Source organism: Lagenorhynchus albirostris, chromosome 14 (genome assembly GCF_949774975.1).
Source record: "Lagenorhynchus albirostris chromosome 14, mLagAlb1.1, whole genome shotgun sequence".
In the NCBI taxonomy this organism is placed as follows: domain Eukaryota; kingdom Metazoa; phylum Chordata; class Mammalia; order Artiodactyla; family Delphinidae; genus Lagenorhynchus; species Lagenorhynchus albirostris.
The window spans coordinates 62,499,608-62,637,679 of NC_083108.1; the positions used below are offsets into that span (position 1 = coordinate 62,499,608).

The window sequence follows — 138,072 nt, forward strand, 5'->3', positions numbered from 1 at the left end:
CTCTCCCAAGGCCTTAGGCCAGAGCTCTGGCTTCTCACTTGCCTTCTTCGGCTCTGCTGGCAGCCCCAGGCAGGAGGCCTGCTCTTGAACTCCAGCCACGGAAGCACCTGGTGACTCCAGGGCTGGAAACCCCACTATTTAAAAAAGTCTATAAAAGGTGTTAATTACTAGGGTCCTTCTGAGTCCCCATCTCAGCTGGGCCTTCGACAGCCTTTCCCTGATGATCCACCTCTACCGTCCTTTCTCTGTTCCCACCAAGGAGATAAAGGCTGTCAGATGTCAGGTTCCTGCCACCCCCCCCCCACATTAATATGTTGAAGCCCTAAACCCCCAGAACCTCAGAACGTGACATTTGGAGACAGGGTCTTTACAGAGGTAATTAACTTAAAGTGAGGTCATTAGGGATGGACACAGGGAAGATGACGTGAAGATACTGTTTGGCCTGTGAGCCTAAAACATCCACTCTCTGGACCTTGAGGGTGTGCCAAGCCCTGAGCTGGACAGCGTTGCAGAGGCACCGGGAGGCAGGACAGATGGATTGACAGGCTTTCAAGAAGCACGAGACGTGGCAGCCAGAACCAAACACCTGAGGACTCAACAAGGAGGGTTCCCCCCCCCGACACCAGCTCTTTGAAAAGGACCTCACAGGAGGCAAAGTTTGATTAAAAAACAACTTCACATTTTATTTTAAGGAATATGGTCATTTGTTGAGTTGAAGGCATGAAGTACAAGAGCTGCTCTGACACACTCTGAGCAGAAGCTCCTCCTCCCATGTGCACTTTTAATGACTCGCTCATCGTTTTGTACACATTTCACCCATCAGAGCTGAAGACGCTTAACAACGTTGGTAACTTTAAAAATTCTGCAGAAAAGGCCTATGTAGGCAAAGTATAAGATTTTTACTAAATTGCTGTGGTGTACACTTAAAATCACATATTCACAAAAAGAAGTTAAAGAAAGAGAAATTAAAATGCACTTATGTGGGCTTCCCTGGTGGCGCCGTGGTTGAGAGTCCGCCTGCCGATGCAGGGGACGCAGGTTCGTGCCCCGGTCCGGGAGGATCCCACGTGCCGCGGAGCGGCTGGGCCCGTGAGCCATGGCCGCTGAGCCTGTGCATCCGGAGCCTGTGCTCCGCAACGGGAGAGGCCACAACAGTGACAGGCCCGCGTACCACAAAAAAAAAAAAAAAAAAAAGCACTTATGTACTTCCATTCTTGCCACCTGAGGTAAATTCAGGTCTCCTTTCCTATATAACACAAAAAAGACGTCCACGAGGCAACCTGCCACTGTTAACTACAAATCACTACGTTAAAAAGTTCCTCCGAAGGAAAACGCGCTTATTAAGTTAGGAGCACACGTAACATGTAACCAACCTTGAGTTAGAAAAGCCACTTTTTGGAAGGCACAGTTTGTTTCCAGGTTGACCATGGAATTCCAGATCTGTCTTCTGGATCCCATGTGGCAAGAAGGACAACCCCGGCCGGGTACCCCCATTTCTCCCTGACACGTGCGTCCAGAGGGCAGAGTTTTCCTCTGCTCACAGTTACCACACGCAGGTCCTGGAGGCTCCTCTGGTCCTGCTTTGTTCTCTGAAAGTGTGAGCGGCTCTGCTGTGTGAAGCAGCAGCCACTGGCCCTCAGTGGGTGTGGGAGCAGGTGGGGACCCGGCAGAGATGCTGCCCAGCACGAGGATGAGACAGGCCCTTGGCCCAGGCTTTAGAATGAGGGATCTGAACAAGAACAGAACCAAATATACGGGGAGACATGTGTGAGGGAAACGTTTCTAGAAGAGTGAGGGCAACTCTCCCTCCACAGCTTGGGGTAAAAAGGGGGTGGTGGTGATGGGCTTCATCAATCCAACAAAAGACACAAAATAAGGTGCTACTTTGCTTCAGATTGGTTAAATCACTAACCCCATTATGTGAGAGGAGGGCTGCAGACAGTGTTTGCAAGTGGCCTTTGTCTGTATTTATTTGAACAGAGAAGCTCAGGTCTAGGCGTGCTGACTAATCTCCACGTGTCTATGCCTGAGGGCAAGGAGCAGGAACAGTTATCATGACACCCATTGAGGAAGGCGTCAGGGAGGAAAACCCTGGAACATGCCGGGTGGACGGGCACCCCCAGGCTGCCCTGCATCCTGGTGTCACGCTTTGGAGCAGCCTTTTTGCTGGAAGCCCTTTGAACTCGTTCAGTGTGGGCCGGGTGGACATGTAAAATTCTTCCTTTTTCCAGTTACCAGGAAAACAACCATGATGGGCTTGTGATAAGCAGATGTGGGTCTGATTACCTTCCACAGCATCCAAACGCCCTGTGACATTCCCAGTGATGTGGGTCAGACTCGCAGGGCGGCTGGAACATGACAGAAAGATGTGTCTGCCCACAGAGGCTGTCAGTGTTTTTAGGAAAGTCAGGCATTATGGAATGGAACTTCTATATTTGAATTGCTACATAAACGCTGTTGCATTGCTGCTGCCCCTTAAAGACGTTCCTTTGCTTTAAGGGACTTTGTTTATATTCTACTGAACCAAAGTGGTGAAGGTCACCGTGCCGGGGCAAGGTTTCAGGGTGAAAGGCACTGTGATTTTAAGGTTTCCAACCTAATCTGTCTTATTAAAATCAGTCCCTTTCACCATCTTCAAAATATTTTAATTTATTTGCTTTTAAAAAGACCAGGACCTCGTGGCTTCAATTATTTTGTTGGAGGTACCAACGTCAAGAAATTCCTTTAAGTACAGAAATCAATTTTAATTAGTACTTTTAAATGATTCTCTTTTTTTGTAAAATGAAGAGAGAACAAGCTAGGCCAGGTAGAATGATAACATCTGGGCTTTTTTTAAAGCCATATCCTTCTGTGCACAGTCAGTGTCATTAGTGGAGCTCCAGTCCTAAAACTGGGGCCAGAGAATCAAGTGATGGGTCAAGGCATGTTGCCAGCAGCACAGAAGAGTGGGTGGGAATCCTGGATGGGCCAGGGGACCCCAGGCACCAAGTAAACATGTTTGGATGGGGGGCCTGGTCCAGATGACCTGAGGGCAGGGAGCTTGGTGGAGCATGTCTGCGTGATGCTCCTCTCTCACGCTCTGCAGGCCTCAGACAGCTGGCCAGGGAGCCTCCAGCCAGGGCAGAACGTGTTCCTGACCCTGTGCAGGGGCAGCGGGGCTCACCTAGCTCCCTATGTGCTTCCAGGCGTCACAGTGAGCAGGGCTGGTCTGAACCCCCTCCTACTAAAATCAAACGCCTGCTAAGGGGCTCAGAGCATCACAATGTGCTCGTGGGGGTCGGGGGGAGAAGGATGCCCACAAACACGGGTCACATGGCCCTCAGCGCTCTACCTCGCGGAGGCCTGGGGACGAGAAGCACAACAGACGGAAGCAGAGGCCGGCATGACCACCACTCTGCCCGCACACCTCCAGTCAGGGCCCTCAGAGAAGTGGGGCACATGCTTTCTCTACAACAAAACCTCTTTTGAGACCCACTCTGTTACAACATTTGCAAACACATGTGAAATCACATTCTAAAGTAATAACTGAAATTTCTTGGGCGTTTAAAAGAAGACCTTTCAAATCTTTTCATCACGATGGAGTGGAAATCCGCCTCCGTCTTCAAAGCTGCCGAACTTTCCTCTCTGTACTCTTGATGTTGATGTCTAACTTGTCCACTTTGGTTGTGAGGCGGTCAAGAATGTCGTCCTGCTCCTCAATCTCTGTCTGCATCCCCAGGGCGATGTCCTTCAGCCGGCCCAGGCCCACGGACAGCTCATCTGCGGGACAGGAGAGCACACACGGGCCTGAGCCAAGTCACAGCATCGGGACCTGCAACCCCAGATGCTCCCCCCATGGGCTCGGCAGCACTGCAGTCACTGACCCCTCCTTCCTGGAAGACAGGCCAGATGCCAGGGCGTTGGTTACATGCTCCAAAACATGTGCAAGTGAAGAGAAAGCAGTAGCGCTTAACAGGAAAGCCACTCCTCCCTGCCACCCACCAGGACACCCACTATTAGTACACGGTGTTTATTTTAGAAATTCATATAGAGCCACACACCTTTCAGCTGCCTTTGAACCTTACATCCCCAGCTCCCTAAAGCTGGGTCAAGCACAGGTCCAGAGTGGCAAAGAGGAAGATCCCCATTTGGAAACACATCTGAGATACAGCTCAGGCTTTTCCAGTCTTTATAATAAGTATTTCCCTTCTTTTAAAAAAGTTGTAAAAATCAATCTCAATTCATTTTTAAGAGAAATAAATTCTATGAGAACACGGTCAGCCTCGAGTATGTGAAGGGCTTCCTTAGCACAGTGACAAAGAAAGAACTGACCATGAGTGGGGAGGAGACCAGCCAAGGGGCCCGGGGTCCCCTGATGGGGCTGTGCAGACCGCAGAGGGGAGTCGTGACGTGATTGACTCTGTCCAGATGAATATAAAGCCCCTTCCCTGTGTGTGTGTGTGTGTGTGTGTGTGTGTGTGTGTGTGCACGCATGTGTGTGCCCTGAATGTGTGTGTGCATGTGCACAGGGTATGGGGACGGGGTCACACCCAGAGCTGCTTTCTGCCCTTTTACTAGGAAAGAGCTGGGGGAAAACAGAAGAGGTGGTGCTTTGTAAGCCTTTTCACTAAGTTAAAGATAAAACATTAAGTAAAAAAGGTCAAAATACACAAATAGCTGGCAATGGCACCATAAATCTAAGCAGAATCAGAGTTTTTAGAAATGGTCTTCCTGGGACTTCCCTAGTGGCGCAGTGTTTAAGAATCCATCTGCCAGGGCTTCCCTGGTGGTGCAGTGGTTGAGTGTCTACCTGCCGATGCAGGGGACGTGGATTCGTGCCCCGGTCCGGGAAGATCCCACATGCTGCGGAGCAGCTGGGCCCGTGAGCCATGGCCGCTGAGCCTGCGTGTCCGGAGCCTGTGCTCCGCAACGGGAGAGGCCACAACAGTGAGAGGCCCGCGTACCGCAAAAAAAAAAAAAAAAAGAATCCATCTGCCAATGCAGGGGACACGGGTTCGATTCCTGGTCCAGGAAGATCCCACGTGCCACAGAGCAACTAAGCCCATGTGCCACAACTACTGAGCCCGCGTGCCACAACTACTGAAGCCTGCATGCCTAGAGCCCGTGCTCTGCAACAAGAGAAGCCACCGCAATGAGAAGCCTGTGCACTGCAACAAAGAGTAGGCCCCGGGGCTTCCCTGGTGGCGCAGTGGTTGGGAGTCCGCCTGCCGATGCAGGGGATGCGGGTTTGCGCCCTAGTCCGGGAGGATCCCGTGTGCCGCGGAGCGGCTGGGCCCGTGGGCCATGGCCACTGGGCCTGCGCGTCTGGAGCCTGTGCTCCGCAGCGGGAGGGGCCACAGCGGTGAGAGGCCCGTGTACCGCAAAAAAAAAAAAAAAAAAAGTAGCCCCCGCTCTCTGCAACTAGAGAAAGCCGGCATGCAGCAACAAAGACCCAACGCAACAAAAACAACGAAAAGAAAAGAAAAGAAAAGAAAGCCTGTGCCCCTGTGTCCCATGGACACTGACAGCTGTAAGGCCACCCAGGTCTCATGGAGCTGCCGGCAGCTGGGACGGCTTGGGACCCACAAGGAGCTGCACTGGGGTGAGAAGCTGGATCAGGGAGGGCCGCCTGGCAAGGGACCGCCAGCAGGGCCAGGCGTCCAGGAGGCAGAGGGACCTGCCCGGGGCAGTGGTGTGGCCCCATCAGCAGGGCCCATGGACGGCCGTGCTGGGGTCCCCTGCGCTGCTCTGTGTCCCTCTCACCCTGCCGTCCCAATGCACACCCTCAGCCTCTGGGGTAGGCTGTCCTTGGTCTTCTTCCTGCTGCACTCCCTGCATTCCTGAATCTTGCCCCCTGCAATAGGTCTTCCCCCCAGCAGGCACCAGTGCCAGCCTTTCTTGGTGGGGAAACCTTTGGTGGGGAGGACGGGGGGCCCGCCAGTCCCTGTGTTTCTCTGGAGTCAGGCCTGGCAGATACACCCTCTGCCTGATGCCTTCGGCTCCAGGGCCGAGTCCAGAGGACAAGCAAGCAGTGACCTCCGGGGTGCCCCTGGGCTCCGAGGGCAGACAGCAGTTGAGGTTCAGGGTGGAGAAACAGAAGGAATGACACCAAAGCAGTTGTCACTGCTGGACGGTGGAATTTGGGTGTTGGTTTCCTTAGGGCACTTGCCTAACTTCACAGTTTTCTACAATGAGTCTATGTGCTGAGAAACAAAGGTTAAATGAAGGTTAAATAAAGGATGTGGGTCTGCCTCACGTGTTGTCTGCACCAGTAGCCCGGGCTGCTGGAGTGGGCACTGCCCTGGGAGAGCTGGGGGCCCGTGTCCCCTGGGAGGAGAGAGCAGGGGAAGCATTCCTTTCTGTCTCACCCTCTTTGCCATCCCCTAAGGGGAAGGAGGGTTGGCAAGCGACCTGGGTGGCCATGGGGGAGGTTCACACGCAGGGAGCAAAGGTCAGAGGGGGCTGCTGAGGGGCCAACTCCTCCACCCGACTGCAAATAACCCCCTCCTCTCTCCATTTTCGCTTTCTGGGCCCTGGGTGTAAAGTAGGGACAAAACTGAACTTCTCCTGTGTTTCTGGAGACTGGTTAGGGAGACACCAGAGAAGCCAGCAGGTATGTGGTTACAACAGGGCGCCCTGGAGCCCGAGGCCCAGGAAGCAGGGTGCCTGGCCACGCGGCCAAGGTGCTGCTGGCCCCATGTATGCCTGACCTGCTGGGCCGCCTCCCACGAGCCTTCCAGTTTTGCTCACCTGACCCTGCCCGAGCCCAGGGCACACGGAGGAAGCAGGGTGGCATGGCCGGGCGGTGAGGGGGGTGGGCAGAGCCCAGGCTGCACAGCGTAGTCCCCAGACCCTGACCCTGTCACTGTCACCTCCCAGACAAGAGGTGGGGACGGAGACAAGCGGGCAGACCCCAGAGAGGATGAGGGGCTGGGATGTTGCACACGCGCACGTGCGTGTGTGTGTGCAGGGGTGGACAACGGGGGGCCCCGGCGCACGCAAGCCGTGGTGCTGGTGGCGGTGCTCTGGTGTTACCGAGGTTGCTGTCAATCCTCTGGTGACAGGTGCGCAGGTGCGGGTTCCTTGGGTAAGCCTCGGAGCTCATGGCAGAATCGGCCCCTCCAGGGATGGAGTCTGAGTTGACAAAGAAACACCAGGAGGACGGTTAACCGACACACTTGAAATGCCGCTTCACAAAACTCATCTTAATCTGGAAAACGGGTGGAAGGACTAAGGCAGTTGGTTCTGAGGCCACTGAGAGGCAGGCGGGGGACAGGGAAGGGGCGGGAGGGAGACGCTTCCTGAGGGCAGCCCCTCGGAGATCAAAGAATCCCAGCCTATGGGTCACCTGGTCAGCCACGGACCCTCGAGCTCAGGAAAGAGATTCATGCACGTAATGGTATGGCAGTTGGAGCAGCCACCACGCAAACCCACACAGGCTCCGGAAAAAGAAACGTTAAATGATGCACATTTGCCCCCAGAAATCTTCTCTGAACCTCAGTTTCCAAATGCACACAGAAAAGCCCTGTCACCCAGGGTATGTCTTCTGGGGACCATCTCTTTCTAGACTTGGGGTCTCTCCTTCAGCATGGCCTACGGAAGCCCCTCAGCGCACAGTCTTCTCCCACTTCTTCTGCAGCTTTTGCCTTCCCAGATGAACCTCCGGGCCCTCCTCCGCCAGGCCTCCCCTCCGCTGTGCCCACAGGCGGCACAGGAAGCATCTGGTTACTTCCAATGTGCCTGGCTCTCTAGGGGTCGACAGAGCCCCCCGGAGGCCTTGATTCCTTTCCAGATGAGGGATGTTTCTGGGCCCATCATTTGATATTAATGGGACGATCTGACACAAAACACCTCCTATCTCACACTCCTTGTCCACACGGCCGCTTCTGCGCCCACTGGGGCTCAGGGGCTACATCAGCCTCCTTCTGTCACTGCAACAAAATACCACAAACCATCCTTTGGTTCTGGAAGTCAGACGTCCAACCTGGGTCTCCCCGTCCTCAGACCCAGGTGTCAGTGGGGTTGGTTCCCCTGGAGGCACTTAGGGAGAATCCGATTCCCAGCCCCTTCCAGCCCCTGGAGGTCAATCCTTAGCAGCGGCCCCTCCTCCACCTGAGAGCCAGCTGCCCGGCACCTTCAAACCTCTCACTCCATCACTCTCTCCTCTGCCTCCTTCCCACTTGCAAAGGACCTTTGCGATTTCACTGGGTCCAACCGGAAAACCCAGGATAATCTCCCCAACTCAAGTCAGCCGATCAACAACTGTACTTCCCTCTGCGATCACGATTCCCCTTTTGCCATGTGACCTGACATATTCCTGGGGCCTGGGGATTAAGGCGTGGATGTCCGGGGGGTCATATCCTACTCAGCATAGGTGTTTCCCTGCCTGAAGATCTCAGAGCTATACAGGCCAGGCTCCCACTCCCTTATCCCTCCCTCCATGGGGGAGCAGGGCTGAACCTGCCATAACGCACACCCCCTGCTCCCTGAGAGAGGCACTGAGGCCCCCGACGCCCCTACCCAGCGCAAGGTGTCCCCGCAGAACCCGTGTGTGGGCGGGAGCACTGACCTGAGTCATTGAGCTTCCTGAGGTTTGGGTGGCTGGTCTGGTACTGTGCCTCCTGGTCTTTACTTGTACTTATGGCTTCTTTCAATCTTTGGATAAAAGTTACGAGAAGAAGAAAACTTTTAGAAAGGAAAAGCACCTGTGACAGTGCAGTCTTTTCTAACAGTGCCCATGTGAGAAAATCAAATGCCTTTTCTGACCAAGATACAAAGCCAAATGAATATTCTAACTGCAATTATGAAAACACTGAATAAGGGGAGCAACCTACATTCTTTGTGTTACGGTAGGTAAGGTGTAGATTTTCTGTAATGTGGTGATATTGTCTTTATAATAAAAGACAGATACAATGATCTGACATATAAGCAACAATCATGTTTTAGCAGAAACTGAATTATTTTACGTTTGAACACATGGCATTTATATGCCAGCCAAAATTGCAGTATGATTTTATTATACCTCTAGCCAAAAATTTTGAGGAAAATAATCTCTGATTTTAAAATGATAATCAATGGGCAACTTGAATTAGATATGGGGAAGCTGGACATGAAAACTTTTTAAAGCAAAAATTCTGTGAAGTGAGTCACATTTATACTGATTAGAGTGAACATTCTCTCTTTCAAATTACCAGGAGCAGTAATTTATGGAGACCCAATTCACGCACAGTTTGCAGACTGAACAGCGGTCACATCACACAATCAAGAGCAGTGGAGAACGCTTCTTGTTTCAAAATGTCTGAAGACAAATCCCTCCCAGTGAGTAACTTTCAGGGTCCTTTGGTCCCTTTAAGGCATGAGAAGTGTCCTGAAAGGCTCGGCCACCCGCACTAAACCCCCCTCTGCTGCTTTGCTCCAGCCAGACGGGCACCGCTCACCTGCTGCTGGGCTGGGGGGCAAGGGTGCCATTCTGCGCAGGTGGGGTCTCTGAGGGTTTGGTTCTGAAGTAATTGACGAGCCCTCCGAACACACTCTTGATGCTGTTGATGTGCTTCTGGCTGGTCTTCAGATCCTGCTCCATCTTGTCCACCATCTTCTCTGTGCGCTCCAAGGCCCCTCGCTGGCGCACGAGTTCCTAGGGAGGATGAGACGTGATGGCATTGCACCTTCTGTAGCTCCCCGTCACCCGCAGAGGAAGGCTCTCTGTAAATCCTCAGCCAGCACTTGGTGATGGCGCAGCCCCCACCCTAACCTGAGTCCCGCCCGAGCTCTGGAGGGGAAGGTGCCAGCATTAAGTGTCTCGTCCTGATTGCGATTAAACTCTGGTTTTGAACAACCAGCAGGCAGAGGTTGATCTGGAGTTGATACGCTGAATCTAGAAACTTGAGAGTTACCCCCATCAATGTCGCTCCCCTTCCCAGGGAGCATGACACACATACGCACCAGCAGGGACGCAGGAGCTGGTGGGGAACATGCTTGAATGCGGGGCTCCGTCCCGGCAGGAGTGACAGTGTAGAGTGGTCTTAGGTGGCAAGAGAACCACCAAGGGCAAAGGTTGGTGCCCCTCGCTGCATGTGCAGGCTGCCCAGGCCGCTCACACCGTGTGTTCCCGAGAAAGGCCTTGTCTGGCTCCTTGCCCTCGTATTAGCCTGAAGAGTGACTTTGCTTCCCAGAGTCCTCAGGTCAGCCTGACAGTCTGCACCAGCAATGTGGTTTACAGGGTGGGGGGCCTTGAGCCACACAGTGTGACCTCTGGAGGGGCTGGAGACTCTAGTCAGCCAGGCGGGCAGCCGTGCCTCCTGGATGTCCCACGTCACAGTGGGGGAAGTGCAGGCTGCACACACAACTCCACAGAGAGGGGACAAAGGGAAGCTGTGCTTGCTCTCCTGGACTCTGCCCACCAGCTTGTCTCCCTTGAGGATTTTAATCTGCATCCTTTTGCTGTAACAAACCACAACCGTGAGTATAACTGCTCTACTAATTCTGAGTCCTTCTAGGGAATCGTTAAACCTGAGGGTGCTCTTGGGGACCCCCACAACACCTCTAAACAGCACTTCTCACTCTCAGAGGCAGAAGGCTGCAGAGCAGACAGCCCCTGGGCTTCCCCAGCACAACTCCTGGTCAGCAAAGCAAGGTCTCCCAGACACCATGGAGGCCACGGGTGAACATTTTAGGAAGGAGCAGCAGACGCAGCCAGATGCCACGGCGCTGGTGTGGGATGTATGACCTGCCTGGACAGTAAAGACCCGGCCTCACAAGGTGCCTCACAGCTAAGAAGCCAGCAAGTTTGATCCTAGAACTTTTTAACAGTCGAATTCAATCACTGATCCTTTATAAAATCTACTGGGAATTACTTAACTGAGCAGCTGATCGTCTCCCTCCATCAGCTTCTGCTTCAGGATAGGGTTGTGCTAAGAACTCTGGCTGCATCAGAACCAGCCCGGGCTGCATTGGAGGTGAGGCTCTGGTCAGTACAGCCCCTCACCTGGAGAGGGGACAGGTCTGCCCAGAGGATGAGGGCACCACCCCAACTCACAGGGACACCCAGAACAGAGGGCTGCGATGGCCTCCGTTCCCAGGCTGCACAGGTGTCCGTCCCCATGTGGCCCACCTCTCTGAACTGAAGGCCCAGCAGGGTTTGGCGACTGTCGAGTGCTGGAAAGACTCAATGAGGTGAGGGGGCCCCACACGAGACCGTGTGCAGGATGTGCTGGCCGGGCTGCTGAGAGCATCCTGGCCCGACTCCCCTTCTGCTGATGCTAACCAAGCTGGCCACTCAGGCCCTCATCCAAGGTTTGTTGCTGGACTCCCTCAACTGAGACCCTGGGCCCCACAAAACATCACTGGCGCGTGCTCAGCAGCCAGAGGGGGCAGGCGGTCTCCTTGGCCAGGGTGGTGAAAGGGCACATGAAGACTGCGTCCACGTGGGACACAAACAGGCAAACCATTAGGGGACTGGTCGCAGAAACAGAAGCCACTAGAATCCACTAGAGGGACCACGACGCAGAAAGAGCATGGGACTTCCCTGGCAGTCCAATGGTTAGGACTCTGCGCTTCCACTGCTGGGCTGGGCTCAATCCCTGGTTGGGGAACTAGGATCCCACAAGCCACTCGGTGTGGCCAAAAAAAAAAAAAAAGAGCAGCGCATCACGTGTTGCTATGGAATGCCCTCCACCTTGTCAAGCAACGTGCAGTGTGGAATATACAGAACACTTCTTAAGTTAAAATTATAAAAAAAAGAAAAAGATAAGTATAAGCATGTTTTTTTGCGGTACATGGGCCTCTCACCGTTGTGGCCCCTCCCACTGCGGAGCACAGGCTCCGGATGCACAGGCTCAGCAGCCATGGCTCACGGGCCCAGACGCTCCACAGCATGTGGGATCTTCCCGGACCGGGGCACAAACCCGCATCCCCTGCATCGGCAGGCGGACTCTCAACCACTGCGCCACAAGGGAAGCCCTAAACATGTTTTTATACACAGAATATCTCCACAGGGACACTGCAGGAACAGAAGGTGAGTGGCAGGGGGTAGGGGGGCAGCGGGCGGGAGCAGCCTTCACAGCCTTCTGTATCATCTCAATTTTGAACCCTGTGACTAGATTATCACTTCACACCTTAGGGAAAGAAAAGAAGAAACAAATCATGCCTTAGGGAAAGAAAAGAAAGAAACAAATCATGCCTGAGAAGTGGAAAAGCCATGTGGCCTACAAGTCTCTATGGTTCTGCACTGTGCTCCCCAGGCCGGCCCACCTCTCCTCTATCCTGTGGGGTCAGGACCTGAGGCGAGAGCCTTCCAGAGAGGTGAACCCTACAGGTTTCTCAGGAGAAGGGCAGCTCTCCTTCACTAGAGGTGACCTGACTAAGTAACTTTGCCGCTGCTGCCACGCTGGGCCTAAAAAAGTCAAGTCCTCAGTGTCTAAAACATGTGTCCTGTTTCGGCACCTCTCAGCTGGGTATGTGACGGGCACCTGTCTAAGTTAGGAGGTTAGTTTAGTGGTGATTTGGGTCTGCTGGGACAGAGGCCACCACCAACCCCCCCCCAATCCCCCAGGGGAATGAAAGAGCTATGAAAGGGATTCAAAGACAGTAAGACAACTTGGAGATTATGGGGTAGGGTGGAGATGGGGGTGCTGACCATTCCTGCCTCCCAGGGCCTCCAATAATTGAGAACTGATTCAATCCTGGAAAAATTCCATGTGTAATCGCACTGATGACAGAGCCTGTCACCTGCTCAGTCATGATCATACCGTACCTCTCACAGCAACACCTGGCTTGGCCATGCCAAGCCTCACGGCCTGAGATGCCACTCTGCCTTTGCTCTCATGGTCCCCATTATAGGAAAGAAGGAACTTTGGGGGCAGCATGGGGTTTGTCACCACAATCCTTATGAAACAACGTTATCCTCTGTGTTTTTGGCACTCCTGACCTTCCCTCTGACTGTACTGGGTCCTAAGCTCCTCCTCCAGGCCCTTTCCTGGAAGGCTTCCTGGGCGACACTTTCCTGCTCAGGAGCTGTGGCGTTGGGCCAGTGTCTTTGCGTGACTCTTCTCTTCCTTGGGAAGTCCCTCCTCCTCCTCCTATCTACACCTTAGCCTTAGAAGCCAGAATCCAGGGTATCCTCTGCCACAGTATTCTACTTTCTATCACTCTGATTTCCTACTTCACCCGTTCTCAGTTGCCAAAGATGTCTTTATTTTTGGCTGTGCTGCTTGGCATGTGGGATCTTAGTTCCCTGACCAGTGATCGAACCCGCGTCCCCTGCATTGGAAGTACAGTCTTAACTACTGGACCACCAGGAAAGTCCCCAAAGATGGCTTTTTAAACAGTTCTTAGTTGGCTTCCTTGGGCCTGGGACCCTTAATCAAGTGACCCCTCCACCTGGGCCCTAAGACCTCAGGCAAACCTCCCAAATTTTAGTCAACATTTTCCATTTAGACTGTAATGTAGGAATCCAGTAGACACAAGCAAAACTTCCTCAATGAGGCTAAAGACAGGCAGGTGGGCCACTGAGAGATCGGGTGGTAAGGAGAAGTGGGGAAGGGAGATAACCCAAGGAGGTGGTAACGGGAGAATGATGGGATGGACCTCAAGACTGGCCAAGACTGTAAGTGACCAGGTCAGAGGGAACTTTCCCAGAGAAAAGAATTACGAAGAGACCCAGGGAAGAACATGATGCTTTAGCTTCCAGAACTACAAATGCTTAAATTGAATTATTTTTAGCTGATATAGCAATCACAGGTTATTACATTTTTTAAAACTTTCTAAAGAAATGCCCAACACAACTGTTATTAGTACGCTGAGGCGAGAATGTGGTGCCTAAGAAAGAACAGCTCTTATCCAAGGTCCTACTCTCTGAAACCACCTATGGACGTTAAGAAGAACTGCAGAAGCTAAGCTGGGACGGCAGACTGTCACAGACCGCCCCCGTCTCTCTAGGATATCTTCGTCGGGATCGGGAAGGAAACGTAAGGCCCTAGACTCGACCAGACTCGGGCTCCGGCGCACTCAGCAGTGTCCAGGCAGACAAGACCTTCACTCCCCTCCTAGCGAGGCGGAGGAGCGCTCAGTGCCGGTAAGAACCCAAGGTCCATCTCCTCGGACGCTTGACACCAGCAGGCACAGTCCTCGCTGGGTCACTCCAGGAGGAAGGGCTGAAGCCACGGGCCAGGCTTCTGTCCAGGGAATGTGTAAAAGAAACAGACCCTCCACGTCCCTAACCCGGGGTCTGCTGTCTAGAATCCCTACTTACCTGGACCGAACAGCGTGGAAATGACCCCTGACGAGGCGTAGAAAAACAACAACCCTGTGGACTAAGCTCAGGAGATCGCCAGGGGCAAACTGCCCCTTTCGGGTGTGAAAACGCGCGTCTCTACGTAGCTAACAGATTGTTACCGACCGTCCAGTCACCAAAGTACAAGACCCGTCCAGGCTGACCGGTCGAGCCCCCAGGAGCCCCGGGGACCGCGGACTCACCTCGGAGGAGGCGACCCCGATCCTCTCGGACTCGTACATCAGGGACAGGGACCTGCCGGTGCTGGCGGCCGTGGCCTCGGCCCGGCGCAACACCTCCTGCCGCAGGGCCTGCTGCCGGTCGGCGGGAGCGCCGGGCCAGTCCGTGAGGTCGCGGTTGTCCGTCCACGGCGCCGGCCGGACGCCCTCGTCCTCCGCGTCGTCGTCGAACGGGTTGTAGCTTCGGGGATAGGCCGACATGGCGCCAGCGCTCGGCCTGGAGCAGGCGGGAGGAGCCGGGCGCGGCCGAGGCGAGGGGCGCTCTCTGACCACGGGGCAGCTGCAGTATCGCAGACAACCTACAGAAGCTCCCGTACGCCCGTAGCCGGCGCCGTGCAAACTCCTTCCGCCAGAAGCTTGCGGAGGCCCTGCCTCGGAGCCGACCATCGTGCACCGCATCGGGGGGAGGGGGCCACGCCCGGCGCTCGCGACCGCCGCAGGCCGCACGGCTCCCGGCACCCCCCAGCGGTGGATCTGCCCGAGGCCACGCCCCGCTTGCGTCGGCAACAGAGAGGTCACGTGGCGGGGAGGCCGGATGGAGCCGCGCCTGCGCCGTGAGCTTCGGCTGTCGCGATCCCGGTGAGGGAAGCCGGCGGGCGGTGCCGCGAGGCGGTGATGGCGGCGGCCGCGGCCCGGGGAGGCGGTGGCGGCGGCTCCGGCTCGGGCTCCGGCGCGTCACGGGGTTTTTATTTCAACACGGTCCTATCGCTGGCCCGCTCCCTGGCCGTGCAGAGACCGGCATCCCTGGAGAAGGTAGCTCGGCGGCTGGGCGCGGGCTGACAGGGGGAGGGGCCTGGGGCGCGGGAGGCGGGGCGGGGGTCTGCGGGAGGCCGAGGGGGTCCCGGCTGCCGGGGGCGCGGGGTGCTCTTGAGGGAGGAGCCGGCGCGGCTAGGTGCCGAGGGCCGGGGAGCTGGCAGGCGGAGGTCTGGGGCCCTGTGGCGGGCGGGGCCGTGAGCTCGGGCGGGCTGAGCCGCGGGGCCGCCTGGTGACCGCCGGGCGGGGGCGGCGGCGAGGGGCGCGGGCAGAGCCGAGGGCCGGGGTCGAGCCTGGGGTCGGCTCCCCACTCGCTCTGTCTTCTGTTTCTTGACTCTGGGGCGTTGCCGTTCTCGGGGAAGGGGCGCTTTTCCGCGCTTTGCCCTCAGTGGTGAAGGGCGGGTGAAGTAGCGTATCTGGAAGCGGTTTCTGAGACGCACATTTGCTGCGCATTGTTTTTCTCTGAGACTAGAGGGGGCGTTAGACCGGCTGAGAGAGGGTGTTTGAAGAAAAGAATTCAGGCCCCGGGGGTTCCTTATCTTGGGAGAAAGGTGAAAGGCAGCCTCAAGAGTGCCTGGGACGGTGGGAAAAACGCAGCTTTTAGAGTCGGAACGTCTCTGCACCGTCACTGTATGTCGTCTTGGACGTTCCTTTAACCCTCAGAGCTTCTGTGTCCTTATCTGTGAAGTGAAGTGGTTCTTGAGCATTAAATGAGTTCAGGCAGAAAGTGCCTGGCCCAGAGTTAGGCTCAGAGTAGGTGGACAGTAAAGGGCAGCTTTCCTCCCCCACCAGGGCGTGATGATGAGTGAGCACGAAGGGATGGGATTATTCTTCCCTACAGCTTCCTGGTAGATGGAAAGAACGTTGTCTGACAGCAGAAGAGCGCTTGGGAGTGGTTTTATGGCTCTGGTGAGGGAAGTGAAGCTAAAAGGCTGTTGCACACACCTTGGCAGAGTGACCTCGTCCTTCGTTGGCTTTGTAGGTTCTCAGACTTGCACAGTGAGCAGGTCTTGGGAGACTGATGCCAGCCTGACTTCTAGTTAAAGGAGGAGTGCAATAGAATGGAAAGACTATGGGTTGTAGCCATAAGATCACCTGAATTTAAATCCTGTGTCATTCACTTACATTCGTGTGAGTCTGGGCAGGTCAGTTCACCAGTCTGATCCTCTGCTTTCCCCTGCAAAATACAAGGGCCATACTTGATACAAGTATTGCGAAGATTGACAGAATGACATGAATAAAGGGAGGCAGGTGGGTGCCTAATGAACGATCACTGTTATTGCATGAGGCTGAGTGATGGACCACAGTGCTGCTTTATGGACTCAAATCCATGCCAGCTAGTCAGCACATTCTCTTCTTAGGAGGAGGACCAAAAGTTGTATCAGAAGTTTGCTTGCTGGACTTGGAGAAGAGGGTGCAGGGAATTGGATGATCTTAAAGAGGGTCCTGCGGCTCTAGGAGTGGCAGCACCCTTCCTCACTCAGTGACTGAAAAATGCACCTTCAGCTCAACTCGCCTTCTTCAGTCTTCTTCACTAGTCACAAGAACATTCTGTAACTGCAGCATAGTTTTGTATCTTATGGTAATGCTTGGGTAATCAAGATTACACAATGTTTTACAATGAATTAATGCAGCTTTTAGGTTGGGCTCCCTAATACCATTCAGTTTCATCGGCTCATTTACAAACCATAGCAGGAAAGAGTTAACAGAGCCCGGGCTGCTGTTTTTTTAAAAATTAAAACTAGGCGGGCTTCCCTGGTGGCGCAGTGGTTGAGAGTCCGCCTGCTGATGCAGGGGACACAGGTTCGTGCCCCGGTCAGGGAAGATCCCGCATGCCGCGGAGCAGCTAGGCCCGTGAGCCATGGCCGCTGAGGCTGCGCGTCTGGAACCTGTGCTCCGCAACGGGAGAGGGCACAACAGTGACAGGTGTCTTTCTTTCTTTTTTTAAAATTAATTAATTGATTTATTAATTTATTTTTGGCTGCGTAGGGTCTTCGTTGGTGTGTGTAGGCTTTCTCTGGTTGTGGCAAGCGGGGGCTACTCTTTGTTGCAGTGCACGGGCTTCTCATTGCGGTGGCTTCTCTTGTTGTGGAGCATGGGCTCTAGGCGCATGGGCTTCAGTAGTTCTGGCGTGTGGGCTCAGTAGTTGTGGTGCACGGGCTCAGTAGTTGTGGCGCACGGGCTCTAGAGCACAGGCTCAGGAGTTGTGGCACATGGGCTTAGTTGCTCCACGGCATATGGGATCTTCCTGGACCAGGGATCAAACCCGTGTCCTCTGCATTGACAGGTGGATTCTTAACCACTGCGCCACCAGGGAAGTCCTCGGGGCTGCTGTCTTCAAAAGGGCTTGCTCGCGAGGTTGGCCCTTGGCTGTCATCGGGAACTTTGTGCTTGAACCGTTCCTTCCATTCTCTAACTGATCAGGATGGTTCACTGTGTCTGAGTCTGTGTAAGCAGCATGGTTTACGGTGAGCACCTGCTTTCCTTCTGGGAATCTGGAATTTTGATGGTTGCTAGGCAGGCAGTGCCTACATGACCAGCCCCCAGTAAAAATCTTGACACAGACATCACTCTCGTGTTACTGCATTGCTTGCTGCTGTAAGGGGTGTGTGCTTGGGGTGCACCCTCACAGGAGGGAGAGACAAGAGGAAGCCCTTGCACAGCTTTCTCCAGACTCTCTACCTGTGTCTGTTTCTCTGGCTTGGATCCTTTCACTGTAATGAAATTTATCTGCAAGGACGACTATGTATGTGTGTGTGGTCCTGAGGACCCAAAGCTACTTCTTTCTCAAGAGGAGGTTTATGTAGGTGGCTGATTGCATCGGAAATATGTGAATTCCTCTTGTCCTCATCTACGATTTTGAGACTTGATTATACTTGGGATCACTGTTACTATTTAGTCCTGTACTGTATGTCTGCTTGCTGCACTCCCCTACTTTAAAACAGTTGATGAGAAGCCCTTTGCATTCCTAAGGGAAAGATTCTTGAGGTTCTTAAGAGTAAAAGAGTTTCTGAGTACCCACCTGGGAAAAGAAAGCTGGGGACTTAAGCAGGGAGATGAGTGTTGAAACCCCCCACCCATTTCTTTGTTTTCATTTCTCTTTCTCCTCCTTTTTTCCAGAGAAGACAGAGGACTGAGTGGGGCCTGATGCAGATAGGGTTGACCCAAGGAAGGCTGTTTTCTGAACTAGACCTGACACCTCAGCTCAGACACGGGAGCTCAGGCAGCCTGACATGCTTTCAGTGGCACTGGGACACATTAATGACACAACTTACCCTATCTTTGTCCCTCGGCATGCCACAGTGGGGTTGACTTACTCCATTCACCCACCCTAACCCCAGGCCGTGAAGCCAAGCCTATCACTACTGAGTGCATTTTACTTGTCCTTAATTCCTTAATTTTTCTCTTTCATCCAGAAAACATTTATTGAGCACCTATTGTTAATTGGTATGCATTAGGCCAGGTAAATAAGAAACTCCTAATTTGATTGCTTACGTGACCAGCAACAAGTCAGTTTTGCTGCAAGTCCCCCATGTGCTCTTGTGCCCCATGTCTGGTGACCAGATTCCTGCTGTGTTCAGGTAGCCAGACCCAAGGGCCCTGGGCATCTATTCTAGGATCCTTATCTGAGCTTTGACCTCTTCCTGTTAGGCTGCTTCTAAGACTGGAGTCCCAGCCCTGAGGCCCACCCCTGGAATTGCAGCCCACCTCTGAGGACACCCTCCGTGAGGCCCACTCAGGCCTCAGCCCTCTCCCTCTGGGGGAAAGAGAGGAGAAAAATTGAGAAGAGAGTCCTGCCTACACTGAATCCATCTCTGATTTCCATCTGCCTGCCCATCTTTTGCTCTACTTTCCTGGATCTTGCCTGTCTTGAGAATGTTGCTGAGCCGCCCCTGCCGAGCCTCCTCCTGGCTCTGCCTGGTCATACTCCTCTGTACCCTGGAAGTCAGGGGACCTGACCTGACTGTTCCTGCCTCTTCTCGCCTGGCCTGTGCCGTACTAACGGACCCTGAGCCCAGGATGTGGAGAGTTCTAGGCAGAGCTGCAAAGCAGGCAGCATTCTGTGCCCTCCTGCTCCTCTTCCCACCCTCAAGAGGCTTTGATCAGACTCCTTCCCCATTTCTGAAAATACTCTCTCTTATTCAAGTTAGGGTGCCAGAACCTTGAGGTGTTTAGCTAACTATTGACCTGATGTTTAAAGGGCACTGTGGCGTTAGGGACAGGCTGGACCCTCCCTGGTGGACAGGTGTGCTTCAGGAGGCGCGCTGGGTAACTCTTATAAGTAACTGGAGGAATATGTGGCCAGGTGCTTAGGACAGTGAGCTTTCTGGAGTTCATGTTTATCCAGTCTGTCCTTTAGAGTGGTCTGCTGTGGAGTGAAAATCCTGGTATTGGCATTTTTTCAGCATCACAAAGCTGAAAATTTCCCATCCTGCTCCCATTCCTTTGTGAGGCCATGTTAAAAAACAAAACAAAACAAAACAAAAACACGGAGAGGAGAGAGAATAAGCTTCGGCAGAGGATATTCATGTTGCTAGAACCAGTGTTATTAAATCAACTGTAAAATATTTTAGGAAGAAATTGGAAGAAGAAAAATATCTTACCTGTAATCAAGCCACATTAACTGTGTTAGTTTTCTGGGGCTGCTGTAACAAAGGGCCACCGTGGCTTAAACAACAGAAATGAATTTTCGCACAATTCTGAGGCTGGAAGGGCTTGATGAAGGTGTCAGCAGGGCAGGTTTCTCTACAAGCCTCTCTCTTTGGCATCTAGATGGCCGTCTTCTCCCCGTGTCTTCACATGGTCTCCCTCTGTGTCTGTGTCCTAATCTCCTCTTCTTAGAAGGACACCAGTCAGATTGGTAGGACTGGCCCTCCCTCATCACCTGATTTAACTTAATTACCTCTTTCATGACCCTATGTCCAAATACAGTCACATTCTGAGGTACCTAGGCATTAGGACTTCAATATATGAATTTGTTGGAGGACACGATTCAGCCCATGACATTAACCCATCAGCACTGTCATTTCTTAAAGCTCTTTTTTAGTTTTTAACCATATATAGCTATGTTCACTTTATTGCTTTTTGCAAAAGTAGCCCATATTTATTACTTTGATAGTGGCATGTCATTTTTTGCGTTGACAGACCATACTTAAGCATTTCTCTGTTTAGACTTTCTAGTTTTTCCATGTAAAACAGCATGTTTGTACGCTTAGCATGTTGTCTTCTTCTGAATTACATCCTTGTGTTAAGTCACTGATGGGTCTTGATGTTTACTGCCCACCTGTTTCCAGAGGATTGTACTTAGTTGTGATAGCATCAGCAAGACACCTTGTGCATGTTTATAGCTTCACAAGGTTGGATTTTGCTGTATTTTTTCCTGGCAACTCAGTCAGCCTAAAAGGGTACCTTACTCTTTTGAGCCCAAGATAATGATATTGACCGTGGTTGGCTATTTATATTGTGAATTAAGCAAACAAACAGCTCCCAAGGCAGAATTGCTAGGATCGTGTGATGTTGCTGTGTTTTTGTTTTCCGTTATGTGGAAACTTGAATGTTCTGTGTTCTCTTCATGCTTGCAGTCCTGCTGCTTGAGCACTGACTCCTGGCTGTGACCACTCTGGGTTTGCTAGGTGTGCACACAATCCTGACCCTCAACTAACTTACAAATTAGTAGCAGCAGTATTAGGTGCAGGGCTGGCCGGTGTCTGTCCAGAAAGGAGCTGGTGGTGAACTGTGTAGCTTTTCAATAAAAATACCCTGGGAGGATATTTAGCTGTTTTGTACTTTGCTGGGGTGGGAGTGGGAGGTGCAGATAATTTCTAATTTGGGCCCCAAACCTTTTCTCCATGGCTCTTAATAGGTTTGTGAAGAATGTAATAGAAGGTAAAAAAGTGAAAAGTGCTCCGAGAAAGCAAAAGTATTGGGAGGTTACCCTCAGTTGAGATTTTAAATAGGGATGGCTTAGAAGCCATGAGGATGGGCATTTGCAAGTACTAAGCGCATTGGCGAGGGAGGGTCATTTCAGATGGAGAGAACAGAGGGCACAGCACAGAGGAGAATGAGAAACAGCAGGTGATAGTGTTTGGCGGAACAGGATGTGTTTAAAGAGAAGAGTGGAGATGAGGCTGGCGAAGAAAGCAGGTGACCTTGTTTATGTTCCTAGACTCAGAGTCTGCATCTAATTGATGAGACAAGGAAGATCCCGTGGATGTTTCAGGGCCTGAGGCTGGTGTGCGTTAGGAAGCTGATTATGGCTGTGTTGTTTGTTTCAGTGCCCTAGGGAGAATCAGGAGTGGTGTGTCATTAGCCCTCTGCTCCCCCAGAGGGCAGAGATGTTCTATTTCTGACTCCTCACCGTGGATTCTTTTTTTCTGTCAGTGTTTGCAGTTTGCATCCAGTGAAAATGTGGTTGCCTCCAGTCCCTTCCACCAGCAGCTGTTCCCATCATGGATTTTAGTTGCTGAAATGTTTCTGTGTACTTATTTTCCTGGTTTCTTATTTATATATTTTTGTATTTGCTTCTCTCATGAAAAAAGCTTGGCCTTTTGTGAACATTGCCAAGCCAGCCAGAGCCCTACTTTCATTTGTGTGAAAACCTGATGCGTAAATACAGGTTTGAGGCAAAACCCCTCAGGTCTCCCTTGCATTTATTCGTTGAGTCTGAGAGGCTCTGTCTTTGCTGTGGAAGCCATTCTCTTCTGAATGTTTTTGTTTAGAGCTGGTCTGGAAGCCGGGATTCAGGACAGCCAAGGGTACACCATTATGAAAGCAAAAGATGGTGACCTCATCCACCCATTCATTCATGCACTAAGTCTTTGAGTGCCTGCTGATTGCCAGGCACTGTGCTGGGCCCTGGATGGGCGCCTTGGAGGGACAAATAAATAGACATGATCTTGCTGTCATGGCGTTTACCATGGAGGGAGACAAACAGCCTTAAACAAAGAACTACAAGTAAATATGATTTAAAATGGTAACAAGTGCCATGAAGCAAAAGTAAATGGTATAAATGGTATAGTAATTTTTTTTTCGGGGATTGACTTTACTTGGGCTTCTCACAGTGGTTAGAGCCACTCCGTCTTCAGAACAATCACAGCACAGGAAATGCGTCACTGAGGCTGCCCAGAAAAGTCTGACCAGCTGAATCTTATTGCTTAAAATACACATATTCACAATAACTGATAAAGGGTGACGTGCCTCACACAGGAATGTGTATTTGCAAATCTTCCAAATGTAGCACCAAACCCTCGACCAACCCCTTTCTTCTAGTTCACCTGGAACATCAGACTCCCTCAAATCTTTCTGGCTCCCTCACAAGTCCTTCAGCTCCCTACTTCCATCTTTCGTCATGCAGGGCAGCCTCATGTAGCAGGGGCCAGACTGTGACGCTGGACTCGAGCCCAGCTCCACCCACTGTGTTTTCTTCTTCTCGTGCCTTTCGGGTTGGATGCTGCAGTGAACCCAGCATTAAACACATGGACCAGTTCCCTACTCTGACTGGAGAAGGAATCCTGAGAGCGCCAGAATCCATCCTTTCAACCAGTTAGCTCAAGCAGGATTCATTGTGGTAAAACTTGATCTTGAGACACTTCAGTGAGTTGTTTGGGATAAAAACAAAAAACAAAACAAAAAAAGGTGGCAGGAAAAGCATCTGAGAGCTGCTGGCACACTCCTGCCCACTCTCGCCACACACCAGCCACGCGCTGGACCTCAGCAGAGGGAGGTAAGCCCTACAGCACTGTGGTGGCCACCAAACCCTCCTGGCAATTCTGGGCAGGGCTGACGTCTGGGCCACAGCCAGTCCGAGCTTGACACTGAAGATCTAGTCCAGCTTCTGTCTGAGGTTCCATCTTGGCCTTCTGTCCCAAGCGGTTGTGGACACCCCCAGGGGCTGACGCCGAGGGCCAGGAGCAGCTGAGGGAGGCAGACAGGCTCAGAGCACGTTTCCGTTTACAGGGGGCAGAACACAGGCCTCTGAGTGTCCATGGAGCAATGTGCAAATTTCAGTGATGGGTAGAGTAAAACCTCTACTTGGAGCACAGCATCTCTGGCAAACGTGGGGACTGCCGCCAACAGTGCTGCTGAGTACACCCAAGTGCACAGCCATTTGCTCAGTAAACAGTAAATGCGTAAAATAAATTACCTTGAGAGGGCTGCGCCTGCTCCAAACATGTGGGTAATGTGAGCAGTGTCGCTGCTGTTCAAAGTGTATTCACAGGAAAGCAGGGCTGGGGGCTCACACACAACAGACAGACACACACAGGTTATCCAGGAAGTCACTGTATACGGACTGCACTTTGTTCAACATAGATTTTGGTTTTGTGGACTCCAAACTCAGACACCCATTCATCTCACAGCCTTGGATTTGTCTATTTTGTGTGCATGTGTGTGTGTGTGTGTGTGTGTGTGTGTGTATATACATATATATATACACATACACATATATACGTGTGTATTCATATATATACTTTCCTTTCTTACCATAATATAAATGCCTAGTCTGAATGTCATCGTTCAAGAGTGGGGGAAGAACCAAACTCTTCATATGAACAGGGCTGGACGGGGAATGTTAGTTTCGGCAGTTTGCTTTTTCCATTCAGATTATTCCTGTCAGAGCTCAACTGGTTTTTGAAGCCAGACTACAGTGATAAGGATCCTGTGGTCCTTCAGGATGGCTGTCTTCACCCTCCTACCTGGGCCACTTAGACACTTGACATAGGCTACAAAAATTAGTTATCCCATTCAAGGAGGGGCGGAGCAGGGAAAGGGCAAGAAAACCACAGATAACCAAGGCATTTTTTCCAAATGGTCAGTTTGAAAAAACAAATAAATAAAACAACTTATTCAGAATCAAGAGAAAATACTGTGTGAGTCAGGCTGCGGGACTGCCCTTTCTCAGGACCCACAGCCTCCTCATTTGTTCGTAGAGAACAGTGATATGTGAAGGCCGGCAGATGTGTGCTTGGGGTGGGGGAGGGTACTGATCACCTGTGGGCACAGATCAAAGGGCAGAGATGCAGAAAGCTACACCTCTGTCTGCTGCCACAGCACAGGGCCTCCTGCTCACCCACAGAAGTTCCAAAGATAGCCCCCACTCAAGCCTGCACACAAAACATCTCCTTCTGGCTCAACTGTAGCCAGGACTTTTTGAAGGCCAAGTTGGAAAAAAGCCACAAATTTTCCTTTTCCAAAACAGAATTCTTGCCTGCCCATTGGTCAAGTTCTTATTTTCAGCTCGCTTTTTTTTTTTTTTTTTTAAGAGAAAAACCAAAGAGAAGGCAGGTGTAATATTCCACACTTGAATCAGTCCGCAGCCAGCCAGAATCTGCTGGGAAGGGACCCCTCCAGGATGCATCGTGCCACCTCCATCTCGTCACCTGGAATTTGAGAGCACAAGCCCTTTACCAACCCACCATGCAACCGCCGGTCAGCTCTCATCCACCCACAGGAGGATCCCAGTTATCGCTCCGGAGACACTGGCAGCAAGGGGCAACAATCCCCGGATCTCTGGGGGCTTCACCCAGGGCTGAGACTGCCACCTCTCTTGGACTGAGATGCGGCAAGGTTCTCGTAAACTCACACCAGAACATGAATCCACTCCATCACCAAGAGTCACCTCAGGGCACAGTCTCATCCCCTCCTTGGGGGCTTCTGAAACACACATATCTCTGACCCAAGCAGGTAGTGAGACCTGATGTAAAGGGGGACAGGGTGGGGTATGAGGAATGAGTCACAGGACAACTTCTTGGCCCTCCATGACACTGTGTTTCTATGGGGGGCGAGGCACCCACACCCCAAACTACCTGGAGATGCAGGAAAATGCAGGAGCAGAGGGGGAAAAAAAAAAACACAAGGAACACAGTCACTTAATGCTTCTCTCATGGTTCTCCCCTACCCTGGTTGCGTCGCCAAGTTCTCGGGTGCAGCCAGGGCCTGCTCTAGCTGGGGGAGCTGGTGCTCGTTGATGGTGTTCAGCAGCAGGCAGTCAGGCAGCCACGGCGGGTGGGGGTGCCCAGCTGGGCCTGCTCCTCCGAGGGCTGGCAGAGCCCTTCCTCCTCGTCGCCAGGGGGCAGCACGTGGCAGCTGTGGCAGAAGTCCAGGGGCATGTCCAGAGCATCGTCGATGAGCACATTGAACTCTTTGAGGTCGTCATCGTGGTGGCCCCAGTTGCACACACACACTTCGATGCCCGAGTCACCTGTGAAGCCATGATGTCTGCCGGGTGTCTTGTCTTTGCTGTCAGGGAGGGCGCTGCCCTGCTCGGAGCTATACTCTTTCAGCAGCTCCTCCTTACATTCGGAATCTTTGTCCAGGAAGGTCCCAAGGTCCACCTCCCCCAGGCCGGCCACAGAGCCGCTGGACTCCATCCCAGGGGCTTTGGTGGCTGCTGGGTCTGCTGGCATGTTGGAGGGCTCAGGGTCAGCGATGCTCGGGGGTCACGTGCTGCTTCTGCTGGGCCTGACAAGGGGCTGCTCTGAGCCTCCTGGGAGCCCCTGGTGGGATTGGCGCCTGGGGAGCTGCCGCCTGTAGGGCCACAGTGCTGCCCACAATTACTCAGCGCTGCCATTTTATTTCAAGTTTTTACCAAACTATTTACTACCTCCTTATGAGGAAGTGGTGAACAGACCTCCAACTCCTCCCCCACCATACAGTGCCTTCCAGCTCCAGCAGCAGCAGGTCAGGATGAATGATGGTCCACACGAGCCAGAACCACCAGAGTTCATAGTAGTAGTTGCAGCACTGAGACTGTTAACAGCAGCGTCCTGTGTCACAGATGTAGCTAGCTTTGATTGTTAGTACCCACGCAGGTTTCTTTATCCTGCGGGGGTTCAGCCCTGGCTGACAGGGGGCTGGGCAGCGCCTGGAGGAGCAGGTGCGCCATGCCACCCAGGAACCTTCTCCTCTCCATCCCCCTCCCGCTCCTCCACCACCAGCTGCCACCTCCTTCCTCCTCCTCCCTCTCCTTCTCTTCCCTCTAAATGGTATAATTGATTTACAGTGCACACCTGAAACATTGTAAATCAATTATACTTCAATTTAAAAAGTAAATGATGTTGGTGAATTTTATCTCAATTTAATAAAAAGGTAAATGGTATAAGGAGAGATAAAATGGGCTCCCAGTTTATAGGGGGACCAGGGAAGACTTTATTTTTTTATTTTTAAAAATTTACTTATTTATTTATTTTTGGCTGCATCGGGTCTTAGTTATGGCACATGGGCTCTTCATTGCAGCACACTGACTTCTCTATCTCTAGTTGTGGCGTGCAGGTTTTCTCTAGTTGAGGCGCTCGGGCTTAGTTGCCCCTCTGCATGTGGGATCTTAGTTCGCCAACCAGGGATTGAACGTGTGTCCCCTGCACTGGAAGGTGGATTCTTTACCACTGGACCACCAGGGAAGTCCCTTAAGGAAGATTTTAAACAGAGCTGAAGGAGGTAGCTGATGAAGTGTGTACAAAGGAATTCTCCTAGCAGAGGATACAGCTTGTGCAAAGGGCGAGACGTAGGAACATTTTTGACTCATTTGATGACGTTAGAGTAGGCTATAGTGGTTAGAGCTTGGGGGTGGGGGTGGGGTGGGCAGGACGTGAGCACCCAGGACAGGTAGTGGAAATGATGGTTGACTTTATCTTAAGAGCAGTTTAACAGTTTAATAGCCTTTAGGGGATTGGGGAAGAATTTAAAATACTAATAATAAGTAAAATAAAATGTCACGATTAGCCTGTAGATGGGAATATTTGAGACCAGTTTAAATAGATTTGTGAAAATTACATTTAGTATGAATATTAAATATTGTGGGTTTTTTTGTTTCTTTTTTTTTTGGCGGTACGCGGGCCTCTCACTGTTGTGGCCTCTCCTGTTGTGGAGCACAGGCTCTGGACGCACAGGCTCAGTGGCCATGGCTCATGGGCCTAGCTGCTCCGCAGCATGTGGGATCTTCCCAGACCGGGGCACGAACCCGTGTCCCCTGCATTAGCAGGCGGACTCTCAACCACTGCGCCACCAGGGAAGCCCTAAATGTTGTTTTAGATGTCTTTTCTCACTTAGGAAAATTGTCTGTTAGATCTTTTGGGGGGACTTATATAACTATGGGATCATAGGATATTGGACCTTTTTTCTTTTCTGTTGATAATATAAGCCTTTAAAGATATAAATTTCCTTCTAAGTGCTGCTTTAACAGCATTCCACAAATTTTAATATGTTGTGTTTTCTTTTTCATTATGTTCAAAATATTTTCTAATTTCCCATAGGATTTCTTCTTTGACTCAGAGGTATTTAGAAGTATGTTGTTTAATTTCCAAAACATTGGGGAGTTTTATAGATGTTTTTCTGATATTGATTTCTAGGTTAATTCTGTTGCAGTCAGAAAACATACTTTGTTTGATTTCAGTTCTTTTAAATTTATTGACTTGCTTTAAGAATCAGCATAGGTAAGATATATCTTGGTGAATTTTCCAATTGTACAAGAAAAGAATGTGTATTCTGCTTTTGTTGGGTGGAGTCTCCTATAAATATCTGGAAGGTCAGGTAGGTTTTTTAAGTCTTCAGTATCTTTACTGATTTTCTGTTTGTTCTATTGATTACTGAGAGAGGATTGTTGAGGTCTCCAACCATGATTGTGGATCTGTCGATTTCTCCTTTGAGTTTTGTTAGTTTTTGCTTCATGTATTTTGAAACTTGATTCTTGGGCTCATACACATTTATGATTGTTATATCCTTGTCATCAGTTGACCTCTTTATAATCATGAATAGTAATATTCCTTGTTCTGAAATCTACTTTGTTATTAATACAGCCACTCCAGCTTTCTTGTTAGTGGTGTTTGCATAGTATATCTTTTTCCATCCTTTTGCTTTTAGCTTCTGCCTTTACATTTAAAGTGATTTTCCTGTTGACAGCATGTAGCATGCTTTTCCAGTCTGAAAATCTCTTCCTTGTAGTTGGAGTTTTTAGACCATTTACATTTAATGTAATTATTAATATGGTTGTTAAATCTACCATCTTGATATTTGTTTTCTGTCTGTCTCATCTGGTTTTTGTTCTCTTTTTCTTTTCTTACTTTCCTTTGGATTAATTCAGCATTTTTTGGTATTCCATTTTATCTCCACTTTTTTTGTTTGTTTGTTTTGTTTTTGTTTTTTGCGGTATGCGGGCCTCTCACTATTGTGACCTCTCCCGTTGCGGAGCACAGGCTCTGGACGTGCAGGCTCAGCGGCCATGGCTCACGGGCCCAGCTGCTCCGCGGCATGTGGGATCTTCCCGGACCGGGGCACGGACCCGTGTCCCCTGCATCGGCAGGCGGACTCTCATCCACTGCGCCACCAGGGAAGCCCTATCTCCACTTTTGGCTTATTAGCTATAGATCTCCCTTTTTAAGTGGTTGTTCTAGGATTGAAATATGCATCTCTTTAATTTATCATAGTCTACCTTCAAATAACATTATACCACTTCACTTATAGTGTAATAACCTTATAATTGTAATTCGATCTGACCCCGTTTTTTTGCGATTGCTGTCATAGATTTTTACTTCTATGTTATAAACTCCACAATACATTATTATAATTTATTTAAATAATCATAAAATATGAAAAATATGCATATTCATATATACAGTATTTTCAGTTCTCTTCATTTCTTTATGTAGATTGATGTTTACACTTTATTGTTTTTTTTTTTTTGGTGGGGGGGACACCATGAGGCATGTGGGATCTTATTTACCCGGCCAGGGATTGAAGCCACACCCCCTGCAGTGGAAGTGTGAAGTCTTAACTACTGGACCACCTGGGAAGTCCCCCTTACTTTATTAGTTTTAACATTTCTTATAGTACAGGTCTGCAAGTGTGATTAATTTTCTCAGCTTTGTCCTATTTGAAAAAGTTTTTTTTCCAGCTTCATTTCTGCTGACTATAGAATTCTAGGGTGGCAGCTGTTTTTATTTTAGCACTGGTCTATATATCTGTCCTTACCCTAGCACACTGTCTTGATTACTGTCACTTTGTAGTAAGTTTTGAAATTGGGACGAGTGAGTCCCCAAACTTTGCTCTTCCTTTTCAAGATAGCCTTGTCTGTTGTGGGTCTCTTGAATTTCCCTGTGAATTTTAGGATCAGCTTATCAATTTCTGCAAAGAAGTCACCTGGGGTTATAATAGGGATTGTGTTGAATCTGTAGGTCAATTCGGAGTATAATTGCCATCTTAATATTAATTCTTATCATCCATGATCATGGGATATCTTTCCATTTATTTAGGTCTTTACTTTCAGTGAGGTTTTGTAGTTTCTAGAATGTAAGTTTTGCACTTCCTTTGTTAAATTTATGCCTAAGTATTTTGTTCTTTTGATGTATTGTAAATGGAATTAATTCACGACGTAAAAGTCACCATGGAATAATTTCTTAATATCATCTTCAGTCTGTTCATTGGTACTGTATAGAAATGCTGTTGATTTTTCCCCCATTTCCTTTATTGTGGTAAAATACACATAATTTAAAATTTGCCATCTTAATCACTTTTAAGTGTACAGATCAGTGATATTAAATACATTCATAGGGACTTCCCTGGTGGCACAGTGGTTAAGAATCCACCTGCCAGTGCAGGGGACACGGGTTCGATCCCTGCTCTGGGAAGATCCCACATGCCATGGAGCAACTAAGCCCCTGTGCCACAACTACTGAGCCTGTGTGCCACAACTACTGAAGCTCGCATGCCTAGAGCCCATGCTCACAATAAGAGAAGCCACTGCAATGAGAAGCCCGCGCATCACAATGAAGAGTAGCCCCTGCTCACCGCAACTAGAGAAAGCCCACGCACAGCAACAAAGACTCAACGCAGCCATAAATAAATAAATTTATTTTAAAATAAATAAATACATTCGTAGTGTTTTACTACAATCACCATCCATCTCTAGAACTCTTTTCATCTTGTAAAACTGAAAGTCTGATTACAGTTGATTTTTCTATATTGATCTTGTATCCTGCAACTTTGCTGAACTTATTTATTAGGTCTAATTTTTTTTATTGGATTCTTTAGATCAGCGGTCCCCAACTTTTTGGCATCAGGAGCCAGTTTCTTGGAAGACAGCTTTTCCACAGACTGGTGTGGGGGAAGGGTATGGTTTTCGGATGATTCAAGTGTATTGTTTATTGTGCATTTTATTTCTATTATTATTACATTGTAATATATAGTGAAATAATTATACAACTCACCATAATGCAGAATCAGTGGGAGGCCTGAGCTTGTTTTCACTTGCCACTCACTGATAGGGTCTTGATATGAATCTGCGAGCAATTGATTTATTATGGTCTCTGTGCAGTCAAACCTCTCTGCTAATGATAATCTGTATTTGCAGCCACTTCCCACCACTAACATCTCCGCCTCAGCTCCACCTCAGATCATCAGGCATTAGATTCTCATAAGGAGCATGCAAGCTAGATCCCTCGCATGTGCAGATCACAGTGGGGTTTGCGCTCCTATGAGAATCTAGTGCCGCCACTGATCTGATAGGAAGTGGTGCTCAGGTGGTAATGCAAGTGATGGGGAGCGGCTGTGAATACAGATGAAGCTTCGCTTGCTCCCCTGCCACTCACCTGCTGCTGTGCCACCCGGTTCTGAACTGGCCATGGACTGCTACTGGTCCATGGCCTGGGGATGGGTTACCTCTCCTTTAGCTCATGTCATCTGCAAATAGAGATAGTTTTTCTTTTTTCTTTCCAATCTGGATGGCTTTTATTTCATTCTCTTGTCTAATTGCCCTGACCAGACCCTCCAGCACAACACTGGGTAGAAGTGTTGAGAGTGAACATCCTTATCTTGTTCCTGATCTTGGGGGGGTACGCTTTCCATCTTTTACTATGTAAAATGTTGGCTGTGGGTTTTTCATAGATAATCTTTATCAGGTTGAGGAAGTTCCTAGTTTGTTGAGTGTTTGCTTTTTTCTTTTTTTGGCCTGGGAGCATACAGGATCTTAGTTCCCCAACCGAGGATCGAACCCGTGCCCCCTGCCATGGAAGTGTGGAGTCTTAACCACTGGACCACCAGGGAAGTCCCTGTTGAGTGTTTTTATCATGAAGGGTGTTGAATTTTTTCACATGCTTTTTCTGCATCTATTGCGGAGCTGGTTTTTAAACTTTGTTAGGGCAGGTCTGAAATAGCTTTTGCGACAGGGGTAGTTTAGCCCCACTGCTGAGGTGTGGCCCTTCGAGTTCTCCACTGAATGCTTTGCGGGTTTTTCGCTCTGGCTGGGAGTAACTGAGACTCCTCTCAGCTCTGTGGGAACCCAGGAACCATTCATCTCACAGTTCCTTGGTTGTTTTTTGCCCAACATTGTGGAGTATTACCCTATCCTGGTCTGTCTTAATATATTCATCAAAGACTCAGGGGAACTCTTGCAGATTTGTGGAGCTTTTTTTCTGTTGAGCTTTCTCTTCTCCAGAATTCCCAGCTGCTTTTAGACTTCCAGTACTCCCATTTCTGTCTCCTCAGCTTAGTGAGACCAGCATGATCTGCTTGGGATGCCCTTCCCTGTTTTGTGGTCCAGGATACATCTTCTGGCAGAAAATCAGGGCAGCTGTAGGGCTCACCTTGTTTCCTCTCCCCTAAGCTTTTCAGTCCTGTGCTGCTTTTCCAGTGTACGAAACCAGTGGTTTCATGTATTTGTCCATTTTTCTGTTGTTTTTTGGCAGGAAGGTAAATCCAGATCCTGCTGTTCTCTCATGGCTGCAGGTGGAAGTTCTTGGCTCACCGGATTTTATTGCTAGAGCAGACATTGCAAAAATCTATCTGTTCATCCTTTTATACCTGGGAAAGCTGAGGCTTGAGGGACATGATTTGTCAGTTTGCCAAAATTGGCATAGTTTTAAGACATAAGCATCATGTCACAATCACCTTTGTCTATCATGCTCGCTCTGAGTCACTTAGAAAATGTTGACTTATGTTCACTGTTCTCTAAGGGGGCAGGGCGTAGGAGAATGAGAATTAAAAAACAGATTTAACAACAACAAAATACCACTAATACTTAAAGCATAATCTTCAGTTCTCAGGGACTTTTGTTTCTCCAGGAAGAGTATTCCCAGAGGTTTCAGATAACAAAAGTTGCATACTTAAAAGTTTAATTGGCCAGCTTGTAATGCTATTATTGTAGCTTTATTTTGACCTACATACCTGACCTACACCCACTCTCATTTTGAGTTCTCATCTGTGGTATTCTGCCCACTCATCCAGACTTGTGAGGGCATCTTATTTTCTCTAACTTGGTTCGGCATTTCCTTACTTTGGCAGTAGATTCACCTCAAGGCATCTCTCTTAACAAGCCTTGGGTTAAAGTACTGTCAGGGCTTCTAAAAGTCTAAGGAAGTTACCTCTGTTGCCTCCTGTGGTCTGTTCCTTACTGGCCTCCTCAGAGTGGCGTGCAGAGCCAACCCCTCTGGATCCTTTTCATAAATGGGAGCAACCCCAGCCATCTCTTTCAGATTTTGAGCTTAGTGACCTTTTATAATGACAGGCTCTTCCCCGCCTCACCCCAAAGAAACCAAATTACTTGTTAATTTGTTGTAAACTTCTGAAGAAAATTATTCAATGTTATTTTTTCATTTTTTCTTCATTATAGCGTTGAAGCTTTATTCTGCATTAGAACTTTGACCTCTCTGTGCCTCACTTTCGTAAGCCGTAGAATGGGGATAGTTAATGGGGCTGTGGTGGGCACATGACCAGGGGGACACAGTCCCGTCTGCAGGGGACGGAAGGTAAGTACACAGGGGCTCCAAGGTAAGACATGAGAAGGGCAGGCATCCCAGCCCAGGGTTCTTGGTGGGCTCCTGAGAGGTGTGAGGGGATAGACCTGATGTCCAGAGCAGCTTGACAAGCAGGAGGCGGGGGGGGGCTGCGTCTTAGAACGATGGGAGGGTTTTGTGGGGAGACGAGGCAGGTTGAGAAATGTTGCAGACAGTGGAGACCCTGGAAGCGGCCTGGCAGAGGTCCAGGCTGGGTGTCGGTATGTGGGAGGACCTCCCTTGCCAGGCTGCACATGTGCATGGAGTTTGTATCGGAGTTGGGGGCCAGTGGGGGTGCATGAGCGGGGGGACAGAAGTCAGAGGGTCTAGGGAAGTGCCTGCTGCCTGAGATCATACTTAACCCGTCAGGGCCAAGTTGCCCAACCTGTGAAGCAGGATGGCACACGATCTCCTGAAAGTGGACGCTTGGCAGCCGAGGCCGCGCCCTCCCCCGGCCTCTGCCTGGGACCCTGCCTGTGATTGGGGGTCGTCAGTGGGCCTCGGGCCTGGGGCCAAGTGTCCTCTCGGTGTGGGGGTTGGGCCTGTGTGTGCTGCGTGTTTCCTTAGAGAAATTTTACCAAGGAAAGCTCAATGTCACAATCCAGTATTTCCGTGATTTTTTTGCTAATGAAGTAATTTAATCAATTTGGTTTTCGTTTACACAGAGCTGTGGAGCATTTTCAAGCCTGCTTTGTGAGATTGAGCTTGACGTGCCTGGGCCTCCTGTCCCAGGTGGCACCGGCCTGGGTCCCCACCCAGCCATCCCTCTCTCTGCAGCCACGTGCCTGCGTCAGGGCCAGATAGCTGCATCGCCTGCTTTTTAAAAACCTTCCTACGTAGATTGAGACTCTTGGGGAAATTATTGTTAAGTAGCAGTTGTTTTGCTGATGTTAAGATGTTAGAATTAAAGAAGTTGTAGTAGGACTGTTGTATGTAGAAAACATCTTCTTCGTTTAGTTGACCTAGATTTTCTTCCGGTTTTATGTTACTTCTTTGTTCTTGGATTACCCAGATTCTATCCATTGAAATATTATACACTCTTCTCTTATTTTCTGAGCTCTAAGAGTATAAGTATTATTGTCCTTTTAGAAATAAGATTTGCATTAGTGGCAAAATTGTTCCTACTATTTAAAATTTTTCTTTCTGATTCTGCAGTTAACAGTATTCCTTACAGAAAATACAGAAAAGAGTAAAGAAGGAAATAAATATTGCCTGTAACCTGATTAATTTTTATATCTTTCTTGATAGGCAGTCCAGGTTTTGAGTTTTGTTTACAATTCTGTGACCAACTGTATAAGTTTCCTATTGCTGTTGTAACAAATGCCCACAACCTTAGTGGCTTAGAACAGTGCAAATTTATTGTTTTATAGTTGTTTAGAAGTCTCACTGGGCTAAAATCAAATAAGAGGACTTGTCAGCACCATTTGTCACACTTAGTTCATGCTAACTACCTGGTAACTGGAGTGATGGACTGTGTTAGCTGATTGGCTTCATCCTCCCACCTTTATGAGGTGGTTTTGCAACTTGGAGTCTGAAGCCCATGGAAGTTAGGCTCCTGTCCTCCCCAGAGATGGGGAGATGGGCGCTGTCTCCCTCGATGTGTACATTCCAAAGAGATGGCTCCCCAGGTCCTCGAGAAAGACATTCCTAAGTCATAAAGCTCGCAAAGTGCCAATCTAGTCTTCAAAAGAATTTATGCACCGTTCCAAGAAATGAGGAAATCCTTCCTTTGGCAAGTTTTCTAGTGTGAGTTCTCAAAGAAAGAGAAGGAGAGGGACAACTCTTCCCTTACTTTCAACCGGGAGAATTAACGCCTCTTACATGACCTCATCTCTGGTCCTCACCCGGGTTATCTTTCCCCCTCTGGAACGAGGGCAGGGCCTGGTCCGAGGTTCACGGGCGGCACCTCCCGCAAGTAGTGCCCAGTGAACAGTGAGTGAATGAGTTATAAGCGTCCTACTTCCATCGACCCTCATAGGAGCCATTTGAAGGCCGTTACTGTTGCACAGTGGTGTGAACTATGCCCACCACTTGCCGTGGAGCGAGTCCTGAGCCCAGATGAGGGCTCTGCCTCCGTACCTGGCCCCACGGAGACGCTGTATAGACGGGAAGCTGAGGCTCGATGTGCCGCCTGGTGACTCTGGGTCTAACTCCAAAGTCCAAATGTATTTCACTTCCACAGAAAAATACAGCATGATCCTTACCCTGCCTCCCCAAAAACCTCCAGGGACAGAGGACAGGACTGAGAGCACGAGCATATAAAATCTTAGGCTTGTCTGTGTTGCCATGTGGGACTGTTGAAGGGTCATCTTTTCTGTACAGTTACAGCTTTTCCATATTTAGTAATGAGGTTGGGCCAGTCCTGTCACGTTTCTGAGTCTCACTTTGTCCTCCAGCCTTGGGGTCCCCTCCCCAGGTCTGTGTTGCCCGGGGTGGGGCCTGTGGGAGTGCTTCCACAGGCCTCGGGTCAGTGGCGGCTCAAGGGTCAGCTCTGGATCTCAATGGCTCCTTCTCATGTAATCCACCTTGTGGTGGATTTCTTATTTGCAGGCGTGTTTCTTTAGAGACTTGACTGTCTTGTTATGTGAGTGTGAGTCTCTGCAACGATCGCTTTACCGTGCTTGGTCTGCAGCTCCTTCGTGTTTTATTTCCCATGATCATGAAGCATGTTCTCCCAGTGACGAGGGGGAAGTTCGACTTCCATTCCTCGCTTGCCCGTTGCTGTGTGCTCTTTTGCCTAAGCATTTAATCACACAAGCATGGATTCCCCCTCATGTGTATATATTTTTATTTTAACCTACTGGATGTTTTTTCTGATTACACAAGAAATATTTTCCTTTAGAACATATTTTGGCAAATATAAAAAAGCATGAAGAAGAAATGTCTCACCTCTGGTCATCCTGTCAAAACTGTTAACACAGTGTGTATATGTACATATACATATATGTACATACATATGTATATGTAGATGTACACATACATATATGTGTACATATACACATATGTATATGTAGATATACACACACACATATATACACACACACATATATACACATATACAAATATGTATATCTTGGGCCACGCTTCATGGCTTGCAGGATCTTAGTTCCCCGACCAGGGATTGAACCCGGGCCACGACAGTGAAAGTGCTGAGTCCTAACCACTGGACCGCCAGGGAACTCCCTGATGTATTTTCTTCCAGCATTTTTTCTGTATGTAATTCAGATCATTCCTTTCGTGAGCTTATAGAACATTTAGAACATTGTTCTGTGTCACTGCTTAGTCATAGAAAAATACCATTTTTAACGTCTAACATTAGGTTAAACTTTACAAAAGCATTGTTTTTGTAGGTCAAAAATGGTTGAATATCAGCAGTTAGGGTTTAACCTAATATTTGATCAAGTGGTTCATCATGATTATTTTCCTAATGTTAAATATTTAGATTGTTTCAGAGTTTCAATTAGTATACACAACACTGGGGTGAAAGTATTTTACATAATCTTTGCCAGTTTCAGTTTCTCCTCTTGTATTTGCCCTTTTAAAATCTGAAGGGAACAACAGCAAATTACTTTCTATAAAAAATTACAGTGGTAATTGCCTGATGCATTTTCAGGGCAAATGGCAATCACTGGCTTCCATTTCCTTTCCTATTAGAACATCCCACCAGACCACGTGAATGTCAGTGAGAGACTTCTCATTGGGTCCGTGGGACAGCCAAGGTTAGGGCCTCCTGGTGGATCTTAAAGCTCTGTTCAGAGCTTGCTCTGGCAGAGATTTTCAAGATTGGCATCACCTGATTTCCTTTTCATAATAAATCCTGATTTTTAGTTCTTTTATGACAGACACTTACTGTTGGTTTGTTCTGATGATAATCCTAGTGTTTCTATTTATTCAGGAAATTGCTGACTGCCTGCCTGCTGCCCTCTGCCTGCCACCATGCCATGTCCAGTAACAATATATATATTGTTTATTGAGCACGTACTGTGTGCCCCGCACAGTTCTGAGTGCTTTACACACATTTAATGTTTAAAGAGCCCTAAGGGGAGGCCTTGTGACTATAGGTAGCTTACCTGTAGGTTTTCATAACCTGCTCACGGGCACCACTGGGAGGTGGGGACCCTGGACTGCCCTGACACTGAAGGGCAGACGTTAGCCTTGGTGCTTTACCACCTCCGTGGACACAGCCTTTCAGCTCTTGATCCAGGTTCCTTGGAGGGGTGTGTATACCATCATTTCAGAGGCTGGAGGTGTCCTTTTTAATGACCTTTTGATTGGAAAAAAATGACTTATTTGTTGTATATATTCACTGAGCTTTTTGGTACTGGTTTATCTGAGTGTGGGTTTATATATTTTTAAGCTATGGGCTTTTTTTGTTTGGTCTCATTTTCTAGGTCCAGAAGCTGCTATGTATGTGCCCAGTCGATTTCCATGGCATCTTCCAGTTGGATGAAAGGCGGAGAGACGCGGTGATTGCATTGGGCATTTTTCTCATTGAATCTGATCTACAGGTAGGACTTGGCTAAATTAAAAGTGTTTCTGCATGCAAAAGAGGGTGCAATTAGGGTTTAAGTTTGTGCCTACTTTATACTCCTAAATCAGGCCTAGAGGAGCGCTCGCGAACCTACCTTGTGTAAGTGGTCAGCTGAGGGCGAGTGATGGGGAGGGGCCAGAACTGGTGGGAATGAGACCTCTATGGACACGTCCTCAGGAAGGTGCGGTTTTTGTTTTCGACAGAATGTTAGAGTGCTTTGTGAAGTAATCATGTACCCTCCAGAGTAGACTTGATTTTAAACCTCAGGCAAAACGCTCGGGAGCCAGACTCAGAGTAACCACTTCTTTTCCTTCCAAAAAGACAGTGTTCTTTGAGATAATTGTGACATAACAGTCTTTTTCAAAACTATGATAGATATAAATTGTTTTAGAGTACATGTTAATGTGCCTTTTAAAGGTGATTTACAAACCATTGTTGTCACTACAACAGAAAATGGCCATTTTTTAGTATTTACCAAGGCTAATTGAAGCAAATGCTCAGTCACTGGATACAGAATCTTTTATCTGTTTATTTTTATCATTGCCAAAAATCATTTTTTAAAATTCCAAGTTTAATCATCCTATGTTAAAAAAATAAAGATGTCAGCTATTTGAATTTTTATTCATCTAAAAAAGTTAGCTCGCATGTCCTGGGAATTTTACTTCAATAAGAATTAATATTTTTGACAGAATATTTATACATTTGAAAAAAAATAAGCATTTTAATTTTAGAGAAGTATTTCAAAAATTAAATAGGTTACCTGATCAAGGCCACACGAAAAACCAAGATTAGATGCATAAGCTGCATTTTAATTCTTCTTCCTATTTATTTACAAATGTGAAAATAAAGACAATCATTTTCTATTTGCCAGGTCCTATTTAAATTTAAATATAAAAATAAAGGGAGGAAAATAAATTTTCAAAAAAAGAAACCTGTATAAGAAACTACTGCTATTCGAATGAGTATTACTTGAAACTATCTTTGGCAAACACATCACTGGCTGGATTTACCTGTGAGCCCCTAATACCTGTATTGGGTTTTTTCAGATGGCAGGGAAGAGACAAGTACAAGTTACTTTTGGTGTGGTTTGGGTTCCGGGTCAGTGGTTGGCAGGGGTGGCAGCAGCTGTCCCATGGGGCTCACAGTTGGCCTGAGCTTCCCAGGAAGCTGGAGGCCTCACGAACACCAAGGGAGGAGCCCGGTGTCTGCTGGCCCCTGCGCCTAGGGACCAGCTTTCTCGTGATCCACCTGGAGTTTGTGTTCCTTTCCTCCATCCCTGGTAGACGCTGGCACTGGCCTCCTTTGTGCCCAGTTAGTGGGCTGCCCTGGCGGCAGCCGTGGCCAGAGTAGCGGTGGTGGTGACACCATTGCAGGGTGTGTGGGGAAGAGCCCGGGCCGCTTCCTCTCTGCAGGGCCTTGGTGTGCGGCCCCTTTGGGGTCTTGTGTGTGTTAGTACACCAGTTCCCTGGGCAATTGTTGTACAGGAAAAATGGTTTTGTTTTCACTAAAGAAAGTTCTCTATTTATTTTGGTTACCTATTGTGGCATAAAAGTTGCCCTAAAGTTGGTGGCTTAATTACCCCAAAGTTAATTGGTTTTGTTTGGCAGAGGTTTTTGCTCATGAATCTGCAATTTAGCCAGTGCTCAGAAGAGCCCAGTCTCTGCTCCATTTGGTGTCATCTGGGGTGGCTCAAAGGCTGGCCCTGGAGTCACCTGAAGGCCCCTCCCCCACATGTGTGGGGTTGATCCTGGCCGCTGGCTGGACCTTCTCTGGGGCTCTTGGCCAGGGCCCCTCCATGTGCATGGCCTCCCTGTGTGGCCTGGGCTGTCATTTGTCACAGCATAGTGTCTGGGTTGCAAGAGTGCATGTCCTGAGAAAGAGCCGGGGGAAGTGGCTCTGCCATCTCTGAGCTAGCCTGGGAAGTCAGGCTCGTTCATTCTACTTTCTACATGCAGCTATCCCTCGGCATCTTCGGGGGATTGGCTCCGGGACCCCTTGCAGGTACCACAGTCCAAGGATGCTCCAGTCTTCCATATAAAATGGTGTAGTACTGTCGGCTCTTTGTATCCACGGACGTGGAACCCTTGGATACGGAGGTCTGACTATACACTAGAAGTAAGTCACCAAGGCAGCTCTGTTTTCAGGGGACGCAAATTTGACTCTGCCTTTTGGTGAAAGGAGTGTGGCAGAATTTGCAACCATGTATTCAAAGCCACATGTTTTTTCAGCGTTTCAGAACATCAGATAGTGTCCCCTTCTCTGGAGCACACTTGTCCTTCATGGGGGCAGCCGCATGTAGGGAGACAGCCAGGAGAGCTAGTGGTGGAAGGTTATGAACTCTATGCTGATTGGCTAGTTTGGAAACTAGATGAAAGTAATTTTTCCATTGGCTAACGTTGGCTATAAAGTCTAATGCTCAATTTGAGAGGAGCAAAAGGAAACATGAAGCCGAAAATTTATGAAAGGAAGGGAAGAGCACAAGGGCCGTGAACAACAGAAAGAAGCATCACCAAGTTTGTAAGCTGCTCTCCAGTCTGGAGGATGTGGTCCTGAGGTTTGGGTTTGGGGACTTTAAACACCTGGCAGGAGGCAGTTCTGAGTGTGTGCACATGTGTCTTCTTCTGGAGGCCAGAGCCAGGCTGGACCCTGAGCAGCAGAGGGCAGGTGTCGGCCTTCCTGTTGGCCGTAGGGACGCTGCCCGCCATGTGCAGCAGGAAGGGTGCGACGCTGTGCAAACGCCCTTCTCTGAGATGATCAGGATGTGGATGTGCTTTGTTTTGGGCTCAGTCTGTGCTAAAAAGCTACCAATCGTGTACTTAATTAAATGTATTTTTTTTTTTTTTTTTTAGCACAAAGATTCTGTGGTTCCTTACCTTCTTCGACTTCTTAAAGGTCTTCCGAAAGTGTATTGGGTAGAAGAAAGCACAGCTCGGAAAGGCAGAGGTAGTTTTGCTTAAAGTTTCCCTGAATGCGAGGAAGCATCTGTGTGTTTCCCGTCTGCGAGGATTGAATGTTTAATCACACTAACGCGGCAGTTAGGATGCTTCTAGCTGGTTCCACTCCTGTGCCTGCAGCACTAGAGCTTTCTCACGTTGCCCAGAGCCCTGGGCGGGATGAGCGGAGCTGAGCAGGACCACGGGGACCCTCAGGAACCTTTGCTCATGTCCCATTGGCTGCCCTGGGTCCCCTGCTGTCCCTGAGCTGGTCTGTTGCCTCAGATGGAGAGGCTCACCCTGCAGTGAGGTCAGTTCTCCAGATGGCCTGGTGGCTGCACAGAAAGGAGAGCTGAGATGGGAGTTTGGGACTCAACCACTATGTCCACTGTCAGTAGTTTTATCGCTTTGTCGATGTTGCTAAGTTTCCACTGAACTTTGCATCTTTGCAAGTGGAATAAATTCATGTGTATTTATTTTTAACTTGTATTTGATACTGATCTCTCTTTAAGGTCAAAGAGAAAGTTAGATAATCTTTTCTCTCTTCCCCTCCACTGCCCTCCCCTCCCTTCCTCCCTCCTTGCCTTCTTCCTCCTGTCCCTCCCGAAGTATTTACATAGGTCCCCTACATGCCAGGCATTGTGCTAAATGCTTATAACACTCATGATCTTGTAAACGGATTTCCCAAGACTCCAAAATCAGCTTGGAAGATCTCCAACATTTCAGAGTTCATGACCCATGAGACTGAAGTTTCCTTGTAATCTCTCTGTCTGAGTCCAAGGCCCCCACCTTCAGATCTAGCAGGGGGTTGGTGCCTGCAAAGAAGGCCCTTGTCCTTTCTGTTGGTGGCATGGCCTGAATTTGTCAGGTGGGCTCAGTCTGCTGGAGACTGTGCTGTCCTCATGAACATCCGCTTGTGCCTGCCCGTGTTCTCTTGCCCTTTGGGTTTTCAACATTTCTGGTGACTTACTGTACCTAAAGCTGACAGACCCCGAATTATTTAGGTGTCCTGGAATTTGAAAGACTACAGATTAAATAGAGCATTGCTGAAAAGTGAAACATCTGTGTCTACCATTGTTATCTAATTTGGGGAGAAGTAGAATACTAGAAAGTGTTGATCCTATTTTATTTCAAAACAAATATCACTTCTGTATACTTGGACTCATTCGAATGAGTTTTTTAGCATTATTTAAACATTGTTAGGGACTTTCCTGGTGGCGCAGTGGTTAAATATCTACCTGCTAATGCAGGGGACACAGGTTCAAGCCCTGATCCGGGAAGGTCCCACATGTTGCGGAGCAGCTGGGCCCGTGCACCACAACTGAGCCTGCGCTCTAGAGCCCGCGAGCCAGAACTACTGAAGCCTGCATGCCTAGAGCCCGTGCTCCGCAACAAGAGAAGCCACCACAGTGAGAAGCCCACGCACCACAACAAAGAGTAGCCCCCGCTCACCGCAAGTAGAGAAAGCCCACACGCAGCAATGAAGACCCAATGCAGCCAAAAATAAATAAATAAAAAATAGATAAATTTATTTAAAAAAAATTGTTAGAGATATATAAATTTCCAATTATCGGGTAATATTTCAGTCTCCTAGTTTCTATTAAGGCAATATCATTTATGCTTTGATAAACCCCATAGCAGTAGTTCTTAAAGGGCCATCCCTGGGCCAGCAGCATCAGCACCCTGGGAACTTGTCAGAAAGGAGATTCTCAGACCCCGCATTGGAGCTACTGAGTTAGGAACTCTGGGCCCGGGAGTCAGGCAGACTGCGTTTCAACAAGCCCTCCTGGTGGTCCCGGCCACGCTCAAGCTTGAGAAGGACCTAGAGCTGCATTTAAGAATCACGTGTGCGGAAGTAGACACGCAGTGGTCGTCTGCTCTGTGTGTGTGTGTCTTTGAGTCAGTGCTCAACGTTCAAAATTGGTTAAATGTTTAATAGTGATTGGACCTCCTCGGCAGCAGGTCTAAACTTCCCAAAGTGCAGAAGTGGTGCTTCACTTGTGGTCTTTTGGGTGTAGTGCTCCCTTCTTGACCTTGAGGCTCTGCTTCTGAGAATCTCTGTACTGGCAGGCTCAGTCAGGGAAGGGCTTAAAAACCTACAAGGAATAGAGCACATCTCTGGGTGCTCTTCTGAGGATTTTCTCCACCTGTCAGAAGAAAAAAGGAAAAAAAACATCAATTCAGTTTAAAGTGATAGTAATTGGTGTTTGACAGTTAGCCTCCATGGAACATCTTTGGCAAACACATCACTTACCAAGTGACACATCTTACCAAGATTGATTTCCCAATTTTATTTAGGTCGGGAATAAAACATGGAATCTGTCATGTTGAGAGGCTCTGTAATCTTAGACTATAAATTGGCTCAGCAAACATTTCAATTTCTTGAACCAAAACATTTTATTACAAGGAAGGCAGGGGTGTTTCTCAGCGAACACCTTGGGCCCATATCTGTTCTCTGGAGGCTCATCCTGACGAGGGCGGCCTCCACTATAAGCAGGTCCTTGGCAGCCATGTGAGAGGGAACAGCCAGATGGGGTGGCTGGTCAGTTTGATGATCCGATTCCTGTCTTTCTGCCTCCAGGCACCCTCCCAGTGGCTGAGAGCTTCAGCTTCTGCTTGGTCACTTTGCTGTCTGACGTGGCTTATAGGGACCCTTCCCTCAGGGATGAGGTAAGTGTGTGGTGACTTGGTGTGTGTTTCTGTAAGATCTGAGAGTCCCAAAGTGATGACAGGGCAAAAAAAAAAAGTGATTGGATTGTTTATGTTGATTTATTTCATACTGTTAGTCACACACATGAGAAATGTTAAATCCTGCTTGCAGTGCTTAGTCCCCTGCGACCTCCCGAGACTTATCTCGTTCAGCTTTTCCAATTGCCCTGTGAGGTGGCCAGCAAAAGGTCACGCGTCCTCCTGCCTCCATGCTGGGGACTGACGTTCATAGGAGAAGATTTTCTGGAAAGCTGGAGCCGTTCCTTCAAGTGCTCCAGTTTTTTTAGTTTTAGTTTATTTTGTTGGAAATGTTACTTAAATGTATTTCATATTTCTCTCCTTTTATTTATTTATTTATTTTTGGCTGCATTGGGTCTTCGTTGCTGCGAGAGGGCTTTCTCTAGTTGCTGTGAGTGGGGGCTACTCTTCATTGTGGTGCATGGGCTTTTCATTATGGTGGTTTCTCTTGTTTCGGAGCATGGGCTCTAGGCGCATGGGCTTCAGTAGTTGCAGCACACGGGCTCAGTAGTTGTGGCTTGTGGACTCTAGAGCGTGGGCTTAGTAGTTGTGGCACACAGGCCTAGTAGCTCCACAGCATGTGAGATCTTCCCAGACCAAGGCTCAAACCTGTGTCTCCTGCTTTGGCAGGAGGATTCTTTTTTAGAAGGAAGGTTTTCTTTGTTTTATTTTTTTTTTTTGCGGTACGCGGGCCTCTCACTCTGGTGGCCTCTCCCGTTGCGGAGCACAGGCTCCGGACGCGCAGGCTTAGCGGCCACGGCTCACGGGCCCAGCTGCTCCGCGGCATGTGGGATCTTCCTGGACTGGGCACGAACCCGTGTCCCCTGCATCGGCAGGCAGACTCTCAACCACTGCACCACCAGGGAAGCCCTGGCAGGCGGATTCTTAACCACTGCGCCACCAGAAAAGCCCCCCTGTATCTTTTTTAATTTTTAAAATCTCTTTCCTTACTATCACGTTGTAAATTCTGTGTCCCTATTTCTGCCATTATGTTGGTCTCCACCCTTCTTTCTTAGTTTAGGTTCTTTATTTACTTGTGGGTTGGCTAAAGAGATAACTAGATACGTTAGAATCACATATTATTTAAAAAGCTAACAGGGCTTTTCTATCAGTAACACCTATTGAAATAGGTCACCACAGAAGATGGTGGCATAACTTTAATACGTGAAATGGACGAAACATTGCTTTCCAGGTCCTCACTGTTCCGCATCATTTGACAGTAGCAAAACGTGAGCAGTTTGGTGATGAACAAGTCACCTCAGACCAACTTCATTTTTCTGCCTGGATTCCCCAAGACTGGAAGTGGGGGAGGTGAGAGGGACTCGGTCTGGGTGCTCTTCATCAGGGCCTGGACCACGCCTCTCCTGACATCCTGGGTCAGCAGTGTAGCGGAGGGCAGGGTTTGCAGAGCCACCTGAAGGACCACCCCAGGGGCACCTGGCAGGAGTCTCTGGTCGCCTGCCCCCTGCGGTGGAAGCTGAACAGCTAGGACCAGCCAGGACCGGGGATGAAAATCCTGAAAGCAAGTCAGTCTCGTCTGTAGATGATTCAGATGCCAAGCTGGGAATCGAGGACCTTCGCAGTGAACTGAAGCTTATGCCCTGAGCTTTTGTGGGGCTCAGTGACGGGCAAAAAAATACCAGCCCTGCGGGTGGAGGGGCACAGCTTGAGGCAGCATGTGTGAGAGACACTTAAGGATTTCATTTCTCTGTGAGTTCATTGGAGCCAGCAGTGTGAAGGGCTGCTGGAAAGCCAGTGTCATGTCCACAGACGTCTGGGGTCCGTGCTGAGTCTGGTGATTACTCGGGGAGATCCCCAGCATCGCTGGAATAGTAGTGTGTTTTGTCTGAACACTGCAGTTGGAGATGGTTTCTTACACATTGAGCTATAGTGGAGTCAGGCAGGCCATCAGCAAGGACTTGAATCATAAGGAACGGATGGAAAGAACCAGGGGTGTTGAGCTGTGAAGAGAGATTGGGGGCCTGTCACCTGTTTCCAGAGTTAGGAGGCCTGTGGACCAGCCAGAGAGGGAGGGTTCTGTCCACAGAAGGTCTGTTGCCTGACCCCTCTGCAGAGCTTCCGTGCAGGGGGTTATGGATCAGGAATGAGGTTGGACAAGAGAATGTCTAAAGCTCCCTCTAGTTCTGAATTAATTTTGTGATATTTATCTGATTTTGTTTATAAGTTTGTGTGTTATGTTTCCTTGGCTATTCCAGATTTTAGAGGCGCTTTTGCAGGTTTTGCATGTCCTTTTGGGAATGTGCCAGGCCTTGGAGATTCAAGAGAAAGGTATGTTTTTCTTTTTATTGTTTGTGATTATCCTTCCCCTTGCTTTTCCCAGTCTTCAGATTTTCTGTTCTTTGCAACCAGTGTATCTGGTGGACGTGACCTTTGCTGCATGTTAGCTGAGAGCCCACGTGGGGTCATGAGCACAGGTCTGCTGCCTGAATGCTGGGCCACTTCCCCCTCTGGGGCTCGGTTTCTTCACCTGTAACATGTCTGAAAGTCATTTTTCTTCTGGTGTGAGGCTACCAATCTGCTCCCAGAAGGACTAAATGCACTGATTAAGTCCCGTAAGGGAGCCTGCTCAGGTGACGTGGCTGAGGGACTGATTTGGAGGTGCTGTGCGTGGTTAAGACCTCCCACCCACAGGCCGTGTCTGCAGCCGTGGTTGAGGATGGATGGAAAATACTGCCGGTCAGTGCCTGGGCTTGGCCCTGTTGCCATGGCTAGTTCTGGCCCGTGGACTTGCTGGTGGGGGGCCCTGAGATGGGTGGTCCCAGGTCCCCAGGTGGTGCTGCCACGGCTTCCCTCTGCCTTCCAGAATACCTCTGCAAGTATGCGGTCCCGTGCCTCATAGGAATCTCCCGCGCATTTGGGCGTTACAGCAACACGGAAGAGTCCCTCCTGTCCAGGCTCTTCCCCAGAGTCCCTCCTCATTCCCTCCACGTCCCCGAGGAGCTGGAAGGTGTACGGAGGCGGTCCTTCAACGACTTTCGCTCCATCCTCCCCAGCAACCTGCTGGCGGTGTGTCAGGAGGGCACCCTGAAGAGAAAGGCCAGCAGTGTGTCCAGCATCTCGCAGGTGGGGCCATGCGCCCAGACGGACAGGGGACGGGGGCTTGTTAGGTGCCCACTTGCATGTAGTTTGAGGGAACTTGGGGAATGTGAAGGATTCTCATTAGAGTTCTCTTTAATTCAAAGGTTGCCTTGTCCTTTTTAAGATTTATAAGTGAGTCATCTCCTGGGAGGTGAAGTGTTTGGGCACCAGCTCTTTTCTGAGTGCAAGACAGTTGGTGCCTGTAGAGAATATGTAATTGACTCATGGAGAAAGACAGGGACACGAAACACTGGGAATAGTCTGGCTCAGTCATCAGGTGTAGAATATATGGCTAGACACAAGAATTTAGAATTACAGTAGAGAACCTGTAGCCAGGGTGGGCTTCAGCGAGGAGGTGGGGCTGAACCAGGGCTCTGGCCAGCAGAGGGAGCCTTGTCTGAGACAGATCTGACTGAGGTCTGACTGGCCTTTCTTATCTGTGCGTGTGGTTGTGTGTTTCAGGTCAGCCCTGAACGAGGGGTGCCCCCTCCCAGCTCCCCTGGAGGATCCACCTTTCACTACTTCGAAGGTGGGCTTCGCCTTTCTGCTGACCGAGCCCCCAGGCACTGCTGTTGTGCATCTTGAGTGTCAAGCTTTTAGAAAGCATTTATTTTCTGTTTTTGATTAAACTTCTTAAACTTGAATCTAAAAATATTTCAAACATAGAGAAAAGTGCAGACAATACTATACAGGACCCCAAATGCCTGCCATCTGAATCTTAGTACATTAACCTGTGAAAGCACTGCTTTTCAGGTGGAAATACTAGCGGTGGGTCCTTCTCTTGTTTCTTGTTGTTTAAGGTCATTAAGTGCATGGATAACATTAAAGAACATAGTAATGAGACTGCATGTAATCCCTTATGTTTAATGAGTAATACTTTCTGTAGAGCTTTGCTGTTCACAAAGGACTTTCAGGTAATTTACTGAATTTGATTCGTGTGGCAGCTCTGTGCAGTGTCAGACACTTGTTACAATAGCCTTCACCTTCTCCTCGAAGGAAGTAAGATGCAGATTGTGGGGAGGAAGTGGGGAAACAAGACCTCCACGCCTCATGGCACCATCCGTTCCATTATCAGTGACACCCCTGCATAAATCCCAAATCTTACACCTGTGGTTCCTGCAGCTCTGCCTTTTGCCTCCTTTTGTGTCCACCACGCACTGGGTCAGCCACGCAGGATGTCATCCTCATGTCGTGGTGTGTGTCCAGGTCACAGACTTCTTGCCTTGTCTTATGACTATCATTATTTTTTACAATAAACTGTTAATGTCCTTAAGGTGAACGACATGATGGTTTGATATACATAAATGTGGTGAGGTGGTTACTGCAGTCAAGCCATTAACTATACATCTCCTCACATAGTCACCATTGTGTGTGTGCGTGTGTGGTTAGAGCACCTCTTCTCTCAGCGCATTTCTAGCATCCAGCACGGTGTAATTAGCTCTCTGGACTCAGCCCGCATAACCGTCATCTCCCCATTTCCCCACCTCCCGCCCCGGTCACCACACTCTCTGCTCCCATGTCTTTGAGTTTTTTAGATTCCACATATAAGTGAGATTGTGCAGTTTTTTTCTTTCTGTAACTGGCTTACTTCACTCAGCATAATGCCCTCCAGGAATATTATTCAGCCTTAGGAAAGGAGATATTGCCATTTGTGACAACGTGGATGAACCTGTATGTGATGCTGAGTGAGATAAGCCGGTCACACAGGTGCATATATAATGGAAAACACATGGAGCATGTGTGTTCATGCACACTGTACATATACATGTTTTATGTAGTTTTCACACACATTTCATGCGCGCACACACACACCCTTCCCACCTTCTCCCCACCTGTTCCCTTTAATTTGGCCTCACCCCACCCCCCGTCCAGCCCCCTCTGTGGCTTCACCGTGTTGGCCTCCAGCGTCTCAGCTCCTCTCAGTATTGTTGCCCCCGCTCTGTTGTAAGCTGCCTCCTGCTGTCATGGCTCTTAACCTGTAAAAAGGTGTAATTCTTTTTTTGTTGTTGTTCTCACATGTCTGGGTGGAAAATATTAGGACATGATTCTACCTAAGCTTTGACCTGAAACACCCCAGTGAGAGGCAACCCTCCCCAAGGATTTGCAATCCAGCTTTTACTTCTTTTTTTAATTGAAATATAGTTGATTTATAACGTTGTATTAGTTTCTGATATATAGCACAGTGATTCAGTTATACATATATATTATATTCTTTTTCAGATTCTTTTCCATTATGGTTTATTACAGGATATTGACTGTAGTTCCCTGTGTTATTCAGTAGGACCTTGTTGTTTACCTATCTTACATAGAGTAATTTGTATCTGCTGCTCCCAAATTCCTAATTTATCCCTCCCCCACCCCCTTTCCCCTTTAGTAACTGTAAGCTTGTTTTCTATGTCTGTGAGTCTGTTTCTGTTTTGTGAATAAGTTCATTTGTGTCATGTTTTTTAGACTCCACATATAAGTGGTATCATAATGATATTTGTCTTTCTCTGTCTGACTTACTTCACTTAGTAACTTAGTATGATGATCTGTAGGTCCATCCATGTTGCTGCAAATGGCATTATTTCATTCTTTTTTATGGCTAAGTAGTATTCCGTTGTATATATACGTACCACATCTTTTTTTTTTTTTTTTTTTTTTTTTTGCGGTACGCGGGCCTCTCACTGTTGTGGCCTCTACTGTTGCGGAGCACAGGCTCCAGACGTGCAGGCTCAGCGGCCATGGCTCACGGGCCCAGCCGCTCCACGGCATGTGGGATCTTCCTGGACCAGGGCACGAACCCGCGTCCCCTGCATCGGCAGGCGGACTCTCAACCACTGCGCCACCAGGGAAGCCCCCACGTCTTCTTTATCCATTCATGTGTCAATGGACATTTAGGTTGTTTCCATGTCTTAGCTATTGTGTATAGTGCTGCTATGAACGTTGGGGTGCATGTATCTTTTGTATTAGAATTTTCTCTGGATATATGCCCAGGAGTGGGATTGCTGAATCATATCAGCCTTTACTTCACATGGAATTTGAGTGTAAACAAAAGCAAAATCGATACCGTTGTTGGTTCTTGAGGGAGTATCTGGGTCTCATACTCCCACGACTGACTTTCTGGTTTTGCCCCATCAGCCTCTTACTTGCCTGATGGGAGTGCCCTGGAGCCCGACTACTACTTCTCCACCATCAGCTCCAGCTTCTCCGTTTCTCCTCTTTTCAATGGCATCACTTACAAGGAGTTCAGTATTCCCCTGGAGATGCTCCGGGAACTCGTAAACCTGGTAAGCATAGCCTTGATGGATAGATGGACCACGGGTATATCAACCAGTGGAATTGCTAGTTGTGTCAGCCTATATTTCACAGCACAGCTTGGTAGTCACAGTTTTCAGATTAAAGAGGGAAGGAGGGTCACATCCTCGGAGTTGCTGTGTGGCATGTTCTCATTTGTCCCTGCAGCCGCCACGTGGGGCGTGGCCATGCGTCCCCTTGTTAGAGGTGAGGAAGTTGGTGTCAAGTACTTTAAGGGCTAAGGGCAGGGCCCAGGCTCAGGCTGTGGTCCGACCCCAAGCCCACCTGCTCTTGCACTTGACCCAGCTCAGGGGCTCCTCTTTTTGGAGTAATACAGAGCTAATGTTTCCTGTCTGGGGACCTCTGTGTGATCTTTGCAGTCACATCAGAGATGCCATTGTCTGAGTCCTGGAGTGGCTGGGCCTGTGACCCACCCCTAAAGTTGCCATGCTTGTACCAGGGTGCTGCATGGTGGATTTGGGTGGGCCAGGACAGACTCCAAAGACAGGGCTTTCTGCTTTGGAACGAATGAGAGAGAAGAAGGGCTTTCTGCTTTGGAACGAATGAGAGAGAAGAAGGTCGGGGTGAGGCGGGGGCCGGGGACGTGGCGCTTGCCTGTGAGGAGTGTGAACAGAAATAGCCCAGAGGTGGTGGCTACGGGTGGAGAAGCAAGAAGATGACCCAGTGTCGGCGGGCAGGGTGGAGCCAGGGTGAGCTGCTCAGTAGCCGGCTGTCCTGAGACCCCCCAGCCGGCCACGCTGTCAGTGTCCCGACGGGACAGCAGCTCTTTAGGGTCGTGTCAAGAGATTCCAGTTGAAGGCTGGATGTCTTGGGTCGTTCAGGGGAATTTGGTTTTCAGTTTTTTTTAACTTTCAAGGTTAGGTTTTCTTCTAAACCATTTTTAAATTTCTTTTCCTGGCCTGTCGTTTATCATTATCCATATGTTTTAAAAATAACCTTAAAGCACTGTAGTGTGGTGGCAGTTTTCTCAGGCGGTTCTTAGTCGGCAGAACAGTTCTTCCTGTCCTGAGCACTGGTACAGAGTGGGGCCAGGGTGGGGGTGGCCAGTGCTCCTGTGAGGAATTCGCAGTGTGTGCTGCAGCGCCCGGAAGAGCCAGCGCCCTGGCCCGGGGAGGGGGCATCGTTGGCGCCTGGGGACCGGCTGTGATGGGGGTCTACCACGTCTGGGAGGGGCCTCGGGGGGGAAAAGTCAGTCTTGCCTGGAGTCTCAGCGCTTTCGCTTCCTGGAAATGGAAACCTCATGTACCCAGATTTGAGGGAGTTGGTTCCTTTTCTGTTTTTATTTCATTCCCATCTATGGTAAGAAAGAAGTTCTAGGTGATGGCAGGATTAGGGACATTTGTGTGTGTATTGGAGCCTTGGGGCTCCAGTGATGTGCTCATTGTTGGCCTCTTATTTCCATCCATTTTTCACTGTGAGCTTGTGATATGGTTTCATATGTCAGCACGATTTGTTCTTCAGTGGAATGAGCTGGCACTCCTGTCTCCCCCTATGTGTGCCAGGTGCTCACGAGGTCTCGTTTCCCTTGCAGGTGAAGAAGATTGTTGAGGAGCCTGTTCTCAAGTCCCTGGATGCAGTCGTAGCCAGCGTGATGGAGGTACGTACTCCCTCTGAGGGCATCACGCCGAGATCACCTGCCGGGCACACCTGTGTCGGGGGAGTGGGGAGGGTTTGCAGTCGGTGGGGTGGGGCCACTGGAGTGAGGGAGAGGCTCGCCCTGAGACTTCTGCGTACGTTCCAGTGACGACAGCACACCTGCCGCCCAAGGCCTTGCCCTGTGCCTGGCTCCTTTAGATGTGTCCCCTACCGGTGCCCCGTCCTGGCCCCTGAGCACTGGTCAGGGTCTCTACTTCACAGGTGAAAGCAGAGGTTCGGGGAGGACTAACTGGTGCCCGCGTCCCATGGTCAGCATGGGAGCTGGATTGCGGCCTGGGCCCCAACTCTGCTCCATTGTGGTCCTTGCCCCCACGGTGCCTGCAGAGCCACTGCCAGGGCTCGGTACACACCTCTCATCAGTCCAGGCACTGCAGGCCCTGGCTTGTGAGTATGAGGGGTGTGTACTCAGGCATCTTCTGTCCTTAGCATGTTTGGAACCAAGGCCCACAGCTTTATTTATAAAATCATTAAATGTCGCTGCTGGGAGGCCTCAAAGTCCCTGGGAACATTTGGGTCAGCCCCCTTTTGTCAGGGTCCAGAGAGATCACCGATTTCCAGGCTGATGGCTGCTGTGGCCATGTGCTGGGCTCAGATTCCTTGTTAAGCCTGGCATTCTTTCTCTCATCCGATTATAAGACATGCAGCGCCTGGCACCACCAGGCTCAGTTATGAAGCAGGAAGGATACCACCAGGGACGTCCCTATGCTGCAGGCCACAGCTCCTGCCCTGCATGCGCTCCACCCCGCTGTCTGCGGGCATTAGGTGTGTGACCGGTCACTTGCCAGCTGGTCCGCAGCCCTCCTGCCCGTGGGCCTGAGCTCTCACTGTGCTTGCTTTCAGAGGTGTCCTGGTGTCCTTCGTCGGTGTGGGGTCGTGTGACCCTGGGCAAACCAGGAGGCCAGGGCTGGAGCTGGGCTGGCAGGCACAGCAGCCAGATGTGTTGGGCCCGAGTGCCGTCCATGGTGAAGAGCTGGCTTGGGTCCTGAGGGGAGAGGAATGCCAGGAACATGGGGCTTTGGGGCCCTTTTCCCCGTGGAACAGAGCAGTTTCTCATATTTTGTTTCATAATTTGGACTTTAGTGTAAATGTCCATTTGAAGAATTGGTTTTGTGGCTAAATAAAAGCTCGAACCCGAGTCACTGCAGGATAATCCTCCTCCTCATCCACCTTCACTGGCAGTGACCGTGCTTATTATGTGCCAGATGTGACTCCCTCTCCTTGAACCCACGGCACACCCGCTCTCAGCCGGGAAGACAGAGGCTGGCAGGGCCTTCATCACACAGCTCTGGGGCCCTGGGGCCGGGCTGCACCGCCCAGGTTCCTCCCTCCTTGCTCTGGGGTGGGACCCCTGCTCACCTTAACCTCAGCCACTGTCACATGTGCCCTGCAGGGAGTCATGAGGACTGTGCCTGTAGGGCCATTCGCGCAGCGCCCTCTGATGGCACCGGTGCCCATGGGACACGGCCTCCACCAGCCTCGCCCCACAGGCCCCTTCCCGCTGTGGATTTGCCTCCGCATCTGCCTTCCCCGCGCTTACCTGTGTCAGAACTTTTGTAAATCGTGCCTTTCCATTGCACTAGACTGAGGGTGCAGAAAAATTAACAGCATCTTACTCAACTCACTAGACCTCGGATGAATTTTTTTCCCCAGAAGAAAACTAGCGTCACATTTTAGATGAGATTGCTAAAGAAAATTTAAAGTGAATTTTAGTTACAAAACGTAGGCCGAATCCGAAGGTGCCCCAGCTGTCGTGTCTATGACTGAGGGGGACAGGGTGCAATGTGGTCTTGTGGCCCTGTGGCTCCTGCACCCCCACTCTTTTTGTTCAAAGATGCCTGGAGAGGGTGAGCCCTCAGTGAGAGGAGGTGGTCCATCCTCCAGGGGCCTGGGGCTGCTCCCCGCAGGCATCTCTGGGCAGTGTGAGCATAGGAGGGAGGAGGGAGTCACCGCAGTGACCGGCGGTGCCAGTCACGCGTCCCATGCCTCTACCCGCAGGCCAACCCCAGCGCCGACCTCTACTACAGCGTGTTCAGCGACCCCCTCTATGTGGCCACATTCAAGATGCTACGGGACACTCTGTACTACATGAAAGGTGAGGGTGGGGTCCTGCCCTTGTGCCAGGGCCGCTTCACAGCATCTGCAAGGAACGTGGAGACGTTCCTGGGAGAACCAGACGATGAGGGACATGCACCTGTCGTCCTGCCCCCGGTGCTGCCAGCAGCGCAGCCTCTTTGGTGGGTGTGTCTCCTCGGCTGATGTCTGACACGGACGTGTGGGGTCGTCCTGATCCCCTGGTCAGGCATACAGTCTAATGTGTCTGCCTTACATGTTTCAAAACATTAAAAAAATGAGAAAATGAGGCAGTCGTGATCTTACAACTCAGAATAATTTGTCAGTAGCGGAGCTCACACACGGAGTTAGCAGTTCCTTCCAGGCTCTCTTGTGTGTTTTAAACACAGTTTTCCTAGGCTCTTCCCTTAAGTTGCTGAATGTACTTCATAAACAAAAGCTTTGATGACCACATGGTGTCCTGTGGGTGTCCCATAATCTCCTTAGCTGTTTTCCTGATCTGATTCCAAGCACTGCTGGGGCCTGAACCTGGTTGGGGCCACCATGAGGGCTAGGTTCCCGAAAAGCGGCAGGTGCTGGCTGCTCGGCCTGACCCCGGAGCCTGTGGCCTCCCCTAGCCAGTCTGCTGCTGGCTTTCTTGGCCAGTCTGCCCTCTGCCTGTGCCGTCTCTCGGGTCTCCTGCATTGTCCAGGCCCGAGGACGAGAGCTGGGAGAGGCTGCAGACTGGGTGCCTTCCTGTGCAGGGGGTCCTCCTCGGGCTGCATCCAGCTTTCCCACATCTGATAACTGACGCCCTTTTTAGAAAGTATCACAGGAGTACTTTTCGTTAATCAGACCAGTTCTGGTGATGGCACTCCCCAGGTTGTGTCTCGTGTTCAGGTTTGAGTGTATTGACAGCTTAAAACAAAGCATGGCTCGCATTTCGCTGGGAGGTGACCATTCTGAGTGTCAGGTAGCATGTGTGCAGGGCTGGCGTGCGTGCCCATCCTGGCTCGCCCTAGCCGGCCTTCCTGGAAGCATGGTAGCCAGCAGCAGCTCCCTCTCCCTGGGTGTCTGTCGCAAGGGAAAGACCACGGCTGCTCACAGCCTGAATCTGTGCCCGCTCTCCCTCCTGCAGACCTGCCCACCTCCTTTGTGAAGGAGGTCCATGACTTCGTGCTGGAGCAGTTCAACACCAGCCAGGGGGAGCTCCAGAAGATCCTGCACGACATGGACCGGACCCACAGCGAGCTGAGCCCCCTGAAGCTGCGCTGCCAGGCCAGTGCCGCCTGCGTAGACCTCATGGTGTGGGCTGTGAAGGACGAGCAGGGTGGGTTCCCCTTGCCACCGCCTGGCGTGTCCTCTGCTTATGAGGAGAGGAGGGGGCTCAGGGCGGAAGATGGTGCTGGTCCAGGAAGGTGGGGGTTCGGGGGGAGCCACGCTCAGGACACGGGACAGGGTGGGGGCTGGCAGCGGACGGATAGCCCACCCCGCAGGATGGTGTCGTCATAGCAGCAGGAAAGGAGCAGGGACGCCCACCTCCGACACTTTGTGGTGGAGCTGCTTCTCAGAGTTAGTGAGCCCGGGGTTTAGTCACGTTCTATTTTGACTGATGAAGGAGTTTTTGTGACCATTGGCCTTTGCTAAAGGTCCATACCCTCCTCTGTTCTGAACTTAGGCGCAGAGAATCTGTGCATCAAGCTGTCTGAGAAGCTGCAGTCCAAGACATCCAGCAAGGTCATCATTGCTCACCTGCCCTTGCTCATCTGCTGTCTGCAGGTAAGTCTCACGGGCCCCGGTGGGGGTGGTTGGAGGCGCGGTGCTGACACCCGTCAGCAGGGCCTTCTTTTTTTTTTTTTTTTTTTTGCGGTACGCGGGCCTCCCACTGTTGTGGCCTCTCCCGTTGTGGAGCACAGGCTCTGGACGCACAGGCTCAGTGGCCATGGCTCACAGGCCCAGCCGCTCCACAGCACATGGGATCCTCCCAGACCGAGGCATGAACCCATGTCCCCTGCATCGGCAGGCGGACTTCCAACCACCGCGCCACCAGGGAAGCCCCAGCAGGGCCTTCTTGCCGTGGCCAGGCTGTGGCAGGCACCAGCAGCGAGGTCTGAGCTGCTGCCTCTAGGAACTTGAACTAGAGTCTGCTGTGGACAAGTTCAGTGCTGGGAGGCCACTGCTGACGGCCAGCAGGCTTTCTGCGAGTGGGGTCCAGGCACAGCCAAGTCCTGCATTGTGAAGGCTGCCCTGCATCTGCCGGGTGTTCCCAAGGCCTCGGACGCCAGCCTGCTGTGCCGAGACTCTGACCTTGTCCCAACCCCACTGACTTCACGTTTGCCGTTGTGTAAAAGTAATGCTTGGTGCCCTTTCTCCCCTAAGTTTGTTCTAAAAGAGATGGACACACTTTAACAGTGAATCTCACCTTTGGGTGGAGAGAGTCCCAACCACCCCCTTTCTGTCTTTGTGCCCCATGGCCGGGTGGCCCTTGGAAGTCTGATTGACTTGGTGTCTGAAGGGGTGGGCACCTCCCCTGCAGCCCCTGATGGCTCGCTGTGCGTTGCAGGGCCTGGGCCGCCTGTGCGAGAGGTTCCCGGTGGTAGTGCACTCGGTGACGCCATCCCTGCGGGACTTCCTGGTGGTCCCGTCCCCCGTGCTGGTGAAGCTGTACAAGTGCCACAGTCAGTACCACACAGGTAACTGGCCGAGAGGCCGCCATCCCTGGGCTGCTCCTCTGCCTTTTCCTCCCAAGGCTTCCCCTGCACAACTCCCTGGGGTGCCAGGCCTCCCTCCCGCTGCCACTGCCCCAGGCCCCAGTCCAGGCCTGCTCTTTTTGGCACCTGCCCTCTCTGGGGCATCCTGCAGTGTGCGTCCCATGTCCCAACGCTGGGCCTGGAGCTCTGTCCCCTCCGCTGCCACAGGCCCAGAGCACGGCTGGTGACCAATGTTAATTAAGTACCCTGCTGCGCACTCGGGTGCTGAAGTGGTATCACCATGCTGCCCCCAGTCCCACCAAGGTAGTCCCACCCTTCAGGTGGAGAGACTCTGAGGGCCCTGCTCTCACGCTTGCCCACCCTTCCTGCCTTCCTGCTCGTGAGCTGGATGCCCTCAGGCCATGCCCTTGCCTTTCTGCTGGAGCTGAGCTCCTAGGGGCCAGGACTTCTGAATCATTTCTTAAGACGTTGCTGTTTTATGTATTCATTGCTTTGTAACTTAAGTGTGCTTCCTTGATTTAAACATTTGTTTCATTCTTTCTGTTCTCTGACACTTTGGATTCTGAAATGCTTGGTGAAGTCTTTGTAAAGTGATTGCTTTTATAGCTAAAGATGATTACATTTGATTTTGGTTTTGAATTTCAAACACGGGTATGGAAAGTGACAGGCATAACCAGATAGATATTTGAACTTTCACTTCCAGTTGCCGGCAATGATATAAAAATCAGCGTAACCAATGAGCATTCCGAGTCGACCCTGAATGTGGCGTCAGGGAAGAAGAGCCAGCCGTCCATGTACGAGCAGCTGCGGGACATTGCCATCGACAACGTCTGCAGGTGGGCGGCCTCAGGGGGTGAGGGGGACAGGGGCGGGGTGTCAGGCAGAGCCAGAGACATTATTGTTCCGGGAAGCTTCTAAACCTGCACTGGATCCGAAAAGGGAGATTGCTACATGTTAAAGAAAAAAAAAAAATTTCCTGCCTTTCTTTTCCTGATCATAAACGTAATAAAAAACAGAGAAAACCTGTGATTTGTAGAAAAGTAGACAGAAAAGAATTATCCCTTAGCCCATCATCCAGAGTGATGACACGTGGTCCTATTTCATCTTGTTTTCCGTGTGATTTTTGGTATAAATGAGAGGTTTTACATGCCCGAATGTCCCTTCGGCACCAGCTCCATCTGTGTGAACTCTTGCTGTCCACACTTGGGGACCAGATACATTCTGATTTGCAGGAGACGTACCTCTCCTTGTCTGAGTCCTGGCGCCTCGCTCTCGGGGCCATCGGGCTGGAGCCCAGCTACTCTGTCAGACTGTCTTCTCTGACTTTGTGGCCTGGGAGCCAAATGTGTGGGGAGCGAGAGATGCTTGTAAGATTTCATGCTCCTCAGGGCTGTTAGATTTCCCCTTCTCTAGAGCATAAGCATTTCTCCATACTATTAAAACCTCGATATGTAATTTTAACATTCCCTCAGCCACCGTGGGACCATCTGTCTTTCGAATCAGCTATTGTGACTTTTGTTGAGAAACGGAATTTTAAATTGGAATTGGCATGAGTATGACACCCTAAAGGAGACCGTTCTGGGCAAGATAATGAAGTTACTGTTTTCAACTGAGATACTTGTCAAAGGGTGAAATCTACAGCTGTTCTTTGAATTCATTCTGTGTAATGATGTTCATTCAGATTTCTGGGGAAAGAGTATTCAGAGCGGGTCTTTAAACCTTGCAGACCCGAGACAGGAAAAACTCAACCAAAATCAAACACAAAATGCTCATCTGGTTATTCTGATGCCTCATTCTGCTTGGCCTCCTCCTTGCTCAGGTGCCTGAAGGCTGGCTTGACTGTGGACGCAGTGATCGTGGAGGCCTTCCTGGCCAGCCTCTCCAACCGGCTCTATATCTCCCAGGAGAGCGACAAGTACGTCCTGTCCTGTCCCGGGGGGTGGGGGCGGGGGCAGCTGGTCCTGTGCAGGCTCATGGGGCCGCTGGCATTTGCACGTCTGTGCCGCTTTCTGGCACGGAATGGCGTCGGGCATTGAGTCTGTCCCGTGATGTCTGCTGAAGCCCACCTTCGAATGTCCACCCTGGACACTGGGGGAAAAGACCTCTGTCTTCCCGCCTGGTGCTGGTGATTGCAGATCCCAGGCTGTCACTTTCAGATGGACGCTTCCTCTGAGAGACTGATGACCCTGGGGTCCAGGTCCTGGCTTCCGGCTTCATTTCCCTGCTGCGTGCTGGAGCACCATTCCCGGGGCGTGTCTGTCCTTCCCTCCCATAGGGATGCTCACCTGATTCCGGACCACACCATCCGAGCCTTGGGCCACATCGCAGTGGCCCTGAGGGACACCCCAAAAGTCATGGAGCCGATCCTGCAGATCCTACAGCAGAAGTTCTGCCAGCCCCCCTCCCCGCTTGACGTGCTCATCATTGACCAGCTTGGCTGCCTGGTCATCACCGGAAACGTAAGCACGGCCGGGAACCCACTCTCCCTGGGCAAGCTTCGCGAAACTCCTTGATTCCCAGGAATGTGAAACTACACATTAAGCTTACCCTGCGGAAGAGTTAAATGCTCCCAACTTTCTTAACACTGAATGGTGAGATTTTTTTCCAAGTAAAGGAGAATAGTGTAATGGTTCCAAGAGTGCCGGAGAAAGAGGTTTAAACTATTTTCTTGCCGATGTTAGTAGAATGGAAATGGAACCGATTCCACTCTTGGTGTCTAAGTTGAGGTTTGCATAAACCTTTAGGAAGGGCTGGCCTTGATGCTATTTCAGGCCCCACTGTCCCTGGTCCCCAGTGTGTCCCCTCTGGGTGTCCATGGAGGGCGCTTCCAGAGGAGATGTGGTCACTTGTCCCTCACTCTTTTCCAGCAATACATTTACCAGGAGGTGTGGAATCTCTTCCAGCAGATCAGCGTGAAGGCCAGCTCTGTTGTGTACTCTGCCACCAAAGATTACAAGGACCACGGCTACAGGTAAGTCTTCCCAACCTCATTGTTGCTCTCGATCCTTTGAAAATGTGAGATGTGAGGACTTGTCTTTTAAATAAACATCTTTTGTTACAAAAGCACTGCATGTTAGAAATACATGTCCCAGGCGGGAATGACCCGCACAGGGCCGCCCCTGAGCTAGCATCTCTGAGCTCCTCACCCAGTGGGCACAGCGCCCCCGGGTGACCGTGTTCTCACAGAGCAGCACCAGCCTTCCTGCCTGTCGTCATCTTAGATGTCAGCATGGTGTCCATCAGGTGGCAGCGCCGCAATCTGTCTGGCCAGCCCTAGGCCGCACATTAGGTAGTTTTCCAGTGTTTCTGCTGGTTGGTGCTGCATACCTGTGCGGTCTCGGATGCTCGCCTCAGGGTGCATTCAGAGGGCAAGGGAGGAGACGTTGACAGCCTTGGGTGTATGATGTTTGCGTGAGTCCTCGCCCTCCCCAGGGATGCCCCAAGGACAAGACGCATCCTCCTGTGTTTGGAGGATCTCATGGACTTGGTCAGATGAAGTCAGGAGGGCGGTGGGCAGGGCAGAGGTTCTCCTCTCCCCTCCTGACCACTCCACCCAGGGGAGGGGGTGGGAGTGCGGCTGTGTGAACTCAGGACATGCTCATCTTCTCTGTGCCTTAACTTCCTCACCAGCTGTGTGAGTGTATGAGGCTGTGTGTATGCATGTGACAGCTCTCAGCACAATGGCTGCTTCTCTGCCTTCTCACTGCCGCTCCCACGGGAGCGCCAGCCACTGGAACGCAGGAGTGGCCTTAGGGGGCTGCCAGCTCACCTCCCTCTCCTGTCTGTCCGTTCTGGTCTCCGCAGTGACACTGACACACAGACCAAAACCTCTTCCCCTTGCATTTTGCTCCCAGAGCAGCTCCTGCGCCTCCTCGCCCCTCCTCTCCCTGTCTTTCCTTCTGACCTCTGATCCCGCCTCTGCCTCGCTGCTCGGCCCGTGCCATGTACGGAACTTACCAGTTCCTCATCTTCTGCCACATTTCCTTCCTAAAGCACTTTCTGACAGTGCCACCCACAGTGACTGGTCTCCCGCCGGAGGAGGCATCCACTGCAATCCGTTTCCCCCCTAGAGATTTGTCTGGGAAGGGGTGCCTTTTGTCCTGGCTGCCGTTGCTCTGTGATTTTGGGGGCAGACAATGTGCTACATGCTTCACAGGGACTGTTTGATTCCCCCACGCCCTGCAAGGAGGGAATTATTATCCTTGTTTACTCAGGAAGAAACTGGGCCTTAAAGACCTGAGCTACTTGGCACAGCCCGGCTGCAGCAGCATCCAGCTGACCTGGCACTCAGAGCCCGGCCGCCCTGCTGGTGTGCAGTGTCAGCTTCCTATTCAGGGTTTACATGGGGTGACGGGGTCGGGGCAGGTCGTCAGGACCACCGAGCACTTCCTGAGTGTCTGGTGTGAGCTGACCCTAACCTCAGCCTCAGGTGGAGGAGGAAGTGTCGTCAGGGTTTCCTGGGTGGTGGTGATGAAGGGAGACTGTAACTGGAGGGGAAGTGGGTCCCCTGGAAGTGCCGGGGAGCGACATGCCCGTTCTCAGCTGCGTGGCCGCCTGGGCACTTGAAGGAAGTGTCCCGAGACTGTCAACACGCCCCAACACGCAGGCTCCTGGAAGCTGAGCAGCCCCTGGGCCCCCAACTTGTCTCGGGGGAGGTTGGGGTCTCTTCCGCAGCAGCTGACTTTCCTTCAGGGCTGGTATCCTCTGGTGGCATGTCCCTCGCCGTGGCATGTCCCTCGCCGTGGGGGTCTTCATTCACAGTACTGGGGGCCGGCACTGTGGCCGTGTCACTTCTCTCCCACAGGCACTGCTCACTGGCTGTGATCAATGCCCTGGCCAACATCGCGGCCAACATCCAGGACGAGCACCTGGTGGACGAGCTGCTCATGAACCTGCTGGAGCTGTTTGTGCAGCTGGGGCTGGAGGGCAAGCGGGCCAGTGAGAGGGCCAGCGAGAAGGGGCCCGCCCTGAAGGTAGGGCTCAGCCCTGGGCACCGCCTTGAAACCCGTGCTTTCTCCCTTTACCTGGTGACATCAGGAACGGGGGACTGGTTCCTTCCCAGGGTGCTGGCGGGAGTGAACAGACAGACAAGGGGCTGCCCCTGCAGGCTTAGCGGGACAGGCATGGGAACAAAATAGGGGCGTCGGGTGGTCTCAAGGCCTCTCTGAGGTGGAAGCGAGTGAACAGCAGCCTCGAGTGAAAGTCTTACCTAGGAGCGAGGGGCTGGTGCAAACAGGGCCTGAGACCCTTTGCCCTGCTCAGCCCTGCCTTGCTCCCTGCCACAGCAGGCTAGGCCACTGTTCCTCTTGTCTCCTGAGTGGGGACCAGTTCCCCGTGCCCAGGAGATGGGGGCTCGAGGGTGTTGGGGAGACACCTGGAGCCCAAGGAGGCCGAGGCTGTACCCTGTTGAGGGCTCCAGGGCCCAGCTCCCCCACCCCCACCCCTACCCCTCTCACTGCATCTCCTGGGCTCAACACTCAGGTGTCCTGCTTCGTTCCTCGGCTGGGTTAGGGGCTCCTTGGGTGCCGAGCTGAGCTTGCCCATGCACCCACCCCCCACCTGCAGTGACAGGCCAGGTGTCTGTGGGGCAGCAGTGGGGGGTGGGGTGGGGTGGAGACTGGCCAACACACTGACCACCAGGAGCTGAGGACAGAAATCAAGAGCTGGGGGGACACCAGCTTAGGACTCTGTCCCCACCCCTGCGTGGCCATGGGGCCTCGGCAAGCTGTCCTGACCCTGTTCATCCCTGAAGATGGAGCAGCCCTGCTGCGGTGGGCAGTCGATGCCCTCATGGTCAACTGAGCAGCTGGGCTTCCTGAGCCGGGCTGCTCCTCATGTGTCTGGCCAGGTGGCTGACTTTTTACTTAGTTTTTTTTTTTTTTTTTTTTTTTTTTTTTTGCGGTACGCGGGCCTCTCACTGTTGTGGCCTCTCCCGTTGCGGAGCACAGGCTCCGGACGCGCAGGCTCAGCGGCCATGGCTCACGGGCCCAGCCGCTCCGCGGCATGTGGGATCTTCATGGACCGGGGCACGAACCCGTGTCCCCTGCATCGGCAGGCAGACTCTCAACCACTGTGCCACCAGGGAAGCCCTACTTAGTTATTTTTAAGTAACCCCCAAATTTTCCCAGACTTGGAAAGAATGTGTATTCATTATAGAAAAGATACAGAAACCTATAAATAGTAGAGTAAAAATTTCTCTCCTTAGATCCAATCGTTGTTAACCTTTTGACAGACTTTCTCCTAGGTGCTTTATGCAAATCTATTTATTTTACGTAGTTGGCACTGTGTGAGAGCATACTTTCTTACATTTAACGTTTGATCTGGGCACTTTTTAAGGTGACAGTGCTTTTCAGAGCGCAGTCTCTGTAACAGCTTGTGATATTTGTGCAGAGTTGTCACGGTTTATGTAATCCTTCTCCTGTTTGACATTCAAATTGTTTCCCTCTTTTGCTGTTAAGATGATGCATCTTTATATGTGTTTCTCTGTATATCTTTTTCATTGTTTCGTGTAGATTAAGGAATTTCAGTTTTCATGACACTGTGTCAGGTCTTTTTTTTTTTTTCCTTTTCAATGGAAGAAGCGCGGGCTCATCAGTGACTCAGTTCTGTTCTCCTCCAGGCCTCCAGCAGTGCGGGGAACCTGGGCGTCCTCATCCCCGTGATCGCTGTGGTGAGTACCCGCCCATTGGTGTCTCGGACTCAGGTGCGGTGCTCGTGCTGAGTGCTGCCCAGAGACCTGCAGCGAGTTCCCTGAAAGGTGCTGTTCTGAGGCTGCAGGGATCCTGCAGCTGTGGCTGTGTCTTCAATCTTCCACGACTGCCCCGTGGGCATGTGCCTGCTGTGGCCTTGCTGCCTCGTCCCCTTTCTCCATGCTTGGCCGAACCCCTGGTCAGCTGACCAGGACCCTACTGCCCGTTCCTCGGGTGTCGGGGTCTGACTTAGGTTTTCCCTGAGCTCCCACCCGGCTCAGGTGCCTCTGACTATGGCCTGCAGGTGCTGCTTCCAACCCCTCCCCCCACCCCCAACCCCCCATAGTGAACCTGGGGCCTCTGGTTGGTGCCTGGGCCTTGGGGCTGCAGCCCTTGGTGCCCTGTCGGGGATGGCTCAGGCCTGTCTCTGCCGCAGCACTGCCGCAGTCAAGGGCCGGTGTCCGTCTTGTCCTGTCTCAGCGTGCGGCCACTTCTTCCCAAATGGCCCTTACGGATGTCACTTTTCCCGGCCCAGGCGTTCCCAGCTGCCAGACCTGAGCCAGGCCCGCGTCCGGCTTTGTTTCATTGGTGATTCTCGAGCTGCCACTTAGCCTGCCTTCTGCTTAAGCCCCTGCTTCCGCCTCCAGTTCTCCCTCTTCGTTCGAGCATTTACGTGGGTGTCCCCGCACGTGGAGAGGTTGACCTCTGGCTGCGTGGTGACCCAGGGGCGTCGAGGCCCGGTGGGCGGTTGGGGAGCCCTCTCCTATCTCTGCAAAGTAGTTTCGGTCTCTGCTTCTGTGGGCATTTGTCATTTGAGTCTGGGGACTGTTGGGAGTCCAGTGTCAGCCGGCCAAGGCGGATGGGAACCGGCAGCTAACTGGCTTATTGTCCCTGGCTCTGATAGTGAGACTGATAGTCGCGGACTATGTCTGGGGGGGGGGGGGGGGTTCGTCTCGGGCCACCCCCACCCTCTGCCTGTCCCCTCCTCCCTCCCCCGAAGGTGGCTGACTCAGCCGGGCTCCAGGACAGCATCTCTCCCCAAGCGTGCTGCAGGGTTGGAGCTTGGGCTTGCCTCATGCCTCCCACTTTCCCCGGGAGCCCTCCCACCTCTCCCTGCGGTCAGGGCCCCCACAGCCCCTCGAGGGCCTGTGGGTTGCTGGGACCCTGCCGGTTTACACCAGCACCCACAGGTCGGTTTCTAAAGACGTCATGGTTGACGTCGACTCGCGCACAGTGCATTGAGAAGCGCCACGAGGACACTTTGTTGGCCTGGAGGGAAGGGCGAGGGGCATGAAGTCCTTGGCCCGTGGAGGCTCCATGGAGAGCAGGTTTGGTAGACAGGGAGCACGCCCGGGGGGCCTCTCAAGTTAACGAGTTCTGGGATATTTGAGCCCCACAGTTCTCTGACCCGTGTGTATGCCTGTGAGCTTGTAAGTGTGCTTGGCGGTTGTTGTTTGGAGTTTAATAAATGCATGGAAGAAGTCTATAGGGGACACTTCGCACTTTGGGGGAGCGATGACTTGTAGGTTTGGTTGGGGGCACACCAGTTTTAGGGTCACTGGGGCCGGAGTTGGACTCCTGGCCCTGCATGTGGGGTCCTGGGAGAGTGTCCCAGTCTCTCCACACCTGCTCTGCCAGCAGAGTGTCTCAAAAAGATGGGGTGACTTTCTGTGGGGCTGGCGTGTCAGGGCAGGTAGATATGTTAGCAGTGATAGGCTAGCACATGCTCACCTGAAACACCCGTGTCTCCTCCAATACGGTGACCTTTACATGAACGGAATAAGTATCGTCGTGTCAACAAGTTAATGGTTATATTGTGGAGGAGAAAACAAATATTTGATTCTGTTGCTCAACACAGAGCCCAGATGCCATGGTTCTTGCCTCTGCTCTCTGGTTCTAGCCCTCACCCTAACCCTGGACCTTCTGGGAGAAACTAACTTCCATAGTTTTTTTGTTTGTTTGCTTGAACGTTTTATACTTAAAAAAATTTTTTTTTAAATTTTTTATTTTAAAGAAAAAGATAACTCTGTTTTGGATTTTTCGATGACACAGTGTCTTCATTGACTTAGTTGAGTGGACGTGCCAGTGGGTCTGGGCAGGAAGCATGGGTTTCTGCCCTAATGCAGCTGTTCCCTTATCAGTGATCTTGGGAGCCTGGGGTGGGGGCACCAGCTCACATGGCCTCCGAGGCTCCTTCCTGCCTGCGTTTGGTGGTCTTTGTCGTGTGACTCTGTGATGCTCTTCAGAAATGTCACTGATTCCATTGCTTGAACCTATAGCTGGAGACATAGTTGCCCTGCTGTCACAAAGCGTGGAAAATGTCCATGCACTCCACTCGGCCGGGCACCCGGGCCACTTGCAGCTTGTGTGGCCTTGGACAGGTTATTCTCTTGGTGCCTGTAAAAGGATGTTTGGGGACTAACACTTTCAGTCATAGACCTGTGTGAAAGCTGCTCCCTCCTCCTCGTAGAGATGGTGTCTGTCCTCGAGGGTTTGTACTTCACCTCAGGAAGGGAAGGGGGAGGGGCCCAGGTAGGCCCCCAGTTAGGGACCCCTGGGCTGGAAGTGGTAACCCAGGCACTGACCTGAACCCCTTCGAGACAGTAACCCACTTCATCCTCACAACAGCCTGCAAGATAGGGACTGTGTTATCCCCGTTTCACAGACAGGAGACTGAGGCACAGAACTTGCCTCAAAGTGCCAGAGCCGGGAGTGGAACCCAGGCAGCCTGGCGCAGGCCTGTGCTCTGGGTTCATATCTGCCGCATGGAGGCACCTCGTTTCTGAAGGGGGCCCAAGGGCATTCTGAGCAGATTGAGGGGCTGGAGCTCTCTGACCCTTGGGAGTCAAAGAGGAGCCTGGGCCACGTGTCTTCATGCCTTCTGGGTGGGGGATGTGGGGAAGGGCTGAAGGTGGAGTCTTGAGATGCACATGGGGGTGTGGGGGAGGAGCCAGAGGAACCAGCAGCAAGACCAGAAGTGTCAGACAAGCCCAGGGGAGGACAGTGTTGACTCAGAATAGAGGAGGACTTGGAGAGGGTGGTCAGCAAGCCCAGGTTCCCTGAGAGGGCAAGAGGGATGACAGGGAAAGGCCCTCACTCCCCTGGGTGGCAGATACTGGACGGGCCCTGGCTCAGGCAGTGGGGAGGGGGCAGGGGGAGAGGGTGAGGGGTGAAAGCAGGGCCGGGGTGGGACTCAGGCCTGTGGCTGAGCGCGCCCCCTCTGTAACAGTGGAAGCCCCAGGTTGGTGTGAGGATGGGGATAACCCAGCCTCCACATCGGGGAGCATTCTTGCACCCCTTTGCTGCCTGTGACTGTGTCAGTCTCGCTGGGTCAGAAGCCCTCTGTGGAGTCAGGCCAACCAGGCTTCGACCCCAGCCCACTGCCCACTGCAGGCCCGTGGGGTCCCAGTCTGACAGCCACACGCGTGGCAGTTGTGAAGCCCCTGGCGCTGTCCCCCGCCCCACACTGCGGAGGCCTTGCGCTCTTCTTCCTGAGCAGCCTGTGTGGATTCCACTGGTCTTGCCCCGGAATCAAGGGTCCAGAAATATAGTCCTTGGATGTCGCCCGTTTTCTCGAACCAGACGCACCACAGGCACGTCTGAGGGTCTCCCTGTGTCTGGGGATGGAAGCTGAAGCACATACAGACTGGTGTTTCCGGAGCCCCCAGGCAGCTCCATCCACACACCCCCCCCCCGCCCCCAGGATGCAGCAGCACTGCCACATCCGAGCCCGAGGACGTGCCTGCTCTGGGTCACTGTTGGGCACTCAGGTCACTCTGTCGATGTCTAGCACTGCTGGGGTGTCAACTATTTTGAATGTGGCCTTTTTTAGTTATCTGACCTTATAAAAGTAGAATTATACCCAGTAAAAGTGGCAATATTTATTTATCTCTAGGGTGGAAGGCATGGCTATGGGTACATGCCGTCCTCTGGGCGGCCGTGAGGTAAAAGCAGGTGCAGAGACATTTAGCCTTAATTCAGGAGGTTGGGCCTTGAGAGGACTGAGCCGGAGGCCAGGGCACCCTGGGCCTTGGGGAGGGGGCTCGCTGTCAGCACTCTGGGGAGGGGGCAGCTCCTGCCCATGTTCCCTGTCAGGTGGGAAGCCCTGGGGGGGAAAGGCTTTGGGTGACAGAGTGGAGGAGGGGGGATGCTGGGCCCGGGGAAGGGTTTGCTGTGAGAGGTGAAGGGAGTTGGTCTGTCTGGCGCCAACATCCTCTAGGAGACAGCTGCCGCGCTGCAGCTGCAGTGACCTCTGGGCTGTGCAGCCCTGATGGTGGCAAGCATCGCGGTCCTTCGTCCATGTCTCCCAGAAAGGTGGCCTGAGCCACGGGGTCACCGCTCCAGCTCCTCGTGGTCGTTGTTGGAAGGGAAATGGAATTGCGGTTGCCCCAGAGCACTCGAGACGCCCCGGCCTCCACCGCTAAGACCTGGTGGGGTTGGCGACCCGGCCCAGGAAGAGCAGGCAGCCCGTGCGGTGCTCATACACAAGGAAAAGGAAGGGCCGGTCGACGCTGAAGCGGACCTGGGTGGACAATGGCATGAACCCCACAGTGGTCACGGCCGCGGCCTGCGTACCCTCCTCGTCCACCATGATGGTGCCTTGGTGCTTGAACTGTGTCAGGACAAAAGGGAAGCTATCAGATAGCGGTGGTCACTCACAGACGGGCAAGGGGGGGTAGTCTCGTGTTCTTCAGGGAAGGGACCAAGCGAGCGCAGGGGAGGCATCGACGTGGCTGGGCAGGATGGCCCTTGGGACTCAGTCCTCACGCATCAGCTGAGTGTGGTGTGAACGGTGCCACCTTGGCACTGTGCACCATGGCCACTCAGGGCTGCCCACAGCGCTCTGCGGGCAGGACCGTGGCCCTAGAACCCCCTGCTCATGCTCTGGGGCCTCTGCCATAGTAGGCCTGCTGGGCCGGGGTGCTCCCGGGCACCTGCCTTCTCTCTGGTATCAGCAGGGGCTCCAAGGGGGGCAGACCTGGGGTGGGATGGGGCTGGGCAGAGGACGGGCATTACCAGGTCGATGACAATCCTCTGGTCCGAGATCCCCGTCATATTGCTATTCCTGTCGAACAGCGCTGTGACCCCCAGGGACCGCAGGGCCTCCACCAGGTTGTAGTCCTTTTCTAGCTTGAACTTGGGCAGGAGTACTTCCCGTGTCCTGGTCAGGGAAGAGAAGGGCTGGTTCTACTAACTGCAAGTTGCAGAGGAATCACGTTTCCCCTTAAACGTCCATAAACACACACACCCGCCTCCAGTCCGTGTACCACAGGATTGACACAACACTTCTTAAAATGCATATCCTTGTCCTGCCAGTGGAGGATTTTGGAAAGACCATCCCATTGTAATCCCAGCATTCAGAATTGAGGCATGGTTACTGCTGTGCAGTCATGTCCTCGGTACTGTATGGTTTGTGTCCTACCAGCCAGGGGGCAGAGCTGTTACTGGCTTATGGCTCAGACATCTGACATCATTCTCTCACTTGGGTCCCTGCTTTCAGGCATTTGGTATTTTACTGTTTAAGGAGCTGAAGTGCAGGTCAGTGCACTTAAAAACAGTGCTTTCTGTACCAGCCAGTGCTAGCGTTCTCCATCCTTGACGGCGCTTGTGGGGCTAAGACGCCAGACGCACCCCCTTCTCAGGAGCTTCCTTCCCTCTTGGTGCGCCAGGACCCCATACGTGAAGCAGCAAAGCATAAAGACCGCCTGTTAGCGTCCGAGTGACAAGAACAGGCCTAACCACTGGGCCATCCTGGAGGAGGGGGGACAAGATCTGGGGGCCCTGAGCAGGGCCTGCTGGAGGGAGTGCAGGACTCTGGGCAGGAGGGCAGGGGAGAGCAGAGCAGCGTGTGGGCCAGGCTGGGCAGCGAGCGGGCTGCATCCTGTGGGTGGGGGTCCACAGAGAGTTCACAGGAAGAGGGAGGTGGGGATGCTGCCTGGTGGCTGGTGGCAGGTAGACGGAGCATGGGACGGCAGGCTGGTCAGGCCCCCGCTGGCTCAGGGTGAAGGTCGTGGGCAGTGAGGTTAGGAAGGAGGCTGGTACGGAACAGGTTTTAAGGAGAAAATGACAGGGCTTGATGCCTGCCCAGCTACCTGGACAGACCTGCCCCTAAGAGCCTGCCTGTCCCTCAGTTGCATTTCCTTGTATCCTGGTCCTGAAAGGAGGCCCAGACCAGGTTCAGCTGTTAACTCGGGCCTGGCGGGATCCAGGAAGACAGGGAGGTGACGTGTGCGTCCTTCCTGCGCTGATCCAGCAGCGCAACCTGTGGTCCTGACTGTGAGATGGTAAGTGACGCCCTGAGGGGATTTGGAGGACCTCGAGGCTTCTCAAACCGGGTTGGGGGCTTGTCTTGGTTCTAGGCCCACAGCAAGTGACCCCAGGGGGTCAGGGCAAGTGTGTGGCACAGCCGGGTCGCTCCTGCCCCCACATCACAGAGTACAGGTGCATTTCTCACCAACGCTCTCTGGTCTCCTCTCACCGAGCGGAAAGTTCGGGCTGAAGTCACAGCGGCCCATGGGGCACATGCCCCTTTCCCTAAAGTGACTGCAGCCCCAGCATCCTTGGGCCCCCAGTCCCCTGGCCCCAGAGGCACCTGTTTGTCATGCTCTTCTGCCATCTCTCCACCACTTGGGGCTTCAGCTGGGCCTCGAGGGTCTTCATCCCGGACAGCTTGTGCGGGACCACCACCAGCATGCTGATGCCCCCCATGTACTCCAGCCGCAGGACATCGCAGTCCAGCTCCTGGTCACTTGCCGCCAGGAAGGACCCCTTGGTCTGCATCATGGGGACTTTGACCACCTCTCGCTCATTCAGCCGGAAGTTGTGGTTGTGTGTCATTTCCGCTGGGAATTTGTTCACCCAGGACCCTGTGAGGTCAGCAGGAATGGGCTTTGTTTAAATGCTCTCTTAGAGGGTTTGTTCAAACAGGCTGCATGGCCCACCCCCACCGTATGAACCCACAGGTCTGGTTTGGGCCAGGAGTTTAAGTTTCTCACTGGTTCCCAGGCGATACTGATGCTGCTGGTCTGGGGACCACATTGAGACCAGTGTGCCAGACCAGTGTGCTGGTCTGGCCCGCCCGCCACACTGAGAATCACTGTTTTAGAGGCTTCTCGTAGGAAGCGGATGAGGGCAGATGGGGTGAATAGACCAGGTGAATGCTGGGTTAGATCCTGACATTAAATAGCACATCACTTGCCTTGCCTGGGCCTCTGCATGTCTCTCTGTTAGATGAGGGCCCTGAGCTCCCATCAGCTCTGTGAGGACTGGCTGGATGCCTGGGGAGGCAGCACTGCCATTGCCACCTTCACTTTGGATTTTGGGGCAGCTTTGTGTGCTCGAGTGGGAACATGTCTTTGTGGCTCTAAGATGCTAGTAACTGGAAGTGAGGGCTGCCCGCCCACTGGTGAGACTGGTCATGTGCCAGGCCTCCTCCAGCCCCTTCCTGTGCTACCTCGTCTCCTAGCAACTGTGAGGGGTGGGGCTTTCACCACCCCCATCTCACAGATGAGCAAGCAGAGGGGAGAAGCCAAGTGACCTGTTCAAGGTTTCCAGCTGGTGGGTGGGGCACAGGGGGTCAGAAAAGCAGGAGGTTCCTGGGGGAGGCGTAACAGCAGTGCCCGCCCGCCTCTGGTCTGGGTCCAGGGCTGCTCAGCCCCATGAGGCAGGCATCTAAGCAGCTCTCTGCGGGGGGCCACCCTGTGCATGGTGGGTGTGAGCGGTGTCCCTGGCCTCTCCCCTCCCCCAGATTGTGCCATTTGCCCTGGGGGAGACCCCCTTTCCCCTGGGCTCCAGCCATGGCTTTCCCAGGTTTGCTGCAGCCACCCCGCCTCTCCCGGGTTCTCTCCTTCCTTTGCTCTTGAGGCCTAACTTCTGTTTTCACTGTGTTTTACAGAGTGCTCGTAACATTTGAAATTAAAATCAAAGTAGTGACAGAGATTTGGGAGCTAGAGCTAAGAGTTACACATCCAGACTCTGTTGTGATATGCACCCGTGAGAGCTGGTGCTGCTGGCGTTTCATCTCTCTGACTCCCAGCCCTGATCCAGCAAGCCTTCCGGTGTGTGGGCAAGGATTCATGTGCCCTGCTGCCACGTTTGCCGTCCTCGTGACCCTGGTTCCCATGTTGGGACGTGTCCCTGCCTGCTCTGAATACTGACTGCGCTGAGGCAGAGGCTCTGGAAGTCGCCATGCCCACAGGCTGGCAGGGCTGAGGGCTGAGGGCCTTGGTGCCACCCAGGGGTCTCCCACTCACTGTCAAAGTCACCCCTGAACACGGGAAATTGCTCTCAAGTGTCACTGGCAACATCAAACCCACTGAGCATGTAACAGTGGGACTTGCGAGGCCACATGGATAGGGGAGTGAGAGCAGGGCTGACCTCCAGTTTTCATTCCCAAACCTGTCCCGCCAGCCAGGGATGAAAGGACATGTGTGTGTTCACTGAGCATGTCCCGTGTGCCTGTCACGGGCTTGTTGGAGCCTCGGCCTGGACCTGCCCACGGCGAGGCTGGCGTTGTGCCTGGCGTCGGGGGAGCCAGGGGTCTGGCTCAGCCTCTGAACCCTTCCTCCTGTCTTGGCTCCCTCCCCCTGCTTTGCCCTTTGGCAGCATTCCGCACAGCCGCTGGGGGCCTCAGCTTGGGCACGGAGTGCACTGGCCCCACTGCCCCTCAGCCACTTCCAGGAGAGGGGCTCCCTGGACCCCGCCGTAAACCGTGCTGGAGCTGACCAACCAGGGAACGTGGCCTCCCGGGACTGACCTGGCCGGTGCCCACTAGTCCTTGGTGGCAGAGGGGAGAGTGGTTGCGTGTCACCGCACTAGTGTGCAGTGACCCCACTCCTCATGTCTGCCCTCGACTTGCTGGGCAGGTGGAGGGCAGTAGAGGTTTCTCCTGGCTCAGGTCTCACCAGGGCTTTTTTTTTTTTTTTTTGCGGTACGCGGGCCTCTCACTGTTGCGGCCTCTCCCATTGCGGAGCACAGGCTCCGGACACGCAGGCTCAGCGGCCATGGCTCACGGGCCCAGCCGCTCCGTGGCATGTGGGATCTTCCCGGACCGGGGCACGAACCCGTGTCCCCTGCATCGACAGGCAGACTCTCAACCACTGCGCCACCAGGGAAGCCCCATCACCAGGGCATTTTAAAAGCGAGGCCTGGTATTTACAGACCCGTGCCCATTTATCTCTAGAGTCCCGGGGTGTGTGTGTGTGTGTGTGTGTGTGTGTGTGCGCGCGCGCGCGCGCGTGTGTGTGTGTGCGCGTGTGTGTGTGTGCGCGCGTGTGCGTGCGCGTGTGTGCGTGCGTGTGCGCGTGCGCGTGTGCGCGCGCACACGCGCAGGTGTGGGTGGTTGGCGGTGGGGGAGGGGTCCTCCTTAGGAAGTGCCTCGGTGCTTGGTGCTGGCCTGGAACAGTTGCTCTAGACATAAGGGTTGATTTCCCCGCCCCCACCTGCCTGGAAAGGAGTGGGGATGTGAATGTCAGTTACTCAGGGTGAACCTGTCTTCAGCCTTTTGTCCATTGGGAAGGGAAACGAAAAAGCTCAGATCCAGGTTGACCTGATGCTAGAAAGGTTTTTGCATTATTCTGATCTAACAGAGGCTGGAGCTTGGCTCTGCCCCTTACCGCCATCTCCCCAGAGCAGCATTTTAATTCCCTGTCTGTAAAATGGAGACACTCATAACAGTGGCAGTCTCTCAAGGCTGTGGCGAGGCGTAAAGCGTAGGGTTTCTAAGGGTCAGCTGCGCTGTCACCTCATCAGGACCTTCCCTGTCCCTGCGAGCTGACCCCCTGCCTGGGTTTCCCAGGGGAATGGAGGTAGAGTCTGCAGTTCGGCCCACCTGTGAGCTGAGAGCGCCCGCGCGTCTGCCCTGAGAAATGTCGCCACCTCTTACCTTTAAAGTAGATGCAGTTCAGGAGCATCATCTGAGTCGCGGGGTCCATGTCCTCCAGCACGTCTCTTATGAGGCCCTTGGTGAGCCGCGAGATGTGCTGGTTGGTTTGGGAGATGAAGGCGGGATCAGAGAAGTCAGCCGCCCGGACCTCGGCAAAGTAGTACTGTCGGACCTTGGCTCTGAAGTCGTCCAGGACTTGAACTTGCTTCTGAATGTACAGGTCGCTGACGGACTGCAGCGTGTACCCGAAATTCCTCCGGAAGAGGCGGTGGGTCAGCTTCCGGAACAGGTTGTGGACGGTGCCCAGCTCGTATGTGGTGCTGGCGTTGATGAAGTCGGTGAAGCGCAGGGCAGCGTGTACCTGCTCGTGGGTGTCCCCCCGCAGGCCTAGGGAGAGCATGGCCATGGCTGTGGACACACCTACGGGCGCCAGGAAGACATTGTCTGAGGCACCGACCCGCTCCTTCAGCGCCCTGTAGAGGTCTAAGGCGAACTTGGCGTTGAGGAGGTTGAGCCGCTGGATGCGGCTCTTGCCCGGGAAGAGCTGGAGCACGCTGCCGGCGCCAGTCCCAGGGTCCACGGGCGAGACCGCGTCCACGACGTCGATGTAGTCGTCATCCTCCCCGAAGATCTTCTCCAGGTCCAGGTAGTCCTCGTCCTCTTCCCCGTCCACGATCCACTCGTTGGTGACTGTGTTCTCCTTGTGGAAGTCGGCAGGCAGGAGGGGTCTGCTCAGGTTTCCACTCTTCAGCTGCCCCCACCGGGGGTCCACAGACTCGGGGTCTCCCCCTCCGCTATCAAGCTGACCCCGAGGGCCGAGTTTCCCACACACGGATGCCAGGAGGAGGGACACCACGAGAGAGTGCAGCAGGTGCTGCATTCTGGCAGAGCTGGAGCTGGAGGGAGAGCAGGACGTGGTGAGGGCAGCCTGGCAGACTGCCCCCTCCCCGCCCCCCCCCACACACACCTCTGCAGGCCCCCGGCCACGACCCAGGAGGGGCCCCATGGGTGCCAGTCTCTAACCATTTTAGGATCTGCTGAAGATAAAACAGACGCCTGACATTTTATGTGGCTTCATGAACCTGCCTGGAGGACCCCTGGGCCCAGATCAGAACCCCTTGTTGAAAGTGTGCAAAACCATAGGGCTCAGGGGCCCCAGGGAGTTTCCTTTTCATGCATTCACTGAACTTTGTGTCCCTTCCTCAAATGACATATTGGGTGGGCCCTGGAGGCACACAGGTACCCCAGCCGGATGGGGGCCCATGTACAGTAAAGCACGGCTCACAAGGACACTGCCAGGTGGGGGGCGGGGGGGGGCGCCAGGCAGGCTGAGGCTCCTCCTCCTGTGCTAGCAGTTATTTGGGGGTGGTTTAATCTGTGTGATTTGGACTGTGTCTGCAGTGCAGGGATCACCTGGGGACCCAGTGGACATGGTAGGTGCCAGTCTTCCTGCAGCCATGAGGGATGAGGGTACAACTCGCTGCAGGTGTACGTTTTCTCCTTGTGTCTGTCAGTCGGCTCCCACTGCTGTCAGGAGGGACTAGAGCTCTCCCACTGAAGTGTTTCTGGCTGGGGTTACAAATAGTCTCACCAGGTGTATAGGGTCTAGGTGAGGGTGCTGTCAGAAAGCTCTTACTGAAGGCCTGAGGGGCGCTCTTTCTATTTAAGTAAACAAGGCACGTTTTTAACAGATACTGTGGGATGAGCCATCTGTCTCCCATCCCTCCCTCTGTCACGTCAGTTTGGCTGCTAGACGGCTTTGTCCTTCTCTTGCTTCCTTCCTGGTTGTGAATTGCATCCTGGGAAATGAGCTATTATTCGATGCTTCTGTGTGTCCAGGACAGTGACAGCAGGTGTTTATACTGCTGCTCAGTCATGCAGGATCCCAGCATCCCTTCTAATCGCCTCAGAAAGAGGAGAGTGTCTTGTCAGGTTTGTCATGTGTGTGACCATCTGGTACGTTTTTGAGGACCAGAATGTCTGCTTCCCCTCCAGGCCAGGTAAGAATCACTGGCTCCTGTTAGGTAAATATTGGGACTTGTTAGGCCTGAAGATGGTGTGCTGGCAATGGTGGTGACTCTCAGCGGAGCCTCTTCTGGGTGCCGGTGCTGGACCAGGGGCTTTGGTGACTCAGCTCCCCACGCAGAGCATTGTGCGTTTCGGGGGTGATGAGCCTGCCTGAGTGTGCCAGTGACTAGATTAGACCCTGGTTAGTGGAGCCCTTCCCTGTGTCCAGGGCTCTGCCCGTTTGGCCTGGAGTGCCAGCACCATTGTCCCTGCCCCAGTCCCCACCTCGGCTCTTCCCTGCAGCACTCTTAACACAGTCAGGTTGCACAGTCCTCTAATCACGACATTTTGGAGAGGGAAAGTCACATGGTTTCTGACTTAAAACTGTCTGTTGTCTTTTCCTGTTCCCTTCCCTCCCCCCAGCCCGTAGCCGAGGCTGCCACACACGTTGCCTGCACTCAGGACACAGTGTCTAATGTGTGTGGCTGCCAGCGGAACCGGGCCCAGGTTCTGGGTAGAATTGGGCGTGGGTATTGATGGCAAGACACTGAAAAAGTGAGAAAAGAAGAGGTCTTCTTGCTAGGCTACACTTGAAAGTATCCTTCTTAGGTTAAAATAAGCTTTAAGGGCTTCCCTGGTGGCGCAGTGGTTGAGAGTCCGCCTGCTGATGCAGGGGACATGGGTTTGTGCCCTGGTCCGGGAAGATCCCACATGCCACGGAGCGGCTGGGCCCGTGAGCCATGGCCGCTGAGCCTGCGCTTCCGGAGCCTGTGCTCCGCAACGGGAGAGGCCACAACAGTGAGAGGCCCGCATACCGCAAAAAAAAAAAAATAAGCTTTAAAAAACCCAACTTGAATAAACAAGAGTTCAGGAAAAGGAATCTGAGACCAGATAGGGAGGCAGAGGTTGAAAACATTTGTTGTCTTTTTGCTCCTGTATTCAGATAGTACGTGTGGAAGCTTCTTGTACTTCTTCCTATTCCTGTATTACACGATGAAAAGCCCAAAACACTTTGCATTATGCTCTCATCAGAGGAAGCAGAAGGTATCTCATGATATATCTCATTTTATGTGGTAAAAAATTAGGTACCTGAAAGGTAAATCTTCCTGTTGTTTTGCCATTTAGTATCACAAGAGTTAAAGAAGATACTTTAAAATTATCACTAGGTTGTGTTTAAATCCAGATTACTATCTTTGAAGAGAAGCAGTATTTTTTAAAGGGAAATCATTCAAAAGTTTGTTTTTATGGGCATTTCCTATGGCGCCTTCTCAGGCTGGCTGCGTGGAGCGAGGCTGGGTTTTGTGGTCCCTCGTCCCTCCTGGCTGCTGTCTCCCGGCCCAGACGGAGAGGGGGTAATGGAGCTGTGGACAGTCTTCAGGTTGAAATAACTTCAGGCTCACAAACGAGTTGAAAGCACAGCACAGAGAACACCCACCCTGTACCCGCGTCTCCAGACTCGCCAGGTCTCTCTACGTACGTGTGTGTGCGCGTGTGTGACACATGTCATTTTTCTGAACCATTTGTGATGCCCCAGAACTAGGGTGCCCGCCCACAGCCCCCAGCACATTCCCAGTTCAGGTCCTTAACCTAGCGCAGTCCCTCCTCCCTGGTTGGCTGACAGTCCCACTAGTGTAACTGACAGAATGTTATCATAGGCAGCTTAAAACCTCTTACCCTTTCTAAGATGGTGTAGAGAGCGTTTGAATGTAGTTGGATAGGGAAGCAAACCAGTTACCCATCTCTAACCACCTCAAATAAGAATTCATAATCGGCAGAAACGTTAGAAACCTACTCACCTCTGTGCTGCTGAGAACTGACTTTGCAGGGGCAGAATCGGCCAAAGTCACCAGCAGGCTTCAGTGTGACCTTTGGTGCCGGACTGCTGTCGTGTTTTCTAAAGTAAATACATCCCAGATCAAACACCGCTCAACTAGCTTTGTCAGCACAAAGCCCTCGTTGTGTCTTTGGTCACCACCGAGTGGCTTGTGACTCCCAGTGTTTGGAGGCCTGACCATCTCTGTGTGGATGAGCTTACAGGAGCAGCCAGGACACTCTGCGGCCCAGGGCTTGGTTGCGTCGGGGGCGGCGGCTCTGATGCTCCCCTGGACATGGGAGGGCCCCTCTCGTGTCTTCCAGCTCCGAGTTCTTCCTCTAAGTGATCGCAGCTCCCGACCTCATCCTGGGCTCTGGGGTGACGTGCCTGCTAGGCAAGGTGTCCCCACCCTCCTGTGAGCTGTCCCTCCATGGACAGTGGAGGGGAGGGTGCAGGTAGAGACTCAGAGCACAAGGAGACCCTGGCCCGGGCCTGTCTGCCATCTGCAGGACATGCAGCCCCGCTTTGCTGTCCGTTGTGGGATAGCCAGGGCCGTACTGTGGTGCTTCCCATGCTCACATCCACTCAGGTGTTCGCAGGGGGCCGTGGCACCGTGATCATTTCTATTTTTAGTTTGTGGTGGGTTTTTAGGGGGTTTTTTTGGTCACGCTGCACTATTTGCAGGATCTTAGTTCCCTGACCAGGAATCGAACCTGGGCCCTGGCAGGAGGCAAACCCTGGCCAGCACCTAGCCCATACTTGGCACTCATAGATCATAAGCATTTGGACCTCTGAGCACCCCTCGCTGAAGGTTGGTTAGCGCTGTGTGGGGGCTCGACCTCTGCTGGGGACTCTGGAGGGTCCACCTGTCCACCAGGTGTTGTGCACACGTAACCGTTTTCCATACCCAAGGCACCTTCCCCTGCCACGCACTGGGTGGGACACCATGGGGACAGGGACGCAGGGACTCCAGCCTCACCCCTGCCCCCGAGCACTCTGCTTTTACCTGCCTCACACCCTGCGGTTCTGCCCAAGGTCACTGCCCCGCCCGCCATGGTTCCGGCCCTTGGGCCTGGTGCTCCTGTGGCCAGGCGGCTGCTCCCTGTTTCCTGCCCGTCTGTGAACACCAAGCGCCCCATCCCTGGGTCCCCAGGAACTCTGGGATGCTGCTTGCCTGCCTCCCGACGAGGCCAAAGGGCTTTTCCCTCCCAGTGCAGAGCCCGCCCCGCGTACAAGAGGCTCAGGAGCGTTTCTGGGCGAGCTCTCTGAGGGCTGCTGGTTACTGTGCCCTGTGCCTTCTCCTGCCCAGTCTGACTGACCTGTTCTCTGAGAAGAAGCCTGGAGAATGGATCTCGAGCTTACGCCTGTAGGTGTCAGGTTCATATGCAGGTAACCACCTTCTCTCCCTCTCTCCTCGGCCCATCAGCTCACCCGGCGGTTGCTGCCCATCAAAGAAGCGAAGCCGCGGTTGCAGAAGCTCTTCCGGGATTTCTGGCTCTATTCTGTGCTGATGGGATTTGCTGTGGAGGGGTCAGGTAGGGGACGTTTGCTGCCCCAGGGAGGACAGTGCAGAGTAAGGACCAAGATGCGAAAGGGCCCGACCTAATGGTGCCTGTGCCCACGCACAAGACAGGCCCAGTGCGGCTGCCGCCTCCTCAGGAAACACTTCCCGAAGTCCTTTAGGGTTCTGGGAACACCACATACCTTAGGGAAACCTGCTCCCATTAGGAAACACACTCGTTTCTATGCCACATTTTTGGGACAGTGGCTCAACCAGAGGACCCATGACTCCAGAAGCTCAGCGTGGGCCCCGCCAGAGCTCTTCTCGAGCCAGGAGGCACCTCAGCCCATGCTCTCTTGCAGGACTCTGGCCAGAAGAGTGGTACGAGGGCGTCTGTGAAATAGCCACCAAGTCCCCCCTGCTCACCTTTCCCAGCAAAGAGCCCCTGCGGTCTGTCCTTCAGTACAACTCAGCCATGAAGAACGACACAGTCACCCCCGTAAGGATGCCTGCCTGCCAAAGACGGGTGGTACCGGGCAGGGTTTCGGGAAGCCCTCTGGGACAGTGAGGGCCAGTCTTGCATGTCTGGTTCACGGGCACGGCCCCGGGGTTTGCATCTGGGGGAGCAGCCACACCCTCCCGTGCCCAAGCAGTCCTGGCATTTGTCCCTAGGCCGAGCTGAGCGAGCTCCGTAGCACCATCATCAACCTGCTGGACCCGGCCCCCGAGGTGTCTGCCCTCATCAACAAGCTGGACTTCGCCATGTCCACCTACCTTCTGTCCGTTTACCGGCTGGAATACATGAGGTTCGTGAGCTTCGCCACCCGTACCCCCGATTGAGCTGGTCTTACGCTTGTGTTCCTTCCAGGCTTGGGCTTTTCTCAGTTCCTCCTAACAAGTAAGCTGTCTTAGAAAAACCACCCCAACCCCTTCTGCTCTTCTCCTGTGCTTGTCCTTCCTGATCACTGGATGCCACGTGTAGTAACACACCAGGGGTCTGACGCTGGTGCCACCTCCCCAAGGGAACAGGTTCTGAGCTGTCACCAGAGCTGCCACAAACTCAGTGCACTTGATGGGTTGGAGCCTCTGCCGGGAACCAGCCCTCTCTGAGACGCTCTAGGGCACCCCCCAGGCTGGTTCCAGGACCACATTGGAGCACAGACAGCAAACGGGAAGTGGGGGGCTGCTCCAAACAGTCCTCTGGGGCACCTGACACTCAGGACGCCTCTGCAACCACAGGGAGCTGACAGCTAGAAGCACTAACATGGATGGAGCACCGGCCCCACAGGCGCTGCACGAGCTCCATGCGCTGACAGGCCCCCCCAGCAAGCCCACAAGGTGGGCACTGTACACCCTACTTCACAGGAGGGAACCAGGGCCCAGGCGCTCAAAGAAGCTGCCCAAGGTCACGGTCCCTGATTTGGCCTGAGACCGACATCGTCTCCAGGGCAGTGCCTGCTGCCTCCCTGTAAAGGGAGACTGGAAGCAGCAGCAGGACGTCCAGAGCCCAGCCGCCCACCCTGTGGACCCGCTGTGGGGGGCTGCAGAAGGACATTTGTTTAGGTAACAAGACAGGTGCAGTTAGATACAGAATAAGGTCTTTCTCAAACCACTTAAAACAGAAAGTATTGATTCTTAAAGCGAGGGATGTTTGGACAACGCCACTATTTTATTTAACCTTTATTTGGTGCTGCGAGACCCTCTGGTAGATTGGATCTTGCTTGGAAGCTTGACATATAAACCAGATGGAAGCTGTTTTGGGTGAGTGGGAGTGAGTCCTCCCACCCTCAGTCCTCTCCTCCCGGCAGTCCCAGAGTCCCCGCAGCCAAGGGAGCTTTGAATTTTCTTTTTTCATTACACATTTTTTTTCAGTTGTATAAGTAATAGGAGAACATTATACAAAACCGTGGAAACAGTTGAGGGAAGAAACCCACTCTGCTCACTAGCACCATCCGTAGTGGTTAGTATCGTTCCTTCTGGTCTTTTTTTTTACAAAGAATATATTTTCACAGAAAAACCAAGCCAAACCAAAACAGCAAAAGCCTGGGTCTAATCCTGGCACGTGTAGCTCCAGGAGAGGCCTCTGGGCCCGCTCGGCCTCCAGCACCTGCCGGCAGGGCTGTGGGCTGTGTCCACTCCCCGGTGTGCCCCACGGTGACCCAGGGCTCTCGGGCAGGCTCTCTAGTTGGCGAGTGGTTCTGAGAGCCCAGCACTCGCCCGAAGCTGCCTGCCAGGTCCCCTGGACTCCTGTCAGCACCGAGAAGCAGCCCTGAAGCCTTCAGTCCAGAGCCTGGCTTAGATCCCAGCCACCAGTTATCAGGAGAGCTTTCAGACAACAGCACACATTCTCGCCATGTGCACGAGGGCACTGGAGAGTGTCTGCGCTTGAGCCCCCGGCGCCCGTGGATCCTTAATCTGAGAGGGTGGGTGCGGACGTCATCCACGCGCACTGCTGAGCTCGCGCCTGGCCGTCTCAGTGGAGCCCCAGATGCCAAGCGCCCTGCACCGGGGCCCTGGTTCAAGCACATGCCTTCCTTTCCTTTCTCTTCCTTTTTTCAAGGGTAGGGATATTGTTTTACTTGTAAAAATGTCCATGGTGCGTAAAACAGAATAGAGAAGAAAAGCATTGGATGGTAGAAAAGATGCTAAGGAGGAGAAATGCACGTCTCCGTTTGCTGGCCCTGAGTCCAGAGAGGCCCCCTGTTGCCGTCCCTTAGCTTTCCCTTCTAGAAATCAGCCACGTGCTCATGCGTGTATCCCACCCGCACACAGCGGGATGTGGGATCATACCTGTTCACACCTGTCCCGCTGCACCTTGCCCTTTCCTCCCAGCCGGAAGTCTCGAATATTCTGTAGCAGCACAGAGAGCTGCCTCTCATTTTGGTGGCTGCCTGATGCGCCGTTGGCTGATGGACATGCATCCGGTGCCATTAGGACCTTGTGCATGTGACCCTTAAAACCCCTGGCTCGCAGGGGGCGGCTGCCCTCACAGCCTCATCCACCCAGGCAGCATTCCATCTGCTGGGGGATCAGAGCTTCAGACTCACTCTGAGCTGTTCCCTGTAGGGTCCTGCGCTCGACAGATCCTGACCGCTTCCAGGTAATGTTCTGCTACTTTGAGGATAAAGCTATTCAGAAAGACAAGTCTGGTAAGTTGACTCCTGTGGGCTTCTCGTAATGAACTGAGATTTAATAGTGTAAAAAAGAATACTGCATCCTGTTTTCTGTCTGTGTCAAGAAAATAGTTTCATGAGGCTATGTACTACATTGGAAAGATCAGTATAAAACATTTGACTCTAAAACATATACATCTTTCTGGCTCTGCCTCTGCTGCCAGGGGCCCGAGAGTAGAAGCACTGATGCTCAGATGTGCTCCAGCCCCCAGGTTTCAGTCCCAGACACCGTCCTCTGCCGAGGGACCCTGGGCTCCTTGGACGGTCTGGATGGACCTGGGGCATCTTGTGGCCAGGGAGCAGTAGTGCTTCTCAGGCGTCTGAGGCAGGCTGAGAGGACTGAAAATCAGGCTGCAGGGGCTCCCAACTAACAGATTATCAGAATTCGAGCATGGATACAGTATTTCTATTATCTTGCTTAAAAGAAAGGCAAATATACTAGGACGTATATATCCAAATACATTAGGAGATTACATATATATTATGTATGATTATATATACGATATCATGATTTTGTTTCTCCCGCTAAAGTGTTCGTGAAGTAGGGACGTGTAGTTGTTTTTCTCATGCAATCAAGAAAGAGGGAGCAGCAAGAAAGAGCCGCATGGTCCAGGGAGAGGCGGGGCACATGTGTAAGGTCACACCTTGTCTCAGAGTGACCAGGTAGGAAGGGCGCCCAACAGGTGATGGGCAGAGACGTCCCACGAGCAGCCTGTTAGAGGCACTCGTTAGTGGAGAGCAGAGAGCTCGCTGGGGGGCATCCCTCTTCTTGCCATGGGGGCTCCACACCTCAGCAGGCCTGCTGCCCACAAGGAGACCCCACTCGCTACCACACGTTTCCAGCAGGCCAGGACCTGTGGGCCACATCTGATTTAAGACTGCATCCTTCTTTTCCGGGAAAGTTTCAGGATACAAAAGTCTGTGTGAAACATGAGGACTGACAAGTCCCAGAATGCAGTGTCCTCAGACCCTGGGCTCACAGGGCCTTGGCGTGACCAGTTCCAACAGGACGATACTCCCAGGGAGACAGAAACAGAATTAACCTCTCTAGGGTATCAAAATGTGCCCATCACCAAAACCCTACTGAGGTGAACCTAAGATAAGAATAGGAATTAAAACATGAAGAGATATTAAAATTGAGGCAGCAAAGAAAAAAAATTAAATGCATAGTACTGGCACTGTTTACCAGTTTTAGTATAAGGACACGATAAATTGTAGCATCATTGTGTTGGTCTATGTGCTGATTTATAAGGTATTTAAAAATTGAAGAGACTGAAATATTAGACCTGTGCTTTAATTAAATGCTTAGAAGAATATGATGGAGTTTATAAATGTGTTTAAATATTTGATGAAATTTAGTATGCTCAATCCACAAATTTTTTAATGTATCTCATGTAATAATGCATTTATTCAGTAAATGGTATTAGCAATCATTTCAAGTATTCTCAGAATAAAAGTTTTTAAGAAACTAAACTAGTTCCTAAAATGTTAGGAAGAAATTATTCATGAAGTTATGTTATAGAATCTTTTTAAACAAATATTGTTTTTATTGATTGATTGCAAAAAGAATTAGCTTTTCAGATTCAATGAACAGTGTTTTACTATTCTTAAAGTCATTTTTTTGAATCATGCTTTCTGAAATTTCCTGGAGTCAACGGACACATACCTGCAGATATTCCCCAGTCTGAACAGATTATTCAATGGATTTACTCTTTTTTACACATTCTTCTAATTTACTCTCCAAGTGCCCTTGGATGGATGATTTTTTTTTTTTTTTTTTACAAGCATCCTTGATTTGCTAGATCCACAAGGTCTGGTTGATTAACAGTGTGGGAAAATGTTTTGAGGAATGCTGAGTAATGATTCTAAGGTTAATAAATTTGGCATTGATACAGTTAGTGGTGAGGAGTCTTAGGACTTCCCTGGTGGCACAGTGGATAGGACTCCGAGCTCCCAGGGGGGAGGGGTTCGATGCAGGGGGCCCAGGTTTGACCCCTGGTCAGGGAACTAGATCCTGCATGCATGCCGCAACTAAGAGTTTGCATGGCGCAACTAAGGGGCCTGCCTGCTGCAACTAAGGAGCCTGTGAGCCACAACTAAGGAGCCCAACTGCTGCAACTAAGACCCGGCGCAACCAAATAAATAAATAAAAATGAATAAATTAAAAAAAAAAAAAGTAGTGAGGAGTCCTTCCCACGCCAGCACCATCAGCACACTGACGACTTGAGCAGCTTGTTCTTGCTAATGGAGAACTAATTCCCAGGTGTCTCGGGTACCATTTTTTTCTTCTGTTGAAAAATCAGTCCTTGGAGAAATCACCTCAGGGACTGTGAGGTGCTGCTCCATGTGACCCTGCACAGCAGTCCAGAGGTTGGTTTGACTCCTGTGGGGCTGACGAGGAAGGACAGTGGGGGGCCCGGAAGCCCCCTCCGCTGGCAGCAGAGGGATGGCCACCAACCGTCCTAGCTACACAAGGTGTGTCGTGGAGGAAACGTTGGTGTTTTCTCGCAGTTCTCTCGCCAACACTGTGGTTCTTCCGCTGTTGTTTTTAAAACTCTGCTCTACCCCATCAGCACTGACCACACCCAGTGCCCAGATCTTGGTGTCAGAACACTATTCTCCGGTAGAAGGAACCTGGGCTCCGTGGAGGAATGGTGACTCTAGGGAGAGCTGGGGCAGGGAGAGTATAGGCTGAGCCCAGGGCACCTTGCAGGGCCAGAAAGTAAGGTCATGCCGAAACGAGGAGAAAGAGAGAAGGAGAAGGTGGGGAGGTGTGTTGCAGGGCCCAGGAGCCAACCAGAGGGAGCAGCCACACAAATGATGAGCATTCGTGAGTCCCTACTGACTAGATGGTTGAATAAATAAAACACGGGGAGGGACACGCCTTCAGGTGGAATTCCAGTTGCTAAAAGGAGAAAGAATGCGGAAGATAGAAAATGTCGACAAGAACCAGAGGGACAGCTGCCGCAGAACACACTGATAGATGGTTTCCAGGAGAAGTGGAGGGCTCTGCGCAGCTTGACGTGTACAGGTTCTCGGGAGCCGCTGCCCCCCACTCCCTGCCCCAGAGTGAGGGCTGGACCTGGGGACTCGCATCTGAGGGTAGAGGGAGCATTCAGGGCCAGCCCACCAGTGACGGGGGCACCGACTTCACCCTACCCCCATAAGATGCGACCAGGAGGGCATTTCATCTAAAATCCCACGAGCTTGGTCCAGGCATGAGCGATCATCACACACACCTTGATTGAGGGACACCCTACAAGATGCCTGTGCCCTTCAGAAGTGGGGAGGACAGAAAGACTGGAAAGCCTAAGGAATCAGCACAGACTACTGGGCTCAGAGCCGTGCTGAGCGGATGCCAAGGGGTGCCCTGGACTGGGTCCCGGGACAGAAAGGGGGCCATGGGGGAAATGCAAGTAAAGCTGAGAGTTTGGGGGACAGTGTTGTATCAGCGACAGATGAGACGGTGGTCCCCTCTGCTGATGCCCTGCCCTCCTGTTGCAGGGATGATGCAGTGCGTGATCGCCGTTGCCGACAAGGTGTTTGATGCCTTCCTGAACATGATGGCAGATAAAGTAAGCCTTGTTGGAGCGCCAGTGCACGCCTGCCAGGGCCGTGCGGGGCCTGCAACCTGTCTCTTCTGAATCCAGGCCAAGACCAAGGAGAACGAGGAGGAGCTGGAGCGCCATGCGCAGTTCTTGCTGGTGAACTTCAACCACATCCACAAGCGCATCCGGAGAGTGGCCGACAAGTACCTGTCCGGGCTGGTGGACAAGTGAGCTCGGTTTCCTTCTGGTGCTGTGCGTGTGTTCACGTGTGTGCACGTGTGTGGATGTTTGTGTGCACACGTCTAGATTTGGGATGCAGGGAAGGGTCGACCTTGCATCATCAGTACAGAGAAAAGTGGACTCAGAGTCACAGCTCTCAAAGAGCGGGGCAGCCCCCACAGGATGTTGGCAAGTGAGGAGTCAGTGGTCTAACCCTCCCCTGTTCAGAGTGGTCGGTGCTACTTAGAGCACATCTCCTGACCGGGTGTCGTGTCCCTGTTCTCGGGATCCCACCCTCCCTGCTGCAGAGTTCTGGGCTCACTCTGGGATGCTCACAGCCATCCTAAGTGCCGTCTCCCCGCCCAGGGCCCGGCCAGAGGACCTGGTGGAATTAGTTTCTCCCAGGCCCTCGGGAGGAGGGGAGCTCACTCTGAGCTGGTTCCACCCTGGGCTTTCCTTGCTGTATTGAGAGGCACGGCAGGCTCGTGGAACAGGTCCTCCCAGGTGAGGGCCCTCATGGTGGGCTGGGCCAGCCTCAGTGCACTGCCATGCCAGGCCTGCCTGCAGCTCCCGCAGGCATCCCCGGAGCCTGCAGCAGACACCATGTGCCCATCCAGGTAGGGCCGGAGGGCGTGTCTGAGCCAGGCCACGGAGCCTGCAGCCTGCTTCCCTTGGCCCAGGGCCACCTGCTTTGAGCAGCGGGGGGGTTTCAGTGGTAAACACTGCAGTGCTACACAAGCCACAGTTGTGGAACTGCGGAAACGGCAGGCCAGCTATAAGTTACATGCAAATTTTCTATTGTGTGGAGGGTCGGCACCCCCAGCCCCCCATTGTTCGAGGGTTACCTGTCCTGCCATGTTCCACGTGAGGGTACAGGGGCCTTGGTTGAAAACAGGGAGGATCCCTGTGGGAAGCAGGGAGTGGTCTGGCCAGCGCATAACCAAGATGATGGGGCCGGGGGGGGGGCCGGGGCTGGGCAGCAGGAGGGGTGAGGGGCCTTAAGGAGCACAGCTCCTTGGACAGGTGGCTTCTGGGCCCTGAGAGGTGGCTCTGGGTGCAGATTCCCCCACTTGCTCTGGAGCGGGACGGTGCTGAAGACCATGCTGGACATCCTGCAAACCCTGTCGCTGTCACTGAACGCCGTGAGTACCCCGCCCACCCTTCTGAGCCTAGCTCATGCCACAAGCCGTGAATGGGGGGTTGGGGGGCTCCCATCACAGATGGGAGGGGTGGGGGAAGGGAGGGAGGTGCTGCGCAGGGACCTGCTTTGGAAGAGGGACCTGTGTTCTTTCAGGATATTCACAAGGACCAGCCTTACTACGACATTCCGGACGCCCCCTATCGCATTACCGTTCCCGACACCTGCGAAGCACGAGAGGTGGGCCGGGGGTTCGAACTTCAACACAAGGCTCTGGGGGACATGGTCCAGCCCTGTGTTCACTAAGCTCTGACAGCCCGGCGCACCCTCTTCCAGAGCATCGTCAAGGACTTCGCTGCGCGCTGTGCGATGATCCTGCAGGAGGCCATGAAGTGGGCGCCCACAGTCACCAAGTCTCACCTACAGGTACTTTCTTGAAATCATCAAAAAGCATCCTGGGGAGTTCCTTCCAGCCTTGCAGAGAGCTGTAGCCAGACAGCGTGCTGGAAATACCGACAGCACTGGTGTGAACTAGCAGACCAGGAACACTGGTCCAGGCCCAGGGTAATGGGACACCCTGTGGGGTGAGCATGCTGGTCAGGGGCCAGGAGGGCAGGTGCGGTGGGACTGGGGGGCAGGCCCAGGGGAGCCGACCGCTTATGGTAGGCAGGACTAGGGGTGCATGCAGGCTGGGCGAGAGTGGCATGGCCAGGAGCCCGGCAGGCCAGCAGGAACAGTGGCTGGCTCTGGCTCTGGCTGTGGTCCCAAGGGAGTGGCAGCCCGAGCGGAGCCATCTCTTCAGTGGATCAGGGCGGGCGAAGCCAGCCTTAGAGCCAGGGTTCCCTCCCCCACCTCACACGTGCTGCACAAGGCTTGCTTTTACCTTTAAAATAACACGGCGCTTCCCCGTCTCAGGAATACCTGAACAAACACCAGAACTGGGTGTCGGGGCTGTCGCAGCACACGGGGCTGGCCATGGCCACCGAGAGCATCCTTCAGTTTGCCAGCTACAACAAGCAGAACACCACCCTTGGGGTACGTGTGCCTCTGGGGAGCGGGGTCTCCAGCCGTGGGAGCCCTGCCCCCATATGGGGAGTTTGCGGTGTCTGTGGCAGACCCCAGGCTCGGGGGAGCTGCTCACCGTGTTTCTGACGGAGCTCTAAGGTTGATCCTTTATCAGGATCAGGTCCACGACGGACGAAGTGTCCTGCTGGACACGGTCAGCACGTTTTATGGTCACGCTGGCCTGGCCATCCATTGGACTGAGCTGCACCCCACGTCCTTGGCTTCGTCTCATTCTGCTCGAGGTTCATTTAGGGGCAGCACGTGCGCTGAGGGGTTCCCTCTGAACCAGATCAGAGATTTGCCTCAAAGCTGGTGGTTGGCAGCAGTGGCCTGTCCGGCAGTGGTGCGATTTGGCGTCTCCCAACCCTGGGGCCCAGTGCAGGGCCTCTGCGGTCCGTGGGAGCCCAGGTGGCCACGTGCACCTCTATGCTGCCCGCTCTGGGGTCAGGGGAGGCCAGGCGCCCATGTGGGAAGGGAGCCGCCCCTTAGGCAGGCTGAGGATGCGGGCAGAGGCCAGCAGGGCTCGGTCCTGGTCCAAGGTGATGTTGCCTAAAAGATTTCGGGATTTTTCCACAGAAAAGTAGATTTAGGTTAGGTTTTTCCCTTTCCTGTTGCTCAGGAGGGAAGGACCCTTTTTATCTTGTGTTTTGATCGCTGGTTGTTGGGAGACCCCCGCCCTAGAGCCCCTGCCCTGCAGAAGGTGCAGCCTGTGGCCTGGCTGACCTCTCCGCCCAGAGGGGAGTGGGCTGGGGGCTGATTTGGGCACAGGAGCGGGGTCAGAGAGATGCAAGGGAGGGTCTGGCAGCTCTCAGTCCCTCAGGACTGTGCTCAGCCTGCCGAGAGAACCCCGTGTCCCCACTTCCTGGGGAGCAGGCCGAGGTCAGGGACAGTGAGTGGCAGAGCCAGTTTCCCACACATGCCTGCTCCAGGCCACTGTCTTCAAAAAATGTAATGCACTCTCAGGTCACCTTTTTAAAAATGAACCAGCTTAAAATTTTTATGAGAAAACCGTGTATTTTTTGTTTGTGGTCCAGTTTTACTGTTTATATCTTTTCCCCTGACCTTCTTTCCCCCCACCCCTACCACCCCAAAATAAAAAGTTGCCCAAAACCGCAGCATCTGAGGGTTGGTTGTCTCCAGTAGTGTCCGTGTATGACGACTGGCTGTGCTGGTGTGTAGGAAACAGAGCTGAAGGGACAGTGTGAGGTGGCCCTGGAGACACTGGGCGGGTCCAGCTGGAGGAGGGGCCTGGAGGGGTGGGCAGACTGGAGAGGCGAGGCCAAGGCAGGGGAAGTGGGGGCCGTGTGAGCGGAGGTCCCTTCCAAGTGTGGGCAGCCACACCAGTGGGGATGAAGTAGCTGGTCATGGAGCAAAGCTGTAGTCCCAGCTTCCTTCCGGAGATGTTTCAGAGTAAAATGTTTAAAACTCTGTTTTCCATGCGACCTGGCAGACCCCAGAGCGTGTTTAGAGGTGTTTCATTTTATTCACTTGCTATTGCTGGAGATTTTAATAACCCGGGTCTGAGCATGACAGCCTCACTGCACTGGGCTTTGGCCACGAGGGTGTGCAGTCACTGTCCCGTCTCTGCAGGCGACTCAGCTCACGGAGCGGCCAGCCTGCGTGAAGAAGGACTACTCCAACTTCATGGCATCCCTCAACCTGCGCAACCGCTACGCAGGCGAGGTAGCCGCCCGCCGCGTCGGGGCCCTCTAGCGTCCTCTCCTTCCTGGTGGGGGCGGGAGGTCTGTCTTGGGGGGAAGGTTTGGTTCTTGGAAGGAGTGGGAGCTCCTCTCTAGTCAAGTCTTGTGAATAAGAGAGCAACACCTTTCTTGGGAAAAAAAGTAATGTCCAACTCAAGAAGCACGTGGCTGATCTTGTTCAGCCCACGTGCAGGCAGCTCTGCTGTAGCTCAGTGTTGGATTCAGACATCAGGGCCGAGTCCCCGCCCTCGGGGACTGTCCAGAATGGTGGGAGCAGCACTTGTTTCTAGAGGAGGAGTTCCGGGGCACCATGCGCGGTGGCGGCAGCACCCAGACGAGCCTGTCACTCCGCGTGGGCAACGAAGCCCCGTGGTCCGGGTGACCAGGCCACATGTGCCTCCGCTGACCTTCCACAGGTGTATGGGATGATCCGCTTCTCAGACGCCACAGGCCAGACGTCTGACCTGAACAAAATGATGGTCCAGGAGCTGAAGGCAGCATTGGGCACGGGTGACCCTCAGCACTACACAGAGGCCATGTTCAAGCTGACAGCCATGCTCATCAGCAGCAAAGGTACCGCCCAGGCCCGGGCCACCTTGCTGTCCCAGGGAGCGAGTCCTGGCCACGCAGAGAGCCTGCGCTCCCCCGGGAGATCCCTGCGGCATCACGCACAGGACTGGGGTGGGTGGGGCTGTAATTAAAAGGCCAGCGCTGTTCTGGCCGGTGCCAATTGTCCTGCTGACCCAGGGAGGCTGTGGGTCGACCTGTCGGGGCCTCTGAACAGCATGCATTTGGTTCCAGACTGTGACCCGCAGCTCCTCCATCACCTGTGCTGGGGTCCCCTCCAGATGTTCAACGAGCACGGCATGGAGACGGCCCTGGCCTGCTGGGAGTGGCTGCTGGCTGGCAAGAATGGAGTGGAAGTGCCGGTAAGACGCCGGCTGCAGGCGGCTGCGGGGTGAGAGGTGGAGAGACAGTCCTGGCCCCTTGGATGACAAGCGTGGAGACCCCGGGAAAGCCCCTCACCCTACAGGGCCTCATATGTAAGCAAGACTGTGATATTAAAGCCTGCCCACAGGACTGTCACTGGGACCAGAGGGAGTGTGTTAAAGGACCCAGTGGTGCTTGAAGCTGTTATTTTTCTAAAGCTCGGCAGGGGGAGCCATTTCTCCACAAGTAGACACTTGTGTTTCTCCACAGTGACCCGCGTCCTACCTGCCGACTCTGGGACAGCAGCCCTCCTGCTGGAGGGGGCCCACGGGGAGGGTCTACACACCCTTTCAGCTGATGGGATGAACACCTAAGAACAGATTTATTTTTCAAAGATCCCATTAATTTTCACAGTAATGGGATTTGACATGTTTTTTCTGAGTTTCTTAAGATAATGAGATAAGTGGTCAGAAGGAGTGTTCTGTGTTTTTTGCCCCTGAGGGTCAGCTGGATAATTTCCAAGGATGGAACTGGAGTGTTCCAGGCGTGGAGGTGGCCGGCCGTAGTCGTACCTCCTCACGGAGTTTGTGTCCAGCTCACGGTGGCGGGCGTCTGTGGAGGGGCCAAGTCGGTTGTGTGGGGAGCAGAGACACTGGCCCCTGCCCCTCAGGAGGGAAGTCGGTTGGGTCTGGGCTCTCGCCTAGCTGGCTGTGCTGTCTTCAGGGTTCCAGGGCAGGTCCCTGCCTGTGTGTCGAGGGTGATGGCAAGGGGTCTGCGCAGAGTCTTTGTGAGGATGAGCCGACCTGGCCCACCTCACGGCAGCTGTTGTCACTGCAGGGCAGGGGCTCTTCAGTCACAGCTACGTCCCGCTCCGTCAGGACCCGTGCGTGTATTGTCTTCATCTGTGTTCACTGCTGTGTGTGATACACGCCTTGTAACAGTGCTGTCTGTGTTGTCAAATGCTTTTCTTTTTCCTAAGCCTTATGGGTGTATCCAGACCGTTTCCCCGTCCTCACTTACCTGTGTAAGCCTGGGTCTGTAGTTCTCCTCAGCGCTTCCTGGGCTGCAGGTGGGGGGAGTGAACTTGCAGCCTAGTTCACCTTCATCTAGTGCTTTGGCTGTTCTTCCTGGGTCTGTGATCCTAAGTTGCCTTTGGCATGTTACACACATCTATCATCTGTTGGCTTGCATTGTTCCTGGGGAGAAATCCACAAATTATCATCCTTTCTCAGTATGTGCTATTGTTTGTTTGTTTTTCCTTTTAGCTATTCTTAGGGTTTTTTTATCTTTGATTTTTAATAGTTTGATTTTGTTGTGCTTGGGTGTGGTTTTCTGTGTATTTTATGTTGGGATTCCTTGAACTTCCTAAATCTAGAGATGTCAGGTTTTTCATCAGACTTGGAAAGTTTCAGGCCAGTATTTCATTAAATATATTTTTTACCTGGTTCGCCCCTTCTCACTTGGGTTCCAGGGATGCCTGTGGTGCAGATGTTGTGACGATGGCAGTGTCCGAGGGTCGTCAGCATTCTCTTGGGTTGTTTTCATTCTTTCTCTCGCTTTGGTCCATTTTCATTGGCCTCCTTCCAGTTCCCTAGTACTTCCTCCTGCCTTATTCATTCTGTTGTTAAACCTTTTTTTTTTTTTTTTTTTTTTTTTGCGGTATGTGGGCCTCTCACTGTTGTGGCCTCTCCCGTTGCAGAGCACAGGCTCCGGACGCGCAGGCTCAGCGGCCATGGCTCACGGGCCCAGCCGCTTTGCGGCATGTGGGATCTTCCCGGACCAGGGCACGAACCCGCGTCCCCTGCATCGGCAGGCGGACTCTCAACCACTGTGCCAGCAGGGAAACCCGTTAAACCATTTTTAATGTATTTTATTTCAGATATCATAATCCTCAGATCTAGTATTTCAGTTTCTTTTTTATACTTTGTATTTCTTTTTTATACTTTGTATTTTTTTCCCGAGAATTTCTGTATCTTCACCTATTCTTTCTATCTTTTCTGGTAAATCTCTAAACATATTTATGATAATTATTTGAAAATCCTTATCTGGTCGGTTAGTTCTAGCATCAGGGTCATCTGTGTTCAAGTTTGTGACTGTGGACCTGCAACTGTGTTTAGAAAAACAGTGGAGACTGAGGGGCCCTGCTGCTTTATCTTCTCCTTGTGCCTGGTGGCTGAAGTGAAGGCCGCACCCCCGAGGGGCTCATCTTGGCAAGAAGGGTGGGTTCTTCCTGCTTTACATCACACCTTCACATCTTCCTTTTTTTTTTTTTCTCTCTAGTTGCGGTGAGCAGGGGCTACTCTTCGTTGAAGTGCGCGGGCTTCTCATTGCAGTGGCTTTTCTTGTTGTGGAGCATAGGCTCTAGGCACGCGGGCTTCAGTAGTTGTGGCATGCAGGCTCAGTAGTTGTGGCTCACAGGCTCTAAAGCACAGGCTCAGTAGTTGTGGCACACAGGCTTAGTTGCTCTGCAGTATGTGGGATGTTCCCAGACCAGGGATCAGACCTGTGTCCCCTGCATTGGCAGGTAGATTCTTAACCACTGAGCCACCAGGGAAGTCCCCAAGGAGGGGTTTTTATGCCAAGCAAATTGCTACGTCATTTGGGGTCTGTCAGACTCCAGTCTGTCCCCTGCCTCTGCCATCATCAGTAGCTTGGCTGGCTTGAGGTTTCGGCCTTGGCAGGTCCGTCCACCACTTGTGCCAGACCTAGTGCTGGCCCCAGGCTGTTGGGCTCATCCTTCCCAGGGAAATGTGATCTCTCTCTGGAAAGCAGCTCTTGGCAGCTCTTCACCTGCCCTCCTCAACAGCCCGACAGCTATGTGTGGGTTTGGTGTCACCAAGCTCTTGCTGTTGGCTCAGGGCTGAAGGCTGTCTGTCTCCCTGCTCCTGGCCTCTGCAACGATCTGCTGTCCAGGCCCAGCTATGCTCCACACCCCGAAGTGGGGGCCGTTCCCCTATATTTCTATGTCTTTAGTATCATTGCACCCTGGTTTTTCATTTTTTCTATTATCTGCCAATGTTTGCTGGTTATGGAGCAGTTGGAAGGTATGAGCACAAAGAAGGAAACAAAAATCATTCGTAGCCCCAACTCAGAGGCGGGTGCTGCTGGAGTCTTTTGCATTCGTGGGGAGATAAAGCCCAAGCAATCTTATTGGTCTCATATAGCACAAGGGTCTGGGCCTTCGTTCCACTGAGACAGGAAAGAATTCTGGTCCCATGGTTCTGTAACCCGTAACAAGAGCACAGGCCCAGACTGGCCCCCACCGTCCGGCAGTCTGTAAACGCCCAGACAAAATCCTCATGGCCCTCTCTGCCCCCCGACACTCCACGGCGAGCCTTAGTGAATCCTGTCAGGTCTACCTTTTATCTTTAAAGCATCTTCAGAATCTGACCACCTCCCAGCAGCCCGGCCCAGCCCCTGTCTCTCCCCTGCACTTGGAGACAATCCAGCCCCTGCTTTCCCCCCAGACCCCTCCACCTTCTCTACACAGAGGAACCAGGAAAATGGATCAGATCAGGACCCTCCCACGCCCAGACCTGTCCATGCTGCTTGTGCTCACGCAGAGCAGAGGTGGACGGTGTCTGACCAGCAAGGCCCCTCTGCCCCCTGTTGCCGCCACAGGCACCCTGCAATCCCTGCTGTCCCGGCCCCGGTGGGCTCCTGCTTTAGACTGCGGGTGCCACTCCCTCCCCGGCAGCGCTGTCCTCAAACAGGTTTTCTCCAGGGCTGGTCTGAGCTGTGTCCTCCACCTGGGGTCTCCCCAGCCGCCCTGCCTGAAATGCCGCCACGCCGTCCCCGCTTCCCTTCACGGCTGTTTGCCCCCAGCGGAGAGTGCCGTGCAGTCTGTAGGCTGCTTCTACTCAGCCTGGACCTGAGTTGTGTTTGTTCACACTCATGCCCCGAGCCTGGAAGGCAGGCCCTGGCCAAGGTGGCGACCAGGACGGGGGTACAAATGGTGGGCAGGCAACCTGGTGGGCTGCTCCCTTACCCTCCACCCTGCAACACGTTTGGCTGCAGGGGCGACCGCCGGGAGTCCATCCTTGTGTCGTGGATGGGCTTCTGTCTGCGCTGGACTCTGTCCTCACCTCATGGCCTCCAGATGGCTTCTGTGCCTGCAGGCAGGGAGGAGGGCAGAGGCGAGCATCACCTCCCTGCCTTCTTCCTCAGGGCTGCCCCGACTCCCACTGCTCACTCCTGCTAACGAGTGGGCGAGGGGACCTGAGACTGGCTGCCTGGCGCCCTGAGCAGCCATGGAATGGGAGGAGGGATGGGGTCCCCGTGTCCCCGCAGGGGCTCTGGATGTCCTGGAAGGAGCCGCTGGCTGTTGTCAGGCCACAGAGGCTGCTCCCCTGCGAACCCCTCACCCAGGCTGGTGGGGTCACAGGCTCCACGCGGCCCCCACAGTTCTTCCCTGAGCCTGGTTAGCGGCATAAAGGTGTCGTGTGGGGTCCATGGGGGTGGAGAGGAGGAACTGGGTTCTGGAGCCCGCCATGCCCCTGCCACTGCCAGCCCAGAGGCCCTGAGCAGGCGGCCTCCCCTGCGTGGTTTCCAGGCAGTGCTGTCACAGGTGGGCTGCACCACAAAGCAGGACACCTCCTGGCTATGGTCCAGGAGGGGCTTCTGGTGAAAAAAGGCTGGAAAGTGGGATCATGGGGAGATCTTAGTGATTTTTTTTTTTCATACCTTCCTCGGTTTTCTAAATTTTGTTCAGTGAGCATATATTCCTTTTATGATTAAAAAAACAAAACAGGGGGCTTCCCTGGTGGCGCAGTGGTAGAGAGTCCGCCTGCCGATGCAGGGGACACGGGTTCGTGACCCGGTCCGGGAGGAGGCTGGGCCCGTGAGCCATGGCCGCTGAGCCTGCGCGTCCGGAGCCTGTGCTCTGCAACGGGAGAGGCCACAACAGTGAGAGGCCCACGTACCGCAAAAAAAACCCCAAAAAACCAGCAAGCCTTTTTCTGCGCCCCACGGAGGGGCTAACACCTGCATTCTTGCAGTTCATGCGGGAGATGGCGGGGGCCTGGCAGATGACAGTGGAGCAGAAGTTCGGCCTGTTTTCTGCGGAGATAAAGGAAGCAGACCCCTTGGCTGCGTCGGAAGCCAGTCAGCCCAAACCCTGTGCCCCCGAGGTGACCCCTCACTGCATCTGGATCGATGTACGTGCCCCCGTCTCCCCTGTGCTCCACCCACTCTTCCCCGGGGTCGGGACTCCAGGTTGAAGACTGCCCCACCTCGGGGGTAGCTGGCCCATCTCGCTCCCCACGCCCCGCTGGTCTTGTCCCTTTGCCCCGCAGACCCCACCTGCCTCCTGTGGGCCTGAGCCCCTCCTTGGCAGGCAGTGGTGGCTCGAGGGTGGGCGGCCACCTGGCCCTGCCAGCAACATGGCCCCACCAGCAGCGTATCCCTTTCCGTCCAGTTCCTGGTGCAGCGGTTCGAGATTGCCAAGTACTGCAGCTCTGACCAGGTGGAGATCTTCTCCAGCCTACTGCAGCGGTCCATGTCTCTGAGCATTGGGGGCACTGCGGGGAGCATGAACCGGCATGTGGCGGCCATCGGGCCCCGCTTCAAGTAAGAGCTCACCTCAGGGCCTGCTCCCCTGGGTTTCCTGTGGTTGGTCACTTGTTCACCAGAAACTGACCAAGTCCCCAGTACATGCAGGGCCCCTGGGAAAGGCATCCGCACATGATGGCCGAGGCCACCATGCCCTCTCGGGGCTGAGGACATGGGGCAGCATGCTGTCCACAGCAGGGAAGTGTGCAGGAGGTGCTTCATGTGGGGACCCGGCCAGCCAAACACTGGGGGTGAGCAGCAGCAAAAGGATTCTGGTGACACACTGGAGAGGGAAAAACGGCCAGCTGTGTGGCAGAGCCTGGTGTGACAGCTCAGGCCCATTACCCTCTGAGGCCGATTGTGCCAATTGCACACCAAGCCCTGTGCAAAACCAGCAACACCGGGGGAGGGCACACACCCCAATAGGCAGCATGTGGCCCAGTGGGCCTCAAACCAGGTGCGGTGGTCAGGGGCGCTGTGTACACAGCAGGAGGGCCTGGCCTGGCATGGGGAGGGCTCTTGACTGGGCCTGCAGATACCTGGGGGGTCAGATGGAAGGAGGGTGAGGGGCCCCTGCAGGTGGGCACCACTCCCTCTACCTGTTCCCCTCCCTGAGCTCTTGACTCATGTTCCTGAAGCCCACTGGGCACGCCCTCGGGCCGTGCTTCTCAAACCAGTACCCAAGGGCTAGTTTTCTTTTTCCCTAATTTTCAGTCTGTTGTGGACCTATACTTTTACAAATTGCAATGAGAATGGGTTAGTAGGAGAGGATCCATGCTGGACCGTCCCAGCCATGGGAAGTGGCCATGGAGACGAGCAGGAGGGCTGCCCATTCCTGACCAGCGCGTCTGCAGATGCCTGCAGGGCAGCCCTGATCTTGCAGAATCCAAGCAAATTGTTCTTAGAACCTGAGTTCTACCTTCGTAGTCCCCGTAGGTGATGGTACCTCAGGGAGTGGTTTGCAGTTTGTGGGACCAAAGCTTCTGGCCAAGGGGCAGAGTCACACACACGTTGTTTTCCCCCCAACAAAAGTGAAGGTTTAAAAATCCTTTCGTAAGGCATCAGGGTACAGTAATCCGAGACAGGTGACCACCTGCCCGATCCACAGCCCTGGCGGGAGGGCTCTGCCGCCTGCAGGTGGGCCCCGAGCTCAGGGAGAGGTTTGCAGGAGGCGCCACTCGCTGATCGGGGCCCTCTTGCAGGCTGCTGACCCTCGGCCTGACCCTCCTGCACGCGGACGTGCTTCCCAATGCGACCATCCGCAACGTGCTCCGCGAGAAGATCTACTCCACTGCCTTCGACTACTTCAGGTGCTGCCCCCACCCCACCCCCAGCCCCCAGGCCTGGGTCACTCGGCCTGCTGGGTGCCGACCCCCGGCTTAGTGGCCCGACTTCTCATTAGGAGGCTGCGCGCCCCACCTTGCCGCGCTTCCTGACTCCTACACCCTGGCACTCACCCTCGTCCCTGGCTGTTTGCAGTTGTCCCCCAAAGTTCCCTACGCAGGGAGAGAAGAGGCTGCGTGAGGACATAAGCATAATGATTAAGTTCTGGACCGCCATGTTCTCAGATAAGAAGTACCTGACCGCCAGCCAGCTCGTTCCCCCAGGTGAGCCCCAGCCTCAGCTGTGCTGCATGGTCACCAGAGGCCCATGCCTGCCCGGTCACCTCTTCTCTGGCCGCTGCTGGGGAGCAGGAAGGAGGGCAGGGTCTCCAAGCAGACAGGCAGACACCCCCTGGTGTAACTTCCCAGCGCGGGGCCGTTCTCAGGGGCCCCCTGCATGCCCGACAGTCTGTATTGGACTACAGCCTATGTGCTGGGAGGGATAGGGCACGGTCCATTGTCACCTGGTGGGGCCAGTCTTATCGGCAGGTGACTCCAACATGGGGGGTCGTGGGAACGTCCCCTGATTCCAGGCACTTGCCCTGCAGCAGTTGGGGACCAGGGGCAGTTTTCTGGAAGAGGTGACATGTGAGCTGCATCTTGGAGCATGGAGGGTGGACGGGGTCAGGGAAAGGCGCTGAAGTGGGAGCCAGCAGCCGCCCCACAGGAGGAAGCCCTGCTCTTGTTTCTCTGAAGCATGTAGCTGGTCACGCGCCCAGGCTGGGGGAGGCGCGTGTCTCTGCAGGCAGACCCACATGGACAGCCTGGCCGCCACGAAAGGGAAAAGCAGGCACAGTGATTGTAAGCAGCTCTTGGCTCCACTCAGAGCAGGGCAGGCAGCCCTGCCATCTGTCCCCACGGGTCCCCGAGTCATCGCCATGTAGGAGGACACTGGGAGGTCAGTGCCATAATTGATCAAGGCGGCTCCTCGATTTGCTTTGCTTTGGGCTCAGGGGAACATAACACACTTTAGAAAACTTCCATCTGCAGTGGTTCATGAGGAACTTTGCAGACGCCTGGTTCGTCCAGGGAAGCCGTCACCGGCCGTCTCCCCCACCTGCTCCCCCACAGCTGCTTTGTCTGTGGTGAAGGTCCAGACACCTCTTTTTAGAATGCTGTGTCTGCCCACAGATAACCAGGACACCCGGAGCAATCTGGACATAGCGGTTGGCTCGCGCCAGCAGGCTACACAGGGCTGGATCAACACCTACCCGCTGTCTAGCGGCATGTCCACCATCTCCAAGAAGTCAGGTCGGTGGGGCTTTGCTGCCGGGTCCCTTGGGTCCTCAGGGTCATAGAGCAGCTCCAAGGGACACTCTGTGCCCTCCCCACCCCCATCCCCAGGCATGTCCAAGAAGACCAACCGGGGCTCCCAGCTGCACAAGTACTACATGAAGCGCCGGACGCTGCTGCTGTCCCTGCTGGTGAGGCCCGTGCGCCATGCCTGCAGCGCTGGGGTGGGGGAGGGGCGCGGCCATGCAGAGGCACATCTGTGTCTGTGTCCCTCACCAGGCCACTGAGATCGAGCGTCTCATCACGTGGTACAACCCACTGTCAGCCCCAGAGCTAGAGCTGGACCAGGCTGGAGAGAGCAGCGTGGCCAACTGGAGGTCCAAGTACATCAGCCTGAGCGAGAAGCAGTGGAAGGACAATGTGAACCTCGCCTGGAACATCTCTCCTCATCTGGCCGTGCAACTGCCAGCCAGGTGGGCTGCCTGAGAGGCCGTGCCGGAGGTCCAGCACAAGGCACCTGGCGGGGGGAGGGCACGTGTCACAGCCAAGGACTGTAAGGGAAGAGCCATCGTAGCCCTAGATGCTCCCCAGTCCTGTACAGTGGTAGGGTCTGTCCTGCCAGGGTCCCAGCACCCCGGAGCCCGAGGAGATAACATCAGGGCACCCCAGGGCCTCACCTTGTTTGATGAGGAAAGGAAACACCTGTGGTTACTCTGGGAGGTAGGCCTGGGGGGTCTGGGTTGGTTCCTGGGTGGCATCTTCAGGCAGCAGGCTACTCAGAGGGGCGGCTGGCAACCGAGTGTCCTGTGAGCTGTCCTGAGGCAGCTCTTAACAGGGACAGGACTCAGGCTGGTAGGTGCTGAGAGGGGCTTCCCAGGCCCCCTGTGCTGAATCCCAGTAGACTCCATGTGCCTGCGTGCAGGGTGGGCCTTTCTTCCCCGGAGCCCATGGTGCATACTTACTGCTTCCTTCTTCGGGTCCTAAGTCCTCCTCAGGACAGGATCGCAGCCTGACGGTATTTAGGCAGCAGCTGCCTGCCTTAGCCTTGGGCGGTCACACCTGAACACTTTGCACCCACCCTCCCACCTGCTAGCGTGCCTTCTGGCCCACGGGTGCCACAACGTGGATGGGTGCTTTGGGGGCCAGGCCAAGGGAGGTGTCCTTGGAAGGATCATTCCTGCTCCAAGGAGTTCTGCCCTTGGGTCACAGCCGGTCACAGTAAACACCATGTCAGTAGCCACAGTGCTCAGATGTCACTGGGTGTTGGTCCACATCACTTAGTCCAGGGCTCCCCCAGCCCCCGTCTTCAATGTCTGCCACCCACACCCTCTTTGCCTGCAGGTTCAAAAACACAGAAGCTATCGGCAATGAGGTGACCCGTCTGGTTCGCTTGGACCCAGGAGCCGTTAGTGACATCCCCGAAGCCATCAAGGTAGCATGGCGGGTAGCGTGCCAAGGCTTGGTCCTAAGTGCACAGAAACAAAACTGCCTCCAGGGATACCTGGAGGCGAGGAACACAACCAAAACCCACTGACCTCAGTGGTACCACGATTTTTCTGATCTTTTGTGTTGTCTACTCTTTGGATGAAACATTTACTGTGTTTACAGTAGAAAAACGTTGAGTGTATTTCACCCTGGTTGAAGTTGTGCTGTTGTATGTAATGTGTCAGAAGCTGTTATAAATGCCTTGCAGTTTTCATCCCTGTGACTCCCTTCTTGGGGCCATCCCTGTGACTCCCTTCTTCCTCCCCAGTTCCTGGTCACCTGGCACACCATCGACGCCGATGCCCCCGAGCTCAGCCATGTGCTGTGCTGGGCACCCGCAGACCCACCCACAGGCCTGTCCTACTTCTCCAGCATGTACCCGCCGCACCCACTCACGGCGCAGTACGGGGTCAAAGTCCTACGGTCCTTCCCGCCGGTGAGCCCATCTGCTGGGTCGACTTCGGGGGGCTGCCCAGCCCCACGGGGGAACAGAGGGCAGGCCTGATTGAGGGTGAGGACGTGTCCTGGGGGTGGAGTGACAGCAGGGCCAGTCCAGGTGGGGTGGGGCCCTGGGACCCCTGTCCTGCCTGGTGCTCTCACCCCTTCCTGAGTCATGACTGCTCCTCCCCCACCACACAGGATGCGATCCTGTTCTACATCCCCCAGATTGTGCAGGCCCTCAGGTATGACAAGGTAAGGCATGCAGCACAGGCCGACCAGCCTGGAGGGCCGGGCGGGCAGCGGGACGGAGCCCAGGAGCAGGGCCACTGAGCTGGGACCTGGGCCCGAGGTCTCTCACCCCCATGTGGTCATCCAGCACCCGAGGCCCAGTCCTGCTGTGCTGGGTGAACAGGTTCTGGAAACATTGCCGGCTGCTTCTTCAGGGTGGGTGACCTGGCCTGGGACCCGTACCTGCTGGATGGGGGTCTCAGCAGGTCCCCTAGCTCCCAAATCCAGCTCCCCGTCTCCTGGGGGGAGTGGCCAAGGGGTTGGAGGAGACAGCATGTGTATTAGTGAGCTCAGGCCACCCTGGCAAAGTACACAGACTCAGGGCTTAAACTACAGGGAGCTCGTTCCACACAGTCTGGAGGCTGGACATCTGAGATCCAGGTGTCAGCAGGGCTGGTTTGCCCAAGGCCCTCTCCTTGCCGTGTAGACGGCGGCTTCTCCCTGTATCCCCACATGGCTGTCCATTTGTCTGTGTCCTAATCTCTTCTTATAAGGATACAAGTCAGATCGGATCAGGGCCCCCTACTGATCTCATGTGACTTCATCAGTTCTTTAAAGGCCTATATCCAAATACAGTCACATTCTGTGTGGGGGGGGACTTCAACATATGAATGGGGGGTGGGGGTGGATAATTCAGCCTTAACAGTGTACATGCACATAGGGGCCTGGCAAGGGGCCTGGCAAAGGGCCTGGCCAGAAAACACCCACGGGGTGACCACAGCCCGGAGCCCTCACCACCCGCGCTTCATCACAGTGCCACACCCAAGCCTGCGTCTGAGGGCAGCAGTGTCTACCCCTCCTGCTCCTGCCCATACACCCCCCTGCCCTGGGCCCAGAGGGCCCCAGAACACCCCATGCCCTGGCCAAGCCTGGAGACCCTGCACTGGAGGTTGCACATTCATGGTTCATCTTTAGATCTAGTTGCTGGGTTAGAATTGGGTTATTTGAAGTTTGACCTGTTTGGGAAGCCCACCCACCCAAGTTGAGGACATCTGTCCAAGGAATACTTTACCAGATGGGCCGCAAATGACTGTGGGGAGGGAGAGGCTGCACCCAGGAGTCTTCCAGAAAGGCCACCTGCCTTTGTAACCTAGAACATGGGAATTCAGCCTGAGCTGGGAGTGACGCAGGGTTTTCTGGGACCCGTCCGTCACTGGGCAGCGTCTTCTAGACAGCAGTCCACAGGGGCGCATTTGAAACCCGCCTGCCCACGTGTCATGCTTGACGACAGCAGAAGCTGGTTAGAGTCCAGGGCTTAGAGTCCAGAGGAGGGAACAGAGGAGACAAAAGCTGGTGCATGCCTGCATAGACAAAGACCCCGGCGGCTGGCCAGCCAGCTGGACTCGGGCTCAACTCCGCCACGCAGGAGAGGTGCTCACAGCCGGCACCGCTCGACCACGCTTCTTTCTGGGTCTGCCAAGTGTGGCGTCATTGCTGCTTGGGTGAGAGTGGCCTCTCTTGGTAGAGTGTGGCCAGCCTGGGCTGACCTTGCTTTCCTACAGATGGGCTATGTGCGGGAGTATATTCTGTGGGCGGCATCCAAGTCCCAGCTCCTGGCACACCAATTCATCTGGAACATGAAGACGAACATCTATGTTGATGAAGAGGGGCACCAGAAAGACCGTGAGTGCCTGTGCCTCGGACCCCACCCCGTCCTCACTACCTGCCCAGGGTCATCATTCCTCCACTCCCACCTCTGACCCCTGCCTGGCCCCCAAGACCCTGTGGCTCCATCTGCAGCTCCACGGGCAGCGCTTCCCAACCCAGGTCATCTCAGGACCCTCACACCCTTGAAAACTACAGACCCTCAAAGAGCTTGGGTTTATGTGGCCTTGGGCCATCCATGCTCACCAACATTAGAAATTAAAAATAGAGGGCTTCCCTGGTGGCGCAGTGGTTAAGAATCTGCCTGCCAATGCAGGGGACAAGGGTTTGAGCCCTGGTCTGGGAAGATCCCACATGCCGTGGAGCAACTAAGCCCGTGCGCCACAACTACTGAGCCTGTGCTCTAGAGCCCGCGAGCCACAACTACTGAGCCAGTGTGCCACAACTACTGAAGCCCGCGCGCCTAGAGCCCATACTCCGCAACAAGAGAAGCCACTGCAGTGAGAAGCCCGCGCACCGCAACGAAGAGTAGCCCCCGCTCGTCGCAACCAGAGAAAGCCTGCGTGCAGCAACAAAGCCCCAAAGCAGCCAAAATTAAAAATAAAAAAAAATAAAAAAATAGAGACCCATCTCACATAAACATAACTTTTAAAGAAGTGAGCGAGAAGAGTAGCATTGTTTAACACGTTTACAGGCCCCTTTAGTGCCTGTGGGAGATGAGGTCATCAGTGCGGTGTGAGAGCCCCTCACTCTGCCTCTGCATTTCATGTCAGAATATGCTGTTTGGGCTGAAGTGGCTGCAGGAGATTGGGCCTTGCTGACCCATAGTTGGAAACGGAGGAGTGTCTTGTGTTCAGGCCCCCATGGGTGCTCCCCGCCAATGCTACCAAGCTTGGCGGGACGGTTTCTCAGGGGTTCAGTGCAGTGAGGAGTCTGAACCGTGTTATGAGCCTCGCTCTCTGTTCATCCAGCCCCTGCTTGCCCTGCACTCGCCCCTCGCAGGACCTGTAACACCCGCTGTGGTCACACCCAACGTGCAGGGCAGGGTCTCCAGTGCTGACGCATTTCGTGACACAGTATTTAAAGATCCTGTGTGTGGAGCCCCAGCTGCCTCACAGGACAGAAACGTTTCTGAGTGCTGGGAAACTGTCAGGCTTTTTTGTCAAGTTTAACAAAGTTTTGTAGTTGTTTTCCTTAAATGGCAGATTCATTTTATTGATTTTCAAGAAAATATCTGCCATAAGTCTACGTCTGAGTGACTTTACCTTATCTCTCAGTCACTCCTTCAAGTAAAAATGACGGTCCCTGGAAGAGGGGACAGTCAGATGCAGGTACTCCCCTGAGACCACCACACGCTTCAGGTGCGGCCCCCGTGAGCATCCGTGATCCTGGGGCCCTCCACTCGCCACAGCCTCACGGGCATCAGCACCCTGAGGAGGGCAGACCTCCTCTGGGTGGGGTCTGGAGAGAGGGTCCCTGGGACTGCAGGCTCACCCTCGGTTTCTCTGCAGCTGACATTGGCGACCTCCTGGAACAGCTGGTGGAAGAGATCACAAGCTCCTTGTCTGGCCCGGCCAAGGACTTCTACCAGCGTGAATTCGACTTCTTCAACAAAATCACTAACGTGTCAGCCATCATCAAGTAAGTGACATCTTCTCCAGGCCCCACTTGCGGGAGCTGCCCAAGGAGCTTTGTAGACTCCTGACGTCCCCCGCTAAGGAACAGCCAGACGGGGAGTTTGCTTCCACCGTCCAGGGCCCCCGTGGGCATAGCAGATGCACAGAAAACAACATCTCAGGTTCACTTTGGGTCTTGCCCAAGCCTGAGGACATCTGCTCTCCAGGTTCTGATGGTCCCCGTGGTGTTAGGGAAACCAGACTCCTTTGCAGCCCCGAGGTCCTTTCTTGATTCACCTCCTGGGCCCTCATTCACGTGGAGCAGACGCCAACCTTGGACGTCTTAGCCACCCATTTGTGCAGGATGGGGCCCCGGGGTTGCGGATGCTGGCCGAGCACCTGGGGAGGCAGCAGGGGAGCCCTAGTGCTGTTCCTCCAGGCGCCTAGTCGCCACACTGTCCCCAGTGCTCAGGCTCCCCCGCTACCCCATCACTGCGGGCCATGTGTCCCATGGTCCTCTCCTGACCAGTTCTAAGCAGAGCGGCAACGTGGCTGCAGAGATGGAGGGTCAGGGTGGACTCCCTGGGCCTCTGCCACGTGAGAGGCGTGATTCCATTTCACTCGCCTTGTCGTGGGGCGCAGAGGTCTGAGGGTCTGCCCGAGGCCACACTGCCAGTAAACCACGTAGTCCGCAGCCTGACCCCCACAGCATTGCACACCCCCTTCCCCTGCCCCAGGTGGCAGAGTGCAGGGCTAGGGCCCTCGGACAGGAGGGCCTGTCTGTGCCCCGAAGCCACAGACACCAGCGTCTGTGTCTTGTTCTCCAGGCCCTACCCTAAAGGTGACGAGAGGAAGAGGGCTTGTCTGTCGGCTCTGTCTGAAGTGAAGGTGCAGCCTGGTGAGCAGTGCTCGAGGCCAGTGGGACGGGGGTCTGGGGGACCCTGGGTGCCCGGCACCCCTCTCCAGAACCTGCCCCTGCCAGTGGTCACTCTTGGTTCTCCTAGCTACAGCTGTTTTCTGAAGGCCGAGACCCTGTCCTTGGCAGCTGTGGTTCTAGAAGTTTCCTGAGCTCCAGTGTAACAGAAGTAACGCAGGCCACACAGTGGGCTTAGGGAGGAGCGGGGGTGTCCCAGGTGTGCTAGGGCTTGTGGGATGAGGGGGCCCATGCCCCCCTCCCTGGTGCTCTTGCCACGTGGTCAGATCCGTGTCTTTTCAAGACAAGATGGGAACCCAGACGTCACCGCACAGCTCTCCGTTCTTAAGTCTGTCTTAACAAGTCTTAAGAACATTCGTTCTTCAAAACCCTGGCCTTGCACACTTGCCCACTGCCCGCCTCAGTGGTGGGCACCAGTACAGGGCCCTGGGTGGGCCTCTCCTGACTGTGCTGAGCCCTGCCCAGCCCCACCCCAGAGAACACTCAGCCTCCCAGAGGACACCATGCTGCTGGGTCGTGTCCCCGAGGCACTGGGGAGCCAGCTGGGCTCTAGAGCAGAGTGGAGCTCGGGCCGTTTGAGGGAGGCTGGGCTGGCGAGGGAAGGAGGGTGGATGAGGTGGGGGCCTGCATGCTCCCCAGGGGCCCAGTCCCTTCCACCAGGACCCCGCCTCAAGCACCCCCACCTCCGGGGGCTCGGGGAACTGTGGTCCCTGACCAGGAAGGGTCTTCTCTCGACCTGCGCTGACAGGGTCGAGCTGGGGGTGTCAGGTGGGTGGGTGCTGGGGCTCCTGTGTCCTGTGGCATTGGCGGCCAGTGGCTTGAGAAGCTGAGGGTTTAGGGTGTTCTCTTGGAGAAGCGTCTGCGGGAGGTGGTTGCCCCATGTGGAATGTCAGGATGGGCCCAGGGAAACAGCACAGTCAGGGAAGACAGCCTTACCGGCCTCGGAACAAGGAGTCGGCACGGAACAAGGAGTCGGTGGTGCCGCAGGCAAGGCCCTTGAGGCCTCAGCACAGCCCCGTCTGCTGGGAAAGCCTCATCCTGGTCGGGCCCTGGGATGTCCCTTCTGTCCCTCATAGGCTGCTACCTGCCCAGCAACCCTGAGGCCATCGTGCTGGACATCGACTACAAGTCCGGGACGCCCATGCAGAGGTGAGGCACCCCCCGCAAACTCCCCCTCACGGGCTCCCATTCCCTGTCACTTGCACCCCATTCTGTTTTGTTTTCCAGCGCTGCAAAGGCCCCATATCTGGCTAAGTTCAAGGTGAAACGATGCGGAGTTAGTGAACTTGAGAAGGAAGGTCAGTGGGGCACGTCCGATGTAGTTTGGGGTCCCCATGAACGGTGACAGCCTCCGGCCAGTCAGTCTGGGCCCTTGTCTGGGGGTGGCAGGCACGTGTGCAGTGACAGAGGCCCCAGGGAGGACTGGTCGGCTTGGCTGCCGTGAGAGTGACCGCAGGCTGGCAGCCTCCACAGCAGGAGTCGATTCTCTCCGTCTGGAGGCCGAGGTATCAGCAGGGCCCTGCTCCCTCCTGAAGTGCTGTGAAGGATCCTTCCGGCCTCTTCCCGGGACAGGGCATGGTTGTTCTTCAGCTGTGGCTGCCACATACATGACACTCTGCAGTTCTGGGGGGGGCATGAATGTTGGGAGCACAGCAGCACAAGGGTGTGGCCCTGGGTCCTTGCTCCTCAGCTGTTCTTAGGAAGAGACCCTGGCCCCGTGGCCCCACCCACTGACCCCTGGTGTCTGCTGGGCCTCGTTGGCCTCTTTAGGGTTTTGCAGAGATGATCCCTAAGGTTCTGTGTTGCTTCAGGCACATGATCAGGGCTCGCCCCCAGCATCCTCAGAGGGCCTCTCTGCCCGCCGCTGACAGGCACCCTCTCCCTATGCAGGTCTGCGGTGCTGCTCAGACTCCGAGGATGAGGGCAGCACGCAGGAGGCCGATGGCCAGAAAATCTCCTGGCAAGCAGCCATCTTCAAAGTGGGAGACGACTGCCGTCAGGTAGTGGGCTGGGCAGGCAGGGCAGGGCCGGAGGTGTGCGGGGCTGGGGCAGGCCCGCCTCTCTCCAAGGCTCCAGGCACACTTCTCAGCATCACACAGAAATAGGAATCCTTGGTTCCCCATTTGGTTCTGTTGCCTTGGAGTACATCAGGGCTTTCTGCTAAACCCGGAGGCCTCTCCAGTGGCCCCCCTCCCGCTGTACACCCTGGCTGCTCAAGGAGAACTGCCCCGGGGGAATGGGTGCCCCTTACTCACACCCACCGCCAGGCAGTGCATCCTCGCAGTCTGCCCAGGGAGCAGTGGGCAGTGAGGCTCACCGGGGCCTCCCTCCCTCCTCCCCCTCCCCCTCACTGGGCAGGGCCGCAGGCACCTGGAGCCAGCAGCCCACTACGACCCTGAGTCTCTCCTGGTTCCCAGGACATGCTGGCCCTGCAGATCATCGACCTCTTCAAAAACATCTTCCAGCTGGTTGGCCTGGATCTCTTCGTCTTTCCGTACCGGGTGGTGGCCACCGCCCCTGGTGTAAGTTTCCCAAGCAGTTGCTTGGGCGCTGCCCCTGTCCTTCGCCCTGTGGTGTGCCCGCAGCCTGAGCCTCGGCCTTTCCTCCCTAGTGCGGGGTGATCGAGTGCATCCCTGACTGTACCTCTCGGGACCAGCTGGGCCGCCAGACCGACTTTGGCATGTACGACTATTTCACACGCCAGTACGGGGATGAGTCCACGCTGGCCTTCCAGCAGGTGGGCAGCAGCGCGGCCCCACTGCCCGCCAGCCCCAGCTCCTGCATTGGTCAGCACCCTGTTTTCCAAGTCCTCGTATGTCTGGGGGTAAAACCAGGGCATCTGTAACCTTCCTTGGGATGAAAGGCATGCCTCGAGAGGGGCTCCCCAGGAGAAAGCTGACAGGAGTTGAAGGGGGGAAGGGGCCACAGCCCTGTACCTCAGATGCACCCACTTGTCACTCCGACTACCAAGGTCTGGCTTGCTGATCTAGGTGCAGGCCCAGGGGTTCCAGGGTGCCCACAGGCCCAAGAGGGCACAGCTCCAGGGCACCCTGAACATGCTGTCTCTGCACAGGCACGCTATAACTTCATCCGCAGCATGGCTGCCTACAGCCTCCTGCTGTTCCTGCTGCAGATCAAGGACCGGCACAACGGCAACATCATGCTGGACAAGAAGGGCCACATCATCCACATCGGTGGGTGGGCATCCTGCCGCGGGGGCACCGGGGCAGGGGCTCTGGGGGTTGGGGAGCTGGGCTTCCTTTCCAGCCGCTGCTCCCCAGTGTCCCCAGGAAACAGCGGCTACAGGGCATACACCCAGCTTTGCCCTGCAGCTGATCCCAGCACGATGGCTCTTTGGGATATTGCAGACTTTGGCTTCATGTTTGAAAGCTCCCCGGGTGGCAACCTCGGCTGGGAACCAGACATCAAGCTGACAGACGAGATGGTGATGATCATGGGGGGCAAGATGGAGGCCACCCCCTTCAAGTGGTTCATGGAGATGTGTGTCCGCGGCTACCTGGCCGTGCGGTGAGCCCCGCGGGTGGGGTGGGGGGCAGGGAGGGGCTTCCATACTGGGCCCGTTCATCCAGCAAGCCCCGCCCACTCCTCAAAGTTCTCCTCGGGTCATCTCAGGCCTTTGGTGGACACAGAACTGGGGTTGGGGCAGGGGGATGCACGGGAGGCCCCCTGAGGCCTTGCCTTCCTGTCACGTCTCTGCCACCTGTGCCAGCAGCATCTTGCTCCAGGCATCAGTGACCCGCCACATTCTGCATCTCCCAGGCTTGGCCTCGCCTGCCGACGCCTTGGGGCCCCTCTGAGCACCCCACCTGCCCTTCCTCCCTAGCCTGAGCCCCTGCACCCCCAGGCTGCGTGCCGGGGACTCAGGTCCTGGCTTCCAAGTGTCATGTGGCTGACGCCACAGAGCAGTGTGGGGACACCTGGACTCCAACCCAAGTCTGCTGAAGCCTGCATGGCGCGTACGCAGTTCCCTTCAAGAAGGGAGGATCCCTTCCTTAGCCAGGCACAGAACCATGGCAGGGGCCGAGGGCAGGCCCTGGGCAGGGGCTGCATGTTGACCACAGGCAGGGCCCCCACCCAGGCTGGCCTCTGTCCACCTCCTTCCCTGCCTCTCCCCAGGCCCTACATGGACGCCGTCGTCTCTCTGGTCACTCTCATGCTGGACACGGGCCTTCCCTGCTTCCGCGGCCAGACAATCAAGCTCTTGAAGTAGGTCCGGCAGGCAGGCCACTTGGGGGCGGCTGTCCCCTGAGATGGGAGCCCTTCGACTGCTGGTAATGGGGACTGTTATCGAGGCCAAGTGCTCCCCCTTGGACGCCCAGACAGACGGGGTCCTGGGTGAGGAGCTGTCCCCAGACCTTCCGTGTGTGAGGTGCCTTGACTTAGGCGGAGGATGTACCCTGCAGCCCTTCGTCCCTCAAGGGTGTGTCTGCGCCAAGCCCCGGGGCTGCAGTGGCTCAGCCCCCTGCCAGTCCTACCCTGGCTGCAGGCCGCTGGGCCCAGGAGGTTCTAGGAAGGGGCCCAAGCCCTCCAGGCCAGCTGGGAACCGTGTCCCCACAGGAGGCCAGGCCACTAAGTGCAGCCCACCGGCCAGACCACGTCCCTGCAGGGAGGGCAGCCTGGAGCCCTGGGGGCAGCAGCCCTGACACGGCCCTTCCCCCTACCAGGCACAGGTTCAGCCCCAACATGACAGAGCGAGAGGCCGCAAATTTCATTCTAAAGGTCATTCAGAGCTGCTTCCTCAGCAACAGGCAAGTCACCCTGTCCTGCCCCACCCATGCACCTGTGTCACCTATCCAGTGTTCAGTGGGCACCTGTGCAGGCCCCCACCTGGGCCAGGTGACAGGATGCACTGCCCCGAGACGCCCAGCCCAGCGGGGCAGGAAGTGAGTTCTGAGAGGCTTCAACCCCTTCAGCTGCTGTGGGGGCCGTGACAGGAGGGGCCTGGTGGGGGAACTGGGGCCACTAGAAGTGGTGGGGCCAGGCCTCAGTGACAGGCCTGGGAACAGGCTCCCAGGGGCTGTGACAGTCGAAGGTGGCCTTGAGGTTTATAGGCTCAACAACAGGGTGAGCGAGGGGAGTCCAGGCCCCAGGAGGTGCAGAGGCCCCAGGTCCACACCCTCGGGACAGAGAACTGGCTCCGGTGGACCCGCCGAGGTCCAGTGGCACAGGAGCGCCACTTGGTTTTGCTGACAGGGGAGCAGAGAAGTGGGGTGGCTCAGGGCAGCAGGAGGGGTTTGGAGGGCAGCATGAGGCAGGCTCTCCTGATGGTGATGTGAGGCGGGGCGGAGGGGGAGTGCACAGACCCCTTCCAGCCACATGCGAGGCCCCAAGGCTGGGAGTCAACTCCTACAGACGCACCCCCGGGCCACATCCCGGGCCCCAGGACTGCGGGCAGGCGTCTGGCTGAGGAAGGGCATCCTCTTGAGCCCACTTTGAGGCCCATGAGCAAGGAGGAGACGGGGCATAACAGGGAGGCTGTGGCCATGGGTGAGGGAGCAAGCGTCCCAGGGAGAGAGGGGCTGGTGGGCAGACAAAAAGTCTGCGATCGGGCACTCGACCTCCAGGGGTGTAGCAGGGTGGCTCAGGGGGTCAGGTCCCCAGACCAGCACAGGCCCCTCACAATCCCCTCTGCTCTCTGCTCCCAGGAGCCGGACCTATGACATGATCCAGTACTATCAGAACGACATCCCCTACTGAGGGGCAGAGTGCCGCAATCACTGCTTGCTGCTGCGCACGGCCTGCCACCTCATCCGGTGGACAGATGGGCCGAGATGCCCCTGCAGAGCCCGGCAACCCGCTGCCTCCCGAGGTGTCGCCTACATGGCCCGTGTGGCTGGAATGACAATCAGAGCCAGTCTTTGCGCAGGTGTGAGCTGTGCTTACACTGGACACATTCCCTACCTGTCTTGTTCTCAGAGGTACATGAAGTATTTTCTTGTGTATAAAAAATGGAAAAATTATATTCAACCTAAGATTCAACCAACGTGAACAAAATAAAAACAAAAAAACTGCGTTGGAACCAATCCAGTACTAAGTGCACATTCAGCTAGGGGTGGGGGGCGCCCGCCCAGGAGCCTCGCAGCCAAGAGGGGCCATCCCCGGTGCCCCGGCTGTGAGCTTCACAAAGACGACTCACCACAGCACAGATGTACCGAAAATAGCACTGTATTTTCCCTGATGGCTCTCAGGGCTCCCGCAGAGGCCACCCGGCCGCCCCATTCTCATCTCTCCTCCGTAGGCGTTGCTCTGCATCCTGCCTCTGCTCCGGTCCTTCCCGGTGTCCCTCTCGACCACCTTCAGGTCCTCTACTCCAGGACACCACCGTCCTCATGCACCAACCTCCCCGCAGTGTCCATCCCCACCCACGTGACCCTCCAAAGACCCAAAACTAAAAAAACGATGACAAAATATCTAGAAATAAGTCACACAAAAGATTGGTTAAAAAGCAGGTAAGGACTTCCCTGGTGTCTCAGCGGTTAAGAATCTGCCTGCCAATGCAGGGGACATGGGTTCAAGCCCTGGTCTGGGAAGATCCCACATGCCGCGGAGCAACTAAGCCCGTGTGCCACAACTGCTGAGCCTGTGCTCTAGAGCCCGCAAGCCACAGCAGCTGAGCCCACGTGCCACAAGTACAGAAGCCCGTGCGCCTAGAGCCCGTGCTTCACAACAAGAGAAGCCACTGCAATGCCAAGCCTGCGCACTGCAACAGAGTAGCCTCTGCTCGCCACAACTAGAGAAAGCTTGCACACAGCATCGAAGACCCAACACAGCCAAAAATAATTAATTTTAAAAAGTAATTTTTAAAAAAAAGGTAAGATACAGGTGAAGAGACAACCAATCAATGAAAGGCAGAACAATGAAATTACCAAAAATGAGGCATAAAGAAAAGGAGAGTTGAATGAGACGCTCCAGTCACCCACAACAGGATTCCAGAGTTGGTGAAAAACACCCAGCTGCAGGAAGCACAATATAAATAAATATAAAGAAGCAGCCAATATGTAAGTTAAAAAAACTTTTTAAAATATTAAATTAATCCAAAAGAAGGCAGGAAAGGAAAAAGAAAAGATGGGACAAAAAGTTTCGCAATAGCAGACGACAGTCCCACTGCATCATTAATTGTGTTAGGTATGGACAACTAAGCACTCCAGTCAGGAGGCAGGAATTATAAACATGGATAAACATGAGACCCAATTATATGCTGATGACAAGCAGTGCACTTTATAGTCATGGACCTGACGCAGAAGTAGAGGAAATAGATTCACCATCATTGTGTGTACGTGTGTTTCCGAAGCAAAATTTGACAGAATTCAGGAGAGAAATAAACTAGTAGAGTTGGAGATTTCAACATCCTTCTCTGCACAAGTGATAGAACACAGGATGCCGTCACACATGTAGCCCTGATGGCGATTATGAAATGCAGTCCGGGGCTTCCCTGGTGGCGCAGTGGTTGAGAATCTGCCTGCTAATGCAGGGGACACGGGTTCGAGCCCTGGTCTGGGAGGATCCCACATGCCGCGGAGCAACTAGGCCCGTGAGCCACAACTACTGAGCCTGCGCGTCTGGAGCCTGTGCTACACAACAAGAGAGGCTGCAATAGTGAGAGGCCCGCGCACCGCGATGAAGAGTAGCCTCCACTTGCCACAACTAGAGAAAGCCCTCGCACGGAAACGAAGACCCAACACAGCAAAAATTAATTAATGAAATGCAGTCCGTCAGCAGCAGCACCCCATCCGTACCTGTTCACCACGTCAGGCTGATCCCACGGAATTGTTAGGAATCAATAAGATATCTGGAAGAACGCTAAATACTTAGATATTGAAAGAGTGGAGCTGAAACACCAGACAAAATACACGTAAGAGCCAAGGGGATGATCCGAGTTAAATGCTTTAAGGTCGGGTTTGGGGAGGTGGGTAGAGGTGAGCCCGTTCAAGTAGAAAGGAAACCAGAATATCGGGTGTGACTTCCAGAAAGATCAAACAGAAGACCAGGAAGAGGGGGGAGCATAGGAAGTGCAGGACAAACACACTATAAAATGTAGAAACACACGCGAACACAATAGAACTGATTTGAAACCACAATACTTGGAAAGAAAGCCTGTCAAACGGGCTTTAAAATGAAAGTCAATTGAATGGCACGTCCAAGACTCCGGCAATATGGCAAATTATACATCTTGAAAAGTTAGAAATGCTATTTACAGTACTGGGTAGAAAAATCTAAATCCACAAGCTGACAAGCAAATAGATTTCTTTAGAGACAGAAAACAAAATGAAATTTAAAATCTTAAAACAGTGAAGTTCCTCTTTCGATGACACAGGAGACAAAAGACCAACCCAAGAGCCTGATACCTTCGAGGAGTTTCTGGGGAAGCTTGGTCCACACTCAGGATGGGGTGTACCCAAAACATCACTCCCTTGATGTGAGTGTCTGCGAAAAACTCTGAAATGCTTAAAGGTGATATACTGACAGCTGTCCCCTTAGACAATACTGTGTTTCACCACCTCTGTTCAGCTCTTGGCACTGGGGGCCCTCGCCAGTCTAGTCAGGCCACAAAAGGAAACAGTGTAAGAATCTGGAAAGGAGAAATAAAACTCAGAGATGGCCTTTGTGTACATAAAAATCCAAAATAATCTGAATATAGTCAAGGTTCAGGATACAGGTTAATATACAAAAGTCAATTATGTGTGTGTGTGTGTGTATGTGTGTACATATATCTTACAACAACAAAAATGAAAACACTACCATTTACAATTGCACCCTAAACAAATACCAAGAAAAAAATCTAATGACCTATTCATAAGAAACACTGAAAACTACAAATGTTGAAAGAAAGAAGATCTAAACAAATATCCATGGGTTGGAAAACTCAATATTATACAGATGTTTGTTTCTCCCCAAATTGATCTGTAGTTTCACTGCAAATGCCAATCGAAATCCCAGAAAGTTCTGTAGTGGAAATTGGCAAGTCTAAAATCTATATGGGAATGCAAAGGTCAAAATATAGCTATTTGGATCTTGAAGACCCACAAGCTAGATATCAAGAATTATCCTTGGGCTTCCCTGGTGGCACAGTGGTTGAGAGTCCCCCTGCCGATGCAGGAGACACGGGTTTGTGCCCCGGTCTGGGAAGATCCCACATGCCGCGGAGCGGCATCCCTCTCATGAACACAGGCACAAAAATCTTTAACTTTAATTATACTTAAGCCATGGAAGTTAAGACACTGTGGCTTCCTGGTTCAAGGAAAGACAAGTGAACAGTGGAAGAGATGAAGTCCAGGGACGTATACCCACATACATGCAGACACTGCAGAGCAGTCAGGGAAAGATGGTCTTTGCAATAATGGTGCATTAACTGGATAGCAGTATAGAAAATAACTCAACCTCGACTGCCTACCTCACATCAGACATAGAAATTAATTCCAGGTGGACTGGAAAGATGTACGTTAAAGGTAAACTTTAAAGGCTTTTAGAAGAAAATACAGAAGCGTGTCTTGATGACCTCAGAACACACAGATTTCTTAAGCAGAACCAAAACACTAATTTTAAAGGGGAAAAAATTAAATTGGACTCTATGAAAATACATGCCACAAACCTGGGAAGATATTTGCAATTACCTATATCTGTTCAAAGAACTTACAGCCAGAATATATAAAGAACTACTAAAAAATCAGTAAGACACAATTGAATAGAAAAATGGGCAAAAAACCTGAACAGGCATTTCACAAAAGACATTGTCCAAACAGCCAATAAACATAGTAAGAGGTGTTCAACTTCATTAGTCGTCATTGCAAATTAAAACCACAATGTGATACCCACTCACCCCCCTGCCTGTCTGAAACATAAAATGATACATAATGTCAAGCATTGGGGCATGTGGAGCACCTGGAACTCTCAGTTGCTGCTGCTGGGTGTGAAGCATCCAGCAAGGCTGAGCAGCTCAAGCCAGCAGTTCCCCGCCTACACACATACCCAACAGACTTATGAAATCTGGGCAGGAAATAGTGTCCTGAGGTCGCTACTCCTAACAAACAAAACCTGTAAATGACCAAGATGTTCTTGGACAAGAGAGAAATCATTGTGGTTATTCATGCAGAAGAATACAGGGCAATAATGGAAATAAATGAACAACTGCAGCAGGCAGTGTGGATGCTGCTGAGCAAAAGGTACTTGCTGAATGACTCCATCTGAGGTTCCAGAACAGGCACCATTATTTGATGGTGTTAGAAGTCAGGACACAAGTTAGTTTTGAAAGAGGGAGCCACTAGGAAGGCAGGGGGAGAATCAGATGCTGGTAACATTGTTTCTTATTCTATGGAAATTCACTGAGCTACATACACTGATGACTCATACGTTTTTCTGTGTTAAAATTATTGAGGTGTAATTTTTTTCATCATAAAGCCAAGATGGGTCTCAATATGTAAGGAAGCAATAATGCCAGTGTTACACACTATCCTTCAGAAAAGAGAGGAACAAACACTTCCCTATTCATTTTTTTATGAGGGCAGCACAGCCCTGATATTAAAAAGGACCTTCTGGGACCTCCCTGGTGGTCCAGTGGTTGAGAATCTGCCTTCCAACGCAGGGGACGTGGGTTCAATCCCTGGTGGGGGAACTAAGATCCCACATGCCACAGGGCAACTAAGCCCGCGCGCTCTAGAGCCCAAATGCTGCAGTGAGGAGCCCACACTCCATAATGAAAGATCCTGTGTACCGCAACTAAGACCCAATGCAGCCAAATAGATTAACTAATTAAAAAAAAAAAAAAAGACAAGGACCTTCCAAGAAAATCAGAAGACAGGGCAACATCCCTCTCATGAACACAGGCACAAAAATCTTTAAGTAAATTTTTTTAGTTTAACTAAATATTAGCAAATTGAACACAATGTGTAAAAAAGGACCATCATGACCAAGTGGGCCTTACCCCAGGAAGGCAAGGTTGGCTTAAGACGCAATCAGGGTCATTCACATTAACAGACTAAAGAAGGAAAACCATATGATCAATAGGTGCAGAAAAAGCACTGCACAATATTCAACACCCATTCGTAATAAAAAATCAGCAAACTTGGGAATTCCCTGACCGTCCAGTGGTTAGGACTCGGTGCTTTCACTGTTGTGCCATGGGTTCGATCCCTGGTCGGGGAACTAAGATTCCTCAAGCTGTGCTGCATGGCCAAAAAAAAAAAAAAAAAATCAGCAAACTAGAAATAGGAGAACAGTTCCTCAATCTGATAAAGATCTCTAAGAAAAACATGGTTAACATAGTCATGATGAAATATAAGATCCAGAGCAAGATCAGGGCACTCCTCACCACTTCTAATCAGCTTTGTACCGAGTGTGTGGCCAGCGGTAGACAGTTTGGAAGGAAAAAGAGAAACAGTCCTGCCTCACAGACAATAAGATTGTTTATAAAATCCTGAGGAAGCTACAGAAGAGTTTCAAAGCACTAACAAGGGAGTAGTTCAGCAATACCACAGTTTACAAGGTCCATACACAAAAGTCATTGTATTTCTATATGCCAGCAATAAACAGTTGGAAATTAAAACTAAAAAATCCTATACCATGTATAATAGCACCCCAAACATAAAATCCCTCAGAATAAATGGAAAGACATGAAAGACATTTACACTAAAAAAAACAAAATGCTGAGAAAAATTAAAAATGGAGAGAGATGTCGTCCGAGGTTTGGAAGACATTTCTCTGCAAACTTATCCTAACTTCAGTGTAATCCCAATCAAACAAATGCAAAAGGTCCTCACATCCTAAACCATACTAAGTCCCTACCTCCAGAGGCAGACAACAGGCTGAATATAAACTAAGGAAGCATGCAAGTGTTGGAAGAAGATGGGAACAGTTTCCTTCATAACCCAGAAAATCCAGGATCAGTACAGGAAAGCAAATTGTTACGAAAACAACACATAGCAAAAGAGCACCCCAAACAAAGCGAAAGACAAACGGGAAATATTCACAACAGATCTCGAAGGTAAAATGCATCCTAAAAAAGAGCGTTGAAAAAACTGAGGGAGAATGAAACCCTACAATCCTATAGTTTTAACATGAAAAAATAATAAGAATTGTTTGCAGGAAAAGAAATGCACCTGGCCCTTAAATATAAAAAATGTGCTCAGGGCTTCCCTGGTGGCGCAGTGGTTGAGAGTCCGCCTGCCGATGCAGGGGACACGGGTTCGTGCCCCGGTCCGGCAAGATCCCACATGCCGCGGAGCGGCTGGGCCCGTGAGCCATGGCCGCTGAGCCTGCGCGTCCGGAGCCTGTGCTCCGCAACGGAGAGGCCACAACAGTGAGAGGCCCGCGTACCGCAAAAACAAAACAAAACAAAAACGCACGTATGTGTGCACAGGAGATACAACTTCACTACCAAAAAAAAAAGTAAATAATAAAAATCGAGCAGCATCTGCATCAGAGACTAAGTGAAACACGAGGTCCATCTCCATTAAGCAGAACATTTACAGAAATGAAAAGACGATGCCCGCGAAGACCGCAGTGGTGAGCGCGCACGGTCCGCACAGCCCGGACGCGGGAGAGCGCCGCGGACCAAGGGGAGGAGGGGCGCCGCGGGGACTGCTTAACCACCACGCGGACGCGGGACACGGACCTCCGCGGGGACCCGCCAGCCGGTGCCCCGGGCTCTGCTCCCCGGAGGGGAGAGCGGGTTTAGTAACAATTCCTACCCCTCCCAAGTGGGCGGCGGGGCTGGAGGAACCGAGGGCCCGGCATCCTCTCGGGACCAAGGTCCACCCGGAGGAGCCCGGCGTCCGCTGGGCCCGAGGACACATGACGCCCCCGCCCCGGTGTCTCCCATTCTCTCGCCGCCACCCCCGCGTCTCGCCGTCTCTCGCCGCCACCCCTCGCCAGTCCCCCTTCCCCTCTCCCCTCTCCTCGCCAGTCACCCCCGCCACCCCATCCCTCCGCCTGACGCCCAGAAACCACGCGGGAGACACGGGTGCTGGCGGCCGCAGCCGGCGTGATGCACTAGGCGGGCAGCAGTCCGCGTGCGCGCAGCTCCAGCAGCGGGGCCAGCGTGTAGCGCAGGCGACGGATGGCGGCGTCCGAGCCGGGGCGCATGAGCCCGCGGCGGAGGGCCGAGGGGTTCACCAGCGCCAGGTAGAGCAGCGGCAGCGCCACGACGCCCAGCAGGAGCAGCAGCAGCGTCTGCAGCGCGCCCAGCGCCCACAGCCTGCGGAGCACGACGCACCGGCAGACGGGTGGTGGCGGGGCGCCGGGCGCACCCCGGACCCCAGACTCCAGCGCCGCGCCCGCCGCCGGCTCACCTGATGCCCGCCGCGCCCGCGCCGCCGAACAGCCGCTTCTGCGGGGAAGAGGGAGCGACGTACAGCTCCGCGCCGGGGAGCGGTGGGGGGAAACCCCTGGGGGAGCGAGCCCGTGGGTGCGCGTCGCTCCGTGGGGGGCGTGGCACTACGGGGCGGGTCCCCTATGCGGGCGTGGTCCTTGGGTGGGCCGTCCCGTGGCAGGCGTGGCCGCCCAGCGAGGTTGGTATCAAGGGGAGGGTCCCTGGGGGAGGGGGGGAAATCCCTGATGGGGTGGTCACGTGTGTGTGGGTGGCCCCGGGTGCAGGTCCCGGCTCCAGCCCGTCCCCGCCCAGGCCCGCACTCACACAGTCCGCTTTGGCCACTTCCTCCATGAGCGAGCCCGCGCATCCCTGCCCCCGGCCAGGCTGCGACTCGCACCTGTGGAGACAGGCATGGCGATGTGCCCTCTGTCCGGGCCCACAGTCACCTCCCCACACCCGACAGTCCTAACCCCTTACGGCTCCGGGTCGCCCTGCGAGGCGTCCAGCGCAGTCGCCGCCTCCATCACCTTCCCCTGCAGCTCCTGGAGGGGTTGGGAGTGAGGCCTCACACCTGGGAAGACCTTGGTGAGGCAGGCCCCGGCAGCTCCGGGGGAGGAGGCCGCAGTGGGGTCGGAGGTGAGCGGCTCTCCGAGTGGAGGGTGGCGGCACCTGCAAGACTCCGCTCTGCTCCTGGAAGCTGGCCCAGGCCTCTTCCATCCGCTGTGCGCTCTGGCATGAGGGGAGCCCTGATTAGACTCGGGGAAGTCAGCCCTCTCCACCGTCCGGCGCCTGCCCAGGCCCCACCCACACCCCAAGCCGACCCTCCCACTGAGTACCCGGCTCCGCCCGCACCTGCCGCAGGGCCTCCGCCTGCCTGGCGTGCTTGGCCTCTACCAGCTCCAGTTGTTTCTTCCGGAGGATCCAGGGAAGGTCAGGAGTCCGGCACTCCCCGAGCTCGCCGCGCCAGACCCCGCCCCAACGCCCGGCCAAGAGGTTCATGCCCACCCCCGCCCGCCCTCAGCCCCAAGGCCCCGCCCTCAGGTCATCAAAGGCCCGCCCACACCAGCGCTCCTGCCCTCGGGGCCCCACCCAAGCACCTGCAAAGCCACCAGTTGGGTCCCGAGTTGCCGCTCTGCGCGCTGCGGACTCAGTTGTTCTCCATAGTAAAAGAGCTGGGGGGTGGGGCTTGTGAGGGCGGGGTTTGCGGGACTTCTAGGGGTGGGGATTATCCTGGGAGGCGGGGACGCGGCGGAAATGGGGACGGGGACTAGGGTGGGGCTTCCTAGGGGAAGCGTGAGACGGAAGCCGTCTCCTGAAGGTACCTGGCTTGACAGCTCCTCCCACTGCTCCTGCAGCTGATGGTTTTGTTGCTCCTGGACGGGATCGAGGGGGCGGTCCGGGCCTCTCCGAGGTCCCCGCCCCCACCGCAGTCCCCGCCCCATTAAAGATCCCTCTCTTCACTGGCCCCGCCCACCAAGAGCCCCGCCCCGTCCAGGGTCCCACCCTGCTTCAGGCCCCGCCCCACACAAGGTCCTACCCCGTCCAAGGCCCCTCCCTCTCCCCAGGCTCCGTCGCATTCAAGGCCCCTCCCCCTTCACTGGTCCCGCCCATCCAGAGACCCGCCCCGTCCAAGGTCCCGCCCCGAAGGCTCCGCCCCATTTAGGGCCCCGCCCCACCAGGTCCAGCTTGTGCTGCTCCGCAGCCTCCAGCCGCCGGCGCGCCCGGCCTGCGCGCTCCCGCGCCGCCTCTCTCGCCTCCCCGCGCAGGGCCCGCGCCGCCTGGCTCCGCTGCCGCTGCAGGCTGCGGAAGGGAAACTGAGGCTCCGCGGCCCGGGGTGACGCCGGGATGCCAGCCACCTCGCGGTGCCCCCGCACGTCGGCTCGGTCCCAAGGCCCGGGTGGAGGTGAGGAGCAGCCCGCACCTGCGCTCGCGCTCGCTCAGGTCGTCCAGGCGCGCTGTGAGGCTCTCGCTCTCGGCCTCCAGCCCGCGCACCAGCTCCTCCAGCTCCTGCTTCCGCAGGCGCCCGTCACGGTTGTCCTTCAGCAGCTGCAGCAGTAGCTCCTGCGCCTCGGCCATGCCCCGGCTCTGCCCGCCGCCGCCGCCGCCGGACCCGCGTCACAATGGATGGAGCGCGGGGCGGTTCGGAACCGCTGCTCACGGGCAGCCATCGGACTGCGCAGGCCGGTGGGTGCTCGCACCTGAAGCAGAAGGCGAGGCTGGCTTGTTCCCGCTCGCTGCCGACGGCACTGCGGACTGAGAAGCCTCCTGTGGGAAAGAGATCAGGATCCGTAAACAGGTTCTTATCTTTGGACCCAATGATCCCACTCCTGGGAACTTAATCTAGGAAGAAAAAAATAAAATTCTTAAACCACAACGCGTTAAGTGGGTTCATTCAGGTGGGTAGTTACAGTCATCACAAAGAGGACACCACTGTAGTTACTGAAATGATGTATTTTATGTGGCATACATAGAGATATGATGTCTAGTGAAAAAAGAATATGATTTACTATGTATGCTGAAATAACTAAGATTGTAATGTACACGGATAAGATCTTTAAAGGAAACAAGAGAAAGACAAGCTATTTCATTGGTGAAATTGCAGGTAAACTTGTCCTTTTAAAGTCGGCTTTCATTTGGCCAACTTAGACTATGAAGCTGGATGCAAAAGTCCTAAATAAATTATTAGCTGACCAAATCCAAAGGGGTACATTGAAAAAAAAAAGGTACATGAAACCAAGAAGACTTTATTCCAGAGATTGTTCAAGATCAGAAAATTGACGTCATTCACCACATGGATAAAAGAGGGAGAACACCAGCTTCAGTAGAGCATTTCAGTAGGAGCAGCACGCGGGATAGAGCTCCTCATCTGTGGAAAATTTAAAGAGGGATCGAAAGGGACTCTAAACTGATGAAAGCTGCTTAGTAAACACACTCCTTAGGGAGGCAGTATTAGCAGCCTTCCCGTTAAGATTTTAAGAGACAAGAATGACCCTCCTGCTCAGGTCTAACAGTGCTGGAGGACCTACAAGGAAGCAAGAAAAAGAAATAGGAAAGTCTGAGGAGTCAGCAGATACAGCTGGGTGCCTACCATAAAGCTGCCCCTCCTGCACTGCTGGTGGGAATGTAAATTAGTGCAGCCATTTTGGAGAACAGGACGGAGGTTCCTCATGAAACTAAAGATAGAGTTGCCGGGACTTCCCTGGTGGCACAGTGGTTAAGAATCCGCCTGCCGGGCTTCCCTGGTGGCGCAGTGGTTGAGAGTCCGCCTGCCGATGCAGGGGACACAGGTTCGTGCCCCGGTCGAGGAAGATCCCACATGCCACGGAGCGGCTGGGCCCGTGAGCCATGGCCGCTGAGCCTGTGCGTCCGGAGCCTGTGCTCCACAACGGGAGAGGCCACAACAGTGAGAGGCCCGCGTACCACTAAAAAAAAAAAAAAAAAAGAAAGAAAAGAAAAAGAAAAAAAGAACCCGCCTGCCAATGCATGGGACATGGGTTTGAGCCCTGGTCCGGGAAGATCCCACATGCTGCGGAGCAACTAAGCCCGTGCACCACAACTACTGAATCTGCGCTCTAGAGCCTGCAAGCCACAACTACTGAAGCCTGCGCGCCTACAGCCCGTGCTCCACAACAAGAGAAGTCACGGCAATGAGAAGCCCGCACACCACAATGAAGAGTAGCCCCCAGTCGCCTCAACTAGAGAAAGCCCACGTGCAGCAGCAAAGACCCAAGGCAACCAAAAATAAATTAAAAAAAAAAAAGAGTTGCCATATGATCCAACAGCCCCACTCCTGGGCATATATCCAGACAAAACTCTAATTCGAAAAGATACATGCACCCCAGTGTTCATTGCAGCATTACTTACAATAGCCAAGACACGTAAACAACTGACAGATGACTAGATAAAGAAGATGTGGTATATATACAACAGAATACTACTCAGCCATCAAAAAGAATGAAATAATGCCATTTGCAGCAACATGGATGGACATAGAGATGATCATACTAAGTGAAATAAGTCAGAAAGAAAAAGACAAATACCATATGATATCACTTATATGTGGAATCTAAAATATGACACAAATGAACTTACCTATGAAACAGAAATAGAGTCACAGACATAGAGAACAGACTTGTGGTTGCCAAGGGGGAGGGGAGTGGGGGAGGGATGGATTGGGAGTTTGGGATTAGCATATGCAAACTATTTTATATAGGATGGATAAACAACAAGGTCCTACTGTATAGCACAGGGAACTATATTCAATATCCTGTGATAAACCGTAATGGAAAAGAAAAAAATAAATAAAAAGGTGCTGGTGTGAGTGCCCCACACCCCCCCTCCAGCTCTGCGGCTTGGTTTCTCCACCTGTAAAGTGGGGCTGTTACCAGACTCCCTCATAGAGCCAGGGGGCCAGTGACTCACACCACACGGCTGAGGCTCTGAGCATGGCACCATCACTGGCTCCAGCATTGGACGTCCAGCCCCAGAAGGTGGCGCCGAGCTCCTGAAAGTCTGGTCCCGACCGAGATGTGAACCCTGCGAAGCACCATCTCATTGATAATTTTTGTATCGATTACATATGAAATACCGTGAATATACAGGGCTCAATGACACACTAGAATCTGGCCCACTTGTTTCTCTTTCCAGTTTCCCGTGGCTCCTGGAACACAAGCTCCAGTCCCGTAGGACAGCTCTGCACCCCCGGGGGCCCCTCCATCCCCTCACAGCGTCCCCATGACCACACCGCGCCCACTGCCTAGGCGTCCTGATCCCGGTTTACGTGGGGAAGCTCAGTGACGACAGGTCACCAGGCAGTGGCAGCTCAGGTGCCCTGTCCCCGCGAGAAGCTGGGCCTGCAGCCAGCCCTCACAGCGGTGACATTGGCCACCCCCTGGGTTGCTGTTCTGCAGCCTCAGAGGGTGAGCCGAGGGGCGCTTTGACCCCTCCCCGCCCCTGGTCTTTAGGAGGAAACTCTGCAGGGAAAGCCTGGGTCTGAGGAAGCCTCCGGTGAAACCCAAGCCACTTCCCTGGCGGTGGGGGCGGCAGGAGCCATGGAAACAGACCCCCGGCTGTGGTGCCCCTGCCCTTTGCTCCCACTGGACCCGGTGGAAGCACCTGCCTATCTTCCCACCCAGCCTGCTGGCCCTGCTCTGCCCCTCCCCCAGGACTCAGGTTCAAGGTCCTCTTCTCCGAGCCTCCCTCCCCACCCACGCCCTCACCGAGGGGCACAGCCCAGGAAAGGGGTGGTGCAGGGTCCCCAACCCTGTCTTCAGGGCTGAATGCAGTGGTTGCACACTCAGTGCATGGTCGGGTGAGGACATCTGCGTGGTGCCAGGAGCTCAATAAATGTCTGTCCAATCAGAGAAAGAATAGTTATAAAATCCATGCCTGTTGTGCACAGTCCCTTTTTTTGTATTTGAAACTTGTATTTTTTGCCTGATAAGAGAAAAAAGGGGAATTCCCTGATGGTCCAGTGGTTAGGACTCTGCGCATTTACTGCCGGGGGCATGGGTCTGATCCCTACTCCAGGAAATAATATCCTGCAAGCCTAGCTGCACGGCCAAAAAAAATAGAAAAAAGATTCCCGTAAACCACGATGTATCAAATAATGGCTCAATGGCACAGAGTCCCCCCAATGTGGGCCCGCCTGCCAGCCCCCCACCGTCTCCCACGCCAGCCACAGGGAAGCCACCTCAGTCCCATAAACAGACCACGTGCTCTGATGCCTCCACACTTTGCATGCACTGTTCCCCACCCGTGGGGCAGCCCTGCCTGAGCGCCTGGTGTCTGACCAGCTCCTCACAGCTCTTCACCAGCCTGTTTAATGGTTAGACGTTGAGTTACTGTGACGGCAGGTCAGGTGATGAGCTGTCTCATTTGCTGCCCCCGCCTGCAGCCCCACCTCCTACCAAGGGCCGGAGGAGGCCGGTCAGCGGCTGCCTCCCCCGCCCTGCTCTTGAAGACTGAGGTCTGCATCCCTGTCAGCAGACAGGCAGTGTGGGGACAGGAAGAGGAATTCTCGGGGGGTGCGCTGACGGCCACTGGCATGAGCTCTGCCCACATCCTGGGAGGCACCCCAGGGCCGAGGGATCACTGCCTGTAGCATCACAAAGTGGGCAGGTTCTGGGGATACCCCCGACTCCCCAGGGGGCACACTGCGAGGGGCGATGCCTCAGTGAGGAGCTTGTGACCCCAGCAGGTACCTGCTGAGGGCAGAGGTGGCCTGTGCCCCGAGGCAGGAGAGAGGGTGCCAATGGCGCCAACACGGACAGAGGGTCACTGGGGACCCCCACAGCCACCCGAGGCCGCACATGGCAGGTCTGTGTGCCCCATGTGGGCTGAAGCGTGTCCCCCAGAATTCCTACGTTGAAGGCCTGCCCCAGCATCTCAGAATGTGACTGTGTCTGGAGATGGGTCTTTGGGTTGGACCCTAACCCAGTCTGACCAGGGTCCTTGTAAGGGGAAATCTGGCCACAGACACACAGAGGGACTAACAGATGGGGACACAGGGTGATGAGGGCATCTACACGCCATGCAGAGGCCTCTGGAGAGAGACCACCCGGCCGACACCTGGGTCTCAGACTTCCGGTCCTCAGAACCGTGAGGAGTCAACCCCATGCTCTGCTACCAGCCTGGGGTCCTTTGCTACATCGGCCGGATCCCCCACAGCCTGCCTTCCCCCGCTGTGAGGGAGTCCTGGGTGGCCCCTGAGGGCAGGGCAGTGGTGGGAGGGTCATCCGGCCCTTTAACCAGGGGTCAAGCCCAGACTGTCAACTGGCATTTTTCAACTGTGGTATAATTGACACATAACATTAGTTTCAGGAGCTCAACACGATGATTCCATCTTTATGGACATTGTGAAATGATCACCACAGTAAGTCAAGGTAACATCGTAAACCACACAGTGACCAGAAAAAAATCTACCCTCAGCCACGTTCCCAGGTGCCCCACGAGGCAGGAGACCCCTCAGAATCAGCAGCAGCAACATCCTGCAGTGTGGAGACCTTTAACGACACGCTGCCCCACCCCCCACCCCACCCCCCGGCTTCGGGGGGAGCCGTCCAAAAGCTTCCTCTCCATTTGCTGAACTCAGAAAATGTCTTTCCAGAAGGTCTATGAAAACATTCCGCTTCGGGGCTGCCTCCTGCGTGAAGATGGGAGCAGCCTCCGGCTCACTCTCCTCGAACTTTCCTTTCTTCCCTCCCTCCGTCCCTTTCTTTAGACGCCAGGGCACCCAGAGCAGCTCTTTTCCTGCCCGACTCCTTTTCTTGGCTCAAACCACCTCCACCGCACAGGATCAGGAACAGCCCTACTCAGATGGTTTTCAGAAAGAGGCAAATTTTAAACAAAACCTTTATGAAAGGAAACAGCGGTGCCTACAACTCAACCCCATCCTTGGCCTCCACCCACAGAATGACTCCGTAACCAGGCCCAACTCACTCAGGCTGTGATGGAGTAACCCCTCACCTCCCACCTCCTCCAGTGATCCGCACTAAGAGGCGTGAGGCCTCGCCTTGGCGCCTCCGTCAAAAGCACCACGGCCAACCCGGCACACGGGGAAGTGGTGCTCATTCCCTCCATCCCACCTGCAAGACGAGTGCGATGAAACCCACACACCCTAGATGACGGTTGGACTGGTTCCGAGTAGCTTTTTAGGGTCTCATTCTTAAATATGAACTGCCAAGACCACCCAACATTTGAGGAAAAGTCTTTAAAATTATGGAACAGGATAAAAACAAACCAAAAGTGGACCTAAAAGGGAACTAGATACAATGCAAGGAACAGTAGAAAGTGTCAAAAAATTACAGTTTCCTCAGAAAGAGATTACATCCAGGAAAAGAGAACAAAATGCAACAATCAAGGTACAAACAGAAGAAAGAAAATTTAAAATAATCGCTAACACAACAATTGTAAATCAACTATACCTCACCTAAAAAAAAAGTTGCTAAGATGCTTTAAAAATCAGTAAGAGTTTACTGAAGGGAATGAGCCTGCAGAGTAGAACCAACACATCACCTGCCCAACGAACAGAAAACCGTCTAAATGGAGAGATGACACCAAAGCTTCCAGGGAGGAAATCAGGTCACACATAGGGGACTGGGCTTCTTCTCATGCTGGAAGGTAGAAGCCATGGGAGCAACTCCTTTAAACTTCAGCAGGAAAATGACATCCAATCCACAGTTCTATACCCAGCCAAACTACCAATTCCATGTCATTTAAAAGCATTTTCAACATTTTAAGTCTCAGGAAACCCACTTCCCATGTGTTCTTTTGTCAGGATGGTACTGGAGCAAATACGCTACCAAACAAGCGTGTCACCCAAGAAAAGAACACACAGAAGCCAGAAAACAGGACTTCTGTTACAGGACAAAAAGGCAGGACGCCAGCCCAATCTGTGCAGAACAGTAGGCGCCAGAACAGACAGTGTCTGATTCTGTGGAAAACTGTACTGGGAGGCATTTCACAGAGTCAAAGGGTGGAGAAAGAAGCTCAGATCAAACTGAGCAGTTAAAAAGATAAGATCATTATTAAACCTCAAGAAAAATAAGAAGGGCCAATACACTTGTTGGCCCAGCAATAAACAAATGTACATGGTGATAACCATTATGGCTTGGCCAGTTGCACACTGCACCAGGGTTTGTAAATGCAATTGAACGGGACATGGCCACACCCGTCTGCTTACACCCTTTTTGGCTGCTTTTGCTCTGTGACTGCAGAGGTGAGTCACCACAGAGACTGAATGGCCCACTTACTATCTGGCAACCTTACAGAAAAAGCTTGCCAAGCCCTAGATCACAGGAAATGTCCAATAACTATTTGCAGGGGTAGGAGGGAAGGGGAAGAGGGTAGAGATGAACTGAAATGATCACCTGCTGTGAGGCTGGACTCTGGTTGCCTGCACGATGTGGGGATGGGCTGGGAAGACGAGAAACCATTTTTTGTTTTAAGCCTTTTTAAGAGCCATTTGATTGTTCAAACTATGTTTGAGTATTGCTTTGATATACCAAAAAAAAAAAAAGAATTTTAAAACAATTGAACAGAACTTACTGAGATTTAGAGCAGCAAAGCCCATGTTCTTCTGGGGGCTCGCCTGCTGCAGCCCTGTAGCTGCCTGAATGCCTGCAGTACATGGAGTTTGGGGGCTGAGCTGGCTGACCACGCTCCCAGGCCCAGCGCGCTCCTCCTCCTGGGTCTTCACTCAGCCTGGTACCCCCACCCTGGTTCAGGAGGGACAGTCCTCCAGGGAATAGGGTCTACTGTCCCCGACCCTAGAGACTAAGATTATCCCCCTTCCCGGCTCCCACCCACCCCACCCCAAGACCAAGCGGCAGGAGGGAGCAGTGTGCAGTAATGAGCACCCCCTGCCCCAGCCCAATCCTGCTGTTCCAATGCATGGTCCTGGTCATGGGCCAGGCCTCCTCTCACCCAGGCTACCGGGTCCACACCCCACCCACACACCCCCTGCTTCCCAAACCGCCTCGGCCAGCTTTGGCCAACAATGCCAGAAAGGATGCTGACCCAACTGCCAACTCCAGACGCACACATGCCACCGAGGGCCTAGGCCCCTCTGAAACCCACCCTTAGGCCTGGGGCAGGAAGATGTCCACCCCAGCTCCCACCCTCCCAGGTCCTGGAAGCACTGGACAGAGAAAGGAAAGCAGTTTCTCATTTAGCAAGAGAACAGCCAGAGAACAGAGGCCTCACACAAGTTTTCAATCAAGCTTTTAATGAAAAGATCATAAAATAACAGTTTCTCATCACTGTACATTAAGACTGCACGCTTCTGAATGGAGAGATCGGTGAACTGCTTTACTATGACACTTGAGGGTTGCATACCTGCAGCTCTGACCTGAATTTATCCAAATTCTCGAGGGAAGTGAACTCAGTGTGATGACTGACAGTGGCGGTGGCCAGTACAGGAGTGCGATCGTGGTCCCCCCTTCCGGGGAAGGGCGTGTAGCAGGACATGATCCCTCTTCCAGTTCCCATTAAACAAAACAGCTATAACCCCATCCCTCCCCTCCCCCTCGAGGTATTTGTGAATGGGCCAGTGCCCAACCTGGGGTCCCTCAACGGGGGAGGGGGAAAGCAAATGATGGGTGGGGGACAGAGAGGTTCCCCTCAGCACCTGGCCCCACAGGGCCCCGCCAAGTGGAGGGGGGGAGCCCTGGGGATCCTCTCTGCCCTGAGTGAGGTCTGTTATGCAGCATATTTGAGGTCAATAAATTACAGCAATAAATAGCAAGGTGAGGTAGGGGGAGGGGTTCCCGGTAGAAAATTAAAGTGGGGTGACAAGCCCGGTGGGGGATGGGTGGTCCTAGGCAAGGGGTCCCAGGCAGCCTCAATTCCCACAGCGTACACCCACCCCGATTTGGAATGTCAGACTGAGGCTCTGGTCAGGCCCCGCTCCACAACCCCTTCCTGGCATCGGGTTCACAGGTTCAATGATGCCCAACCTGGCTCTGGGGAATAGCGAGGGCCTTGGTCCCTACAGGGGGCCGGTAGGGCTGGGATCCCTGGTCTGTTCTGAGGCCTGGCGCCTCTGCTTTCGTCCCCACAAGCCAAGGGGACGGGACGGATGCGGCCGCCTCTGCCCCGATCCCTGCCCTCCCGGCTGCCCAGGCCTCACCCTGACTCAGGACGGCCGCGGGGAGGGCGGCTGGGGTCCGTCTGCCCAGCCAGCCCGCCCCGATCGCACTCCTGCATACGGCCAGTCCAGTGAATACTGACGGGTGGGTGTGGGGGCGGGGGCGGCGGACAGCCCAGAGCCCCCAAGTGGCGACCAACGGTAACACACACGGCTGTGTGAGGTTCTGAAAGTCCGTCTGTGTCCAGATTGTTCGTTTCACAGGCTGAGGTGTATGGCTATGCTGCAAGTCTCTGAGATTCGTATTTGCTTAAAGGTTCATCTTTTCTTCTTTACCTTTTTTGCAATCCTGGAGGAGCCCCGGTGGCGGGCTCGGTCTGGCGGGAGCGTGCGGTGGTGGAGCCGTCTACCGCTCGCTCGCCCCAAGTCTGAGAAATAAATACATTCATCACTGCACAAACATATTGATACAAAAACAACACTGTTCAGAGTGTTTGCACCGTCTGTGTAGGTAAGGACCGGCCCAGTGAGCCCCTCCCACTGCCGGGGTGGAGGTGGGGGTCCCCAGGGGGGCGGGGACCCGCTGGAGTCGACGGAGCTGTGCAAAGGTCCTGGCTTTTTGGCTTGAGAGGGACCCTCACATCAACCCACCCAAGGGTCGCAGGCAGAGCAGCGGGATGGGGGCGCACATCCATCCCAGGGCCCAAGCCCAGGCTCAGGTCCTGTGGCCAGAACTGACAGCCACCCCTACTAGCTGGCTAGCTGGCAGGACCACCACAGTCTAGCCAGGAGGCCTGGGGGGCGGGTCAGCACGGGCCCAAGCTCTTTGGTGCCAGCTGGGCTGGGAGAGGCCCGGGCTGGGAGGAGGGCTCAGGGGCCTCCACGCCTGCCCCGGCCCCACGGCGGCCCCTCTGCCCGTGAGCCATTCCAGGGCCTACTCAGAAGGGGCTCCGGCGGAAGGTGGGGTTGGTTCACTGGGACTGGCCTTTTATCTGCTGAGGTCTGAAACTGTAAAAGTTTATGTAAACAATGAGATAAATATATTAGTATCTTTTTTCTGAGCCCATTGAGGTTCCATACGCATTCAAAATGTGCTTTGGTTTAAAAAATAGGTTTTGTGAATTTGGATGTGAGCTTTTGTCTTTTTTTTCTTTTTTTTTTTTGTTGTTGTTTATCCTCTTTCCTACATGACATCTGCTATTTTCTGTTTCCTGTTTCTCCGAAACATTCAGGAATTAAGTGACTAAAGCAGAGAACTGTAAGCCGCCCTTGGCCTCCAACAGCCTAATCTCCTGGTGAGGCTCTAACACACGTCCATGCACACACTCACAAGCACACATTCCACATGAAACCAAAGGAAAAGGAAAACAAAACCAAGTGTTGTGTTAACCCCGCCCGCCCCACAAACCCTTAAAGTCTTAAATAGGAAACTAGTGTTTCGCTTTCTTGTTAAAATACAGAGAAGGCTCGATATATGATACAATACTCAGGTGGGTACAATACTACGTCGCACGAAGGTCGTCGAGTGAGGGCCTCTGCGCCCAGTCCCTGAAGCTCTGCCATGAACCACCTGCTTCACCGGGGGCCACGCCCAGGGGCGTGTGTGCAGCTCCCGCTACAGACTTCTGTCGTGTGGCTTAAGTGCTGACGGAGTAGGGGGGTCGGGAGAGCAGAGGCGCTGGAGGGGCCCCCGCCTGACTTGCTGGAACACAAGTCCCCAGAGGGGAGAGGAGCAGCCCGAGGCCGGGGGTACCCCAAGGGCTCAGCAGGGCCCCATGTGGCCTGCGTGCCCTCACTCCCAACACCCACCACTCGGGTCCCTGAACTCAGGCTCTGGTTTCAGCTGGAGGGTCTCTGGAGGGGTGGAGGGTGGGGGTAGGGGATGACTCCGGAATTTTTTGGTCTGAACTTAAAGTAGAAAAAAGAAAAAGAAATGAAAACATGAAGCAAAACGAAGAAGATAAAGCCGCTGGTCCAGCCCTGTGGCTGCAGTAGGCTGAGGACAGTGGTGCCGACCTCTCGACCTTGGCCTGGCCTTGTGAGCATGGCTCTAGGCCCATGGAGGTGTCTGAGGCTGGTGGAGAGCCCAAGGCGAGAGGTGAGGGTAGGGTGGGATTCAGGGCTGAGCCCATGGGTGGCAGCCAGCCTCTCCCCAGACCGCCCAGAGATGCCAAAGCAGAACAGGTCCCCACCCTGCCAGGGGGGTGGGAGAAGATATACACATCCCTGTGGTCAGCCCCTCTGCACTGGTCAGGTAGGGGCTGCTGCTCTCCCGAGGTCAGGCTCTTGCAGGCCCAGGGGACAGGATGGGGGGGGCTCACTTCCGCCCCGTCCTGGCCTGGCCGGGAGCTTCCAGGAACTTGTCCCACTGTGTGGCTCCCGTCTCCTGGCACCTGGTCCTGTGCCGGGGGCTCCCCAGGGGCTGGAGCACCTATACCCCCACTCGGGCCCAGATGAGAGGCAGCTCGGGCTCCCTGACGCCCAGCAGCACACTCAGAACACCTTCAGGGTGGCCAGCTGGCCACACGCGCAGAGGAAGTACAGGTGTCCCTTCTGAGAGGGGGCACAGGCGGGGGGCCCAGAAGGGCGACAGAAGGGAAACACAAGCGTCACGGCCACAACTGCCATCACCAACCAACGTCCTGTTCTCACAAATTCAAGAGGTAGCAAAAGGTCAGAAGTCTCTCCACCTTGATGGGCAAGGAAGGAAGGAAACGCGACATGAGTCCACACGTACCGCGCACACCACACACACGGAGAAAATGGAAACGCGTACCAACGTCCTGGCACCGCGGCCAGCCTCCCCCCGCCCCCCACCAACCCCAGACCTTCCAGTTCCAACATTCACATACACGTTACACGGGGTTTTCTCTTAATAAAAAACAAGTACCTCTAAACAAAGAATATTCCTCAGAAACTATGGGAAAAGCACTCTCTCTCCTGAGGCAGCCGAGGCAGGGCTCGGGGCCCAGGGAAGCCTTTGGCCAAGAAGGGCTTCTGGGGCCTGGAGGGTGGGCGCCCAGCCCACAGTCGGGCAGGGGGGGGTGGCTGCCCCGGTACATTCAGTCTGCAGACCCAGGCTCAGCCCCGAGGGGCCGGAAGGAAAATAAACTCTTGTTGGTTTTGGTTTAAAAAACAGAATTCAAAAAGAAAAAAGGAACAGATCAGTAGGAATAACAGCCACACAGGCCCAGAGGGCTCTTTAGTTGTGGAGAGGTAGGCGGTGGGGGCCCCTGACTGTCCCAGCACCAGTGAGCGGTGACCCCTGGCTCGAGGAGGGAGGGCGCTGTCCCCTCCCTCTGGCACCGCTCCCCGCAGAGCCAGGCTGGCAGCACAGACACCCCGGCCGCGGCAGCCCTGCTCCCCGCAGCATGGAGGGAGGCCCCCACTCCCCCTGCTCCAACACAGCCTGCGGGACACCCCCCGTGACCCACCCCCGCAGGCCCCGCCGTGGCCCTCACGGGGAACTGGGCCGGGCAGGATCAGGAGGCAGACGGCGCAGCAGCCACATGCACTCGGGTTGGGTGCTGGCTGCCCGCTTCTCCCCTTGGTACAGACTGTGGATTAAAGCTCTGGGGGGCGGGGGCTGCACCAGGAACTGCCCCACACCCGGGGCCTGGCCACTGTGCCCCTTCTTTCCTGGGCGCCCGCAGGCCAACAAGGGTCTTTGGCTTCTAGGAGGGGGAGGTGTGCATGCGCAGGTGGCTGATGAGGTTGCGCTGCTGCGTAAACTTGCCCCCGCACAGCTGGCACTCGTAGGGCTTCTCGCCCGAGTGCACGCGCATGTGCTCAGTGAGGCGGTACTGGCGGGTGAAGCGCATGCCGCACTCGTCACAGGCAAAGGGCTTCAGGCCCAGGTGGCTGCGCATGTGGCGCGTCATGGTGCCGCGCTGCGTGAACATCTTGCCGCAGATGTTGCAGGGGAAGGGCCGCGTCAGCCAGTGAGTCTTCTCGTGCTGCCGCAGAGTGGCCGGGTCCTTGTAGGTCTTCTCGCAGACTGAGCACTTGAAGGGCCGGGGCTCGGCTGCGTAGGCCGCGCTGGGCGCTGACAGGTCCTCGGCCTCCTCCTCGGCGCCCCCGCTGCCTGTCTCATAGGCACCCTCCTCCTTGATGAAGAGCTCCTCCTCTGTGTGCGTCTCCACGTGCGCGTTGAGCTGCTCGGAGCTGGGGAAGCCCTTAGCGCAGGGGATGCACACATACAGGTTGTCCCCATAGGACACCGTCTCATAGCCCTCCTGCCGGTACATGTAGTGGGCGCCGGCATGGCCGCTGCCGCCCTCGCTCCCGCTTTGCCCACTGTCCTCACTCCCATCCTTGCCGTTCTCCTCCTCCTCCTTGCAGGGGTATGAGGGCTCCCCGTAGGGCCCGCCCGCCACCGCATTGCTGGCCAGGATGCCGTTGGGAACCCTGTCCCCAAGCCCTTCAGCCTCCTCCCCTGGGCAGGGACCCTTCGGCGCTGCTTCCCTCCGCTCAAAGGGGGAGGCAGCCACGGGCTCCTTCTTGGCCCACTCCTTCTTGCGGGCCGAGTGCCGGAGGCTCTTGCGGGGGGGCTGCCCGCCCGGCCCCTCCAATAGGCTCAGGGGGTTGTCCTCGGCCCCCTCCAGATCCATGGGCTCACTGGGGTTGCCCCCCAGCTCGGCGTAAGAGGCACTGTTGGCGACGGGAGGGGCGGAGGCCGAGAGGGGTGAGCCTTGCTGACTGTCACTCAGCTGGGCTGGGTCGTCGGGGGTGAGGGGGGGCCCGGGGGTGGCGGGGGGCAGCGGGGGGCTTTTCTTGGACAAGTCCAGGCCCAGCTCCTGCTCGCAGCCCCCACCACTGCCATTGGTGCTGCAGCCACCCAGGCCGGCCTCCCCGCTGGCTGGACAGACCGGCCGACCCAGGCCGTGCGCGCTCTCCTGGCTGGAGCCGCCCAGGAAGAGCTCCTCATCGGAGCCTTTGGCCTGGGGGAGCTCCTGGGGGGTGTGGGCCCCCTTGCGCCCGTCCACGAGCCCCGGATACCGGGCCTGGATGACAGAGGCCGTGGACAGCCGCTGGCCGCGGGGTGGCCGCCCCAGGCCGGCCCCACCCCGCCCGGAGCCAAAGGGTTTGCCAGCTCTCTTGAGTTTGCGCCGGCAGAGAGCTGCCAACTCGGGCAGCTGGAGGTAGCTGGCGGCGGTGAGGAGCGTGCTGAAGTTGGGCTCGGCTGGCTGGTCACTGGGCAGCAGCTTGCCGGTGTAGATGAAGTCCAGGATCTGCTGGAACACCGTGGAGCTGACCATGTCCGTGTCCAGGTTGATGAGGTTGTCATGCAGGACCAGGGACTTGAAGTAGATGCTGCTGGCGGCCAGCACGTTCTTGTGGGCCCGGAAGATGGAGTTCTCCACCATGATGATGACGTCACACAGGAAGCCCTTGGTCCGCTGCTGGTTCAGCTGCAGCAGGAGCTGCTTCGAGTGGCTGGGCAGTTCCATGTCGGGCCCCATGTCCCCACGCCCTGCCCACACGCACCACCTGCGGGCAAGAACAGGTACGCGTGTGCATCAGCGGGGGACCCTCCTGGGGTCCGGCACCTGGGCAGGGAACTCACGCCACCCAGGCTGCCTGAGAAGGGGGGCGGCACCAGCCCATCTGCAGACTTGAAAACACAGAGGACAATGCACATGGTGGCAGGCAACGAAACTGGGATTTGAACTTGGCCCAAGGTATCATCTCCGCACTAAAGGAAGCCAACCACGTGCCCAGATGGGACCCAAAGGTCTTTGGCCCGTCTTTGGCCTCATAGACCCAAAGGCAGGGGTCTATGAGGTGCTGGGTGGCTGGACTTCTCACGTGGGCATGCAGCTTCCCAGCTTTCGAGACAAGCCAGAAATCCAGGTTTTCAGGTGAAATCACCCCATGCAAAATGAAGCTTCTTTTTCCTTAAATACCACGTGGGCCAGATCAAACATGCAGCCTCTGGTCTGCGACCTCTGCTCTAGGCTGGGTCTCTCTCCAACAACCCTAGAGGCTTCCCAAACTCTGAGGTTTACCAGCATCACGTGACACTGCAGCCCAGCTGCCACCCCCACCCCACAAGGCCTTGCCCCACCACAGGCACTGAGCACCCATCCCCCCTACCCCCTGCCTGGGCCTCCAGGTGCTGAGAAGAAAAGGCAGCCTGGCCAAGCCCTGGCACCGCTGGGCCCCAGGGACTTTCTGGGCAGGGCAGGCAGTGCTGTCTGAGCCTGGGAAACTCGCCAGACTGGCACAGATGCTAACTGATGTCACTGAGGAAAACACATGCAGAGGAATTCTGTGGTGGCTGCGTGGCAGTGTGCACAGGGGTCTCTGGGAGCAGCGTGCCCCAACCATGCACCCACCCCACTGGGCAGCAGGGTCACAGCGCACGGCCGTGGCTCCCCACCCCTCCAGCCACTCGAAGCTCGTGCCCTCCCAAAGGTGCTCTGAGCTGTGAGGCCGACAAGGGGCTTTCATGTCCTTCTGCTCACGGCCCAACCTCGGAGAGAAATTGACTGCTCTGAGCCTCCCCCACCTGGGATCAGCTCCTACCAGGCGCCCAGCCCTGCCTCCCTCAGGACAGAGCCCGGAGGGGTTGCACCCACCTGCCTTCCTCCCACTGGTCCGTACCTGCCCTTGTTTGCAAAGACAGAGGAAAACCCCCCATGATCCTGTGCACCCCAAGGAAGACTTTGAGCACCCAATGACCACGTGGGCCGGCACTGAGGGCCTGACAGCAGGAGGCAGCAAGCACCTCAGGCCAGCTCGGCCTTGTCAGGCTGTTCAGAAGCTGGAGCCCAGATCGCGCAGAAACCAGCCCTCCGCCACTCCCTGCCCCCAGAGCCAGCCAGGCAGGGACAAAGAGCCCAAGGCGTGGCCTCCACACTGGCCTAGACACCTAGCCCCAGCACCCAGGACAACTGGCAAGGGGACTAGCCGAGGGCAGGAGGTCCTGGCCTCCGAGAGCCAGTGAGTCCACAGCAGCCCTCCTCCCCAAGCCCCAGCCTCCCCTCTATGCTGCCAGCGCTGCCCGCACACAAAGGACTGCAGGCCAGGACACAGGCTGAGAGCTGCAGGCTGCCCAGAGTCCCAAGGAGGAGGAGCAAACATCCTCCCTCTGCCGCCCCCGCCCCCAGCTCCCCCTCCCTGACCTACCGGAGTGCCAGGGGCCCAGAAACCATGTGAGCAGCAGCCAGCGGGGGTGGCCTCCTTGAGCGCGTGGCCTCCCTGGGGGTGCATCAATGCCTGGTCACCTGGGGAAGGGAAGACAGACATACATGGTCACCCACAAAGGCATCAGCAAGGGGAGGGGGGAGGTGCTGGGGGACCTCGCTCCCAGGAAGGTCTGGGGGTCTCTCTGGCTGGGACGCCCAGACAGCTGGGCAAGAGACAGTGGTCATAGTGCCCACAGTCAGTCCCCGTGGTAGGAAGAACGCAAATTTGGGGAGCTCGCCTGCACCCTCTTCCCACCCACCCCCACAGATTTAGGATACTGCAAGGGCTACCTAGATCTGGGGGAGCTGGTGGCAGGCACACAATTCCTGGAGGGCGGGCAGGCGTGGTGGCAGGAGGCCTGGGCAAGGCCCTTTCCAGGCTGGCCACATTTACATAACAAAAGGTCAAAATTGGAGGCGCTGGTGCAACGGGCTATTTATAAGAACCAGTCTCAACCGCTTCTGGCTCTCCTGCTCCTTTCCTTCCCTTCCCTCCGGGTCTGCTCTCCCCCCACCCCCACCCCCACCCCCCACCCCACCCCCGCCCAGAGCGCCCAGCCCCCTCCTGCCCAGCCCAGCCTGACCACATGGCGTTTGCAGGCTCGCCCTTTCAATACCAGCCCGCCAAGGCCACTGGCAGCTGCTGCCAGATGTGGGTGGGCTCCACCTGCCCCCCCCCCAGAGCTTTGGGTCCTGCGGGAGGGGATCCTGAGGCTCCAGCTCCTTGTCCCCCACTCCAGCAGGCCTGGGCGCCCTTGGAATGGAGCCAGGGGTGGGGGAGGAGGCCTGCAGCAGCCCAGAGCCCATCCCTGCCTGCCCTTCCCCCGCCCCCAGGGCCAGGGAGGCTCAGCAGGTCCCTCAGGAATGTGACCAGACCCGGGGTGCAGGGTGGCCGGGAGGCCTCGGCTCCAGCCTGCCAGCTGTCTCTCGGCCCCAAGCACAGCTCCCCTCTTGCAGGGGTTGCTGGGGGGAGGGGGGCACGGTCAGCCCAGAGGGCAGGAGAACCAGCTCCGTAGGTCCAGCAGCCTGAGAGCGTCCACGTTTCCCCGAGGGCAGCCTGGGCCCCTCATCAGGCTCCCGGCCAAGAGAGGCCAGAGACGGAGCCAAACCCTGCCTGGGGAGGGGGGCGGAGACCACCGCAATGCCGCCGCCAGTGAGAGTGGCCCAGGAGAAAGGATGGGAAGCCACATCAGGAACCCCACCAGACCCAACGACAACCCAAGCCCCGCCCGGGCACAATGCCCACCACCTCAGCCTGGGCCAGATCCTGCAACTGGGGCTTCCTCGCCCTTGTTGGAGATCAGGTCGACCAGCCTGGTCACTGCAGCCTGGAAAAGGCCCAGCGACTGACCAAGTGACTGCCCTCGAGCCTGACCTACCCGCAGGGAGGCCCAGCAGGACCAGGCAGAGCAGGCTGTGCCCTCCGCCGGGCAGGGGTGGGGTGGTGTCGCACAGAGCTGCCTGCTGGGAGTGCACATCCACCAGGAAGCTGCCCCGCCTGCCAGGCACCCCAGGCTGGGCCAAGAGTGGGTCTACATCGTGTCCATAAGCAAGGACACACCTCACCACAGGTGAGGGCCAAGACCCCTAGAAAGTGTTGCTCCTTCCCTCCCAGAGGCCTCTGCCCTCCGGCTCAACGACGGGTGTGGGAGCAGCAAGTGCCCACCCTGGAGAGCCCACAGCAGCCAGGGAGAGAGGGCTACAAACAGCACCGTGGGGCTGGCCAGGCAAGCTGGCAGCGGGATGCCCACTGGGTACGGGGCTGGTGCTCAGCCCTGGAAGGAGCCCACCACGGGCTGGAATGAGGCTGCCACCTGGCCCCAGCTCCTGGCACCCAGCAGCCACCTGGCAGCAGGCCCAGCAGCGTGCCAATCAGCCCCAAGGATCCCACGCCCAGCGCAGCCACACTGCCCACCCGGAGCACTGGCTCCAGAATGCCCAGGATCTTGGGCAGTGGGACAGGTCAGTCAGATGGGTGCGTGGTTGTCCCCAGATGGGCTGACCCTGACCCCGGCAAGGAAGGGGGGGAGGGGGCAGCTCTGCTCTCTTGTGAACAGAGGGGCCTGGATCACCTTCCCAGGTCTCTGTTCACAGGACGGCCAGCACCCAGCTCCCCAACAGGGCTGCTACACGGTGACGTGAGACAGGTCCTGACTGAGATCTTATTTCCTCTTCTTCCCTCCAGGCTCAGGCCTCAGAAAAGTCAGGGAGGCTGGCTCCCGCCTGGCCCCGACCCCACACACACTGAGGACAGGTCCGGGGCCTACAGAGCACATGCCCAAGGCCAGGTCCCTACAGCTGCACAGGGATCCCAGGCAAGACAATGCCCCACCCACGTCAGGTGGTCCACATGGGCTCAGGGCTCGTGGGGAGGTCTCCCCTCCTGGAACCCACAGAGGGCAGGAGGCCATGAGAGGAGGTCTCCACATGAAAGTGGCCCTTGTTTAAGCAGGAAGCCAAGGAAAATGGCTCCAACCCCAATTCCGACAGGAGCCAATCCAACTTAGCCTGGACACCCACTGAGCCCAGAGCCTGGGTGCCAGGAAGCCTGGGCCCTCAGCCTGCTCCATCCTTTAGCCTTCAGGTGGAACCCCCTGGGGAACAGGCAGGCAGCCCTGCCTCCCTGGAGCCTGGCGGCGGGCACCCCTCCCTTCTGGAGACAGAGGAGGGCATCCCATGCCTACCTCCAGCCCACAAGGGGGGCCCAAGCTCAGGGTGTGGTTTCGCCCTTGGGCGATGCTCCCAGGAGACTGTGGGCCCCTCTCTGC

At 54.1% G+C, this 138,072-nt stretch overlaps 5 protein-coding genes and 1 pseudogene across 12 annotated transcripts; 1 reads left to right on the plus strand and 5 right to left on the minus strand.

The window, feature by feature from the left end:
- Positions 1-657: 657 nt before the first annotated feature.
- On the minus strand, positions 658-15,111 carry SNAP29 (synaptosome associated protein 29). Its single transcript, XM_060120829.1, has 5 exons — positions 14,452-15,111; positions 9,417-9,613; positions 8,549-8,634; positions 7,015-7,113; positions 658-3,759 (listed from the first exon to the last, which is right to left on the minus strand). The coding sequence occupies exons 1-5, from the start codon at positions 14,884-14,886 to the stop codon at positions 3,602-3,604; spliced, it is 975 nt and encodes a 324-aa protein (XP_059976812.1). The 5' UTR covers positions 14,887-15,111; the 3' UTR covers positions 658-3,601.
- On the plus strand, positions 15,047-110,246 carry PI4KA (phosphatidylinositol 4-kinase alpha). 7 transcript variants are annotated; one of them, XM_060120826.1, is made up of 57 exons: positions 15,047-15,066; positions 37,391-37,507; positions 40,380-40,473; positions 43,045-43,133; positions 45,407-45,479; positions 46,015-46,274; positions 46,752-46,818; positions 49,410-49,558; positions 51,118-51,183; positions 51,444-51,626; positions 53,238-53,334; positions 54,430-54,621; positions 54,970-55,070; positions 55,855-55,984; positions 56,706-56,838; positions 57,822-57,917; positions 58,278-58,461; positions 58,870-58,973; positions 60,807-60,975; positions 62,622-62,672; positions 77,821-77,929; positions 78,258-78,394; positions 78,568-78,701; positions 80,962-81,044; positions 84,573-84,643; positions 84,719-84,843; positions 85,896-85,977; positions 86,130-86,213; positions 86,310-86,399; positions 86,889-87,008; positions 88,629-88,721; positions 89,155-89,311; positions 89,540-89,667; positions 94,666-94,824; positions 95,085-95,236; positions 96,421-96,528; positions 96,698-96,825; positions 97,732-97,851; positions 97,945-98,024; positions 98,113-98,306; positions 99,175-99,265; positions 99,587-99,754; positions 99,958-100,011; positions 101,550-101,670; positions 102,930-103,013; positions 103,164-103,293; positions 104,096-104,166; positions 105,279-105,351; positions 105,430-105,500; positions 106,093-106,202; positions 106,620-106,724; positions 106,814-106,939; positions 107,276-107,396; positions 107,571-107,730; positions 108,340-108,429; positions 108,888-108,971; positions 109,869-110,246. In XM_060120826.1, exons 2-57 carry the CDS (start codon positions 37,409-37,411, stop codon positions 109,918-109,920), a joined length of 6,402 nt encoding a protein of 2,133 aa, XP_059976809.1. In that variant the 5' UTR covers positions 15,047-15,066; positions 37,391-37,408; the 3' UTR covers positions 109,921-110,246. The 7 variants fall into 7 exon arrangements, 6 of the variants coding, with proteins under 6 accessions (XP_059976809.1, XP_059976806.1, XP_059976807.1 ...); XM_060120823.1 differs by having other exon boundaries at positions 15,053-15,240; XM_060120824.1 differs by having other exon boundaries at positions 15,053-15,240; positions 102,930-102,983.
- Positions 25,132-26,149, minus strand: LOC132504380 (WW domain binding protein 1-like; annotated as a pseudogene).
- Positions 67,112-73,460, minus strand: SERPIND1 (serpin family D member 1). The gene is made up of 4 exons (XM_060120975.1): positions 72,575-73,460; positions 69,284-69,557; positions 67,708-67,852; positions 67,112-67,303 (listed from the first exon to the last, which is right to left on the minus strand). Exons 1-4 carry the CDS (start codon positions 73,452-73,454, stop codon positions 67,112-67,114), a joined length of 1,491 nt encoding a protein of 496 aa, XP_059976958.1. The 5' UTR covers positions 73,455-73,460.
- A 6,931-nt stretch (positions 110,247-117,177) lies between the features above and the next one.
- On the minus strand, positions 117,178-119,602 carry TMEM191C (transmembrane protein 191C). Its single transcript, XM_060121436.1, has 10 exons — positions 119,448-119,602; positions 119,203-119,326; positions 118,849-118,899; positions 118,624-118,698; positions 118,379-118,435; positions 118,196-118,255; positions 118,004-118,068; positions 117,851-117,923; positions 117,507-117,544; positions 117,178-117,412 (listed from the first exon to the last, which is right to left on the minus strand). Exons 1-10 carry the CDS (start codon positions 119,600-119,602, stop codon positions 117,208-117,210), a joined length of 903 nt encoding a protein of 300 aa, XP_059977419.1. The 3' UTR covers positions 117,178-117,207.
- Positions 119,603-127,232: 7,630 nt separating this feature from the next.
- Positions 127,233-135,345, minus strand: HIC2 (HIC ZBTB transcriptional repressor 2). Of its 2 annotated transcripts, XR_009534800.1 has the most exons (3): positions 135,246-135,345; positions 131,005-133,604; positions 127,233-128,542 (listed from the first exon to the last, which is right to left on the minus strand). XR_009534800.1 is itself a non-coding variant. In XM_060121398.1 (2 exons), the coding sequence occupies exons 1-2, from the start codon at positions 135,269-135,271 to the stop codon at positions 131,789-131,791; spliced, it is 1,842 nt and encodes a 613-aa protein (XP_059977381.1). In that variant the 5' UTR covers positions 135,272-135,345; the 3' UTR covers positions 127,233-131,788. The 2 variants fall into 2 exon arrangements, 1 of the variants encoding a protein (XP_059977381.1); XM_060121398.1 differs by having other exon boundaries at positions 127,233-133,604.
- Between the last annotated feature and the right edge of the window lie 2,727 nt (positions 135,346-138,072).

Excerpts from the sequence above, each read along its gene's own strand:
- SERPIND1 (XM_060120975.1), bottom strand. The coding sequence starts at position 73,454 with ATGCAGCACCTGCTGCACTCTCTCGTGGTGTCCCTCCTCCTGGCATCC. Across the intron at positions 69,558-72,574 it reads GAACTGCATCTACTTTAAAG|GGTCCTGGGTGAACAAATTC; the intron begins GTAAGAGGTGGC and ends CTGACCTCACAG. Across the intron at positions 67,304-67,707 it reads AGAGGATTGTCATCGACCTG|TTCAAGCACCAAGGCACCAT; the intron begins GTAATGCCCGTC and ends GTCCTGACACAG.
- SNAP29 (XM_060120829.1), bottom strand. The coding sequence starts at position 14,886 with ATGCGGTGCACGATGGTCGGCTCCGAGGCAGGGCCTCCGCAAGCTTCT. Across the intron at positions 9,614-14,451 it reads TCGGGGTCGCCTCCTCCGAG|GAACTCGTGCGCCAGCGAGG; the intron begins GTGAGTCCGCGG and ends CATCCTCCCTAG. Across the intron at positions 7,114-8,548 it reads CAGGAAGCTCAATGACTCAG|ACTCCATCCCTGGAGGGGCC; the intron begins GTCAGTGCTCCC and ends TTGTCAACTCAG.
- TMEM191C (XM_060121436.1), bottom strand. The coding sequence starts at position 119,602 with ATGGCCGAGGCGCAGGAGCTACTGCTGCAGCTGCTGAAGGACAACCGT. Across the intron at positions 118,436-118,623 it reads CCCAACTGGTGGCTTTGCAG|AAACAACTGGAGCTGGTAGA; the intron begins GTGCTTGGGTGG and ends ATCCTCCGGAAG. Across the intron at positions 118,256-118,378 it reads AGGCGGAGGCCCTGCGGCAG|AGCGCACAGCGGATGGAAGA; the intron begins GTGCGGGCGGAG and ends CCCTCATGCCAG.
- HIC2 (XM_060121398.1), bottom strand. The coding sequence starts at position 135,271 with ATGGTTTCTGGGCCCCTGGCACTCCG. Across the intron at positions 133,605-135,245 it reads TCTGGGCCCCTGGCACTCCG|GTGGTGCGTGTGGGCAGGGC; the intron begins GTAGGTCAGGGA and ends TCTTGCCCGCAG.
- PI4KA (XM_060120823.1), top strand. The coding sequence starts at position 15,103 with ATGGCGGCGGCCGCGGCCCGGGGAGGCGGTGGCGGCGGCTCCGGCTCG. Across the intron at positions 84,644-84,718 it reads TGAACATGATGGCAGATAAA|GCCAAGACCAAGGAGAACGA; the intron begins GTAAGCCTTGTT and ends TTCTGAATCCAG. Across the intron at positions 104,167-105,278 it reads TGAAGTGAAGGTGCAGCCTG|GCTGCTACCTGCCCAGCAAC; the intron begins GTGAGCAGTGCT and ends TGTCCCTCATAG.